At 49.1% G+C, this 144179-nt stretch overlaps 1 protein-coding gene across 1 annotated transcript; it reads right to left on the minus strand.

The window, feature by feature from the left end:
- Positions 1 to 45179: 45179 nt before the first annotated feature.
- Positions 45180 to 86027, minus strand: EFCAB14 (EF-hand calcium binding domain 14). Its single transcript, XM_073644065.1, has 10 exons — positions 85700 to 86027; positions 76081 to 76229; positions 75771 to 75916; positions 75257 to 75355; positions 75013 to 75123; positions 74880 to 74924; positions 74638 to 74793; positions 74514 to 74564; positions 69191 to 69284; positions 45180 to 45690 (listed from the first exon to the last, which is right to left on the minus strand). Exons 1-10 carry the CDS (start codon positions 85936 to 85938, stop codon positions 45566 to 45568), a joined length of 1215 nt encoding a protein of 404 aa, XP_073500166.1. The 5' UTR covers positions 85939 to 86027; the 3' UTR covers positions 45180 to 45565.
- Positions 86028 to 144179: the final 58152 nt, after the last annotated feature.

Raw genomic sequence — 144179 nt, forward strand, 5'->3', positions numbered from 1 at the left:
CAAGAGTCTTTTTCAACAATTTAACTTTGGAATTTAATCTGAAGCACGGCCAGTGCAATTCAGAGATATTACAGCAACAATCTTCATACATCCCACCAAGGACAACATCTGCAAGGAATTTGTATGTTCTCCCCTTGTTTGCATGTTCTCCCCTTGTTTGCGTGGGTTTCCTCCCACACTCCAAAGACATACTGATAGGGAATCTAGATTGTGAGCCCCAATGGGGACAGCGATGATAATGTATGTAAAGCGCTGCGGAATATGTTAGCGCTATATAAAAATAAAGATTATTATTATTATTACAGTACAGTCTGAGTTTCTTGAGTAACCGGATCCAGTAACTCTACAGTAGTTTCTTCACAAGCCACAGCATTACAATCTCTTCAGTACCAAATTCAGCATAGATTAGATCTCTTAGCAGCACACTTCTATGCATACACAACCACAGGCTTTTCCTTCACAAGGATTCAATAGTACACCGCATTCTTTATCCTGCATGGAGATGGAGGGGGGGGAGGGTTTGATGAGGGAGAAGATCCCTATGACACAATTCCTTCCAGTCCTTATCTTTCTGCCCGATAATACTCTGCACTGTTAGTTCAGGGAGTTTATTTGACCTGTGTTTAGTTTCCCTCCTCATCTGAATCCTGTTCAGATGCCTTCTGTCAGATACAGATAACACACTACCTGTCTCTTTGGCTTCAGCTAGACTACAATAACAAGTTCCCCACAATCCTCCTGGGGCTCTGCTAAAACACTCCCTGTCTCCTGTGACTTTCTTAACCTCTCTAGTTGCTGGATGCTTCTAGAGCACAACACTTCCTGTCTCCTGTGGTTGTGTTACTTCTAATAGTTGCTAGATGCTTTTAAAGCAACAGCACTACTTCTGCATGTCACACTCATCCACACTAAAAAACTACTTTCTTCTGTTACTAACGTCATACACTAGGGGACATCTTAGGGTGCCAAGGGAGGGTGGTTCACTGCAATCGAGGGGGGTTAGCGATACCAGAAAAACTGTTAGTGAAGGTGCAAGAAGCGAGGAACAAATGGAAGAGGACGAGGTGATTGGTGAACAACAGTCAGAACATGAAGAGGATAATCATTCCCTCTCTGTTCATGTTTGGCGGGTGGGGACGGAGGAAACAAGCATCAGAATTACCCAACCACCAACACAGCATGAGCTTGAACCTCAGGAAAGAGGCCGATATATGAGTGCGTTCTTGCTGCACTATCTGCAATATGATCCCCGTATAGTTATGATTCGAAAGAATGCTGACTACTAGGTTGCCACTCTGTTAGATCCACATTACGAGAGTAAATTTTGAAAGATGTTTCCAGCCCTGGAAAGGGACCCACGAATGCTGGAGTATTGAAACACGCTTTTACACACAATCTTAACATAGGTTTTCCCCAAGCCAGCAGCGAACACACAGAATGCATCGCAGTTCTACACTTCCAACCTCCGGCACATTAATTCGTTAATGCCAAAATATTAGCAGCAGCAGTAGTGTAAGTGGCAGAAGGAATTTTTGTGAGTCCTTTCACACGTTGTTTTGCAGGTGTACGAGCTGGTCTAAAAAGAGTACAAGTCTTACACATGGTGAACGACTGGAGAGGATGGTGCACTCCTGATTGAGTCTCCATTTGCTGAGTTGGCTGCAGTGGAAGAGGTTTTGGTTCCTAATTCTACAATTTCTACTGTTGTGAAATTGATGCCACTTTGATGGTGTCTGCCACTAATTTTTGTAAATGTGGAGAATCCTGATTGGGTCTCCATCTATTGTGTTGGCTCTAATGGAAGAGATTTCTGCCTCCATGAAACTACTTCTACTCTGGTGAAATTGATGCCACTTTGGTGGTGTTTGCCACTAATTTTTGGAAATGTGGAGAATCCTGATTGGGTCTCCATCTATTGGGTTTGGCTGTAGTGGAAGAAGTTTCTGTCTCCATTAAACTACTTCTACTCTGGTGAAATTGATGCCACTTTGCTGGTGTTTGCCACTAATTTTTAGAAATGTGGGGAATCCAGATTGGGTCTCCATCTACTGTGTTGGCTGTAGTGGAAGAGGTTTTGGTTTCCATCAAATACTTCTACTCTAGTGAAATTGATGACACTTTGTTGGTGTTAGGCCCTAATTTAGGAAAGTGTGAACACTCCTGGTTAGGTCTCCATCTCCTGGGTTGGCTGTAGTGGAAGAGGTTTTGGTCTCCATCCATTAGTATAGTTATACTATAGTGAAATTAATTATTTGGTGCAGACATTGTTCTCCACAAAGGGGTACACAAACATGATAAACTCAAAATTGGTTTTCTATAAACCACCATCAGCCGCCCCATCAAACGCATCTGCTGCTTCTTCCTCCTCCTCTATTACCATGCCAAGTATTGTCATGCAGGTCTCCGACCGCAGAACCTACGGTTGTATACTCGCTGCAGTGAGGCTGAGTGAGAGCCCGTCAGCTGTAACAGAAGCGGACATGCCTGCTGTGTTTGTTCACCGAGCACACCACATGTTTCTCAATCCACCGTAACATCTCTGTCTGCATCTCACTCACGGTCTAGCAGTTTGTCCGTTTCACTGTACTCCGCCTTTTCTCAGCACTGCAGCCAGCCCTCGGTCCCGCAGTTGTGGTCACGTAAAAGATTGTTTACTCCTACACATGACAAAGCTAAGAGGTTGAACTCCACCATCTCCAATCTGTAGGCCATGGAAATGGTGGTCTTTAGGCCTAATTTTTTAAATTGTGAACAGTTCTGATTGTTTTTTCATCTGCTGGGTTCACTGTAGTGGAAGCGGTGTCGGTCCCCATTATACTACTTAAACTCTAGTGAAATTGATGCCACTTTGTTGGTTTTAGGCCCTAATTTATTAAAATGTGAACACTCCTGATTGGGCCTCCATCTATTGGGTTGGCTGTAGTGGAAGAGATGTCGTTCCTAATTCTACAACTTCTACTGTAGTGAAATTGATGCCACTTTGCTGGTATCTGCCACTAATTTTTGGAAATGTGAGGAATCCTGATTGGGTCTACATGTGCTGAGTTGGCTGTAATGGAAGAGGTTTTAGTCTCCTTTACAATAATTATACTCTAGTGAAATTAATTTTTTTGGTGCAGATATTCTTCTCCACACATGGGTACACAGACCTGATAAACTCAAAATGGGTATATATATACAGTTAGGTCCATATATATTTGGACAGAGACAACATTTTTCGAATTTTGGTGCTAGATATTACCACAATGAATTTTAAGCAAAACAATTCAGATGCAGTTGAAGTTCAGACTTTCAGCTTTCATTTGAGGGTATCCACATTAAAATTGGATGAAGGGTTTAGGAGTTTCAGCTCCTTGACATGTGCTTGTGATAGCACCGGAGAATTCTCACTGTGCAGTATGAGGACTCACAGGTCTGCAGTCACATAGAGTGACTGCAAACTTGTAGGTTAAAAGTTAACAACTCTTCTAAAAGCGTTTCGAGCCACAATGAATACCGAGGAGCTTAGAGAATCAAAGTTGGTTCAGGACCTTATGTTTGGGAGTCTGGACCTCAGAAAGAAGCACTCATTCTTCAGCAATAAGAATATGTCCACCCTAAATAAAAGTGAATGGAAGAAACCTTACAAAAAATGTGAATTAGGTCTACCAATAATCCAGTTTCCAGGAAGTCCCTCAGGACCTCACACCAGGAGGTCATCATCTTTGACCTTTGCAGGGACACGATCACAATGAGGTTTAAAGGCTCCTCACATCAGCACCTTCCAGGGTCTTTCAAATTATACAGTAGGATGGAAGCATTGTGTTTATACAAACAATAACTCATACAACATGTTCACTTTGAGCTGTCCTCCCACCTCTTCTCCAGCTCTCTCTTTGACCGCCTCCAATCTGGCTTCCGACTGCACCATTCTACTAAAACTGCCCTGACTAAAGTCACCAACGACCTACTAACCGCCAAATTCAAGCGACACTACTCTGTCCTCTTCCTTCTAGACCTGTCATTTGCCTTCGACACAGTGGACCATGCCCTCTTACTACAGACTCTCATCTCTCGGCATCACAAACTTGGCCCTATCTTGGACCTCGTCATACTTAACAGACAGTACATTCAGAGTCTCCCACTCACACACCACCTCCTCATCTCGCCCCCTATCTGTCGATGTCAATGTAATGCAGATGCCGGGATGCAACGCACAGTGACACAAGGCAAGGCCAGTCGGAGATGATTATAAACAGTTTATGTATATATACAGTACAGACCAAAAGTTTGGACACACCTTCTCATTTAAAGATTTTTATGTATTTTCATAACTATGAAAATTGTACATTCACACTGAAGGCATCAAAGCTATGAATTAACACATGTGGAATTATATAATTAACAAAAAAGTGTGAAACAACTGAAAATATGTCTTATATTCTAGGTTCTTCAAAGTAGCCACCTTTTGCTTTGATGACTGCTTTGCACACTCTTGGCATTCTCTTGATGAGCTTCAAGAGGTAGTCATCGGAAATGGTCTTCCAACAATCTTGAGGGAGTTCCCAGAGATGCTTAGCACTTGTTGGCCCTTTTGCCTTCACTCTGCGGTCCAGCTCACCCCAAACCATCTCGATTGGGTTCAGGTCTGGTGAATGTGGAGGCCAGGTCATCTGGCGTAACACCCCATCACTCTCCTTCTTGGTCAAATAGCCCTTACACAGCCTGGAGGTGTGTTTGGGGCCATTGTCCTGTTGAAAAATAAATGATGGTCCAACTAAACGCAAACCGGATGGAATAGCATGCCGCTGCAAGATGCTGTGGTAGCCATGCTGGTTCAGTATGCCTTCAATTTTGAATAAATCCCCAACAGTGTCACCAGCAAAGCACCCCCACACCATCACACCTCCTCCTCCATGCTTCACGGTGGGAACCAGGCATGTATAGTCCATCTGTTCACCTTTTCTGCATCGCTCAAAGACATGGTGGTTGGAACCAAAGATCTCAAATTTGGACTCATCAGACCAAAGCACAGATTTCCACTGGTCCAATGTCCATTCCTTGTGTTCTTTAGCCCAAACAAGTCTCTTCTGCTTGTTGCCTGTCCTTAGCAGTGGTTTCCTAGCAGCTATTTTACCACGAAGGCCTGCTGCACAAAGTCTCCTCTTAACAGTTGTTGTAGAGATGTGTCTGCTGCTAGAACTCTGTGTGGCATTGACCTGGTCTCTAATCTGAGCTGCTGTTAACCTGCGATTTCTGAGGCTGGTGACTCAGATAAACTTATCCTCAGAAGCAGAGGTGACTCTTGGTCTTCCTTTCCTGGGGCGGTACTCATGTGAGCCAGTTTATTTGTAGCACTTGATGGTTTTTGCAACTGCACTTGGGGACACTTTCAAAGTTTTCTCAATTTTTCACACTGACTGACCTTCATTTCTTAAAGTAATGATGGCCACTCGTTTTTCTTTACTTAGCTGCTTTTTTCTTGCCATAATACAAATTCTAACAATCTATTCAGTAGGACTATCAGCTGTGTATCCACCAGAATTCTGCACAACACAACTGATGGTCCCAACCCCATTTATAAGGCAAGAAATCCCACTTATTAAACCTGACAGGGCACACCTGTGAAGTGAAAACCTAGAATATAAGACATATTTTCAATTGTTTCACACTTTTTTGTTAAGTATATAATTCCACATGTGTTAATTCATAGTTTTGATGCCTTCAGTGTGAATGTACAATTTTCATAGTCATGAAAATACAGAAAAATCTTTAAATGAGAAGGTGTGTCTAAACTTTTGTTCTGTACTATATATAACAGGTATTCTGAACAAGAGGATAACAACAAGGGTATTGAACGGTAATTTGAAATATTAGCAAAATACGAAGTCTCCCAAAGTAATGTGGTGCACCCAGGCAGGGGAGTCACCACATCAGTTCTTTATCTCTGTATATGGCCCTAGCGGGGGTCACCGGTTATTCCCGCTAGGCCGCAAGTCTTTTCCAGGCAAAATCAATTAGAGCAAGTTTAGCTTTTTCCGCCCCAACTGTTCCCCTCCCAACCTGAGTACCTAAACCCAACTGGCCCCGGTACCGTGAGTGAACAGTAGAAGTGACGGCCCTGTTCACATATGCAGCTCCTCTGCTTTCACTGGTGTGACTTTCCTGGCTCAGCAGTCTCCCAACTCCTCTCTTCTTGGCCATTGGATAGGGGGGTCCAGACCTCGTCTGTCGGCGGGCGATGTCGGGTTCCACGAACTCACTCAGCACCGCAAGCAGGTTCCGACTCTCTTCAGTAGGCACAGCACTCGAGTCACATCTGTGAGGGATCCGGAGCTCATTCACCAGCGCCCGGCTGTGGCACTTCGCAGGCCTCCGGCTTAGACCTGCCACGCGGGGCTTCTCAACACGCAGGGAGCACGTCTGCTCCTCTCTGCTGCTTGGCACCAAAAACCCCTCAGGCTTGGTGCGCTGGCCTCTTGTACCTTGGAACTCCTTCTTGGAAGTCACCTGACTGGGTCCAGCGTCTAAATCTGCTCCCCCTTCAACTTCTCTTGTACATCTTGGTTCCGCATGGCTGTGCCTGACCAGCAGATGGCAATCTCCCTCTATCTTTGAAGCACCCTGTAAGAATCCTCTTAGTGACCCTTTTGTCTCCATTACATTCCTCCCTCCTTTTTGTTCGCCAGTCCACGGGCGAGTGGATTTCTTGCGGAATGGATGCCTCTTTCCAGGCAGTGCAAGATCAGAGAGGAGTTGGGCACACTCCTCTGTTTTCTGTTGGATCTGAGACCAGATGAACTCTTCTTGAGCATACCGGTTAGGAGGAATTCCGGCATTAGCTCGCTCAGTTCTGCGGGGCTCCTCCTGCAGAGGTAAATCCGGGATATCCGATGAATCAACCACTGGGGATTGCAAGTGACTTGTTGATTCATTCTGGGTCCCACTCGGGGTTGACATCGACGGTTCTGAGGGGCCCAACTGCATTGTGGCCCATCCTTCTTCATCCCCCAAGGTTCCGGTAAGTGGCACCTCAGTCAATTCGTTTGAAGGCCCAACTTCGCTACAGGCCTCTGCTTCAGAGGAGCAAGGTCGCAGCATATTGCGGTGCAACACCCTTTGGGCTTGACCTCGTAGACTGGGTTGTCGGGGTGAATCTTCTTCACCACCTGATATGGTATCGCCTCCCAACGATGGTCCAGTTTACTCCCAAATCGTTTGGCCCTTACCAGCACACGGTCTCCTAGATGGAGTGATCCACCTGAGGTCGGGGGCCGATCTACATGCTCTACTTCCTGAAACTTCTGAGCAACCAATCTTCTCACCGTATGAAGCCGGCGCTTTTGCTCTCGAATCCAGGTACTTGGGCTACTGCCCGGGCCGGAGTCTTCTGAGTCTAGCTCTAGTTCAGTAATTTCTCGCCCACTCCTTCCAAACAGCAACATGTAAGAGGTGTAGCCAGTAGTCGCATGAACTCGATTATTATACACCCACACCAACTCGGACACAAGGACACAAATTCGGGTCACTTCATCTTTTTGTCCGCTTTCAGCGTTTGCAACATTTGCAACAGGGTTCGGTTGAAGCGCTCGCATGCTCCGTTCCCTTGAGGGTGGTAAGGCGTTGTTCGGGATAGGTCAATCCCATAGATACGGTATAGTTCATCCATCACTTGTCCTTGGAAGCAGGCCCCTTGGTCAGAATGTATTCACTTCGGGCACCCATAAATCTGGATGAAATCCTGGCAGACGGCCTTAGCTGCAGCTTCCGCTGTCTGGTCTTTGCTAGGCGTCACTACTGCGAACTTGGTGAAGTGATCAGTCATCACCAAACAGTGTCCGTAACCATTGTATGAAGTTCCGATCATCAGATAGTCAATCATCAGGACTTCCAAGGGTGCAGAAGTTCGGATGGTCTGAATGGGAGCTTTTTGTTCCGGGGGCTTGCTCAACTCACATTGGCGTCATGTTCGGCAGACCCCTTCGGCTTCTTGCCGCAGTTGAGGCCAATACACCAGCCGTTGCAACCACCGAAAGGTCTTCTCCACACCAAAGTGAGCACCTCTTTTATGAGCCTCCTGGGCTAGCAGCGTTACCAGCGCCTCTGGAACTACTACCTGCCAGATAACATCAAACTCTCTAGGTAGCTGGATTCTTCGGCATAGCAAGCCATCCTTCAGGTAGAGCCTCTCCCACTGGCCTAGGAATTGTAGGGTAGTTGGAAGGGAAGCGGCCCTGGCTTCCTGGTTGGGTCTTTGACCAAGGGCGACCCATTCTCTCAGCTTTGCCAGCTCTGGGTCAGATTGTTGCAGATGTATCCACTCGTCCCTTGAGAGGCCCAGAATTTGAGTGGGCCTCGGCTCCTCTCCTGGACATCCTTGCGACCCACTGCTGCTCTAACGCGCCCAGCTTGGCGTTCTCCAAGTGGGCCAAAGGGTTGTTATCTGTCCGCACTTGCACTTCTGACCCCGACAAGTACTCAGCAAATATCTCGGTCATGGCCCACACCAGTGCCAGTAGCTCCAGTTTGAACGAACTGTAGTTGTCCGGATTCTTCTCCGTATCGCGGAGCGACCTGCTGGCATATGCAATCACCCGCTTTTTTCCTCCTTGCACTTGAGCCAGCACTGCTCCCAGTCCATGCAAGCTTCCATCAGTGTACAACACGAAAGGCTGCGAAAAGTCAGCGTAGGCCAGAATTGGGGCATCCGTTAGCGCCATTTTCAATGCTGGGAATGCCTCTTCTTGTCATGGGCCCCACTGAATGGGCTGCCGCTTGGCTCCCCCAGCCGTTCCTCTCAGCAATTCATTGAGCGGGATCGCAGTCTTAGCGAAGTCTTTAACCCTTTCGCAACCTTGGGTTTTGTCGTTTTTGCTTTTTCGTTTTTTGCTCCCCTTGTTCCCAGAGCCATAGCGTTTTTATTTTTCTGTCAATATGGCCGTGTGAGGGCTTATTTTTTGCGGGACGAGTTGTACTTTTCAACGCCATTACTAGTTTTACCATATCGTGTACGGTAAAACGGGGAAAAAAATCCAAGTGCGGTAAAATTGCAAAAAAAGTGCAATACAACAGTTGTTTTTTTTTTTTTTTTTTTACCACGTTCACTGAATGCTAAAAATGACCTGCCATTCTTATTCTCCAGGTCATTACGAGTTCGTAGACACCAAACATGTATAGGTTCTTTTATATTTAAGTGGTGAAAAAAATTTCCAAAATTTGGTAAAAAAAAATAGTACCATTTTCCGAGACCTGTAGCGTCTCCATTTTTCGTGATCTGGGGCTGGGTGAGGGCTTATTTTTTGCGTGCCGGGCTGACGTTTTTATTGATAACATTTTGGGGTAGATCCGATGTTTTGATCGCCCATTATTGCATTTTATTGCAATTTTGCGGCGACCAAAAAACGTAATTCTGGCGTTTAGAATTTTTTTCTCGTTACACCGTTTACCGATCAGATTAATTCTTTTTTTATATTGATAGATAGGGCGATTCTGAACGCGGCAATACCAAATATGTCTATGTAGGGTTTTTTTATATATATTTTATTTTGAATGGGGTGAAAGGGGGGTGATTTAAACTTTTATATTTTTTTTATATTTGTAAAAACTTTTTTTTTTTCACTTACTGCATGCTTCAATAGTCTCCGTAGGAGACTAGAAGCAGCAGTTGTCTGATCGTCTCTGCCTACATACAGGGGACGAGCAGATCCCCTGCATGCAGCAGAAATGGTCCTGTGCTATGAGCGCCGACCAGTAGGTGGCGATCATAGCGACCAGATCATGACAACCACAGGCGTCTGCTGCAGACCCTGGGTTGTCATGCCCACCCATCGGTGACCCGCGATCACGTGACGGGGTCGCCGATGGGCGGGGCTTATGACGCGCAACCCGGAAGCGCGCGTTAAATGCCGCTGTCGGAGATTGACAGCGGCATTTAACATGTCAACAGCCGCGGGTGGATCGCGATTCCACCCGCGGCTGTTGCGGGCACATGTCAGCTGTAAGAATCAGCTGACATGTGCTCGGTTCAGTGAGTGCTCAGCGCAGCAGCCCTCACTGAACGGGGGTACGCAAATGTGCGTACTAAGACGTCATGGGTTGGAAAGGGGTTAATGAATCCCTAACCAGGAATGCCCTCAGTTCTCTTAGATTGGCGGGTGTGGGCCATTTCTGCACGGCAGTTACTTTCTCCGCAGTGGGGTGGACTCCCTCACTGGACACAGTGTGCCCCAGATATTCAATTTCTCGTTTGAAGAGACGACACTTACGAGGCTTAATTTTCAGGCCGTGCCTCCGAAGCCGTTCTAACACTTGTTCCAGTCAGCGGAGATGATCTTCAAACGTAGCGGAATAGATAATGATATCGTCCAGATATATTAAAGTGGCTTCAAAGTTGAGGTCCCCCAAGCATCTCACCATCAGTCTTTGGAGGGTTCCCGGTGCATTTGTTAGCCCGAACGGCATCCGATTGAACTTGTAAGAGGGTGACCAGGATCTGGTCATGCACCTTGTCTGTATGTGTACATATAATGTCATGTCCTGTTTGCAATATGAAAAGGTTTTATGATTAATTGCCCTACATGTTAGTAGGGGGTAGTGTAGGAAAGGGTTAAGGAGTTTGGGAGCTGCTGAGTGTGGGAGGAGCAGATTCAGTGGATCAGAGAGCAGTTTCCTGGTTGCAGTCAGTTCCTGGGAGAAAGAGAAAGATGTAAGACAGGTACAGTTGGTGGTCCAGGGGGCACCTTTAGCACAAGTTGTCCAGCAGAGAAGAACCTGTACTCAGATAATCTGAATAGACATTTCCGTACGTTCGGGACCTACGGTCCATAGGATTCACAGTGAGTTGTGTCTACACAAGCCTTCAGAGAAGGGGAAGCCGGACGGGAAACAGTCCGTACAGGGATTCTTACTACTGCAAGGGTCTTATAGACCAGGAGTGTTCACTATGAAAGGGACAACTCGGGACAAATGGACACTGAACATCTCTACGTGCGGTGTGTCGAACGGTGACCCTGGTGGAGTCGGTATGCAATGTAATGTGCTGTATGAAGATATTTACCAATGTTCTAGTAAAGCTCTTTTTTATAAAATGGAACAGAACTCCTTAAATGTGTGTGTAGCCGTTCCTGAGATGAGAAGACTGAAGATGGCAAAGATCTATGATCCAGATGTGAGTGTTCTGCACCACACACACAACATGGGAAAATGTGTACTTTTATCTTTGTCAGGGGACCAGGGTATGGGAACACATCAGTCGTTGGCCACAACTACTACCCTGAGTCCCTTACAAACTCAAACAGGCCCATAGGGAGAACAAAAGCTGTCTTTGGACGATCCTTCTCAGCTACTGGGACCTGCCAATAGCCACTGGCCAAGTCGAGGGAAGAGAAGAACTTGGCGTTTCCTAGCGCAGATAGAGACTCTTCAATTCGGGGGAGTGGATAGGAGTCCCATACTGTACAGGCATTCAGCTTCCGTTAATCTACAAAAAATCTCAGGGTACCATCCTTTTTCCGGACCAGCACGATAGGGGCCGCCCAAGGACTCTGACTTTCGCGGATCACGCCGTTCCGCAACATGTGGGCCAACAGCTCTTTCACCTCCTGGTACATTTGAGGTGGGATCTGCCAATATCTCTCTCAAATGGGAGCAGTATTTCCGGTGGGGATTTCGTGCTGAATGTCCCAAGTGCACCCGAAATCGTCTTCATGTTGTGCAAACACTCCCTAATATCGCTATAGAAGTTGTTCGATCTGTCTTACTTGCCCAGCAGAAAACTCAGTAAGATTAGCCTCCATTTTCTCCAAGAGGTGGCGCCCAACCAACGGTTCTCTTCCATTCTCTTGGCTGTTGAGGGACACCTCCCGGGTCCATGGGTCTCCTTCCACAGGTGCCAGCCCTATAGCGTCAGCTCTGGTAAGAGCCTCTGGCATTATACAAACTCGCGCCACCTCTTGTCGAAGCAACAACTGTAAACTTGTGCCACTTAGATTGATGCAACGCACGGGCACTCGACCCTGCCACAAGGAGGCCAGGGTCTGAGTAACCAGGAGTCCAGAGGGCGCTTCTTCTCCCTCCATTGGTTCAATTTGAATGTCCACGCCCTCTAAGGACACATGTGCCAGCACCGGTAGAGAGAGTACAGTCTGTCCCACTGGCAGTGTCATTGTGGCTTCGGGTGGTATCGATACCTTACCAAGGTACTGAGAGGTAGCGGGCAATTTTTGAATTTGACTGACCCGCATGAGATGCTGGCATACTCTCGTTAGCTGGGTCAGGAGTGGCGCGGGGCCTGTTGTTTTTGTTACAGCCCTCAGCCAGGAACTGTCCGACCTCCTTCAGCACATTCATGCCCATGGTTACAATGGGCCCATCGCCTCCGGGCCCGGTGGTCAGTACTATCCCTTTCCGACCGAGGTCCTTTCCACATGCCCGGACAGATATCCATACTACTCCCGCTACCGAGATAGGTAGTTGATTAGCAGCCACCAGCTTGACAGTGGGTTCCCGCCAGGAACGAGCAACTTCAGGAAAGTGGCTTTGGAAATACACCTCAGGCATAGTGTTCACCTGAGACCCAGTGTCCATTAGGCAGCGGATCCGCTGCCCATTAAATTCAGCCCAGATAATGGGCCTCTCGGAGACCATGTCTTCAGAGCTCCCTCTTCCACCCTCTAAAGCTCGAGACCCCACGGTATGCTCCACAACCGTGGGGCATCTTAGTTTAATGGCTGTCCCCGCCTCCTCTTTTCTCGGTTTGGACAGTCCTTGGAGATATGCCCCCTACCACCGCAGGTCCAATACTCTGGTCCTCGTTCTACCGATAGGTCGGGTACATGACATGTTGGGGCCTGGTAAGAACGTCTTTCTCGCTCTGGTCTTCACCCACGTGAGGCAGTAGGATCCATCGGCAAGGAGGCAGCAGGGGCCTTTCTAATAGTGTTCAGCTCACCCCGAATATCTCGAATTTCCTGACGTATCTCCCATACCCAATCAGGCTCTTTACTGGTGAATCCAGCGGTAATTTCCTCACGACTTCTAACTGTGGCTTTGAGAACAGGAACTTCTTTCTCCAGGACTCTAGCTTCAGCCCCTACCTCCAGGAAGCCCAGATCAGGGCTCAAACGCAGCCGCTCCTTCAAGATCTGCCTCAGGGAGGGGTCTTTCAAGCCAGCAATCAATTGGTCACGCAACACTTCATCCAATGGTCCCAGTCCTCGGTTCCCATCTCGAGCCTTCTTAGTAATATGGGCCGTCACTTCCCGTAATGCATTAACATACTGATTTATGGTCTCATTTTCCCCTTGGACCCGCTGAAACAACCGTAGGCGCAAGTGTCCCAGATCTGTGGTGTCACCGTGCATGTCCTCTAGGATTTTTATCACTTTGTCCACGGTGTCACGGTCCCCAGGTGGGCGGTAGATCACAGTTTGCCGGGCCTCTCCATCAAGGGTTAGGAGGACCAGTTCCGCTTGGGCTGGGGGATCGAGGGGATACATACGTAGCATACTTCTCAGTCTTTCTACCCAGTCCCACAGTGACATGCCATCCCCCGTGAACTTGGGAAGATGATTGAGCATAGCCCCCAGGGGTATATGGTTCCGGCCAGACCCAGCCCCAGACTGATCTGCCATCTCTGCGTCTGAATGTTGCATCCTGCCGACTATGCCAAATGTAATGCAGGTGCCGGGATGCAACGCACAGAGACACAAGGCAAGGCCAGTCGGAGATGATTATAAACAGTTTATGTATATATATATATATATATATATATATATATATATATAACAGGTATTCTGAACAAGGGGATAACAACAAGGGTATTGAAAGGTAATTTGAAATATTAACAAAATACGAAGTCTCTCAAAGTAATGTGGTGCACCTAGGCAGGGGAGTCACCATGTCAGTTCTTTATCTCTGTATATGGCCCTAGCGGGGGGTCACCGGTTATTCCCGCTAGGCTGAAAGTCTTTTCCAGACAAAATCAATTAGAGCAAGTTTAGCTTCTTCCGCCCTAACTGTTCCTCTCCCAACCTGAGTACCTAAACCCCGGTACCGTGAGTGAACAGTAGAAGTGACGACCCTGTTCACGTATGCAGCTCCTCTGCTTTCACTGGCGTGACTTTCCTGGCTCAGCAGTCTCCCAATTCCTCTCTTCTTGGCCGTTGGAGGCAGTCTCTCAAGCCGTGGATAGGGGGGTCCAGACCTCGTCTGTCGGCGGGCGATGTCGGGTTCCGCGAACTCACTCAGCACCGCAAGCAGGTTCCGACTCTCTTCAGTAGGCACAGCACTCGAGTCACATCTGTGAGGGATCCGGAGCTCATTCACCGGCGCCCGGCTGTGGCACCTCGCAGGCCTCCGGGCTTAGACCTGCCACGCGGGGCTTCTCAACACACAGGGAGCACGTCTGCTCCTCTCTGCTGCTTGGTGCCAAAAACCCCTCAGGCTTGGCACGCCGGCCTCTTGTACCTTGGAACTCCTTCTTGGAAGTCACCTGACTGGGTCCAGCGTCTAAATCTGCTCCCCCTTCAACTTCTCTTGTACATCTCGGTTCCGCATGGCTGTGCCTGAGCAGCAGATGGCAATCTCTCTCTATCTTTGAAGCACCCTGTAAGAATCCTCTTAGAGGCCCTTTTGTCTCCATTACATCACCCAAGGTTCAGTCCTAGGACCCCTCCTCTTCTCCATCTACGCCTTTGGCTTGGGACAGCTCATAGAGTCTCACAGCTTTCAGTATCACTTCTATGCTGATGACAAACAGATCTACCTCTCCTGACCCGACATCTCCCTGCTAGCCAAAATCTCACAATGTCTGTCCGCTATTTCATCCTTCTTCTCTGCTAGATTTCTAAAACTTAACAAGAACAAAACAGAATTCATCATCTTTCCACCATCTCATTCATCCCCAGTCCTGCAAGCTCGCTGCCTTGGGGTAAGCCTGGATTCTGATCTCTCCTTCAAACCACATATCCAAGCTCTTTCCACGTCCTGCTGACTTCAACTCAAAAATATCTCCCGCATGCGCACATTCCTCAACCACGAAAAACACTGGTGCACGCCCTCATCATCTCCTGCCTCGACTACTGCAACCTCCTGCTCTGTAGCCTCCCTTCCAACACTCTTGCATCCCTCCAATCTATCCTAAACTCTGCTGCCCAACTAATCCACCTGTCTCCCCGCTATTCTCCAGCCTCTCCTCTCTGTCAATCCCTTCACTGGCTCCCTATTGCCCAGAGACTCCAGTTCAAAACCCTAACCATGGCATACAAAGCCATCCACAACCTGTCTCCTCCATACATCTGTGACCTAGTCTCCCGATACATACCTGCACGCAACCTCCGATCCTCACAAGATCTCCTTCTCTACTCCCCTCTTATCTCTTCTTCCCACAATCGCATACAAGATTTCTCCCGTGCATCCCCCCTACTCTGGAATGCTCTACCCCCAACATATCAGACTCTCACCTACCGTGGAAACCTTCAAAAGGAACCTGAAGACCCACCTCTTCCGTCAAGTGTACAATCTGCAGTAACCCTCGCTCCACCATACCGCGCCACTACCAGCTCTACCCTCATCTACTGTATCCTCACCCATCCCTTGTAGACTGTGAGCCCTCACGGGCAGGGTCCTTGCTCCTCCTGTACCAGTCGGCGTCACGTTTTGTTCAAGATTATTGTAATTGTTCTTGTATGTATACCCCTTTTTCACATCTAAAGCGCTATGGAATAAATGGTGCTATAATAATAAATAATAATATGCAACAATTTCCATAATAAAACAAAGTAGGGGAAATAAAGGTGCTGTCCTAAGAGTGCCTGGAAACCAAATTAGGTTTAATTTCTACTTTCCAGTTCATTCCTTGTGACATCATACAAGGCGCAATACCAAATGAATAATCGGGGAGGGTACAAAATCCTCCAGGACCAAAGTCCCAGGCAGGCACTAGGCTAGATCTAATAACCAGTCTGTAAGATCAGCAGAGCATAGAGATAATAAACTTCATTCTCCAAGCACGGCGTGCTATACTCGGCAGACTTTCAGTTTGTCCTCAACTGATTATGCTGCACTGCTGATGCGATTCACACGGACATGTGCTGTCTCATCACTGGGATCCTATCTTATATCAACACCTAGCTAGTGATGGGCGAGCACTAAAATGCTCGGGTGCTCGATGCTCGGGTCCTCGACCCGAGCAACGAGCCCAATGTAAATCTATGGGAAACTCAAGCATTTTTCCGGCGACTTCCCCCGGCGGTCTGCAGAGGGCCTAAAAATTGCCCAAATCGATGGGAACAGTGCTCAAGTGACATGGGAACAGCATGGGGAAGACCCCTGGAAGCATTTCTGACTCCCAAGTCACTGCTGTCAACAACGTTGTCAGAGTATTACGCCACTTTTACGGACTCACAATAAAACATACAAAAACAAAAACAAAATGGATTTTCCTGGGAAATATGTTAAGAAACATCCTTTCCAGGGTAATGACTTGTATATAAGGTAAAATAAATAACCAAAAACAAAAATGATCCTCCACACCTTGGACTATGTTCACATGTAGCGTTTTTGATGCGTTTTTGCACTTTTTCATTGCTTTCAACCAAGACAGATGCATTCACCGGGAAATGTCATTTTAACATTTTACAACCTTATCTGGCCATGTGGTGTGTGACACATCATCAGACACATCCTGTTTCATTTATGATGGAGGGACTCTGAAAGTCACAGGCGTCCAAGGCGTAGAGAGCCAGTTCATTCCACGTGTCCAGCTTGGATACCCAATAATTATTAGGCACAGAGGAATCACGACGGAAGTTGGTACGGTCGGCAAGGGCCTGTAAGATGGGAGAGTCTGAGAAATCTGTCCCAGAACTTTGACAGTGTTCCACTGTTTTTTTTTAAATAATTCTGCAACAAGGGCCTTCTGGTACTGCCCCATTTTAGTAGACCTGTCCGCCTCGGGAATAAGAGATATAAAGTTCTCCTTGTAGCGTGGGTCTAGAAATGTCACCAACCAGTAATGACTGTCACCCAAAATTTTGAGAATGTGAGGGTCACGGGAAAGGCAGCGTAACATAAACTCAGCCATGCGTGCCAGACTGCTAACAGGCAAGATTACCGTGTCCTCACCAAGAGGACGGCTGACCATGCTCTCCTCCTCCTCCCTGTCCTCAGGCCATCCACGCTGAACAGACGGTATGACAGTTGTGCAGGTAGTACCGTCTATAGCGCAGGAAACCAGCTCCTCCTCCTCATTGTCACCCAATCCACGTTGGGATGAGATGAGGCTGGGCTGTGTGTAATCACCCTGTATGGTTCCTTGCTCCATCTTATCGTTCTCCGCCTGCAATGCATCCTCTTTGATTGTGAGCAGAGCGTTTCAGAAGACAGAGAAGCGGGATGGTGACGCTATTTATGGCGTCATCACTGCTCACCATCTTGGTGGAGTCCTCAAAGTTTTGGAGGATGGTACAGATGTCTGACATCCATGTCCACTCCTGAGGTCTTATGTGTGGAGTCTGAACTGAATACCGATGGCCTTGTTGATGCTGGTAGTCAACAACTGCCCTCTTCTGCTCACAAATCCTTCCCAACATCTGCAGTGTAGAGTTCCAACGCATGGGGACATCACACACCAGTTGGAGAGCCAGAAGTTGCAAACGCGGCTGAAGCACAGCAAGGGCGGCGGAAGCTGTAGCTGACTTTCTAAAATGGGCACACAGGCGGCGTACTTTGACAAGCAGATCCGGCAGCTCCAGGTAGCTTTTGAGAAACCGCTGAACCACGAGGTTAAGCACATGGGCCAGGCATGGTACTTGTGTGAGCTAGCCTCACCTCAGAGCCGCCACAAGGTTCCGGCCATTGTCACACACGACCATGCCTGGCTGTAGGTTCAGAGGTGTCAGCCACAGATCTGCCTGCTTTTTCAGAGCTGTCCACAACTCTTCAGCATTGTGCGGTTTGTCACCTAAGCATATTAGATTCATCACAGCCTGTTGCCGCTTGGCCGATGCAGTGCTGCCAGCTTGTGACTGACATGGTCATTTCGGAGATGGAAGCTGAAGAGGAGGAGGCGGCGGCTGAGGAGGATGAGGTGCAGGAGCTGTAGGCTGTGGGGGCGACCCTGATTGACCTAGGGCCCGCAATCCTCGGCGTCGGGAGGATGTGTTCCGTCCCAAGGTCTGACTGGGTCCCGGCTTCCACTATGTTAACCCAGTGTGCTGTCAGCGAGATGTACCGTCCCTGCCCACAAGCACTTGTCCACGTGTCCGTGGTTAGGTGGACTTTCCCTGTAACTGCATTGTTGAGAGCACGGCTAATGTTGTGGGACACGTGCTTGTGTAATGCTGGGAAGGCACACCAAGAGAAATAGTGACGGCTGGGGACCAAGTACCGAGGGACGGCCGACACCATCAGGTTGTGGAAAGCTTCTGTCTCCACGAGCCTAAAAGGCAACATTTAGCGCGCAAGCAGTCGCGAAATATGGGAATTTAGTAGTGTGGCCTCTGGGGCGTTGGCTGCGTATTTGCGCTTGCGTTCCAAGTACTGGGGTATGGACAACTGAACGCTGCGCTGGGACAAGGACGTGCTTGCTGGTGGTGCTAGTTGAGAGTGTGCAATGACAGGTGCAGGGCAGGAGTCATCTTCGCATGCACTATGGACAGGGGATTGGCTTGCACGCACAACAGCGGAAGAAGCAGTGGTGTCACCCGCAGACACTGTTCCTGGACCCTGGGGTTCAACCCACAAAGTCGGGTGCTTTGCTGCCATGTGCCTGATCATGCTAGTGCTGGTCAGGCTGGTAGTTTTGCTACCCCTGCTGATGCTGGCCTGGCAGGTGGTGCAAATGGCCTTTTTGGGGTTATCGGCAGAGTCTTTAAAAAACAACCAGACTCGGGAAGACCTAACAATTGTACTGGCAACTTCCGTCGTGTTGGTGTTATGGGAAACGGTTGCCTGCCTTCTGTCTGTGGCCACCACGCTGCTTCTTCATGCCTGCTGGGGTGCTCTGCCTCCCTCCCCCTGTGTGCTGTTGTCCTCGCTCTGCATGTCCGCCTGCCAGGTTGGGTCAGTTACTATATCATCCACCACCTCGTCTTCCACTTCCGCACCCTGGTCCTCCTCCTGACTTTCTGGCAATTGTGTCTCATCATCGTCCACCTCTTGTGACACTTTCCCACCGTCACCTTCGTGTGACAGTGGCTGCTCAAATATTTGGGCATTGCTACATGCGATCTCCTCTTGCCCCGCTTCAAGTGGACCTGGAGAAAGGCCCAAATCTATAAATGGAAAAGTGAACAGCTCTTCGGAGTGTCCAAGTGTGGGATCAGTTGTCTCTGGGCACTCGGCATGGTGGGAGGAAGGAGGATCAGGGTGAGGAATATGCAGTCCAGACTCACGGCTACTGAGACTTAACCGTGTGGAAGACAGGGTGGTGGTGGCCAAGTGACTGGAAGCATTATCTGCTATCCAACCAATAACCTCTTCACACTGTTCTGCGGTCCCCTATTAATTGGCACATGAAGGTCGAGCGAGAAGATGTGGGTGTTTGTTGTGGCACAATTTCAGCTTGCCCACAGCCTCGTCCTCTGCATGCACCATCACCATCACGTCCAGTTCCCAGTCCCATGTGCCTTGCCCATTTTAAATGGAGGACATTATCTTCCACGTCCACTACAAATGGCTGAATTTGGAGCGGACTTATATGTGATCCGTGTGACGGACAAACCATAGTTTTAAATAGCTGGCCTGTAGGTAACTATTTTTAACAGCGCCGACCTCGTGTCAATAGCTTCACTGACACACTGCAACAAAATTTAAATGGAGGCCAGAAAAGTCAATATTTTCAGCGCAATTATATATGATCCGTGTGATGGACAAACCACAGTTTTAAATACCTGGCCTGTAGGTAACTATTTTTAACAGCAAACTGGTGTCAATATCTTCACTGGCACACTGCAACAAAATTTCAATGGAGGGCAGAAATGGCAGAATTTTCAGCGCAATTATATGTGATCCGTGTGACGGACAAACCACAGTTATAAATAGCTGGATTTCTAGCGCTGTAATATGGAAAGGACCTGGCTGTATTCTGCAGTGCCAACAAGCAAATGGAGCAGATAAACGGTGTTCTCTGGATTGCTTTTTAAGCAAATAATGAGGATCAAGATAAATATTCCTGTCCCCTGATACCTGGGCCCATTTCTACAAATATCTGTAAAAGCACCAGCAGATAGAACTGGAATGGACCCTCTTGTGCTATATACACTGCAGTCTTCTATATGCACTGCCTGCCTGCCTATATACACTGCCTGCCTGATATCTCTGCAGCTGGATTAGTCCTCAGAAGGACTGTTTCTTGAGATGGATATGTGTCTCTAATATAGTTTGGTATACCTACACTAACTAGAAACAAGCAAATCTCTCCCTAGCTCAGCAGCACCTCTACCTACTCTGTCTGATCCGGAGTGACTGTGACGAGCATGGCGGCGCCAGAACTGATATACACCTGATGACGCTGTGCGGCCAGCCAATCACTGTAATGCCACAACCAACATGGCTACAGCATTACAGTGTGTGGCAGGCAATCCCTGCATGTTCATTGGCTCTGTAAAGAGCGCCAAACATGCAGGGAGGAGACCCGAGCTCCCGCCAAGCAACCCCGGAAATACTCGGCGAGCACCGAGCAGTAGCGAGCATGCTCGCTCATCACTAATTTTAATCTATTCACACTTTTCCTCTCCCTTTCCTATTAGTCCAAACGGTGGGCAGCATGTATCAGCTGTCAGGATCCCTTTAAATGCAATAGCCAATGATAGTGGTCCGTCAGGACAAATCACCGGGCCATTTAGTAACTATGAATAAAATTATCACAATATTGATAGATAAAAAAGGTCTTAAAGATAAAAAGTTTCTATATTACCAAAGGGGCACTAAAATACACATGTAGCCAGCTGTGTGGAGTTGGACTGTAAACTATAATGAGAGCATGGACTATACCTGGAATGCCTATATATTCAATATAAATGCGGTAGATAAATAATGCAGCAGCAATCAGATAGTGTAATGCCCCATTAAAGCAGAGCAAATAGTGAATTCAGTAACTTTATAATGGAATTATACTCAAACACAGCTGTAATAGGACAGACATAGGTATTAAATATGGAGTTGATGAACCCCCACTGAAACTATGGAGGCCTACAATGACGGTCCAGCCCATAACGTCCTCTGGCCTTCGCTTAACTCAGGTTGACCCATCAGACGTCCTGATAGAGGAGCGTAGCTCCTCACTCCCATGGTGCTGGTGTTAATTACAATGGTGGTTTGGACTCTGGTATAATTGTAAAGTGGAGTGAATAAATCCACTTACCATTGGTCGTGCAATATCTTAGGAGGGAAGAAATATCATGAACTGACATTTTATACCGGTGACGTCCTATTACCAGATCACCCTTTTCCATAAAACAGACAGCATAACCTCAGAGCTGGACTATATACTCCTTTCAATGAGATTGGATGAGATACCAGAATTTAAAGTTTAAGAGGAATGTCCTAATACTCTTTCCACACAAAGCATGTACAAAGCTGGCTGAGACCCGCGTTCCAATATAGTAGTGAGAACTGCTGGGCAAATCGGAGTCTAGCTGCATATCAGGCTAAGCCAAGCCCAAAAACATGAGCCACACAAGGCTGGGGCAGATACCAGAGGCTAAGGCCATTCTCAGTGTAATGAGGCACGAGGCCATCGCATCCTCAGCAGCATGAGGCACGAGGCCAGAGCCAAGCTGAGAGGCATGAGGCACGAGGCCATCGCATCCTCAGCAGCATGAGGCACGAGGCCAGAGCCAAGCTGAGAGGCATGAGGCCATCGCCATCCTCAGCAGCATGAGGCACGAGGCCAGAGCCAAGCTGAGAGGCATGAGGCACGAGGCCATCGCCATCCTCAGCAGCATGAGGCACGAGGCCAGAGCCAAGCTGAGAGGCATGAGGCACGAGGCCATCGCCATCCTCAGCAGCATGAGGCACGAGGCCATCGCATCCTCAGCAGCATGAGGCACGAGGCCAGAGCCAAGCTGAGAGGCATGAGGCACGAGGCCATCGCCATCCTCAGCAGCATGAGGCACGAGGCCATCGCCATCCTCAGCAGCTTGAGGCACGAGGCCAGAGCCAAACTGAGAGGCATGAGGTACGAGGCCATCGCCATCCTCAGCAGCATGAGGCACGAGGCCATCGCATCCTCAGCAGCATGAGGCACGAGGCCAGAGCCAAGCTGAGAGGCATGAGGCCATCGCCATCCTCAGCAGCATGAGGCACGAGGCCAGAGCCAAGCTGAGAGGCATGAGGCCATCGCCATCCTCAGCAGCATGAGGCACGAGGCCAGAGCCAAGCTGAGAGGCATGAGGCACGAGGCCATCGCCATCCTCAGCAGGATGAGGCACGAGGCCAGTGCCAAGCTGAGAGGCATGAGGCACGAGGCCATCGCTATCCTCAGCAGCATGAGGCACGAGGCCATCGCATCCTCAGCAGCATGAGGCACGAGGCCAGAGCCAAGTTGAGAGGCATGAGGCACGAGGCCATCGCCATCCTCAGCAGCATGAGGCACGAGGCCAGAGCCAAGCAGAGAGGCATGAGGCCATCGCCATCCTCAGCAGCATGAGGCACGAGGCCAGAGCCAAGCTGAGAGGCATGAGGCACGAGGCCATCGCCATCCTCAGCAGCATGAGGCACGAGGCCAGAGCCAAGCTGAGAGGCATGAGGCACGAGGCCATCGCCATCCTCAGCAGCATGAGGCACGAGGCCAGCGCCAAGCTCAGAGGCATGAGGCACAAGGCCAGAGCCAAGCTGAGAGGCATGAGGCACAAGGCCAGAGCCAAGCTCGGAGGCACGAGGCCAGCGCCAAGCTCAGAGGTAAGAATCAGGCTTACATTTCAGTTTACAACCATGAATATTTATCTGTGACGCTTTCAAGTCAATCGGCTCAGGAGCCTATACTGGCAGCAAGGATTTACCTTTTACGTCACTTGTACAGTCGGCATGAAGATTTATTAAGAGCGTAAATATCATGCAATAGGAGCCTTCTCCTTTAAATATTCCCTTACATGGTACGTCTCAATTGTCCGATTAGCCCCAACTGAAGGAGTCAGTTAATTCATAATGAAATAGTTTCTGTATAATGGGCTGCATTAATATTATATGCCCCACTAGAGTAGGAGTAGGATCAGGGGGGCACTCATTACGGGGGGAAGAAAGACAATTACGGCACCTAAACCCTAGGAAAGGGTTCTTTCCAGTCAAAGCAGTCAGGCTGTAGAATTCCCTACCACAAGAGGTAGTAATGGCAGATACTATAACAGCGTTCAAAAAAGGGCTGGACGAATTCCTCGATACACAACATTGTGGGTTACAGTTAAATTAGACAAAATGTTACACCTATAGTAGTACTTTTGATCCAGGGTTCTTGTACTGATCGCCTTTCTCGGGGTCAAGAAGGAACTTTTCCCCAGTGATGCAAATTGGCTGAATGTGTCCTGGGTTTTTTGCCTTCTTCTGGATCAACAGATTTAGGTATAGGGATTTTAGTAATACAAAAAATAACTAATCAGCAGAGAGGCCCGGGGATGGTACAGAGGCGTGAGGTTTGGATCAGCAGAGAGGCCCTGGGATGGTACAGAGGCGTGAGGTTTGGATCAGCAGAGAGGCCCGGGAATGGTACAGAGGCGTGAGGTTTGGATCAGCAGAGAGGCCCGGGGATGGTACAGAGGCGTGAGGTTTGGATCAGCAGAGAGGCCCGGGGATGGTACAGAGGCGTGAGGTTTGGATCAGCAGAGAGGCCCGGGAATGGTACAGAGGCGTGAGGTTTGGATCAGCAGAGAGGCCCAGGGATGGTACAGAGGCGTGAGGTTTGGATCATCTGAGAGGCCCGGGGATGGTACAGAGGCGTGAGGTTTGGATCAGCAGAGAGGCCCAGGGATGGTACAGAGGCATGAGGTTTGGATCAGCAGAGAGGCCCGTGGATGGTACAGAGGCGTGAGGTTTGGATCAGCAGAGAGGCCCGGGGATGGTACAGAGGCGTGAGGTTTGGATCAGCTGAGAGGCCCGGGGATGGTACAGAGGCGTGAGGTTTGGATCATCTGAGAGGCCCATGGATGGTACAGAGGCGTGAGGTTTGGATCAGCAGAGAGGCCCGGGGATGGTACAGAGGCGTGAGGTTTGGATCAGCAGAGAGGCCCGGGGATGGTACAGAGGCGTGAGGTTTGGATCAGCAGAGAGGCCCGGGGATGGTACAGAGGCGTGAGGTTTGGATCAGCAGAGAGGCCCGGGGATGGTACAGAGGCGTGAGGTTTGGATCAGCAGAGAGGCCCGGGGATGGTACAGAGGCGTGAGGTTTGGATCATCTGAGAGGCCCAGGGATGGTACAGAGGCGTGAGGTTTGGATCAGCAGAGAGGCCCGGGGATGGTACAGAGGCGTGAGGTTTGGATCAGCAGAGAGGCCCGGGGATGGTACAGAGGCAGGAGGTTTGGATCAGCTGAGAGGCCCGGGGATGGTACAGAGGCGTGAGGTTTGGATCAGCAGAGAGGCCCGGGGATGGTACAGAGGCATGAGGTTTGGATCAGCAGAGAGGCCCGGGGATGGTACAGAGGCGTGAGGTTTGGATCAGCAGAGAGGCCCGGGGATGGTACAGAGGCGTGAGGTTTGGATCAGCAGAGAGGCCCGGGGATGGTACAGAGGCGTGAGGTTTGGATCAGCAGAGAGGCCCGGGGATGGTACAGAGGCGTGAGGTTTGGATCAGCTGAGAGGCCCGGGGATGGTACAGAGGCGTGAGGTTTGGATCAGCAGAGAAGCCCGGGGATGGTACAGAGGCGTGAGCTTTGGATCAGCAGAGAGGCCCGGGGATGGTACAGAGGCGTGAGGTTTGGATCAGCAGAGAGGCCCGGGGATGGTACAGAGGCAGGAGGTTTTGATCAGCAGAGAGGCCCGGGGATGGTACAGAGGCAGGAGGTTTGGATCAGCTGAGAGGCCCGGGGATGGTATAGAGGCGTGAGGTTTGGATCAGCAGAGAGGCCCGGGGATGGTACAGAGGCGTGAGGTTTGGATCAGCTGAGAGGCCCGGGGATGGTACAGAGGCGTGAGGTTTGGATCAGCTGAGAGGCCCGGGGATGGTACAGGGGCGTGAGGTTTGGATCAGCTGAGAGGCCCGGGGATGGTACAGAGGCGTGAGGTTTGGATCAGCTGAGAGGCCTAGCACATCTGAGGCAACACTTCTACAGTGCACTTACTGTTAGAACCCTCCTGTTTGTTTTTCTATCTTGTGGTTTGCGGTCATGTGACCATCTGCCTATATATTCCAGCTCCGCCCTTCTGGCTGTGCTGGACTTCAGTGTTTGACTGTTTCTCTAGCCTGGTGCTTCGGTGCCTTTCTCTGTCAAGTTCGCTTGGTCCTCTGGGACCTCTAGTACATTTTGTCAGTTTGTCTTTTTGTGCTCGGCAACAACTTCTGTTTAAGAGGTGTCCCATTTTTGTCCCAGTCCTTAGTTCTTTTAGGGACCCCTCCCTTTATGCTATAGGTCTTCGTTCAGACTAGCTGAGGGCTAAGGCGGGTCTGTTCGCTAGGAACAGGCAGCCAGCTACATCGTAGGGATTCAGCTTAGTCTTACTGTAGGGACAGCTTTCCCCTATCTTTCCTTAGTACATGTTGCAGATCATAACACTTACCTGTGCTGCCCCACAAGATCCTGTAGCTTCACCCCGCTTATTCCACATCATAACTTCTGCCATCGAACACACATCAGAGAAACGGGGAACTGGCAATGCTGAGAGCCTTCCTCAGAGGGAAGCAGCGTAGTAACCAGGAATACTGTATTATCCTGGATAAGATTCTCTGCAGAGGTGTCTGCCCCAACCAGCTGACTGGAGAAAGAGAAGGCCGGGATCCCCGATCCCACCTGCACCCTACACTGAGGTTGTGGAAAGCAGATACATTATCTTCACTCTAGAAGCCCCTCTACAGAGCATCGCCTGTCGGGACAGGAACATTGGAAGGTGCTGGTGTGAGGGGACTTTTTAACCCCTCTGTAATCATTCCTCGCATGCTTTCAGAAGGGACTAAATGGGAAGAGATTTATTGTTAAAAGTGTCCAGCATAAAATCCCTTTGACTGATTCTGCCTGTTGGGACAGAGACTCAAAAATTGAGGTTTGTTTTTCTAAAATTCTAGGATATCCTCCATTCCCTTTGACGACATTAGCTCATTCGGGAATCCTATGGACTGAAAGCCGAAAGCATTTTGAGGAGGGCTTAGGATTCAGGGGCATCAGGATTCAAGCCAGGGCTAGAAAGTAAGTGTATCGCTCGATCGTTAATATTATGGCGCAAACAGTTAAGAGGGAAAGAATCCAGGGACCACATTTTGTCTTCCCTCAGTGATTCAGACAGCTGGTAATATTTATACCTGCGGATTTGCTTCTTTTCAATTAAAGCCAATGGGCGGTGAAACGCTGCGGAAACGCGCTGCGGGTGGTGCTTGAGTTGGCAGAGGAGTACTACTCCCCTCTTCCGACCGCCGCTCCCGCTGATAACAGCGAGTGCGGCGCGGCTAAGGGGAGCAGTAGTCTCCTCAGTCGAGCCAGGAACCACTGGCAGTAAAAAAATAAAATAAAATAAAAAAACGGAATTAGTCTAACCGGTAATGATGTTTCCAGGGGTCCACATGACAGCACCATAGGAGGAGGAGTAATCCTATATCCTGTGTAGGGACAGGAAGCACAAGAGGTTAAAAGCTCTCCCACCCACAACCTCCTCAGTGATTTTCCGAGAACCACATTGGCTGGGTACAACAAAATTTTATTTTTAGACTAGCTTAGACATATGTTAGAATCACATACAGTAGCAATATAGGGAGGGAAATAAGGGTGCTGTCATGTGGACTCCTGGAAACATCATTACCGGTAAGACTAATTCCGGGTTTCCAGTACGTCCCCATGCCAGCACCATAGGAGTATACCCAAGAACTCATAGCTTAGGGTGGGATAACTGCATGAAGTACCTTCCTACCAAACGCAGATCTCTGCTGTGAGAGAACATCTAGCTTGTAGTGTTTGCAGAAGGTAGTATGTCCTGACCATGTGGCTGCGGTACATATCTGTTCAATGGTAGCCCCTGCTCTAGTTGCCCTTGAGGTGGAAATTGCTCTGGTGGAATGGGCTTTGATAATTTCAGGGGGAGGCTGTCCTTCTGAAAGATATGCTAGATTAATCATGGATGTCACCCATCTAGCTAAGGATGATCTTGAAGCCTTCCTGCCTCTATTTTTTCCCCCAAACTGTATAAAAACATTAGAGTCTAATCTCCAGTTACCGAGTGGCTTCCAAATAGGCCAACACTGCTCTGCGGACATCGAGATGGTGGAACTCTTCCTCCCTCTGATTCCTAGGGTTTTCGCAGAATGATGGAAGAACCACTTCTTGGTTTAAGGTCATTGATGACACCACCTTCGGGGAGAAACTTGGATCCAGCTTCAGAATGATGCAATCATCCCGAATCTGTATACAAGGCTCGACAATAGATAGAGCCTGGATTTCACCCAACCGTTTAGCCGTGGTGATTGCCACCAAGAAGACTGTTTTCAGAGTCAAGTTCTTTATTCCCAATTCATTAACTGGGCCGAAGGCAGGTTTACAAAGGACTCTTAGGACAAGATTCAGATCCCACGGAGGGGAAGAAATTCTCTGGGTAGGCCTAAGTCTCTGGATTGCCTTGACAAACCTGATTATCCAGGGATGCGAGGACAATGATGTGCCGAAGAAAGCACCTAGTGCCGCAATCTGCACCTTCAAGGTACTTGGTCTAAGACCTGCGTCAAATCCTGCCTACAAGAAATCAAGGATCGCAGGGATGTCTGGCTGAGAGGTGTCTACCGTCCCATGGAACTGACAAAAGGTCTTCCAGACTTTTTTATATATGGCCTGAGTTACAGGTTTTCTACTAGCCTGCATAGTCAGGATCACTCTGGCGGATAAGCCCTTATTCTTCAGGATCTCCCCTTCAGAAGCCAGGCTGAGAGCTGGAGTTGTTGAAGATTCCGATGCAACAGTGGACATTGCGTCAGAAGATCCTCCTGAAATGGTAAAACGATTGGGTCTTCCAACGCTGGATGACGTAGAAGGGAGAACCAACTCCTCCTTGGCCAGAACGGGACAATTGCTATGACTGTCGCCCGATCTTCCTGAATTTTCCGCAGCATTCTCGGAATTAGAGGAGCAGGTGGGAAGGCATATGTTAGGCCTTCTCCCCAATATTGTGAGAGAGCATCCACTGCCAGAGGATGATCTCCTGGGTCGAGAGAGAAGAAAGATGTTGTCTTTGCATTCGTTCTGGATGCAAAAAGGTCTAGGTGTGGCTGACCCCATCTGCGAGATAGTTGCTGGAACACCTCTTCGTTCAGTTCCCATTCTGAAGCCTTCATCTGACGCCTGCTGAGATAATCTGCCTCCTGATTGTCGGATCCCCAAAGGTGAACTGCTGAAATGGAGCGCACTATTTTCTCTATCCCTAAGAATATCCTTTTGGTCAGGGACTGGAGAAGTGGATGTCTTGGTCCACCCTGATGTCTGATGAAGGAGACTGCCGTGATGTTGTCCGACAGGATTTTTACATGTCTGTCTCTTAAGACCGCCCAGCTTCTCTGTAGGGCTTCCCAGATCGCCTGTAGTTCCCAAAAATTTGATGATCGGGTCTGAGTCTCTGTGGACCATGTTCCTTGAAGATAAGAATCTCCCACTCGAGCTCCCCATCCTGAGAGACTTGCGTCCGTGGTCACTAAAAGACAAGGTTCCAGAATCCACTGCACTCCCGTCTGTAGATTCTTCTGGTCGAGCCACCAGTGTAGAGAGTCCTGGGCGTCTCTGGACAAAGACATCCTCCTGTCTAGGTAATTCTGATGTCCGTCTGTCACTTCCAGGATGCATTTCTGTAGAGGCCTGGAATGGAACTGGCTCCATCTGACGCAGGTGATACATGACGTCATAATTCCCAAAATACTCAATGCCTTTCGGATTGAAGGTTTCTTCTCTCTTGAAAAAGAACGAATCCTATGTGGAATTGAGAGCATTTGGTCTTCCGGGAGATAAGACATTCGCCTTCGGGAGTCGAGCTGGACTCCCAGGAAGATGTGTGAAGTACTGGGGATAAGATTGGATTTTTCTTTGTTCACAATCAAACCCAGGTTGGTAAATGTCTGTGGGACAACTTCCAGATGTTGCGTCATACCTAGAGGAGATCCTGCCACCACCAGGAAGTCGTCCAAGTACGGAATGATGGTAATATCCCTGAGTCGGATATAGGCCACCACCTCTGCCGTGATCTTCGTAAAGATTCTGGGAGCAGATGACAGGCCAAAGGGAAGACATCGGAACTGGTAGTGTAGAATCTGACTGCCTGATGGTAGTGCAAATCTCAGATATTGCTGACTTGAGGAATGTATTGGCAAGTGGTAGTATGCATCTCTGAGGTCCAGGGTGCACATTACCGCATCTGCGTCTATTAGAGGAATGGCTGATCTTACTGATTCCATGCAAAATTTTTTGTAACGGACCCATCGGTTTAGGGGTTTCAAGTTGATTATTGTACAGAACTCCCCTGACGGTTTCTTTATTGAAAACAGAGAGGAGTAATGGCCCTGATGTTGTTTGTGTTCCGGAACTGGCACAATAACCCTCTGACGTAGCAGCTTCTCTATGTCTGCCTGTAGACGGGAAAGAGAGGTAGGGGAACCCTTTGTCAGGCGGAATTTTTGAGGGGGATATTGAGAAAATTCTATCCTGTAACCCTGTGCTATTAGTATCCAGGAATTTTGAGTGACCCGATGCCAACTGTTTTTGAAAAACTTTAAATCACCCCCCCCCCCACTCTGACATAGTCATTGTCGTTTTGAACGGGAGCTAGTACTGGGCTGGTATTTCCTATCTTTGTTCCCCTTATTAAAACTCCCCTTTTTTCTGAGTGTTATATTTACGGGAGGAGAAGGGTTTACGAAAGGGCTGCTCCTTCTTTTTCTCTTCAGGGAAGCCCTTCTATCTATCGGGCGCTTTTTCTAGAATGTCATCTAGTACAGGTCCGAATACTCTGAGCCCTGAAAATGGAATAGAGCACAGCTTGTTCTTAGAAGCTGTATCTCCAGACCATGTTTTTAACCAAACAGCTCTATGGTCTGAGTTGGAAAGCACATTATTTCTGGCCGCAAATCTGACCGATTCCGCCGAAGTGTCGGCCAAAGAATTTTTGTTGCCATCTTTAACAGGGGCAATGATTGAAGGAGAGTTTCCCTCAGGGAGCCATCCCGTAGGTGACTCTCTTAACTCTTCTAGCCAGATTCTCATGGATCTGGCAATAGATGTAGCAGCGATATTAGATTTAATGATTGCCACCGAAGATTCCCAGGCTTTTTTCAAAAGTCCGTCTGCCTTCCTATCCATAGGATCTTTAAGTCCTGACGAGTCCTCAAAGGGGATAGAGGTTTTCTTGACCACTTTAGCCACTGGGACGTCAATTTTAGGAACAGTGTCCCACACGTTGGTGTCCTCTGGGTCAAAAGATAGTCGGGCGTGGAAGTCTCGTGGTATAGAGAGTCTCTTCTCCGCATCTTCCCATTCCTCCAGTATCATGTCCTTCACATGAGCATTAACAGGAAAAACCATGGATCTCTGGGTTTTAAGACCACCAAACATCTCATCCTGAATGTTACTGCTCTTCTCCGTTTCCTCTACCTGCATCGTGTTTCGGACTGCTCGTAGAAGAATATCCATACCATCTGAGTGGAACATGTATCTTTTCCGTTCCCCGCCCTGAGGTAGATTAATGGTCTCACTGTCAGAGTCGCCAGATGGGTCGATTTCACCCTCAGAAGATGGTGCTATATCTTCTCTGGGTCTTTTGGGTCCCGGGACATCCTGGACTCCTGAACCTGGGGGCTGTAAAGACATGATAGAAGCCTGAACTTCTTCTTTAATTATACTGTGCATCTCATTTAATAAAGCCCCGTACTCCTCCTTTAGCATGGAGGCTCTACATTCAGCACATAGACGCTTAGCATGAGTCGGGAAGTCTGATGTTACAATCCAGGCACCTCTTGGATTTTACTGTGGCCTTTTTTCCCGTATCCTTCTTTTTTTCAGAAGGAGGTGGTAACTGCCCAGAGACATCCTATACAAAATATGGAGGGCCTGGTAAGCGTAAGCCCCATTAGCCATATAAAAAGGGGTAATGGTACACTTACATGACTCTGGGGCGATCCAGGGTGGGTATCAGGGTGTGACACGTCAGCCATGGTACTGCCAGGGGTGCCAAAGCTGTAAGCCTGCCTATGCTGCTCCCCAGCCCCCTTCTTATACCTTACCTGGTCGTCCTGTCATTTTCTCCTGCTCCCTGGCGTCTGGTCTAACCGTGGTTTGAATTTCCCGTGCAACCGCCACCTCCGGACTTCCGGTTTAGACGCCGGGCGGTCCTGGAGCCGGGAGAAGCTGGACCCGCCCAGAGCAGGACACCAAGAGCCCTGGCGATGGGGAAGCGGCACCCGGAGGCTCCAGCACACTGCAGGGCTGAGGTACTCCCGGCAGGGAGTGTCAGCCCAGAACCCGCTTGACAGCGGGAAGGAGAGAGCGGCGGCCCCCCCGATCTCCCGGGGTCCCTCGAGGTATAAACCTTTTCTTCAGTGCTTCTGCACCAGCGCTCCTCCTGCACTCCCTGTCCTGTGTAGGGACAGGAAAAACACTGAGGAGGTTGGGGGTGGGAGGGCTTTTAACCTCTTGTCCTTCCTGTCCCTACACAGGTTATGGGATTACTCCTCCTCCTATGGTGCTGTCATGGGGACGTACTGGAAAACCTTATTCTCCCCCCGGAGATGTCCCTCGGCGATGTCTTCCTCCCGGTGGCCGGTGGTACACTGAGGGGAGCGCGCTTGCTTCCCACAGTGTACTGTGCTGCCAGGACCTGCCGTTACGTAAGCTCTCAGCTGAAAAATCAGCTGAGAGCTCATGTGACCTCACCGCGGGAACATTCTCAAGAATGTTCCCACTAGTACTGGTGGTGAGCTCACCAGGGTGATCAGCTGATGAACCCCAGTGACCTCCTACAGCAGCAATGTATACTGACAGGAGTGATTTTATACTCCTGTCAGTATACATTGTTGTCTTCTACAGCAGAGACATCAGTGATTGCTGATGTTACTGCTGTAGAAGTGATACGGATCGCCGAGGGACAATCGTGACAGAATCATGGACTACGTCGTGACGGCGGACAGGTGAGGGATATGATTGTTTTTTATTTTACCTTTTTTCAGGAGACGAGGGATTTGGGGACTGAGAGCGCAATAACTATTTTTTTTTAAACCGTGTGCTTTTTATTTCATTAAAATACTTTATTATGGCCGTGTATTTATTGACAAAGCGCGACCACTTTACTACGCGGTTAATAATGGGGGCGTCTTATAGGGTTATGTATGGTTGCCCTGTGGAAGGAGTCGGTGGACTCTAAAATGTGTAGACAATAAACCTACATTTTTATCCATACTAATGGTTTGTCGTGACTCCAGAGAGCGCAGAAACAACTTCCTTTCCCAGCATCTATCTCTCACAGAATTTTAAAACATCGAGACGTGGAAATATGACATTTTTGTGGTAAAAATTAAATTTTTGTATCTACTGCAAACTTGTCACGTACACAAGGGTTAATAGGTGAAACTGAACCCCATAAATTATGGCGCAATTTCTCCCGAACGCGGTGATGCCTAATATATAAGAAATTACTGTTAGGCCACACATCAGGACTGAGAAGGAAGGAGCTACTTGGCTTTCGGAGCACATATTTTGGTAGAAATTTGGTAGTTTGCGGGTGACATTTGCGGAGCCCCTGAGGTGCCAGAGCAGCAGATAAACCCCAAAAGTGACCACATGGTAGAAATTACACCTCTCAATGAATTCACCTACGGCTGCAGTGACTATTATGTAACATCCACACCAGGCTTTATTCTGGAGAATTGCAAATCTTCCAGTTTAGTGTCAATACATTGTTCCCCCATACAGTGTAGAGCCCCCATACATTGTGCCCCCATAAAGTGAAGCGCCCCCATACAATGTACCCAGCTTTTGCTTTTAGAGACTCGCACCCCGCAAACTGTTAAGTGCTCTCTCCCCACTACAATAACACCAAACACGTGGCCACTTACTGCGGTTTAGGTAAAGGTGCGGCTCAGAAGCAGGGGGGGACATTGGGGAGCGCAAAATTCACTGGATTTCATTTGTGGGGCCGGGAGCCATCATTTTTCCAGAGTCTTTGTTCTACCAGTAACGTAGGACCCGTATACACGGTGTTCCAAATTATTATGCAAATAATATTTTCTCAGATTTTCCCAAATTACCTATATGAATTGCAGTCATTGTAATTTTCCAGTCAAATAACTATTCGAGTACAATTGAAAGGTTTTTGTATAAACTGCCTATGATAACAGGATATTTAAAAAAAAATAAAACACTCAAACTGCACTCAAAATGCATGTTCCAAATTATTATGCACAGCAGAGTTTTCAACCTTTTCATTTTAATAATGAACAAAAAAATGGTCATTTTTGAAATTCTAAGCATTAGCAGGTTATTACACACTGAAATCAAACAGTTTTCACCTCAAAGCTTTATTCTAGGTGATGTTACATTTGCACATAGGACCGCTTGTTCGAAAGGAGCTTCTGAACTCTCTCGTCCATTGAATTTGTCAGGTTTTGGATGGTTTCTGCTTCAATTGTTTTGCATGAAGACCGAATACCCTCCCAGAGCTGTTACTTAGATGTGAACTGCCTCCCGCCATCATAGACACTCCTTTTGATGATGCTCCAGAGGTTCTCAATGGGGTTGAGGTCAGGGGAGCATGGGGGTCACACCATAAGTTTGTCCCCTTTTATGCCCATAGCAGCCATAGATGCAGATGTGTTATGTGCAGCATGAGACGGTGCATTATCATGCATGAAAATGATCTTGCTGCGGAATACACGGTTCTTCTTCTTGAACCATGGCAGGAAGTGCTGTTTGAGAAACTCCACATACATTATGGAGTTCATCTTTACCCCTTCAGGGATCCTAAAGGGGCCGACAATCTCTCTCCCCATGATTCCAGCCCAAAACATTACTCCACCTCCTCCTTGTTGGCGCCATAGCCGTGTTTGCATGGGGTGTCCATCAACCAGCCATCCTCCACTCCATCCATCTGGACCATCGAGCGTTGCACGGCACTCATCGGTGAACAAAACAGTTTTGAAGTCAGTCTTCATGTATTGTTAGGCCCACTGGAGCCGTTTCTGCTTGTGTACAGTGGATAGAGGAGGTCGACAGGACGGCTTACGCACAGCTGCAAACCTCTGAAGGACCCTGCATCTTGTTGTTCGGGGGACGTTGGAGGCACCAGCAGCTTCAAAAACTTGTCTGCTGCTATGACAAGGCTTTTTTGCCGCTGCTCTTTTAACCTGACGTAATTGCCTGTAGGAAAGAGTCCTCAATTTTCCCTTATCAGCAAGCACACGTGTGTACTGTGAATCAGCTACATACTTCTTGATTGTGCGATGATCAGGATGAAGTGTCTTGGCAATGTTGATTGGAGTCATGCCTTGACCTAAACACTCCACAATTTGTTGCTTCTCAGCAGCCGACACATCCTTTTTCTTTCCCATTTTGGCAGAAAATGTAGGCTGCTTAATAATGTGGGACAGCCTTCTTAAGTAGTCTTGCCTTTCATTGGACACACCTGCCAAACTAATTAGCACAGGTGTCTGCAATTGCTTACAGTGATATAAAGAGCCCTGACACACATCACCATCAATGAGTTTAACTGACAAACAAATTCTTCCCTTATCACTCCTAAACACTTTTTGCATAATAATTTGGAACACAGTGTAGTTCTAATGACAGGTGACGGACTTGAGTGAGGACTGGTTGTGTGCAGGATAATTTAGGGTTTTTATTGGTAACATTTTGGGGTACATAATATTTTTCAATCGCTTCCAGAATAAGACTGGATCACAATCTTTAGTTCTACGCTGAGCACTTACAGGTGCATCTCACTAAATTAGAATATCATCAAAAAGTTAATTTATTTCAGTTCTTCAATACAAAAAGTGAAGCTCCTATATTATATAGAGTCATTACACACAGAGGGATCTATTATATAGTCATTACACACAGAGGGATCTATTATATAGTCATTACACACAGGGATCTATTATATAGTCATTACACACAGAGGGATCTATTATATAGAGTCATTACACACAGAGGGATCTATTATATAGAGTCATTACACACAGGGATCTATTATATAGAGTCATTACACACAGAGGGATCTATTATATAGTCATTACACACAGAGGGATCTATTATATAGAGTCATTACACACAGAGGGATCTATTTCACGTGGTTATTTCTGTTAATGTTGATGATTATGGCTTACAGCCAATGAGAACACAAAAGTCATTATCTCAGTAAATTAGAATACTTTATAACAGCAGCTTGAAAAATGTTTATAAAATCTGAAAAGTCCTACTGAAATGTCTGTTCAGTAAATGCCTCAATACTTGGTCGGGCTCCTTGTGCATCAATTACTGCATCAATGTGGAAGGAGGGATCAGCCTGTGGCATGGAGGGATCAGGCTGTGGCATGGAGGGATCAGCCTGTGGCACTGCTGAGGTGTTATGGAAGCCCAGGTGGCTTTGATAGCCGCCTTCTGCTCGTCTGCATTGTTGGCTCTGGGGTCTCATCTTCCTCTTGACAATACCAGATAGATTCTCTATAATAGATTCTCTATGGGGTTAAGGTCAGGCGAGTTTGCTGACAACAAAGCACAGTGATACTGTTGTGTGTAAACCAGGTATTGGTACTTTTGGCCGTGTGGACAGGGGCCAAGTCCTGCTGGAGAATGACATTTCCATCTCCATAAAGCTTGTCGGCAGAGGGAAGCATGAAATGCTGTAAAATGTCCTGGTAGACGGCTGCGCTGACTTTGGTCTTGATAAAAAACAGTGGACCTACACCAGTAGATGACATGGCCCCCCAAACCATCACTGATTGTGGAGACTTCACACTAGACCTCCAGCAGCTTGAATTGTGGCCTCTCCACTTCCTCCAGACTCTGGGACCTTGTGGAGTGATGTCAGTGACTGCCTTTTGGACATCTGTCAAGTCAGCAGTCTTCCCCATGATTGTGGAGCCTACTGAAACAGACTAAGGGACCTTTTTAAATGCTTTGCAAGTGTTTTTTGTTAATTATTTTAATTTATTGAGATGACTTTTGTGTTCATTGGCTGTAAGCCATAATCATCAACATTAAGAGAAATACACACTTTAAATTGATCACTCTGTGTGTAATTACTCTATATACAGTCATATGAAAAAGTTTGGGCACCCCTATTAATCTTAAGCTTAATGTTTTATAAAAATTGGTGTTTTTGCAACAGCTATTTCAGTTTGATATATGTAATAACTGTTGGATACAGTAATGTTTCTGCCTTGAAATGAGGTTTATTGTACTAACAGAAAATGTGCAATCTGCATTCAAACAAAATTTGACAGGTGCATAAGTATGGGCACCTCACCAGAAAAGTGACATTAATATTTAGTAGATCCTCCTTTTGCAAAAATAACAGCCTCTAGTCGCTTCCTGTAGCTTTTAATGAGTTCCTGGATCCTGGATGAAGGTATTTTTGACCATTCCTCTTTACAAAACAATTCCAGTTCAGTTAAGTTTGATGGTCGCCGAGCATGGACAGCCTCTTCAAATGATCCCACAGATGTTCAATGATATTCAGGTCTGGGGACTGGGATGGCCATTCCAGAACATTGTAATTGTTCCTCTGCATGAATGCCTGAGTAGATTTGGAGCGGTGTTTTGGATCATTGTCTTGCTGAAAGATCCATCCACTGCGTAACTTCAACTTTATCACTGATTCTTGAACACTATTGCCAAGAATCTGCTGATACTGAGTGGAATCCATGCGTCCCTCAACTTTAACAAGATTCCCAGTGCCGGCATTGACCACACAGCCCCAAAGCATGATGGAACCTCCACCAAATTTTACTGTGGGTAGCAAGTGTTTTTCTTGGAATGCTGTGTTTTTTTGCCACCATGCACAACGCCTTTTTGTATGACCAAACAACTCAATCTTGGTTTCATCAGTCCACAGGACCTTCTTCCAAAAAGAAATAGGCTTCTTCAAATGTGCTTTTGCATACCTCAGCCGACTCTGTTTGTGCGTACTTGCAGAAACGGCTTCTTTCGCATCACTCTCCCATACAGCTTCTCCTTGTGCAAAGTGCGTTGTATAGTTGACCGATGCACAGTGACACCATCTGCAGCAAGTTGATGCTGCAGCTCTCTGGAGGTGGTCTGAGGATTGTCCTTGACTGATCTCACCATTCTTCTTCTCTGCCTTTCTGATGTTTTTCTTGTCCTGACACTTCTGGCCTTAACAAGAACTGTCCCTATGTTCTTCCATTTCCTTACTATGTTCCTCACAGTGGAAACTGACAGGTTAAATCTCTGAGACAGCTTTTTGTATCCTTCCCCTGAACAACTATGTTGAATAATCTTTGTTTTCAGATCATTTGACAGTTGTTTTGAGGAGCCCATGATGCCACTCTTCAGAGGAGATTCAAACAGGAGAACAACTTGCAAGTGGCCAATTTAAGTAGCTTTTCTCATGATTGCATACACCTGGCTATAAAGTTCAAAGCTCAATGAGGTTACAAAACCAAAAAAATTGCTTTAGTAAGTCAGTAAAAAGTAGGCAGGAGTATTTAAAACAAGAAAATGATAAGGGTGCCCATACTTATGCACAGGTCAAATTTTGTTTGAATGCAGATTGCACATTTTCTGTTAGCACAATAAACCTCATTTCAAGGCAGAAACATTACTGTGTCCAACAGTTATTACATATATCAAACTGAAATAGCTGTTGCAAAAACACCAATTTTTATAAAACATTAAGCTTAAGATTAATAGGGGTGCCCAAACTTTTTCATATGACAGTAATATACGAATTTCACTTTTTGTATCGAAGAACTGAAATAAATTAACTTTTTGATGCTATTCTAATTTAGTGAAATGCACCTGTACCTTAGGGTTTCCGTGTAAATCCCACAAAAATAAAATTCAGATGAAACCCCCGAAGGAACCACCCACCATAATGAGGCAGGAGACACTTTGGACTCAGTTTGCCGTCTGTTCCATTGGCGTACACAGATCTGTGGTTGCCCACACTTGTGCGCTAAAAAGACATCTGAAATGATGGGACACCAACGGAGCAGAGACCAGTCCAAAGTGACTCCATCTGCTCATATGCGAGTGGTTCCATCCGGGGTTTTGGCTGAATCGCGGTTTTGGAGAACTTACACGGAAACCCCAACGTAAGCGCTCAGCGGAGAGCACAGGATAAATGTGAGCCGAGCCTTATTCAGATTTTTGGGAGGGATAATGAACATATAAACAGCTGTACAAGAATGGTTCTTATCTTTATTTTTGCGCGGTTCACCGTGCAGTATAAGTGATAAGGTGGATGTATTCTTCGGGTCGGTGCGATTACTGTGATACCAGATTTATATGGGTATTTTTAGGTTTTGCTGCGGTCACAAAGTAAAAATGCTTTTTTACAAAATGGTACTTTTTTCGTCTGAATATTCTGAGAGCTGTAACTTTTATTTTTTGGTGAACAGAGCTGTAAGAGAGCTTATTGTTTGCAGGACGAGTTGCAGATTTTTTTGGTACCATTTTGGGGCACATAGTAATTTTTGATCGCTTTTTATTCAGATTTTGCAGACCGAGAATGAACAAAAAACAGCAATGCAGTCATTGTTTTTTGTGCCGTTCACCGTATGTTAAAAGTGATAAGACAGATTTGTTTGCCGGTCGGTACGATTACAGCGATACTAAATTTATGTACAAATGCAGAAACAGAGAGCATAGGGGCCCAATATTGTAGTATAATAGATCAAAGAAACCTGTTGATTTGTAAAAATATAATCTTTATTTAAAAATGTATAAAAACAGGTTTTAGTAGTATACCATATAATAGAAAACAATTCATAGAACGGACAGATGGGCAACAACACAAAAAATGCAATGGTGTAAGCAACACAACATAGCAATATACCAGATTTCTTTTTTTTTTTTGTATAAACCTTATCCTCTGCTGTTCTCCAAGGCAAATACCTACAAAGCGGGAATGGACAAGGAAAGGAACAAGGTAAGAGGTGCAAAAACAAGAGGGAGTGGGTTTTTTTGCATTTGTCTGCCCCCCAACCTAGAAGCACAGGAACGTCCTCAAATGACACTGATGTACAGTATATTTACATAGTTTATGGTTTCAATTTAGAGTCAGTCCTATGCATGAAGGGTTAAAGTGCTTAGTGCAAGATAGAATGTGTGACACATTGCCCCCCGATGAAGCGCCACGCAAAACGCGCGTCGGGGCAGTGGCGTGTGAACGGCAGCACAGCAATGGGTAAGAGGTTTCAATAGGCTTTAAGTCTAGCGCCTTATTCTATCTTGCACTAAGCACTTTAACCCTCCCCCTTCATGCACAGTACTGACACTAAACTGAAACTGTACACTATGTAAAAATATACTGTACATCAGTGTCATTTGAGGACGTTCCTGTGCATCTAGATTGGGGCGCAGACAAATGCAAAAAACACCTCTCCTTTGTTTTTGCTCTTTCTTTGTCAATCCCCGCTTTGTAGGTATTTGCCTTGGGGAAAAACAGAAGATAAGGTTTATACCAAAAACAAAAGGAATATAGTATATTGCTCTGTTGTGTTCCTTACACCATCAGTTCTTGTGTTGCTGCCCATCAGTCCATTCTATGAATTGTTTTCTATTACATGGTATGTGACAGGGTGTGAGACGGAGCAGGCACAGACAGCAGGCTGATGAACAATCCCACAACCTTTATTGGGACTAGGAGAACATAACACCAATCGTAGCTGTAGTTCCTTAGTCAGTAACACAGAAAGGGACAAATCCGGGGGCGCCACCCAGTAATCCAACGCCGAGTACAATGCAACAACATTCTCAGACCAAGTCCTCAAATCCAGAAGAGTGGCAAGACTTCACAATCCCATGTGGCAACTGATCTCCAATGTCCAATGGATCTCCAATAGTCCATATACAGCTATAGGATCTAGCCTCAGCAATAGATCCTAGCCCTTCACATGGCACAGCATCAACAAAGCACCATGTGGCTTAATGTTCTCCTTCTCTGGGGATCAGACCCCAGGTTGGGCAGAGTACACACACCCCACCCCCTTAAACATGTACTACAGGTAACTGCAAGAATGAAGAATCTTCTAGAACTCCAATCTCCAGCAGGTCTGCAGAGTTATGTATTTAAGGGAAGCCCCCTGCAGAAAGGAACAAAGGCCCCCAGGCCCCCAATAGATGCAGGCAGAAAATGCTAATATAGGCCCCAGTGCAGTATGGTCCATGAGAACAGGCTGAGGAGGGGGAAGGGGCACTCTGTTATATGTTAAAACCTGTTTTTATACATTTTTACAAATAAACAGGTTTCTTTGATACATTATGCTACAATATTGGGCCCCTCTGCTTCTTGTATTTCTGCTGTTGTAGATATTTTTTAGGAGCGCCCTTTTCGGACTATGGTTCTTTTTTCAGTCCATGATGCTGGCTTTGTCTTTTTTTATGCTTTGCTATTTTTAAAGACTAAAATCAATATTGTGAAAAATTAATTTTTGCATTGTTCTATTCTGACTTTTCTGCCAAATGAGCCGGGTTAGGGCTTGATTTTTGTGGGACGGTTTGAGGTTTTCATTTGTCCAATCAGTTTTTACATATGACTTTTTGATCGCTTTTTATTCACTTGTTTGTGAGTATGATGAAAAAGCGTCATTTTTTACGTGCTTTTTATTCTTTTTTTTTAACGGCGTTCGCCATACGGAATAAATAACATGACAGTTGTTTAGAGCGGGTCGTTCCGGATGCGGCGATACCAATTATGTTTACGTTTTTTTTTTGTTTTATTACACACGCTGCGTTTTGTGTAGCGACACAGATTTTAGTAATGTGTGCACTTATTTTGTGGTTTTTTTTAAAAATCTATTTTATTTAATTTTTCATTAAATCCCACTGTGGTACATGTGTAATTTGCACTGCAATCACTGGTCTCATACACTGCACTACTCATGTAATGCAGTGCATGAAATCAGTCACTGACTGTACTTGAGACCCAGCGTATAGCCAGCAATAACGCCAAAATCTCATCATGTATCTCTGTATACAGGGAGCTCCCCCTAGTGGTGGCTGCAGACAGAATCTTATCATGTATCTCTGTATATAGGGAGCTCCCCCTAGTGGTGGCTGCAGACAGGATCTTATCATGTATCTCTGTATACAGGGAGCTCCCCCTAGTGGAGGCTGCAGACAGGATCTTATCATGTATCTCTGTATACAGGGAGTTCCCCATAGTAGTGGCTGCAGACAGAATCTTATCATGTATCTCTGTATACAGGGAGCTCCCCCTAGTGGTGGCTGCAGACAGAATCTTATCATGTATCTCTGTATATAGGGACCTCCCTCTAGTGGAGGCTGCAGACAGGATCTTATCATGTATCTCTGTATACAGGACGCTCCCCCTAGTGGTGGCTGCAGACAGAATCTTATCATGTATCTCTGTATACAGGGAGCTCCCCCTAGTGGTGGCTGCAGACAGGATCTTATCATGTATCTCTGTATACAGGGAGCTGCTCCTAGTGGTGGCTGCAGACAGAATCTTATCATGTATCTCTGTATACAGGGAGCTCCCACTAGTGGTGGCTGCAGACAGGATCTTATCACGTATCTCTGTATACAGGGAGCTCCCCCTAGTGGTGACTGCACACAGAATCTTATGTATCTCTGTGTACAGGGAGCTCCCACTAGTGGTGGCTGCAGACAGGATCTTATCATGTATCTCTGTATACAGGGAGCTCCCCCTAGTGGTGACTGCACACAGAATCTTATCATGTATCTCTGTATACAGGGAGCTCCCCCTAGTGGTGGCTGCAGACAGAATCTTATCATGTATCTCTGTATATAGGGAGCTCCCCCTAGTGGAGGCTGCAGACAGGATCTTATCATGTATCTCTGTATACAGGACGCTCCCCCTAGTGGTGGCTGCAGACAGAATCTTATCATGTATCTCTGTGTACAGGGAGCTCCCACTAGTGGTGGCTGCAGACAGGATCTTATCATGTATCTCTGTATACAGGGAGCTCCCCCTAGTGGTGGCTGCAGACAGAATCTTATCATGTATCTCTGTATACAGGGAGCTCCCCCTAGTGGTGGCTGCAGACAGGATCTTATCATGTATCTCTGTATACAGGGAGCTCCCCCTAGTGGTGGCTGCAGACAGGATATGATCATGCATCTGTATACAGAGAGCTCCCCCTAGTGACTATAAGAGGACAGAATCTTATATGCAGAATGCTACACACGGCTTTAGTCTCACTCTTGCTCTGGCATGTCTTTGTTAATAGAAACAGTTTTATTAGAGAGATGTATAACTTTGGAGTTTATCACATGGTCGGACGGCTTCCATGCTCCTTCCTCCCTGGTTGCAGCTGAGCTGACGTCCAGTAGAGCCCTTAGTATTCATGCTCTGGTTACAGCTTCGTATGGAAGACCTTCCTATCAAAATTCACCATGAAAATTGCACTTATCAGAGGTAAGAATCGCTGCATCGTTTACCAGTAGGAATACTGCTCATCACACGGTTAAGCAGTGGGGCTTTCACATTTTACACCATCTCAGGGCACAAGTGCCACATAAAAGGAAGATTAAACAGAAAATTGCCCACAATTGTGAGAAATCTACATCCCAGGAAATTGGAATCATGTCATGAGCTGCACATTAACCTGGTAATTGCTGCAGGGGTTTTAGAAGCCAGGGACAGTCACAGTATCTGCAGTTCTTCATCCCTAAACTTCGTAGTCAATCCATCACCCACTGATCACAGCCCGAGCTCCCAGCAGACATTGCTTCTCAGCACAGGAGCAGAGTCCTTATCACTATGTGATGTGAGAAGGGTAAAGTGCAAGACACAAGGTTAAGGCAAGTCCTTGTAAACTACAGAACAAGATGAGGTTTTCACACAAATGATAAAGTTTGCCTTCCTATTGCTGGGGAAGATATGACGCCAGGCCTGAGTGCTGCCGGTGAGTGCGGGTGCACAGGCTGCTCCTCCAGCCAAGAGCATATGAAGCCAGGCCCGAGTGCTGCCGGTGAGCGCGGGTGCACAGGCTGCTCCTCCAGCCAAGAGCATATGAAGCCTGGCCTGAGTGCTGCCGGTGAGTGCGGGTGCACAGGCTGCTCCTCCAGCCAAGAGCATATGAAGCCTGGCCTGAGTGCTGCCGGTGAGTGCGGGTGCACAGGCTGCTCCTCCTCCAGCCGGGAAGATATGACGCCAGGCCTGAGTGCTGCCGGTGAGCGCGGGTGCACAGGCTGCTCCTCCAGCCAAGAGCATATGAAGCCAGGCCTGAGTGCTGCCGGTGAGTGCGGGTGCACAGGCTGCTCCTCCTCCAGCCGGGAAGATATGACGCCAGGCCTGAGTGCTGCCGGTGAGTGCGGGTGCACAGGCTGCTCCTCCAGCCGAGAGCATATGACGCCAGGCCTGAGTGCTGCCGGTGAGTGCGGGTGCACAGGCTGCTCCTCCAGCCGAGACCATATGAAGCCAGGCCTGAGTGCTGCCGGTGAGTGCGGGTGCACAGGCTGCTCCTCCAGCCGAGACCATATGAAGCCAGGCCTGAGTGCTGCCGGTGAGCGCGGGTGCACAGGCTACTCCTCCAGCCGAGAGCATATGACGCCAGGCCTGAGTGCTGCCGGTGAGTGCGGGTGCACAGACTGCTCCTCCAGCCGAGACCATATGACGCCAGGCCTGAGTGCTGCCGGTGAGTGCGGGTGCACAGGCTGCTCCTCCAGCCGAGAGCATATGAAGCCAGGCCTGAGTGCTGCCGGTGAGCGCGGGTGCACAGGCTACTCCTCCAGCCGAGAGCATATGAAGCCAGGCCTGAGTGCTGCCGGTGAGTGCGGGTGCACAGGCTGCTCCTCCAGCCGAGAGCATATGAAGCCAGGCCTGAGTGCTGCCGGTGAGTGCTGCTCCTCCAGCAGAGAACATATGAAGCCAGGCCTGAGTGCTGCCGGTGAGAGCGGGTGCACAGGCTACTCCTCCAGCCGAGAGCATATGAAGCCAGGCCTGAGTGCTGCCGGTGAGTGCGGGTGCACAGGCTGCTCCTCCAGCCGAGAGCATATGAAGCCAGGCCTGAGTGCTGCCGGTGAGCGCGGGTGCACAGGCTGCTCCTCCAGCCGGGAAGATATGACGCCAGGCCTGAGTGCTGCCGGTGAGCGCGGGTGCACAGGCTGCTCCTCCAGCCGAGAGCATATGAAGCCAGGCCTGAGTGCTGCCGGTGAGCGCGGGTGCACAGGCTGCTCCTCCAGCCGGGAAGATATGACGCCAGGCCTGAGTGCTGCCGGTGAGCGCGGGTGCACAGGCTACTCCTCCAGCCGAGAGCATATGAAGCCAGGCCTGAGTGCTGCCGGTGAGTGCGGGTGCACAGGCTGCTCCTCCAGCCGGGAAGATATGACGCCAGGCCTGAGTGCTGCCGGTGAGCGCGGGTGCACAGGCTGCTCCTCCAGCCGAGAGCATATGAAGCCAGGCCTGAGTGCTGCCGGTGAGTGCGGGTGCACAGACTGCTCCTCCAGCCGAGAGCATATGAAGCCAGGCCTGAGTGCTGCCGGTGAGCGCGGGTGCACAGGCTACTCCTCCAGCTGAGAGCATATGAAGCCTGGCCTGAGTGCTGCCGGTGAGTGCGGGTGCACAGGCTGCTCCTCCAGCCGAGAGCATATGAAGCCAGGCCTGAGTGCTGCCGGTGAGCGCGGGTGCACAGGCTACTCCTCCAGCCGAGAGCATATGAAGCCAGGCCTGAGTGCTGCCGGTGAGTGCGGGTGCACAGGCTGCTCCTCCAGCCGAGAGCATATGAAGCCAGGCCTGAGTGCTGCCGGTGAGCGCGGGTGCACAGGCTACTCCTCCAGCTGAGAGCATATGAAGCCTGGCCTGAGTGCTGCCCGTGAGTGCGGGTGCACAGGCTGCTCCTCCAGCAGCGAACATATGACGCCAGGCCTGAGTGCTGCCGGTGAGTGCTGCTCCTCCAGCACAGAACATATGAAGCCAGGCCTGAGTGCTGCTCCTCCAGCCATCATCCCACACGCCAGCTTCAAACCAACCAGCGGCTTCAGTTCTGTCAGTGAGAAAAGATTGTCTCCATTGTCATCACACACCTTCAAAAACCGGTAATGGAGCAGACCCCAATCTAATGGAGCAGCAGATTATGGAAGGATAATTTTCATGAAGATGTCCTCAAGATTTGGAGAGCAGAGTGACAGCAGTCATTAGGGTTAACAACTAACCCATTTCACAAGGTGTCCAGGAGAGGGGTGACTGAAGCCGACACTGCTGGCCCCAGGAGGGAACATCTCCCTGGCGGTAGCAATTTCTAGGATTCCGCCTCCAGTCTCAGTGACGAGACAGACCCCCTTTGCCTTGTACTGTAGAAATTCTCCGTAACAATAAGTCACGCCGCTGTCGTCGTCTTGTTCTTGAATTCTTCTTCTCTGGAGGTGGAGACGTCACAGCATCATCTGTAGAAAACAACAAGAAACAGATTCACTTCCCTCCTTGAGATGGATTACAGGCAGTGTCTTCCGCCTACACACCAACTATAGCTCGTAATATTTTGCAACATTTTTTCCACAAATTTTAGCAAAATCTGGTGCACATTGTTGTATTTTTAAAGACACCAAAAATGCTTCAAGCTCCGGTCTAAAATCCATAACATATAGGCAAAAAACGCAACGTGCCATTACACACAAAAACCAGCCCACATGGAGCCTGGAGGAAAATCATAAGCTTAAATCATCCCCATCACAGCGGCTGCACGGCTCCGGCCCGAGGAACAAGCGGGTGCTGCAGGGGGAACGCTCCTGGCCATTTATGTTTCTCATTGGCTCATTAAAGGCAATCTGTCCCCCCTGGGGGATATCTGACCTCTACTATGAGCATACAGGTGATAGAAATGTAACTCTATACCTACCTGTATGGCCCATAGTAGAGGTCTGATGGGAGTCTGTCCCCCCTGGGGGATATCTGACCTCTACTATGGACATACAGGTGATAGAAATGTAACTCTATACCTACCTGTATGGCCCATAGTAGAGGTCTGATGGGAATCTGTCCCCCCTGGGGGATATCTGACCTCTACTATGAGCATACAGGTGATAGAAATGTAACTCTATACCTACCTGTATGGCCCATAGTAGAGGTCTGATGGGAGTCTGCCCCCCCTGGGGGATATCTGACCTCTACTATGGACATTCAGGTGATAGAAATGTAACTCTATACCTACCTGTATGGCCCATAGTAGAGGTCTGATGGGAGTCTGTCCCCCCTGGGGGATATCTGACATCTACTATGGGCATACAGGTGATAGAAATGTAACTCTATACCTACCTGTATGGCCATAGTAGAGGTCTGATGGGAGTCTGTCCCCCCTGGGGGATATCTGACCTCTACTATGGGCATACAGGTGATAGAAATGTAACTCTATACCTACCTGTATGGCCATAGTAGAGGTCTGATGGGAATCTGTCCCCCCTGGGGGATATCTGACCTCTACTATGGGCATACAGGTGATAGAAATGTAACTCTATACCTACCTGTATGGCCATAGTAGAGGTCTGATGGGAGTCTGTCCCTCCTGGGAGATAACCTGACCTCTACTATGGACATACAGGTGATAGAAATGTAACTCTATACCTACCTGTATGGCCATAGTAGAGGTCTGATGGGAGTCTGTCCCCCCTGGGAGATATCTGACCTCTACTATGGACATACAGGTGATAGAAATGTAACTCTATACCTACCTGTATGGCCATAGTAGAGGTCTGATGAGAGTCTGTCCCCCCTGGGGGATATCTGACCTCTACTATGGGCATACAGGTGATAGAAATGTAACTCTATACCTACCTGTATGGCCATAGTAGAGGTCTGATGGGAGTCTGTCCCCCTGGGAGATATCTGACCTCTACTATGGGCATACAGGTGATAGAAATGTAACTCTATACCTACCTGTATGGCCATAGTAGAGGTCTGATGGGAGTCTGTCCCTCCTGGGAGATATCTGACCTCTACTATGGACATACAGGTGATAGAAATGTAACTCTATACCTACCTGTATGGCCATAGTAGAGGTCTGATGGGAGTCTGTCCCCCTGGGAGATATCTGACCTCTACTATGGGCATACAGGTGATAGAAATGTAACTCTATACCTACCTGTATGGCCATAGTAGAGGTCTGATGGGAATCTGTCCCCCCTGGGGGATATCTGACCTCTACTATGGGCATACAGGTGATAGAAATGTAACTCTATACCTACCTGTATGGCCATAGTAGAGGTCAGATATCTCCCAGGAGGGACAGACTCCCATCAGACCTCTACTATGGCCATACAGGTAGGTATAGAGTTACATTTCTATCACCTGTATGTCCATAGTAGAGGTCAGGTATCTCCCAGGGGGGACAGACTCCCATCAGACCTCTACTATGGGCATACAGGTGATAGAAATGTAACTCTATACCTACCTGTATGGCCATAGTAGAGGTCAGATATCTCCCAGGAGGGACAGACTACCATCAGACCTCTACTATGGCCATACAGGTAGGTATAGAGTTACATTTCTATCACCTGTATGTCCATAGTAGAGGTCAGATATCTCCCAGGGGGGACAGACTCCCATCAGACCTCTACTATGGGCATACAGGTGATAGAAATGTAACTCTATACCTACCTGTATGGCCATAGTAGAGGTCTGATGGGAGTCTGTCCCCCCTGGGAGATATCTGACCTCTACTATGGGCATACAGGTGATAGAAATGTAACTCTGTACCTACCTGTATGGCCATAGTAGAGGTCTGATGGGAGTCTGTCCCCCCTGGGAGATATCAGACCTCTACTATGGACATACAGGTGATAGAAATGTAACTCTATACCTACCTGTATGGCCATAGTAGAGGTCTGATGGGAGTCTGTCCCCCTGGGAGATATCTGACCTCTACTATGGCCATACAGGTGATAGAAATGTAACTCTATACCTACCTGTATGGCCATAGTAGAGGTCTGATGGGAGTCTGTCCCCCCTGGGAGATATCTGACTTCTACTATGGACATACAGGTGATAGAAATGTAACTCTGTACCTACTTGTATGGCCATAGTAGAGGTCTGATGGGAGTCTGTCCCCCCTGGGAGATATCAGACCTCTACTATGGACATACAGGTGATAGAAATGTAACTCTATACCTACCTGTATGGCCATAGTAGAGGTCTGATGGGAGTCTGTCCCTCCTGGGAGATATCGGACCTCTACTATGGGCATACAGGTGATAGAAATGTAACTCTATACCTACCTGTATGGCCATAGTAGAGGTCTGATGGGAATCTGTCCCCCCTGGGAGATATCTGACCTCTACTATGGGCATACAGGTGATAGAAATGTAACTCTATACCTACCTGTATGGCCATAGTAGAGGTCTGATGGGAGTCTGTCCCCCCTGGGAGATATCTGACCTCTACTATGGACATACAGGTGATAGAAGAGTAACTATATATATATATATATATATATATATATATATATATATATATATATATATACAGGTGCATCTCACTAAATTAGAATATCATCAAAAACTTAATTTATTTCACTTCTACAATGCAAAAAGTGAAACTCATATAGAGTCATTACAAAGGGATCTATTATACAGAGGGATCTATTATATAGAGTCATTACACACAGAGGGATCTATTATATAGAGTCATTCCAGACAGAGTGATCTATTATATAGAGTCATTACACACAGAGCGATCTATTATATAGAGTCATTACACACAGAGCGATCTATTATATAGAGCCATTACACACAGAGGGATCTATTATATAGAGCCATTACAGACAGAGGGATCTATTATATAGAGTCATTACACGCAGAGGGATCTATTATATAGAGTCATTACACGCAGAGGGATCTATTTATATAGAGTCATTACAGACAGAGGGATCTATTATATAGAGTCATTACAGAGGGATCTATTATATAGAGTCATTACAGACAGAGGGATCTATTATATAGTCATTACAGAGGGATCTATTATATAGAGTCATTACAGACAGAGGGATCTATTATATAGAGTCATTACAGACAGAGGGATCTATTATATAGAGTCATTACAGACAGAGGGATCTATTATATAGAGTCATTACAGACAAAGGGATCTATTATATAGTCATTACACGCAGAGGGATCTATTATATAGTCATTACACGCAGAAGGATCTATTATATAGTCATTACACGCAGAGGGATCTATTATATAGAGTCATTACACGCAGAGGGATCTATTATATAGAGTCATTACACGCAGAGGGATCTATTATATAGAGTCATTACACGCAGAGGGATCTATTATATAGAGTCATTACACGCAGAGGGATCTATTATATAGAGTCATTACACGCAGAGGGATCTATTATATAGTCATTACACGCAGAGGGATCTATTCTATAGTCATTACACGCAGAGGGATCTATTCTATAGTCATTACACGCAGAGGGATCTATTCTATAGTCATTACACGCAGAGGGATCTATTCTATAGTCATTACACGCAGAGGGATCTATTCTATAGAGTCATTACACACAGAGGGATCTATTCTATAGAGTCATTACACACAGAGGGATCTATTCTATAGAGTCATTACACGCAGAGCGATCTATTCTATAGTCATTACACGCAGAGGGATCTATTCTATAGAGTCATTACACGCAGAGGGATCTATTCTATAGAGTCATTACACGCAGAGCGATCTATTCTATAGAGTCATTACACACAGAGGGATCTATTCTATAGAGTCATTACACGCAGAGGGATCTATTATATAGAGTCATTACACGCAGAGGGATCTATTATATAGTCATTACACACAGAGGGATCTATTATATAGAGTCATTACACACAGAGGGATCTATTATATAGAGTCATTACACACAGAGGGATCGATTATATAGTCATTACACACAGAGGGATCTATTATATAGAGTCATTACACACAGAGGGATCTATTATATAGTCATTACACGCAGAGTGATCTATTATATAGAGTCATTACACACAGAGGGATCGATTATATAGTCATTACACACAGAGGGATCTATTATATAGAGTCATTACACACAGAGGGATCTATTATATAGAGTCATTACTGTTAGAACTCTCCTGTTGGTTTTTTTCTAGTTTGCTGGTCACATGACCATTTTTGCCTATTTAATCCGGCTCCGCCCTCCTGGCCTTGCTGGACTTCATTGTAATTACTACTCTTGAGCTAGCTTGGTGCTCTGTTACCTTTCTCTGTTAGTTTTGCTAGGTCTTCTGACCTCTATGTTCTTTGTTGTGTGTTTGTCTTTTACTGCTACAATTTCTGCTAGGAGGTGTCCAACTTTATCCCAGTCCCTAGTTCTTGTAGGGATCCCGCCCTTGCATCTATAGGTCTTCGTACAGACTAGCTGAGGACTTTAGCGGGTCTGATCGCAGGATCAGGTTCCCCGTTACATCGTAGGGATCCAGTTTAGTTCTATTGTTAGTTCTATTGTAGGGACAGATCTCCTGTCTTTCCTTAGTGCTTGTAGCAGATCATAACAGTAAGTCCAGCCCAAAAAAAATTTCTCTAAGGAAAGACCTCCAGTTTCCATCATGGTCTCGGTTCAAGATTTGGCTCAACGCTTGCAGGGACTCTCTCTGGAGGTGGCCGAGCTCCAACAACACGTGAGTAGCTGTTCTGGAGCACATTTTCTGGAGCCAAAGGTACGTCTGCCTGATCTATTTTACTGCTGAACAACAAGATTTTTTTTCTTTTAAAAATGCTTGTTTATTGTATTTTCGTTTAAGACCCAGATCCTCTGGTGATGAATCACAGCGCATAGGGTTCATAATGTCACTTTTGCGCAAAGATCCTCAGGGATGGGCCTTTTCTCTCCAACCTAGTGATCCGTGCTTTAGATCAGTGGATAGTTTTTTTTCTGCTTTGGGTTTGTTGTACGATGATCTTGATCGTGTCTCATCTGCTGAGTCTGAATTGAGACGTCTGAGGCAGGGATCAGGTAATGTGGAAAAATATTGTTCTCACTTCCGTCGGTGGTCTGCCCAGGTGGGGTGGAACGATTCTGCTTTGAAAAGTTTGTTTCTTGCAGGGCTAGGTGAAAGGGTTAAGGATTTGCTGATTGCTTATCCCACACCTGGAAACTTGCAGGAGGCAATGCAATTAGCTATACGGGTGGACAGGAGACTGCGTGCAAGGGTTAATGAGAGTAAATCCTCTGCCATGTCAGCTCCGAGTCTTGAGAGGGTCTGTGCTGACAAAGGAGAGCCGATGGAGATTGGGGCGATGGCACCCCGCTCTCAAGAAAAAGACCGCAGGCTTTCTGGAGGTTTGTGCTTCTATTGTGGAAATTCTGGTCATTTCATTAAGAACTGTGTGCTTCGTATGAACAAAGAAAAAAAAATGGTCAGTCATGCATGTATAGCCTGTTTAAATACTAAGGGAGTATTCCTATCTGCTACTACCGCTGCTCAGGAAGAATTAATTGAATTTCGGGTATTTGTGGATTGTGGTTCTACTCTGAATGTGATTGATGGGGGATTCTTGGAAAAACTTAAATTAAAACCTAAACCTTTGTCATCCCCTATTGCTGTGGTTTCTGTTGATGGCTCTCCCTTGAAGAGTGTTACTCACAAGGTCTGTGAATTTCCCCTCACTATTAATGGTATTCATCAAGAGAATTTGGATTTGGTAGTATTAAATAATTTGCCTTCTCCAGTAATTTTGGGGTTGCCCTGGTTAAAATTGCACAATCCTGTACTGGATTGGTCTACCAATGAAATTAAGTCCTGGAGCCCTAAATGTTATGACAAGTGTTGTAACGGACGTATTGCTGCGGTGGAAAAAGGGGAATTACCTGTACCTATTCAGGATTTTTGGAGAGTTTTTTCTGAGGAGTCACAAATTTTGCCTCCCCATAGAGACTATGATTGTACCATTGAATTTGTCCCTGGAGCGACTCTTCCTAAAAGTCGTTTATTTAATCTTACTATTCCTGAGAGAAAGGCTTTGGAGGAATACATACAGACAAGCTTGGCCGCCGGTCACATTAGGCCTTCCAAGTCTCCTGTGGCTGTTGGATTTTTTTTTGTAAAAAAAAAAGATGGCGGTTTACGTCCTTGTCTGGACTTTCGTGAGATTAATAAAATTACTGTACGCAATCCTTACCCACTGCCATTGATTCCTGATTTGTTTAACCAGTTAGTGGGGGCCAAGTGGTTCTCTAAAATTGATCTCCGGGGGGCATACAATTTGTTGTGCATGAAGGAGGGTGATGAATGGAAGACTGCTTTTAACACTCCTGTGGGTCATTTTGAGAATCTGGTTATGCCTTTTGGTCTTACCAATGCTCCAGCATTTTTTCAGAATCTTATTAATGACATCCTTAGAACTTTGATCGGCAAAAATGTGGTTGTGTATTTGGATGACATTCTGATTTATTCGCCTGATCTGGAGTCTCATTGGCGGAGCGTACGTGAGATTTTACAGTTATTAATTGACAATTCGCTTTTTGCTAAGCTAGAGAAATGGGAGTTCGCTGTACAGAGAATTAGTTTTTTGGTCTACATTATCTCCAGAGAGGGCTTTGAGATGGACCCGGTTAAAGTTCAAGCTGTGCAGGAATGGCCTAGGCCTATTGGTTTGAAATCGATACAGAGGTTTTTGGGTTTCGCCAATTATTACAGAAAATTTTTTCTATTATTGTCAGACCGCTGACCGATCTCACCAGGAAAGGTGCTAATGCGGTTCAGTGGACTTCTGAGGCCATTGAAGCTTTTGTGTTTCTAAAGGAGAGGTTCACCTCTGCTCCCATCCTTATGCAGCTTGATGTGACTAAGCCGTTTTTGGTTGACGTTGATGCTTCTTCTGTGGGGGTCGGTGCGGTGTTGTCTCAGGAAAGCAAGGATGGAGTACATCCCTGTGCCTTTTTTCAAAAATTTTTTCTGAGACTGAACTTAATTACGATATTGGTAATCGGGAATTGCTGGCTATTAACCTCGCATTTGAACACTGAAGTCATCTCTTGGAAGGTGCTGAATTTCCCATTCAGGTTTTCACTGATCATAAAAATCTGATCTATCTTGATGCTGCCAAGCGCCTGAATGCCCGTCAGGCTAGGTGGGCACTTTTTTTCTCGCGGTTTAATTTTTCCGTTACTTACATCCCGGGTACCAAGAATGTTAAAGCGGATGCTTTGTCTCGCAGCTTTTCTCCCATGGTCGGTGCTGAGGAGGAGGAGGAGAGCATTTTACAAGAAGGTCTTGTGATTGCTACTTTGGACTCCGTTTTGGAGGATGAGATTCTTAAAGCTCAGGAGAATGCCCCATCTAACACTCCCCATGGGAGGTTGTTTGTGCCTAGGACCTTTAGGAGAGATTTGTTTGTTGAGTGTCATGAGTCTCGGTTGGCAGGTCATCCAGGAATTTCTGAGACCAAGAGACTTGTGGGTCGCAGTTTTTGGTGGCCTGGATGGCAGAAGGAAGTCATTAAGTGGGTGCGTCAATGTACTGTGTGTGCTAGATCTAAGTCTTCGCATGCTCCTGCTGCGGGGTTGCTTTGCCCTCTGGAGGTTCCTAGTGCACCTTGGACACATCTGGCTATGGAGTTTATTACTGACCTTCCCCCCTCTGAAGGTTTCACGGTCATCTGGGTGGTTGTGGACCGTTTTAGCAAGATGTGTCACTTGGTTCCCTTCATCAAACTGCCTTGCGCTAAGACACTCGCTAAGGCCTTTGTCAAGGAAATTGTCAGACTACATGGCGTTCCTACTGACATTGTTTCTGATAGGGGACCTCAGTTCGTGGCTCGTTTTTGGCGTGCCTTTTGTGACAGGTTGGGAGTTCATTTGTCGTTTTCCTCCGGATATCATCCTGAGTCTAATGGCCAGACAGAAAGAAAGAACCAGGATGTTGAGCAGTTCTTGCGTTGCTTTGTGGCAGACAATCAAGAGGGGTGGTCTGAGTTTCTGCCACTTGCTGAATTTGCTCTTAACAACCATACATCCTCTTCTGCTGGGTGTTCGCCTTTTTTTTGTTGTTCTGGGAGACATCAGTCTTTTGGGTCATTCTCCAAATTGGTATTGGCTGTGCCTGAGGAGGAGAGTTTTTCCGGTGATTTGGAGAGAGTTTGGACGGATGTGCGTGATAATCTTCAGGAGGCTAACAAAAAATCTAAGATGTACTTTGATAGGAAACGGCAAGAGGTTTCGTTTGCTATTGGCGACATGGTTTGGTTGTCCTCTAAGAATCTGCGATTGAGGATTCCTTCTAAAAAATTGGGTCCCAAGTTTGTAGGGCCCTTTAAGGTGCTTCAGATAGTTAACCAATCTGCTGTTAGGTTGGAGGTTCCTACCTCCTGGAAGATTAATCCGGTGTTTCATGTTTCTCTGTTGTAAAGAGCTGATGTGTCTGATGGTGACGCCTCTGCCACTGTTCCTCCGGTGGTGGAGGACGGGGAATATGAAATTTCCCGCATCCTAAATTCTAGACGGTATAGAGGGAGTTTGCAGTATCTCGTCGCTTGGAAGGGTTTCGAACCAGAGGATAACTCATGGGTGAGGGCGGATGATGTTTCTGCTTCCAGACTTGTCAGAGCGTTTCACAGAAGGTTACCTGATAAGCCCGGGCCTAGGGGATCCGGAGGATCCTCTTAGAAGAGGGGGTACCGTTAGAACTTTCCTGTTGGTTTTTTTCTAGTTTGCTGGTCACATGACCTTTTTTGCCTATTTAATCCGGCTCCGCCCTCCTGGCCTTGCTGGACTTCATTGTAATTACTACTCTTGAGCGAGATTGGTGCTCTGTTACCTTTCTCTGTTAGTTTTGCTAGGTCTTCTGACCTCTATTTTCTATGTTGTGTGTTTGTCTTTTACTGCTACAATTTCTGCTAGGAGGTGTCCAACTTTATCCCAGTCCCTAGTTCTTGTAGGGATCCCGCCCTTGCATCTATAGGTCTTCGTACAGACTAGCTGAGGACTTTAGCGGGTCTGATCGCAGGATCAGGTTCCCCGTTACATCGTAGGGATCCAGTTTAGTTCTATTGTAGGGACAGATCTCCTGTCTTTCCTTAGTGCTTGTAGCAGATCATAACAATTACACACAGAGGGATCTATTATATAGAGTCATTACACACAGAGGGATCTATTATACAGTCATTACACACAGAGGGATCTATTATATAGAGTCATTACACGCAGAGGGATCTATTATATAGAGTCATTACGCGCAGAGGGATCTATTATACAGTCATTACACACAGAGGGATCTATTATATAGAGTCATTACACGCAGAGGGATCTATTATATAGAGTCATTACGCGCAGAGGGATCTATTATATAGAGTCATTACACGCAGAGGGATCTATTATATAGAGTCATTACACGCAGAGGGATCTATTATATAGTCATTACACGCAGAGGGGTCTATTATATAGAGTCATTACACGCAGAGGGGTCTATTATATAGAGTCATTACACACAGAGGGGTCTATTATATAGAGTCATTACACACAGAGTGATCTATTATATAGAGTCATTACACACAGAGGGATCTATTATAGAGTCATTACACACCGAGGGATCTATTATATAGAGTCATTACACACCGAGGGATCTATTATATAGAGTCATTACACACCGAGGGATCTATTATATAGAGTCATTACACACCGAGGGATCTATTATATAGAGTCATTACACACAGGGATCTATTATATAGAGTCATTACACGCAGAGCGATCTATTACATAGAGTCATTACACGCAGAGGGATCTATTATATAGAGTCATTACACACAGAGGGGTCTATTATATAGAGTCATTACACACAGGGATCTATTATATAGAGTCATTACACACAGAGCGATCTATTATATAGAGTCATTACACACAGAGCGATCTATTATATAGTCATTACACACAGAGCGATCTATTATATAGAGTCATTACACACCGAGGGATCTATTATACAGAGTCATTATACACAGAGGGATCTATTATATAGAGTCATTACACGCAGAGGGATCTATTATATAGAGTCATTACACGCAGAGGGATCTATTACATAGAGTCATTACACGCAGAGCGATCTATTACATAGAGTCATTACACACAGAGGGATCTATTATATAGTCATTACACACAGAGGGATCTATTATATAGTCATTACACACAGAGGGATCTATTATATAGAGTCATTATACACAGAGGGATCTATTATATAGAGTCATTACACAGAGTGATCTATTATATAGAGTCATTACACACAGAGTGATCTATTATATAGAGTCATTACACACAGAGCGATCTATTATAGTCATTACACACAGAGGGATCTATTATATAGAGTCATTACACACAGAGTGATCTATTATATAGAGTCATTACACACAGAGCGATCTATTATAGTCATTACACACAGAGGGATCTATTATATAGAGTCATTACACACAGAGGGATCTATTATATAGAGTCATTACACACAGAGGGATCTATTATATAGTCATTACACACAGAGGGATCTATTATATAGAGTCATTACACACAGAGGGATCTATTATATAGTCATTACACGCAGAGGGATGTATTATATAGAGTCATTACACGCAGAGGGATCTATTATATAGTCATTACACGCAGAGGGATCTATTATATAGTCATTACACTCAGAGCGATCTATTACATAGAGTCATTACACACAGAGGGATCTATTATATAGAGTCATTACACACAGAGGGATCTATTATATAGAGTCATTACACACAGAGGGATCTATTATATAGAGTCATTACACACAGAGGGATCTATTATATAGAGTCATTACACGCAGAGGGGTCTATCATATAGAGTCATTACACACAGAGCGATCTATTATATAGAGTCATTACACACAGAGCGATCTATTATACAGTCATTACACACAGAGGGATCTATTATATAGAGTCATTACACACCGAGGGATCTATTATATAGAGTCATTACACACAGAGGGATCTATTATATAGAGTCATTATACGCAGAGGGATCTATTATATAGAGTCATTACACACAGAGGGATCTATTATATAGAGTCATTACACGCAGAGGGATCTATTATATAGTCATTACACGCAGAGGGATCTATTATATAGAGTCATTACAAGCAGAGCGATCTATTACATAGAGTCATTACACACAGAGGGATCTATTATATAGAGCCATTACACACAGAGGGATCTATTATATAGAGTCATTACATACAGAGGGATCTATTATATAGTCATTACACACAGAGGGATCTATTATATAGTCATTACACACAGTGATCTATTATATAGTCATTACACACAGAGGGATCTATTATATAGCGTCATTACACACAGAGGGATCTATTATATAGAGTCATTACACACAGAGGGATCTATTATATAGTCATTACACACAGAGCGATTATATAGAGTCATTACACACAGAGCGATCTATTATATAGAGTCATTACACACAGAGGGATCTATTATATAGTCATTACACACAGAGGGATCTATTATATAGAGTCATTACACACAGAGGGATCTATTATATAGAGTCATTACACGCAGAGCGATCTGTTATATAGTCATTACACACAGAGTGATCTATTATATAGAGTCATTACACACAGAGGGATCTATTATATAGAGTCATTAGACACAGAGGGATCTATTATATAGAGTTATTACACAGAGGGATCCGCTAAATACCACCCACCTAACCCAGGAGGAAGGCCTTTCCTGTCCATCGTGCTGGACGGCATAGCAACACCTGTGTTACTGGACACCGGCTCACAGGTAACCATCGTACCTGATGTCCTCTACAAAAGATACTGGTCCATAGATGAACTCCACCCGCCAGCCCTGAACCTCTCTGTGTATGCCTCGAACGGTCTTCCTCTTAACCTAGTAGTATATAGTTTATAGTTTTTTATAGTTCACAAAAGAAAACAATTTATCGGAGGAAATGCAGAGTGATAAAGTAAACCCTCCGCTAAATATCACCCACCTAACCCAGGAGGAAGTTCAGAAACGCCTAAATAATATCAAAATAGACAAGTCACCAGGCCCAGATGGCATACACCCCCAGGTACTAAAAGAATTAAGTAATGTGATAGACAGGCCACTGTATCTTATATTCAAGCACTCTTTATGGACAGGGACTGTCCCACTAGACTGGCGCCAAGCAAATGTGGTACCAATATTCAAAAAGGGGTCTAAAAGTGACCCTGGGAACTATAGAGCAGTCAGCTTAACGTCTGTTGTGGGTAAATTGTTTGAAGGATTTCTTAGAGATGCTATTGTAGAATATCTTAATGATAATAACTGTCTAACTCCATATCAACATGGATTCATGAGGGATCGCTCCTGATGGCCTTCTACGAGGAGGTGAGCTCACAGCTGGACTGGGGAGAGTCAGTGGATGTTGTATATCTTGACTTCTCCAAAGCGTTTGATACCGTGCCACACAAAAGGTTGGTATATAAAATGAGAATGCTTGGTCTGGGGGATAATGTGTGCAAGTGGGTAAATAGCTGGCTGAGTGATAGAAAGCAGAGGGTGGTTATCAATGGAGTAAGCTCAGGGGGTGTCAGGGTTACTAGCGGGGTGCCTCAAGGGTCTGTCTTGGGCCCTATATTATTTAATATATTTATTAATGATCTAGTGGAAGGGTTGCATAGTAAAATAGCAATATTTGCAGATGATACTAAACTTTGTAAAGTAGTTAATACAGATGAGGGTAGGGCACAGCTACAGGAGGATTTAGATAAATTAGGGAGTTGGGCCAAAAAATGGCAAATGGGGTTCAATGCCGATAAATGTAAGGTCATGCACATGGGAAAGAAAAACAGCAGTCACCCATACATATTAAATGGGAAACCGTTGGGGAAATCTGACATGGAGAAGGACCTGGGCGTCTTGGTTAACAGCAAATTAAATTGGAGTGCCCAGTGTCAGGCAGCAGCTGCGAAGGCAAATAGAGTCATGGCATGCATCAGAAGAGGAATAGGGGCATATGATGAGAACATTGTTCTTCCTCTGTATAAAGCGCTGGTAAGGCCGCACTTAGAATATTGTGCACAGTTCTGGGCTCCGGTGCTCAGGAAAGACATATTGGAGCTAGAGAGGGTACAAAGGAGGGCGACTAAGGTAATAAAGGGAATGGAGGGACTAGAATACCCAGAGAGGTTGTCAAAATTAGGCCTATTTACGTTGGAAAAGAGAAGGCTTAGGGGAGACCTCATAAACATGTATAAATACATGAGGGGGCAGTACAGAGATCTCTCCCATGACCTGTTTATACCAAGGATGGTGACAAAGACGAGGGGGCACACTATGCGTCTGGAGGAAAGGAGGTTCCTGCACCAGCATAGAAGGGGATTCTTTACGGTCAGAGCCGTGAGACTCTGGAACTCTCTGGGAGAGGAAGTGGTGATGTCCAACTCACTTAATGAGTTCAAGAGAGGCCTGGACGCCTTTCTTGAGAACAATAAAATTACATCTTATGCTTAGTGATAGTTAATTAATCCAGGGATTTAATCTGAATGCCAGATTGGTGTCGGGAAGTGAATTTTTCCTCAATGATGTAAATTGGCCTATACCACATGGTTTTTTTTTGCCTTCCTCTGGATCAACGCTGCGGAATAGCTGCAGTGCACAAGAAATAGGCTGAACTGGATGGACGCTTGTCTTTTTTCGGCCTTATAAACTATGTAACTATGTAATTTCACGTGTTTATTTCTGTTAATGTCGATGATTATGGATTACAGCCAATGAAAACACAAAAGTCATTATCTCAGTAAATTAGAATACTTTATAACAACTTGAAAAATGTTTATAAAATCTGAAATGTCTGTTCAGTAAATGCTTCAATACTTGGTCGGGCTCCTTGTGCATCAATTACTGCATCAATGTGGCATGGAGGGATCAGCCTGTGGCATGGAGGGATCAGCCTGTGGCACTGCTGAGGTGTTATGGAAGCCCAGGTGGCTTTGATAGCAGCCTTCAGCTCATCTGCATTGTTGGCTCTGCGGTCTCATCTTCCTCTTGACAATACCCCATAGATTCTCTATGGGGTTAAGGTCAGGCGAGTTTGCGGACAATCAAGCACAGTGATACTGTTGTGTGTAAACCAGGTATTGGTACTTTTGGCCGTGTGGACAGGGGCCAAGTGCTGCTGGAGAAGGACATCTCCATAAAGCTTGTCGGCAGAGGGAAGCATGAAGTGCTGTAAAATGTCCTGGTAGACGGCGGTGCTGACTTTGGTCTTCATAAAACACAGTGGACCTACACCAGCAGATGACATGGCCCCCCAAACCATCACTGATTGTGGAGACTTCACACTAGACCTCCAGCAGCTTGAATTGTGGCCTCTCCACTCTTCCTCCAGACTCTGGGACCTTGTGGAGTGTGTCAGTGACTGCCTTCTGGACCTCTGTCAAGTCAGCAGGCTTCCCCATGACTAAGGGACCTTTTTCAATGCTTAGCAAGCCTTTGCAGGTGTTTTTTATTTTAATTTACTGAGATAATGACCTTTGTGTTTTCATTGGCTGTAAGCCATAATCATCAACATTAACAAATAAATCACGTGAAATAGATCCCTCTGCGTGTAACGACTCTATATAATAGATCCCTCTGCGTGTAACGACTATATAATAGATCACTCTGCGTGTAACGACTCTATATAATAGATCCCTCTGCGTGTAACGACTCTATATAATAGATCCCTCTGCGTGTAACGACTCTATATAATAGATCCCTCTGCGTGTAACGACTATATAATAGATCACTCTGCGTGTAACGACTCTATATAATAGATCCCTCTGCGTGTAACGACTATATAATAGATCCCTCTGCGTGTAACGACTCTATAATATAGGAGTTTCACTTTTTGTATCGAAGAACTGAAATAAATTTACTTTTTCATGATATTCTAATTCAGTGAGATGCACCTCTATGGCCCATAGTAGAGGTCTGATTTCAGAGAAATGTGTTGTTATCCACTCTGTTTTCCACAGGCTTGGTGTTCCCTGGACGCCATGAAACCCCCACCTAACTGTTTATTATTCCCCAAAATCCATAATATAGTAAATGAAACTTCTGTGAAATCAAACTGTCCACTTAGGAAGCGACACTGATTGACAATCAATTTCACATGCTGTTGTGCAAATGGAATAGACAATAGATGGAAATTACCGGCAATTATCAAGACACCCTCAATAAAGGAGTGGTTCTGCAGGTGGGGACCACAGACCACATCTCAGTACCAATGCTTTCTGGCTGATGTTTTGGTCACTTTTGAATGTTGGTTGCGCTTTCACACTCGTGGTAGCATGAGACAGACTCTACAACCCACAGAAGTTGCTCAGGTAGTGCAGCTCATCCAGGATGGCACATCAATGCAAGCTGTGGTAAGAAGGTTTGCTGTGTCTGTCAGCGTAGTGTCCAGAGGCTGGAGGCGCTACCAGGAGACAGGCCAGTACACCAGGAGACGTGAAGGGGGCCGTCGGAGGGCAACAATCCAGCAGCAGGACTGCTACCTCCGCCTTTGTGCAAGGAGAAACAGGAGGAGCACTGCCAGAGCCCTGCAAAATGACCTCCAGCAGGCTACAAATGTGCATGTGTCTGCACAAACGGTTAGAAACCGACTCCATGAGGGTGGTATGAGGGCCTGACGTCCACAGATGGGGGTTGTGCTCACAGCCCAACACCGTGCAGGACGCTTGGCATTTGCCACAGAACACCAGGATTGGCAAAGTGGCCACTGGCGCCCTGTGCTCTTCACAGATGAAAGCAGGTTCACACTGAGCACATGTGACAGACGTGACAGAGTCTGGAGACGCCGTGGATAGCGATCTGCTGCCTGGAACATCCTTCAGCATGACCGGTTTGGCAGTGGGTCAGTAATGGTGTGGGGTGGCATTTCTTTGGAGGGCCGCACAGCCCTCCATGTGCTCGCCCGAGGTAGCCTGACTGCCATTAGGTACCGAGATGAGATCCTCAGACCCCTTGTGAGACCATATGCGGGTGCGGTTGACCCTGGGTTCCTTCTAATGCAGGACAATGCCAGACCTCATGTGGCTGGAGTGTGTCAGCAGTTCCTGCAAGATGAAGGCATTGAAGTTATGGACTGGCCCGCCCGTTCCCCAGACCTGAATCCGATTGAGCACATCAGGGACATCATGTCTCGCTCCATCCACCAACGTCACGTTGCACCACAGACTGTCCAGGAGTTGGCGGATGCTTTAGTCCAGGTCTGGGAGGAGAACCCACAGGAGACCATCCGCAACCTCATCAGGAGCATGTCCAGGCGTTGTAGGGAGGTCATACAGGCACATGGAGGCCACACACAATACTCAGCCTCATCAGGAGCATGCCCAGGCGTTGTAGGGAGGTCATACAGGCACGTGGAGGCCACACACAATACTCAGCCTCATCAGGAGCAAGCCCAGGCGTTGTAGGGAGGTCATACAGGCACGTGGAGGCCACACACAATACTCAGCCTCATCAGGAGCATGCCCAGGCGTTGTAGGGAGGTCATACAGGCACATGGAGGCCACACACAATACTCAGCCTCATCAGGAGCATGCCCAGGCGGTGTAGGGAGGTCATACAGACACGTGGAGGCCACACACAATACTCAGCCTCATCAGGAGCATGCCCAGGCATTGTAGGGAGGTCATACAGGCACGTGGAGGCCACACACAATACTCAGCCTCATTGTGACTTGTTTTAAGGACATTACATCACAGTTGGATGAGCCTGTAGTGTGTTTTTCCACTGTAATTTCGGGGGTGACTCCAAATCCAGGCCTCCATTGGGTAATAAATGTGATTTCCATTGATGATTTTTGTGTGATTTTGTTCTCAGCACATTCAGCTTTCTACAGAACAAAGTATTCAATGAGAAGATTTCATTCATTCACATCTAGGAGGGGGGATTTCAGGGGTCCCTTTATTTTTTTGACACACACACACACACTATAGACCAAAAGTTTGGACACACCTTCTCATTTAAAGATTTTTCTGTATTTTCATGACTATGAAAATTGTACATTCACACTGAAGGCATCAAAACTATGAATTACCACATGTGGAATTATATACTTAACAAAAAAGTGTGAAACAACTGAAAATATGTCTTATATTCTAGGTTCTTCAAAGTAGCCACCTTTTGCTTTGATGACTGCTTTGCACACTCTTGGCATTCTCTTGATGAGCTTCAAGAGGTAGTCACCGGAAATGGTCTTCACTTCACAGGTGTGCCCTGTCAGGTTTAATAAGTGGGATTTCTTGCCTTATAAATGGGGTTGGGACCATCAGTTGTGTTGTGCAGAAGTCTGGTGGATACACAGCTGATAGTCCTACTGAATAGACTGTTAGAATTTGTATTATGGCAACAAAAAAGCAGCTAAGTAAAGAAAACGAGTGGCCATCATTACTTTAAGACATGAAGGTCAGTCAGTCTGAAAAATTGGGCAAACTTTGAAAGTATCCCCAAGGGCAGTTGCAAAAACCATCAAGCGTTACAAAGAAACTGGCTCACATGAGGACCGCCCCAGGAAAGGAAGATCAAGCGTCACCTCTGCTTCTGAGGATAAGTTTATCCGAGTCACCAGCCTCAGAAATCGCAGGTTAACAGCAGCTCAGATTAGAGACCAGGTCAATGCCACACAGAGTTCTAGCAGCAGACACATCTCTTCAACAACTGTTAAGAGGAGACTTTGTGCAGCAGGCCTTCATGGTAAAAATGGCTGCTAGGAAACCCCTGCTAAGGACAGGCAACAAGCAGAAGAGACTTGTTTGGGCTAAAGAACACAAGGAATGGACATTAGACCAGTGGAAATCTGTGCTTTACTCTGATGAGTCCAAATTTGAGATCTTTGGTTCCAACCACCGTGTCTTTGTGCGACACAGAAAAGGTGAAAGGATGGACTCTACATGCCTGGTTCCCACCGTGAAGCATGGAGGAGGTGTGATGGTGTGGGGGGGCTTTGCTGGTGACACTGTTGGGGATTTATTCAAAATTGAAGGCATACTGAACCAGCATGGCTACCACAGCATCTTGCAGGGGAATGCTATTCCATCCGGTTTGCGTTTAGTTGGACCATCATTTATTTTTCAACAGGACAATGACCCCAAACACACCTCCAGGCTGTGTAAGGGCTATTTGACCAAGGAGGAGAGTGATGGGGGGCTACGCCAGATGACCTGGCCTCCACAGTCACCAGACCTGAACCCAATCGAGATGGTTTGGGGTGAGCTGGACCGAAGAGTGAAGGCAAAAGGGCCAACAAGTGCTAAGCATCTCTGGGAACTCCTTCAAGATTGTTGGAAGACCATTTCCGGTGACTACCTCTTGAAGCTCATCAAGAGAATGCCAAGAGTGTGCAAAGCAGTCATCAAAGAAAAAGGTGGCTACTTTGAAGACCCTAGAATATAAGACATATTTTCAGTGGTTTCACACTTTTTTGTTAAGTATATAATTCTACATGTGTTAATTCATAGTTTTGATGCCTTCAGTGTGAATGTACAATTTTCATAGTCAAGAAAATACAGAAAAATCTTTAAATGAGAAGGTGTGTCCAAACTTTTTGGTCTGTACTGTATACAGACAGTGTTCCAAATTATTATGCAAATAATATTTTCTCAGATTTTCCCAAATTACCTATATGAATTGCAGTCATTGTAATTTTCCAGTCAAATAACTATTCGAGTACAATTGAAAGGTTTTTGTATAAACTGCCTATGATAACAGGATATTTTTTAAAAAATAAAACACTCAAACTGCACTCAAAATGCATGTTTCAAATTATTATGCACAGCAGAGTTTTCAACCTTTTCATTTTAATAATGAACAAAAAAATGGTCATTTGTGAAATTATAAGCATTAGCAGGTTATTACACACTGAAATCAAACAGTTTTCACCTCAAAACTTTATTCTAGGTGATGTTACATTTGCACATAGGACCCCTTGTTCGAAAGGAGCTTCTGAACTCTCTCGTCCATTGAATTTGTCAGGTTTTGGATGAGGACAGAATACCCTCCCAGAGCTGTTGCTTAGATGTGAACTGCCTCCCGCCATCATAGACACTCCTTTTGATGATGCTCCAGAGGTTCTCAATGGGGTTGAGGTCAGGGGAGCATGGGGGTCACACCATAAGTTTGTCCCCTTTTATGCCCAGAGCAGCCAGAGATGCAGATGTGTTATGTGCAGCATGAGACGGGGCATTATCATGCATGAAAATGATCTTGCTGCGGAATGCACGGTTCTTCTTCTTGAACCATGGCAGGAAGTGCTGTTTGAGAAACTCCACATACATTATGGAGTTCATCTTTACCCCTTCAGGGATCCTAAAGGGGCCGACAATCTCTCTCCCTATGATTCCAGTCCAAAACATTCCTCCACCTCCTCCTTGTTGGCGCCATAGCCGTGTTTGAATGGGGTGTCCATCAACCAGCCATCCTCCACTCCATCCATCTGGACCATCGAGATCATTTCATGCATGATAATGCCCCATCTCATGCTGCACATAACACATCTGCATCTCTGGCTGCTATGGGCATAAAAGGGGACAAACTTATGGTGTGACCCCCATGCTCCCCTGACCTCAACCCCATTGAGAACCTCTGGAGCATCATCAAAAGTAGTGTCTATGATGGCGGGAGGCAGTTCACATCTAAGCAACAGCTCTGGGAGGGTATTCTGTCCTCATGCAAAACAATTGAAGCAGAAACCATCCAAAACCTGACAAATTCAATGGATGAGAGAGTTCAGAAGCTCCTTTAAAACAAGGGGTCCTATGTGCAAATGTAACATCACCTAGAATAAAGTTTTGAGGTGAAAACTGTTTGATTTCAGTGTGTAATAACCGGCTAATGCTTATAATTTCACAAATCACCATTTTTTTGTTCTTTATTAAAATGAAAAGGTTGAAAACTTTGCTGTGCATAGTAATTTGGAACATGCATTTTGAGGGCAGTTTGAGTGTTTTATTTTTTTAAAAATATCCTGTTATCATAGGCAGTTTATACAAAAACCTTTCAATTGTACTCTAATAGTTATTTGACTGGAAAATTACAACGACTGCAATTCATATAGGTAATTTAGGAAAATCTGAGAAAATATTATTTGCATAATAATTTGGAACACAGTGTATGTATATATATATATTTACACACACATATATATATATACATACAGTGGCAAAAAAAGTATTTATTCAGCCCCCAATTGTGTAAGTTCTCCCACTTAAGAAGATGAGGTCGGCCTGTAATTGACATCATAGGTCGACCTCAACTATGAGAGACAAAATGAGAAAACAAATCCTGGAAATCACATTGTCTGATTTGGAAAGAATTTTTTTTCAAATTTTGGTGGAAAATAAGTATTTGGTTAATTACAAAAGTTCATCTCAATACTTTGTTATTTATCCTTTGTTGGCAATGACAGAGATGAAACGTTTTCTGTAAGTCTTCACAAGGTTGGCACACACTGTTGCTGGTATGTTGGCCCATTCCTCCATGCAGATCTCCTCTAGAGCAGTGATGTTTTGGGGCTGTCGCTGGACAACAAGGACTTTCACCTCCCTCCAAAGGTTTTCTATAGGGTTTAGATCTGGAGACTGGCTAGGCCGCTCCAGGACCTTGAAATGCTTCTTAAGAAGACACTCCTTCGTTGCCCTGGCAGTATGCTTGGGATCATTGTCATGCTCAAAGACCCAGCCACTTTTCATCTTCAATGCCCTTGCTGATGGAAGGAGGTTTGCACTCAAAATCTCACTATACATGAAAGAATGAATGGGGCCATGTTCGCGGATCAGTTGTCCTGGTCCCTTGGCAGAGAAACAGTGCCAAAGCATGATGTTGGCACCCCCATGCTTCACTGTAGGTATGGTGTTCTTTGGATGCAACTCAGCATTCTTTCTCCTCCAAACATGACAAGTTGTGTTTCTACCAAACAGTTCTACTTTGGTTTCATCTGACTATATGACATTCTCCCAATACTCTTCTGGATCATCCAAATGCTCTCTAGCAAACTTCTGAAGGGCCCGGACGTGTAATGGCTTAAGCAGGGGAACATGTCTGGCACTGCGGGATCGGAGTCCCTGGTGGCGTAGTGTGTTACTGATGGTAGCCTGTGTAACATTCGTCCCAGCTCTCTACAGGTCATTCACTAGGTCCCCCTGTGTGGTTCTGGGATTTTTGCTCACCGTTCTTGAGATCATGTTGACCCCACAGGGTGAGATCTTGTGTGGAACCCCAGATCGAGGGAGATTATCAGTGGTCTTGTATGTCTTCCATATTCTAATTATTGCTCCCACAGTTGATTTCTTCACACCAAGCAGCTTGCCTATTGCAGATTCAGTCTTCCCAGCCTGGTGCAGGGCTACAATTTTGTTTCTGGTGTCCTTCGACAGCTCTTTGGTCTTCACCATAGTGGAGTTTGGAGTGTGACTGTTTGAGGTTGTGGACAGGTGTCTTTTATACTGATAACAAGTTCAAACAGGTGCCAGTACTACAGGTAATGAGTGGAGGACAGAGGAGCCAGTACTACAGGTAATGAGTGGAGGACAGAGGAGCCTTTTAAAGAAGAAGTTACAGGTCTGAAAGAGCCAGAAATCTTGCTTGTTTGTAATTGACCAAATAATTATTTTCCACCAAAATTTGAAAAAAAAATTCTTTCCAAATCAGACAATGTGATTTTCAGGATTTGTTTTCTCATTTTGTCTCTCATAGTCGAGGTCGACCTATGATGTCAATTACAGGCCGACCTCATCTTTATTAGTGGGAGAACTTGCACAATTGGTGGCAGACTAAAGACTTTTTTTCCCCACTGTACATAAATAATCATATAGGCGAGTAATTCAGAGAATAATAATCAGTTCGGCGGGGATTTCTTGGTGTCCGGGGGACGCCAAGTCTGTGAAAAACAGAGTGGATAAAAACACTTTTCTCTGCAATCAGACCTCTACTATGGGCCATAGAGGTAATTATATATTGACTTTCTACCCTGTATGCCCATAGTAGAGGTCAGATATCTCTAAAGTGGTGACAGATTCCCTTTAAAAGGCATCAATATATTCATGTGTCACCCAACAAGAGGGCAGAGGAAGTGTGAAAATAGATAAGCGTGCAGAGGATATAATGACTAGTGAGAACACCACCACCATGTACAACAGACGGCATGGAGCCGGCATGGCGGATTCTCTAGCACTTTAGTAGAGATGTTGTAACCATGATCCTAGTACAGAAGCACAAGAGCTTCTCCATCCTCAGATGGCAGTCTCACAACATCAGCTGGTGACGGCGCACGGGACCAGACCTCTGCACACATGGAGGGAATGGACACCTCTGCTCCGACCCTGTAACGTCTCTGATGCATCTTGTAAAATAAAGTGGCTGCAATCTCTCGTTTGGTTGTTCCTGTCCGCATGCAGAGTGCATGTTATGGCCCATTGCTTCTAGTGATTTTCATAGCAGCATAAACTGGAAAATCAACGATTTGCTGGCAGGATGGAGAAGTGGCATGGACTGATTATCAGCTGCTGCAAACAAGCCATGAAGTCATGTGTCCAGCACAGGAGCCATTGTGCCTGAGCGCCGGGCGCTGAGGACGAGACACGTGCATGTCGTCAATAATGACAACGGTCACAGCTCTTCTTTATCTTCCTTAACATCACTTTATTTTCAATTAAAAAGCGGCTCTTTAGTGGGTCAAGTGTTTGGGGGCCTGGAGTGGGGACAGCCACTCATTTCTGAATAGTCACGTACCCCGACGATGCCCCGGGAGCGCATACGGGCACGGTGTACCCAGAGTGCTCCACCCCGCAGATGGCTCCACACAGGGAAGCGGCAGCTTTCATTAGTAACTCAGACTAGAAGTCAGGAGCTGAACTTTCTTTTGTGGTTTGTGCTCCATGTCCCTTACCTGCCTTCATCTTGTCACTGTCCGGGGCATTGGTCAGCACATGGATGAGATGCAACTGCTCTTGGATCTCAGAGACATCTTCATGCTTTGGGATCTTAGAAGAGAACAATCAGTAATGCAGATAAGAAATCTCAGCAGAGGACCAGAAAAGATAGTGAAGGGATGGGCAAAGAGGAAAGAAGGCAGCAGCAGCTGGGGGGAGCGGGGAGCAGTGTGAAGGCAGCAGCAGCTGGGGGGAGCGGGGAGGAGTGTGAAGGCAGCAGCACCTGGGGGGAGCGGGGAGGAGTGTGAAGGCAGCAGCACCTGGGGGGAGCGGGGAGGAGTGTGAAGGCAGCAGCACCTGGGGGGAGCGGGGAGGAGTGTGAAGGCAGCAGCACCTGGGGGGAGCGGGGAGCAGTGTGAAGGCAGCAGCACCTGGGGGGAGCGGGGAGCAGTGTGAAGGCAGCAGCACCTGGGGGGAGCGGGGAGCAGTGTGAAGGCAGCAGCACCTGGGGGGAGCGGGGAGCAGTGTGAAGGCAGCAGCAGCTGGGGGGAGCAGGGAGGAGTGTGAAGGCAGCAGCAGCTGGGGGGAGCAGGGAGGAGTGTGAAGGCAGCAGCAGCTGGGGGGAGCAGGGAGGAGTGTGAAGGCAGCAGCAGCTGGGGGGAGCGGGGAGGAGTGTGAAGGCAGCAGCAGCTGGGGGGAGCAGGGAGGAGTGTGAAGGCAGCAGCAGCTGGGGGGAGCGGGGAGGAGTGTGAAGGCAGCAGCAGCTGGGGGGAGCGGGGAGGAGTGTGAAGGCAGCAGCAGCTGGGGGGAGCGGGGAGGAGTGTGAAGGCAGCAGCAGCTGGGGGGAGCGGGGAGGAGTGTGAAGGCAGCAGCAGCTGGGGGGAGCGGGGAGGAGTGTGAAGGCAGCAGCAGCTGGGGGGAGGGGGGAGGAGTGTGAAGGCAGCAGCACCTGGGGGGAGCGGGGAGGAGTGTGAAGGCAGCAGCCCCTGGGGGGAGCGGGGAGGAGTGTGAAGGCAGCAGCCCCTGGGGGGAGCGGGGAGGAGTGTGAAGGCAGCAGCCCCTGGGGGGAGCGGGGAGGAGTGTGAAGGCAGCAGCCCCTGGGGGGAGCGGGGAGGAGTGTGAAGGCAGCAGCCCCTGGGGGGAGCGGGGAGGAGTGTGAAGGCAGCAGCCCCTGGGGGGAGCAGGGAGGAGTGTGAAGGCAGCAGCACCTGGGGGGAGCGGGGAGGAGTGTGAAGGCAGCAGCACCTGGGGGGAGCGGGGAGGAGTGTGAAGGCAGCAGCACCTGGGGGGAGCGGGGAGGAGTGTGAAGGCAGCAGCACCTGGGGGGAGCGGGGAGGAGTGTGAAGGCAGCAGCACCTGGGGGGAGAGGGGAGGAGTGTGAAGGCAGCAGCCCCTGGGGGGAGCGGGGAGGAGTGTGAAGGCAGCAGCACCTGGGGGGAGCGGGGAGGAGTGTGAAGGCAGCAGCACCTGGGGGGAGCGGGGAGGAGTGTGAAGGCAGCAGCACCTGGGGGGAGCGGGGAGGAGTGTGAAGGCAGCAGCAGCTGGGGAGGAAAAGCAGGAGACTGGAGGAAGCATGGAGGAAAACAGTCTGGAGAAATCAAGAGGGGAGGGGAGGGCAGGGAGGAGTGTGAAGGCAGTAGCACCTGGGGGGAGCAGGGAGGAGTGTGAAGGCAGCAGCTGGGGGGAGCAGGGAGGAGTGTGAAGGCAGCAGCACCTGGGGGGAGCAGGGAGGAGTGTGAAGGCAGCAGCACCTGGGGGGAGCAGGGAGGAGTGTGAAGGCAGCAGCACCTGGGGGGAGCAGGGAGGAGTGTGAAGGCAGCAGCACCTGGGGGGAGCAGGGAGGAGTGTGAAGGCAGCAGCACCTGGGGGGAGCAGGGAGGAGTGTGAAGGCAGCAGCACCTGGGGGGAGCAGAGAGGAGTGTGAAGGCAGCAGCACCTGGGGGGAGCAGGGAGGAGTGTGAAGGCAGCAGCACCTGGGGGGAGCTGGGAGGAGTGTGAAGGCAGCAGCACCTGGGGGGAGCAGGGAGGAGTGTGAAGGCAGCAGCACCTGGGGGGAGCAGGGAGGAGTGTGAAGGCAGCAGCACCTGGGGGGAGCAGGGAGGAGTGTGAAGGCAGCAGCACCTGGGGGGAGCAGGGAGGAGTGTGAAGGCAGCAGCACCTGGGGGGAGCAGGGAGGAGTGTGAAGGCAGCAGCACCTGGGGGGAGCAGGGAGGAGTGTGAAGGCAGCAGCACCTGGGGGGAGCAGGTAGGAGTGTGAAGGCAGCAGCACCTGGGGGGAGCAGGGAGGAGTGTGAAGGCAGCAGCACCTGGGGGGAGCTGGGAGGAGTGTGAAGGCAGCAGCACCTGGGGGGAGCTGGGAGGAGTGTGAAGGCAGCAGCACCTGGGGGGAGCAGGGAGGAGTGTGAAGGCAGCAGCACCTGGGGGGAGCAGGGAGGAGTGTGAAGGCAGCAGCACCTGGGGGGAGCGGGGAGGAGTGTGAAGGCAGCAGCACCTGGGGGGAGCGGGGAGGAGTGTGAAGGCAGCAGCACCTGGGGGGAGCGGGGAGGAGTGTGAAGGCAGCAGCACCTGGGGGGAGCGGGGAGGAGTGTGAAGGCAGCAGCAGCTGGGGAGGAAAAGCAGGAGACTGGAGGAAGCATGGAGGAAAACAGTCTGGAGAAATCAAGAGGGGAGGGGAGGGCAGGGAGGAGTGTGAAGGCAGTAGCACCTGGGGGGAGCAGGGAGGAGTGTGAAGGCAGCAGCTGGGGGGAGCAGGGAGGAGTGTGAAGGCAGCAGCACCTGGGGGGAGCAGGGAGGAGTGTGAAGGCAGCAGCACCTGGGGGGAGCAGGGAGGAGTGTGAAGGCAGCAGCACCTGGGGGGAGCAGGGAGGAGTGTGAAGGCAGCAGCACCTGGGGGGAGCAGAGAGGAGTGTGAAGGCAGCAGCACCTGGGGGGAGCAGAGAGGAGTGTGAAGGCAGCAGCACCTGGGGGGAGCAGAGAGGAGTGTGAAGGCAGCAGCACCTGGGGGGAGCTGGGAGGAGTGTGAAGGCAGCAGCACCTGGGGGGAGCAGGGAGGAGTGTGAAGGCAGCAGCACCTGGGGGGAGCAGGGAGGAGTGTGAAGGCAGCAGCACCTGGGGGGAGCAGGGAGGAGTGTGAAGGCAGCAGCACCTGGGGGGAGCAGGGAGGAGTGTGAAGGCAGCAGCACCTGGGGGGAGCAGGGAGGAGTGTGAAGGCAGCAGCACCTGGGGGGAGCAGGGAGGAGTGTGAAGGCAGCAGCACCTGGGGGGAGCAGGGAGGAGTGTGAAGGCAGCAGCACCTGGGGGGAGCAGGGAGGAGTGTGAAGGCAGCAGCACCTGGGGGGAGCAGGGAGGAGTGTGAAGGCAGCAGCACCTGGGGGGAGCTGGGAGGAGTGTGAAGGCAGCAGCACCTGGGGGGAGCAGGGAGGAGTGTGAAGGCAGCAGCACCTGGGGGGAGCAGGGAGGAGTGTGAAGGCAGCAGCACCTGGGGGGAGCGGGGAGGAGTGTGAAGGCAGCAGCACCTGGGGGGAGCGGGGAGGAGTGTGAAGGCAGCAGCACCTGGGGGGAGCAGGGAGGAGTGTGAAGGCAGCAGCACCTGGGGGGAGCAGGGAGGAGTGTGAAGGCAGCAGCACCTGGGGGGAGCTGGGAGGAGTGTGAAGGCAGCAGCACCTGGGGGGAGCAGGGAGGAGTGTGAAGGCAGCAGCACCTGGGGGGAGCAGGGAGGAGTGTGAAGGCAGCAGCACCTGGGGGGAGCGGGGAGGAGTGTGAAGGCAGCATCTGGGGGGGAGCAGGGAGGAGTGTGAAGGCAGCATCGGGGGGGGGGAGCAGAGGAGTGTGTAGGCAGCATCTGGGGGGGAGCAGAGAGGAGTGTGAAGGCAGCATTTGGGGGGGGGGGGGAGCAGAGAGGAGTGTGTAGGCAGCATCTGGAACGCAATTGAGGGTGCGCGCATGCGCAGAAGGATGCCCGATGTCCCTATCTGAGGGACATGATGTTATGTTTGGGGAGGAACTCTAAGGGTGAGCAGGCAGTAAACTGTGAGGCACTTATGTCATATCCACGTAGTATCAGGCCTCCAGCAGGGGCAAAACGCGTTGAGGCATTAAGGGCATATCTGTGGCTGGTGGCGTAACGTCTCTGGATGAGTATATCCCCTATTACTAATTTTGGAATAAGATTGTTTACTGGGTTAATCTATAATAATTGACTGGTATTAGAAATGGTGTTTACTATACTGTGTTATTCATTTGAATATATATATATCATGTATGGTATTGGTGCACTTGATGGCAAAAGTTTGAAGTCCAGGCATATGTGCAAATATAACATACCAAAAACGACATTATAAGAGGCCCTTTTGCACTTTATTAGCACCTTATTTCTATTATGCATTAGGTATTGGGAGTGTTCGGTCTGATCCAGAGGTGCAACCTCCTATATCATTGTATGGCCACAGTGTTTATCAATTTTTAATCATTATGGCATCTTTCTGATTGCTGCAAAACCTACACTCTTCCTTTAGTGTTGAGGTATATCTCTATGGAAATAGGGTCTTCCTTTATAGATTCCACTTTATGACAGGGATAATTAAGGGACCCTAGGGTAAGCCATCGGGGAGCGGGGGCGCCACAACGTTCCCCCCTAGGGTGCCAACCTCCGCTGGTAGGAAGGGTGAGTCTAGGGACAGTCTAGATTTACACATGTACAGCAACCAGAAATGTTTCTATGATATTTTTCTGTGTTTTTTTTCTTCTTTTTTCGGATATTGTTTGCTTTGCATTTTGTGGGTCAAGTTCTTCTTTTTGACCTATTAGGCAATTATCAATAAACGTTAGTTTCTAAGTTTTTAAGGTCTTGTATGATGAAAATATTGGATGTGACCTTTTGAAACACAATCTTAAAAATTCCTGGGTGCAGAAAAAGCTGAAAGAGTGCCCAACCATCAGGAGGCTACATTTTCTCCAACCACCACCTACAAAGCTGTAGTACGAGAGCCTAGAAATCCACGGTCTGGCAACCAAGCACCCAGGGTCACATATAGCAGCAGTATGTAGCTACCACAAAGGGGATTTTGTTTTTGACAGCGAGCCAGCCAATGAAAGAGGTGCATGCTGGTTGCAAACCCCAAAGAGATTGTGTACTATTAAGAATGAGGATCACAACTGTCCAGGTGTGTGGCAATTCAGCCCTATTCACGTCTGCTCACCATAACCTCCACGCAAGGGGGTGAGCGGGGGTGGGGGTCACAGGAAGATCAGGAAACCCTGTCATTGTAATCCTGTTGCAGCCCTTTAATTCAAAACATGATTGTGAGTCATTCCAACAGTAGGCGTGCACTTGGCTCTTACCTCGGAGGAATCCACTCGGCTTTCATTACTTGAGTATGTTACATTTTCCACCTAGAAACAAGGAGAATTTGCTGAGCCTGCAGCCACTGACCCCGAGACATTGGCCACTGGATCAGACACTCACCGTGCCGCCCTCCTTATAAAGCAGACGACTGTTCTCTAGAGCAGCCACTCTCTGGCTTAGGTTAGCCATGGTGAAGTCCATGTGGAGGAGCCGCTGGTCATTCTGCTTCACAAACATCAGCAAAGTGCTGTTCAAATCCTCCAAGGAGTCCTGCAACTGCAGCACAGAAAAGGAAGCAATCATAATACCACCACAGACTGCATACCACCCAGGACAGAGAAGGTGAGTGATAGGAACCCTACCTGAAGAGCACTACTTATGGCTGTAGCTGAAGGCTCAGATGTGACCTGCAAAAGATGAACATGAAGGTGAACGAGCATTTCTCCCCGAAGGCATGGTGCCGTGAAGAGAAGCGACCTGCAGGTGGCCACTCACCACGTCACTCTGAAGAGCCTCTACTTTCTTCTTTTGTTCCTCCGCTGATAACTGTAATGTCTCCACATCATGATGGACACTGGTCAACGTACTGCCCAAAGTAGCCACACTCTGAAGTAGAAGAAATACAGACATTACATAGGCTGTGTATGCAACCAACAGGTGGGAGACCAACACAACACAAGATGGAGACCAATGTGTAGCTGGGGAGAAGTATGAGTATGGGGTCTGGGCCGCCTCATACCTTCTGGAGCTCCTCCATTGTTTTAGGTAGGTTGATCATATCGGACGCAGACTTGAGACTGATTTTCAGCTGAGTGACAGCAGTGGTCAGAAGTGCAATCTGCAATAAAGTAACAATAGAAAAACATAAATTAGTTAGAGCATACAAAGAACAGTATAGGGGACAGTACTTGATGGAACGACATCAGCCGAGTGGTGTAGAGCAGGGTTCCCCACCTCCAGTCCTCAAGGCCCTCCAACAGGTCATATTTTCAGGATTTCCTTAGTATTGTACAGGTGATAATTACATCACCTGCTCAGGCAATAATTCCATCACCTGTGCAATACTAAGGAAATCCTGAAAATATGACCTGTTGGAGGGCCTTGAGTTGGGTAACCCTGGTGTAGAGGACAATGTGGAGCACTGTGCAAAAGGGCCGTCAGATCTCCTTTCCTCCATCCTCCCTAGTTCTCAGCAGTAGGGACATCAGATCTATTGTAATGGGGGTGGTCTTGTGCCCATGATCACCACTCACCTGCTTATTCACCTCAGTTATGTTTGACCACAGTATATTTAACCCCTTGTCTCCGCTCTCTATTTCCTCGAGGCGCCTCTGTTTCACCAGTAAGTCTTCATTGATCTTTGGGATATCTTGGCCTGAGCTTCGCTGAGTTGATTCCACTGTGAAAAGAAGGTCATAATCATAGGGTCCTCACCTCACACACAGCTCAATTTTCGTTTATTTTAACCCTTCCACTGCCAGGGATCTAATAGTTGCCATCTGGATGTGAAAGGGTTAAGTTCCTGCTCCTGATGGGGAACATGCCAGGCTGACACTTTCTTACTTGCTTTGAACTTTTCTTTAAGGGCATCTATGTTCTCCTTCAGGGCGACTTGCATCCAGACGAGGCCAACACATGTCACCACACATGCTGCCAGCACGATGAAGCCGCACAGAGGGTAGAACAGCCGGCAGCACCGGAGAATGCTCCACCTGCGAGAATAGGAAAGATAGAAAGCTCCATTAAAGACTGAGCTGGGAGATGCAGTCCTGACCCGCAGGGCTGTGGTGTCAGTAACCCAAACCTCCAACTCCTCAATTTCCCTGACTGCGACTCCGTCATACATGGCTCATGTTTAAGGGATACATTAACTGTAATAAACTGGTAACATCAGGCTTTTCTTCACCATTATGACACAATAAGCCATTTCCCGTTCACTCTAGCAGTTCTGAGATGAGTGCAGGCATTCCTTCCCAATGCCTTTTCCCCCTGATCTGTAGAGGAGGAACTTCACTACTGAGCATGTACATAAAGGGCAGCACAGATGGATACCAGTGGATGGCCATGGAACAAGGAGGTGGAACACTATTCTACAGGTGAACAACTGGCTACGTCGATAGTGCGGTCAGCAAGGATTTGGATTTCTGGATCACGGAGAGAATTACCTATACGATGGACTACTTGCTAGGCATGGGCTGCACCTTACCAAGATTGTAAAAACACATTGTAGAAAGGCAACTTCCATATCTCATGAGGAGAGCTTTAAACTAGAACATTGTGGGAAGGGAAGCAAAAGGCCAGGGAAAGCCGTACAGCGAACAAATACTATTGAGAGCTATTAGAAGTGGAAAGGAAGAACACAGACAAAGAAAATCAGAATAAAAATATTGGAAAAAGATAAACCGATCAAACTAAGGTGTTTCTATACAAATGCACAAGTCATGGGCAACACACAAGGAGAATTGGAGCTACTAATGCAGGAAAATAAATATGATGTTGTGAAGACACGGGGTCTTCCGTGGGCGTAATACTACTCAGAACACAGGGTGAGGGTAAAACAGTGTGGCAATACTTTATTGAACCAAACAGACAGACAATAACATATAAAACAGTCCCAGCAAGTACCCAAGATGGTACATTACATAGTCTCACCCTTCCGCTGACCCGCATGGGATAGAACAGCGGCAACTTTGGAGACTTCCAGGACCGACTACCTCAACCAGTGGTCCCCCTCTGGCACGCCCCCACAGAGAGAAGGTAGCGGCAAGCTTACAAAGCTAGCAGTCCATCGAGGTACAGGGCCAGGAGACCCGAGGGTCCCAACCCTGGCCTCTCCGAGTTTCCATGGGTTCCAGGAGACTGGAGGGTCGCACCTGGCAACCCCAAACAACATATCAATGGGGCAGGTGACTTCATCGTCCCAACCTGGTCTCCCTAAATGTATCCATGGGCTCTCTGATGGTCAGTGGAGTAGATAAGTATCTTTCCAGTCAGGGCCATATACCCTTAGGCCGCAATCATGTAGAATCCAAATCTGTGTCTCTTTGGTTAAAGCCATGCTTCCAAGCTGTTGGTCTCAGTCTCTGATCTTTGATTCTCCTTGTAAAGTCTCTTTCCAATCTGTGTTTCAAGACTGATTGCTACAGAAGAATATCTCCTTTTTAAGTACACATCCACAGGTCAAGGGTTAGGGATGATATCATTCCACAGGGCTCAGGTCTCCTTGTTTCTGCATTTAATCAATTTACATAGTTGGTATAGGAGAGGGCTCTTTAAATCAACATCTAACTGGCTTTTCATATATCAGAATATTAACAAACATCATTGTTTCCAAACGAAGAGAAGTCAACATGCAGTTTTCTACAAATAGGATGTCCTTCTTGACCAGCCACAGAAACACACATTTACAAGTCAACACAAAGATAATAGTGTATTTCTCTTGGATTAACAAATCTAAACGTCTGGCTGATTAAGATTATAAACTGTATCGTCACAGATGTCATTGGCACCACTGAAACTTGGGAGGATACACATGATTGGAATACAAGGCTAGAAGGATACAACTTATTTGCAAGAAACAGACTTAATAAACGGTGAAGACGTGTCAAATTGTATGTTAGAAAAGCGTATATCTCCAGAGATTGAAGCTTCAGAGACTGGGGAGTTCTGTGGAAACTGTTTGCGTAAGAATACAAGGAGAGAACAACGTAAAGGACACCATTGTAGGCGTTTACTATAGGCCACCTGGGAAAACTGAAGATATGGATGAACTCTTTAAGCAGCAAATGGCCAAGTTGTCAAAAAAGTCTCAAGTTACTTACAAGGAAACAGGATTTTTCGGAGACCATGACAGCACGAGAAAGGGGAATCGGCCGGAAACCTACAGGCTTAAAAGGGGTGGCACCTCTCTCCCACCTCAGTTCGGATTACAGAGCATTGAGAGGACCGCCAGGTTAATAAACACAAAAAACCCCCCCACAAAATTACCAAACCACATGACACCTATCAAGTGTGAGATTATAAATAAAAAGGGAGTGCTCCCACAAATATGAAGGGAGGGAATATAAGGGTGCTGTCATGGTCTCTGAAAAATCCCGTTACTGATGAGTAACTTAAGACTTTATCGGTCGACCATGACAGCACCACGAGAGAATTACAGAGATGAAGTAATCTAAGGAGGGACCACAGCCTGGAGCACTCTTCTCCCAAAGGTGAGGTCAGCCGAAACACCCATATCTAACCTATAGTGTCTATAGAAAGTAGAGGGAGAGGATCAGGTAGCAGCCTTACATATGTCTTCTATCGAGACACCTGTCATCCTTTCAAATTCCATGCTGTCAAGTGGAGGCTAGTTGCTTGAGGATGGAATATCGGACCCTGGAACAGGAGATCAGGAATCTCGGGTAGGACCCAAGGATTGGAGATGGACATGCTCTTCAGGCATGAGAACCAGGGTCTCCTGGGCCAGAAGGGCGCGATCAGCAGAACCCTCGCCTTGTCTTCCCTGATCTTCCTTATGACCATGGGAAGTAGTGCCAATGGGGATGGGGGCGGGGGGAGGCATACGTCAGGCTGAAATCCCAGGGTATCAGGAGAGTGTCCTCAGCTAGGGGATTTTCTCTGGGATCTAGGGAAAAGAAAAACCTTGTCTTCCGATTTAGTTTCGTGGCAAAACAGGTCTACCACCGGAGAGCCCCATCTTCGGACTGTTTGGGTAAAAACTCCTTGATTTAGTTCCCACTCCCCTTGTATCAGAGGATAACGGCTTAGGTAATCTGTTCTGGAGTTTTTTTTCCCCTTATATGGAGGGCCGTCAAGGAAAGGAGATGACTTTCCGTAACCTGGAAGAGATGATCTGTCACTCATCAGCGATCTTGACCGTGTACCCCCCTGGTGGTTGACATAGGCTACCGCAACTCTATTATTTTAGAGGATCTTTACATTCTGGCCCTAAGGAAAATGAAGAAATTATTCACCACCTTTTCTACTGCCAGCAGTTTTTTTGCATTGGAGGAGAGACCCTTTTCACTATCTGACCAGGTCCCCTGAGCTACCATATCCCCCAAATTGGCTCCCCACCCTCTCTGGGACTCACGTCTGTGGTAGCTGCTCTAGTGACCCTAATTACCCATGGAACCCCCACCCCTCCCCGAGATAGGTTTCTCTCATCCTGCCACCAGTGTAAAGATTGCACTGACCGGAGTGAGAAGAACATCTTCCCTTCGAAGAGGCTTCATTATGTAACATCCCACTGTAGAACCCTGGAGTGGTATTGTGCCTACAGAACCCTTGGAAAACACGATGTCAGGGTACCCAGAGACATTGCCCCTCTAGGGGATCTGCTGTGGCATCCTTCACCTGGCTCCTAATCTTTTGTATTTTCAGTTTCCGGGAGGTAACATTCTTGAGTTTCCGAATCAAGCATAATCCCCAAAAACTGCTGAACTTTCAAGGGGACTAATCTGGATTTTTCTAAAGTCAGTACCCAACCCAGATTTTTTTTTAGGATGGTCATTACTTCTTTTAGGTGCATACCACATTGGTAGGTAGAATTCCCTACCACTAAGAAATCGTCCAGATAAGGGATAATTAAAATATCACGTTCCCAGATATGAGCCATGATCTCCACCATAACTTTAGTAAACACCTGAGGGGCTATGGCTAAATTAAACGTCAAGGTCCTGAACTGGAAATGTTTAATCTTCCCATGCAAGACTATGGCCACCCTCAGGTATTTCTGATATTCGTTATATATAGGCAAATGATAATAAGAGTCTTTCAAATCCAATACTACCATGCAACAGCCAGTAATTTTATTGCTAAACTGATAGGTTTTTGATTATTCCCACCTTTAAAATGGAATCTATTAAGAGCTGTAAGGTTAATTATTAGTGTTGAGCGAGTATGCTCTGTTAACCCTTTCGGTGAGTATGCTCGGGCCGAGCTCCAAGTAGTTACAGCTGCTCAGTGATGAGGTTAAATCGCTCCCGTGTGCATGATTTGCAACTGTTTGACAGCTTTATTACATGGGAGGAATGTCTAACAGTCGCAAATCATGCACACAGGAGCGATTCAACCATATCACCGAGCAGCTGTAACTACTCAGAGCTCGGCCCGAGCATACTCTGCAAAAGGGTTAATAGAACATACTCGCTCAACACTATTAATTATACATCTGAAGGAGCAGTCAGGCTTAGAAACCAGGAAGAGGAGAGAGTAGAACCCCAACCTCCTTTCAAACGTTGGGACCTCCACCAGAACAGCCTTCTGGACTAAACTTAGCACCTCCTTTTGTAGGGCCAGTTGCTCTGTCTCGGAGGTACGGACCAGGGTCACAATGAATCTGTCATGAAGGATCGCCTGGAACTCGGACATCAGACCCAGGATCCAGTTACTGGCTGAAATAGCTGTCCAGGCAGGTAAGAAGCCTAACAGGCTCCCCCCTTAACTGGGCTACGAGTCATTGACTCAACTCCAGGGGCCCCTAAGAACCGAACAGAAGCCCTCTACCTTTCGGCCTGTGATCCTCCAACTTATCCTGCTCTCTGTGGTCTTTTATGTACAAATCTTCTTTTGCAGAATGAACAAGTAAGCAGGCATGGATAGGTTAGAAAATCCTTTTTTCATATCGCTCGCCTTGTCCAAGATCTCACCCAGAGCCAGACCAAAGAGGTGATCCCCCTCACACGGGATAGAGCACAGCCTTGTTCTGGCCTGGATATCTCTAACCCTAACCCGAGGTACTACTGACTGCATTGGACATGGCGGCCAACTTTGCCGCCAACTTAACAGAATTCGCAGAGGCATCCACTAGGAAAGGTGCAGACCCCAGCATGAGCGGGATGTTGGAAAAGATCTTTCTGGATGTATTATCCTTCTGATGGGACTCAAGCTGTTCCAGCCATATCATCAAGGATCTGGCCGAACAAGTTTCTGCAACCGCCGGCTTTAAGGCTTCAGCTGCTGTTTCCCAGGTCCCTTTTTAGAAAGGTATCCACTTTTCCGTCCAAAAGGTCCTTAAGAGCTCCCATATCATCAAAAGGAAGAGATGATTTTCTAGATGCCTTCGTTATGGCTACATCTAATCTCGGGGCTTTCTCCCAAGAGGATGAAGCTGAAACCTCAAAGGGGTATTTCCTCTTAAAGGAAGGGGGAAAGAGTCCTTTCTCTCCGGTCTTTCCCACTCCTTATTATTAGTCCCTGGAGTCTATCATTAACCGCAAAACATCTTCTCTTCCTTTGACCCAAGCCCTGAACATAACATCTTGGACCGATTTCTCTGGTCTGGTGTCCACAATATTCACAGTTGAACGGACCACTTTAATCAGACCATCAATTTAATTTAGTGGAAAACAATGTTGTCCTGCACCATTATTTGAGGATGAGGATGAAGAAGAAGTGGAGCCATCCGAGTCCTCCTCATAGTTCAATGGGAGGGAGACATCAGAGGCTGGGGAGACCTCATAATCCGTATACACCTTTCTCTTCACTTTTTTAGAGAGGGCCTTGCTGATCTGACTTGACCAATGTTTTTAACCCTGAAGCGAAACTAGGGGTCTCATCTGCCAAAGTTTGATTGATACAGGACTGGCACAGTCTTTTTGGGTATGAGTCCACTAATAGGGCCTTACACAACGCACATTCCTTGTGCTTAGATTTGGTGATGCACGTCTTCCCCCTGGAGGCTGCAGAGTTGTCCTTCCTAGAGGAGCTACGATGACTGGACCTGCTCGCAGATCCTCGCCTTCAGTGACCCGAAGGCATCGCTGAGGTGGCGATGGCAGGTGCAGCTGTCATTGCTGTTCACTTTGACTCCATTTTACAATAGGGGCAGAAGATGCTGGGAAGCTTAGACCCATGAAGCATGATTGCTTTTATACCTGCGCCCGTCACAGGTTCTCCCCCTCAAGGACAGGAAACCAAAGTGAGGCGGGAGAGAGGTGCTGCCCTTTTAAGCCTGTATGTTTCCTGTCCTCGGTGGGTGGATCCCCTCTCTCGTGCTGTCATGGTCAACCGATAAAATATGATGTAGTGATCATGGGAGATTTCAACTATGCAAACATTTGTTGGGAATTTCTCTCAGGCAAAAATAACAAGTCCAGCAAATTCTTATCCTCTCTTGCTGACAACTTTATCTTCCAAAAGGTAGAAGAGAGAACAAGGAGGATCTGCTACCTTGGATCTAATCTTCTTAAACTGGGAGATGATGGTTGAGGAGGTAAGGGGGCTGGGACCCTAGGAGGAACCGATCATGCGGTCATAGAATTCTGGATAACTAGAGGAAGAAGACATGTGAAGAGTCAGACTTCAAGGTTAGATTTCAGAAAGGCAAAACGGACTCAAAGAGAATAGGAGGGATCCAATGGCTGGATGTCCTTAAGGACAGAAATGTCCCGGAAGGATAGGAAAGTTTGAAAAATTCGATTCTCAAAGCGCAATCGTTAATCCTCGAGAAGAGGGAAAAATGGGAAGCATTTAAGGAAACCAGGATGGATGAACATAGAACTTTAAACACATGCGGAAATTTCCGCAGCATGTGCACAGCACATGCGGATTATCATTGGGGAACATGGCAGACCTACTATCAAGCGTTTTTTAAGCATTTCTGCAGCGGAATTGCTGCTGCGGAAACGCTTAAAAAACGCATCGTGGGCACACAGCCTAAGGCTATGTGCCCACGATGCAGAAATGAAGCAGAAAATTTCTGCATTTCTGCATCTCCCTGGCAGAAAAAAACGCATGCAGATTGTGCATGCGTTTTTCCTGCAGAATACATGCGGATCCACATGCGGGTTCACATGCGTTTCCGCATGCAGATTGACAAGCACTTTCCAGGCGATAGCATCACTTGGAAAGTGCTTGACAACTAGGTCACACTGTATAAATCCATGCAAACAGCAACCGGCATGGATTTATACAGTGTGAACCATAAAAATTAAAACAAATAAAGCTATACTCACCCCCGATGCCCAGCGTGTGCTGCAGCGCTGCTCCCTGGCTGGTTCCCGGCTGCCGGCATATCGCGAGACAGAGCGGTGAAGGGCCTGCGGTCACATGACTGTGACGTCACCGAAGGTCCTTCAGCGCTGCTGGCATTCAGAGAGAAGACGCCGGACAGGTGAGTATAAACTTTATTTGTTATTTTATACTTTTTTTTACAGGTACAATGGTACCCAGGTCTGGATGAGAGTCTCCTCTCCTCCAGAACTGGGTACCATCCGCACATAGAGACGCATAGAAGCCGCTTGTAAAAATGTACAGTCGCGGTTTCTGTGCGTCTCAATGCAAGTCAATGGCGGGAGTTCCGCTGCACTTCCGCAAAATTAAATGACATGCTGCGGATTTTTGTACGTAGCATAAACGCTGCGGAAAAATCCGCAGCATGTGCATAGAACATGCGGAATCCCCTTGGGGACCATGGGGTGCGGATTACCTAGCGTTTCACAAGCGTTTCCGCTGCGGAAATTCCGCAGCATAAACGCTTGAAAAACGCTACGTGGGCACACAGCCTAAGAGAAACAGAGTCTAGATCACGTGAAGTCATTATCCCCCTCTACTCCTCTTTGGTCAGACCTCATCTGGATACTGTGTACAGTTTTGGGCGCCACATTTTAGACATGAAGAAACTGGAGCAAGTTTAGAGAAGAGCGACCAGAATGGTGACCGGTCTGCAAACCATGTCCTATGAGGAACGGTTGCAGGATTTGGGAATGTTTAGCTTGCAAAAAAGAAGACTGAGAGGAGACTTAATAGCTGTCTACAAATATCTCAAGGGCTGTCACATTGTAGAAGGATCATCTTTATTCTCATTTGCACAAGGAAAGACTAGAAGCAATGGGATGAAACTGAATGGGATGAGACACATTAGATATTAGAAGACACTTTTTGACAGTGAGGTGATCAATGAGTGGAACAGGCGGCCACGAGAGGTGGTGAGTTCGCCTACAATGGAAGTCTTCAGGAGGCTGGACAGATATCTGTCACGGATGATTTAGTGACTCCTGCATTGAGTCGGGCGATGGACACGAGGACCCTGGAGGACCCTGGAGGACCCCTCCAACTCTAACAGTCTAAGATTCCATTAGACTCAGCTCAACTAAAAGCCAAAATCCTTAGGCTAGGAAAAGAACAGACTCCACCAAAATGTACTCCAACTCCACGGCCCTCCCATCCGGTTGAGGTCACGTCGCACCGGGGACGCGGGCGGCCCTCCCGTCCGGTTGAGGTCACGTCGCACCGGGGACGCGGGCGGCCCTCCCGTCCGGTTGAGGTCACGTCGCACCGGGGACGCGGGCGGCCCTCCCGTCCGGTTGAGGTCACGTCGCACCGGGGACGCGGGCGGCCCTCCCGTCCGGTTGAGGTCACGTCGCACCGGGGACGCGGGGGGTGGCCCTCCCGTCCGGTTGAGGTCACGTCGCACCGGGGACGCGGGGGGTGGCCCTCCCGTCCGGTTGAGGTCACATCGCTCCGGGGACGCGGGGGGCAGCCCTCCCGTCCGGTTGAGGTCACATTGCACCGGGGATGCGGGGGGCGGCCCTCCCGTTCGGTTGAAGGTCACGTCGCACCGGGGACGCGGGCGGCCTTCCTGTCCGGTTGAGGTCACATCGCACCGGGCACGCGGGCGGCCTTCCTGTCCGGTTGAGGTCACATTGCACCGGGGATGCGGGCGGCCTTCCTGTCCGGTTGAGGTCACATCGCACTGGGGATGCGGGGGGCGGCCTTCCTGTCCGGTTGAGGTCACATCGCACTGGGGATGCGGGGGGCGGCCTTCCTGTCCGGTTGAGGTCACATCGCACTGGGGATGCGGGGGGCGGCCTTCCTGTCCGGTTGAGGTCACATCGCACCGGGGACGCGGGCGGCCTTCCTGTCCGGTTGAGGTCACATCGCACCGGGGACGCGGGGGGTGGCCCTCCCGTCCGGTTGAGGTCACGTCGCACCGGGGACGCGGGGGGCGGCCTTCCTGTCCGGTTGAGGTCACATCGCACTGGGGATGCGGGGGGCGGCCTTCCTGTCCGGTTGAGGTCACATCGCACTGGGGACGCGGGCGGCCTAGTGGACGGGCAGGTAGCAGCAGCCCCTTAGCTGACGACCTCTCGCAGGCGCCACCCCCAGCAGATTCCAGTGTGGGGGGCAATCCCGCCCGCCAGTCACTCACACGACCCTACGGTCGGGCTTCACTGACCTCCCGCAGCGGATGCGGCTCTCCCCCGGGGCAGAGTACTCGTCCTCCTCCGTGTAGGTATCGGAGTCTGAAGCAGGCGGCTCGGTGCGCAGCAGGCGATGGCCGGAGCCTTTCTTGGCCTTCTTCCTCCCGCCGTCTCCGGCCAGGCCGATCAAGGCGTTCAGCTCCTTGCGTTTCTTCATCTTCTTCTGCGCTGTAGAGGCGGCCGGAATCCCGGCGGACAGAGCGCCGGAACCCATGTACCAGGCCGAGCCCTCACTGCACTATGCCCTCCTCACATCCGGGGACTACAGCGCCACGTCACATCGGGGGCGGGGCCTTCACTTTACAGCATCCCTGAGGCGGGCAATAAAGCTTTGCGTCACACCGGGGGCGGGGCCTTCACATGTACAGCATTTCCTGAGGCGGGGAATAAAGCTTTGCGTCACACTGGGGGGGGTCTTCACCTGTACAGCATCGGTGAGGCGGGGAATAAAGCTTTGCGTCACACCGGAGGCGGGGTCTTCACCTGTACAGCCTTCCTGAGGCGGGGAATAAAGCTTTACCTCACACCGGGGGCGGGGTCTTCACCTGTACAGCATCCCTGAGGCGGGGAATAAAGCTTTGCGTCACACCGGGGGCGGGGTCTTCACCTGTACAGCATCCCTGAGGCGGGGAATAAAGCTTTGCGTTACACCGGGGGCGGGGCCTTCCCCTGTACAGCATCCCTGAGGTGGGGAATAAAGCTTTGCGTTACACCGGGGGCGGGGCCTTCACCTGTACAGCATCCCTGAGGCGGGGAATAAAGCTTTACCTCACACCGGGGGCGGGGTCTTCACCTGTACAGCATCCCTGAGGTGGGGAATAAAGCTTTGCGTCACACCGGGGGCGGGGTCTTCACCGGTACAGCATCCCTGAGGCGGGGAATAAAGCTTTGCGTCACACCGGGGGCGGGGTCTTCACCTGTACAGCATCCCTGAGGCGGGGAATAAAGCTTTACGTCACACAGGGGCGGGGCCTTCACCTTTAGATCATTGCTGAGGCGAGGAATAAAGATTTTCGTCACACCAGGGGAGGGGCCTTCACCTGTACAGCATCCCTGAGGCGGGGAATAAAGCTTTGCGTCACACCGGGGGCGGGGTCTTCACCTTTACAGCAGTCCTGGGGCAGGGAATAAAGCTTTGCGTCACACCGGGGGCGGGGTCTTCACCTGTACAGCCTTCCTGAGGCGGGGAATAAAGCTTTACCTCACACCGGGGGGGGGGCTTCACATGTACAGCATCCCTGAGGCGGGAAAAAAAGGTTTACATCACACTGGGGGCGGGGCCTTCACCTGTACAGCATCCCTGAGGCGGGGAATAAAGCTTTGCGTCACACCGGGGGCGGGGCCTTCACCTGTACAGCATCCCTGAGGCGGGGAATAAAGCTTTGCGTCACACCGGGGGCGGGGCCTTCACCTGTACAGCATCCCTGAGGCGGGGAATAAAGCTTTGCGTCACACCGGGGGCGGGGCCTTCCCCTGTACAGCATCCCTGAGGTGGGGAATAAAGCTTTGCGTTACACCGGGGGCGGGGCCTTCACCTGTACAGCATCCCTGAGGCGGGGAATAAAGCTTTACCTCACACCGGGGGCGGGGTCTTCACCTGTACAGCATCCCTGAGGTGGGGAATAAAGCTTTGCGTCACACCGGGGGCGGGGTCTTCACCGATACAGCATCCCTGAGGCGGGGAATAAAGCTTTACCTCACACCGGGGGCGGGGTCTTCACCTGTACAGCATCCCTGAGGCGGGGAATAAAGCTTTACGTCACACAGGGGCGGGGCCTTCACCTTTAGATCATTGCTGAGGCGAGGAATAAAGATTTGCGTCACACCAGGGGAGGGGCCTTCACCTGTACAGCATCCCTGAGGCGGGGAATAAAGCTTTGCGTCACACCGGGGCGGGACCTTCACCTTTACAGCATCCCTGAGGCGGGGAATAAAGCTTTGCGTCACACCGGGGGCGGGGTCTTCATCTGTACAGCATCCCTGAGGCGGGGAATAAAGCTTTGCGTCACACTGGGGGCGGGGTCTTCACCTGTACAGCATCCCTGAGGCGGGGAATAAAGCTTTGCGTCACACCGGGGGCGGGGCCTTCACCTTTACAGCATCCCTGAGGCGGGGAATAAAGCTTTGCGTCACACCGGGGGCGGGGCCTTCACCTTTACAGCATCTCTGAGGCGGGGAATAAAGCTTTGCGTCACACCGGGGGCGGGGTCTTCACCTGTACAGCATCCCTGAGGCAGGGAATAAAGCTTTGCGTCACACCGGGGGCGGGGTCTTCACCTGTACAGCATCCCTGAGGCGGGGAATAAAGCTTTGCGTCACACCGGGGGCGGGGCCTTCACCTGTACAGCATCCCTGAGGCGGGGAATAAAGCTTTGCGTCACACCGGGGGCGGGGCCTTCACCTGTACAGCATTCCTGAGGCGGGGAATAAAGCTTTGCGTCACACCGGGGGCGGGGTCTTCACCTGTACAGCATCCCTGAGGCGGGGAATAAAGCTTTGCGTCACACCGGGGGCGGGGTCTTCACCTGTACAGCATCCCTGAGGCGGGAAATAAAGCTTTGCGTCACACCGGGGGCGGGGTCTTCACCTGTACAGCATCCCTGAGGTGGGGAATAAAGCTTTGCGTCACACCGGGGGCGGGGCCTTCACCTGTACAGCCTTCCTGAGGCGGGGAATAAAGCTTTGCGTCACACCAGGGGCGGGGTCTTCACCTGTACAACATCCCTGAGGCAGGGAATAAAGCTTTGCGTCACACCGGGGGCGGGGTCTTCACCTGTACAGCATCCCTGAGGCGGGGAATAAAGCTTTGCGTCACACCGGGGGCGGGGCATTCACCTGTACAGCATTCCTGAGGCGGGGAATAAAGCTTTGCGTCACACCGGGGGCGGGGTCTTCACCTGTACAGCATCCCTGAGGCCTGGAATAAAGCTTTGCGTCACACCGGGGGCGGGGTCTTCACCTGTACAGCATCCCTGAGGCGGGGAATAAAGCTTTGCTTCACACAGGGGCGGGGCTTTCACCTTTACAGCATCCCTGAGGCGGGGAATAAAGCTTTGCGTCACACCGGGGGCGGGGTCTTTGTAGCGCCCCGAGGGTTCGGCCGCTACAGGGGTATTGCACCTCAAACCAGAGGTGTGATATCCCACTCCCGGGTAAGGATAGAGTGTGGACCAGGGCTCGGTAGCTGCATGCATCACACACACCCAATTTCCGAGGGACAGTTCAACGGTGCTCCCATTAGACAGAAGTGCAGGCACGACAGAATCTGTCCCTGGCTGGAGTGGGGAGGGGGGAGGAAAACCCAGTGATGTAGGAGCAGATAGGGGTTGGGTCTCTGGGCATAGGTAGGAGCACATTGGTTGCAAGTCACCTGGGCTCATACACAGAGAGGGAGGTATATAAGGTGGGCACCATCTTAGATCAGTAGTCAGTTCAGTCTGAGAGAGGAAGTGACAGAGCAGGGCCTCTGTGGAGCTCTGCTCCGGAGGCGGGCCTAGCCTATGAGGCCAGAACCAGCAGAGAGGACAGAAACTGAAAGGAACAGAAAGGAAAGGAAGAAAGGAACAGAACACCAAGAGAGGCCCGGAGACACGAAGGCAGAAGGAACCCCAAAGGCCCAGGAGATTGCGGGTGACGGGTTGGCAGAACAGGGTACCGGATCCCAAGTTGGTGGAGGCGACTAATCCTCAGCCAAGGACCGGCGGTCGTGATCATATCTTGGTGCGACCCCTCACTACACCTACTAGAAAGGCACACCACATAGGGTCAGGGAGGTGAGCATGAAGCCCTCCCAAGAGAAGGCCCGCAGGAGCTGGACAGACGTAGTGTCACTGGTGGGGCACGGCCAGAGAAAGGAGTAGAAGGGAGTCCTGTGACACACTCTGGAATTGCCTGGGGGTTGACCGAGCCCCCTGCCTGGTGGACGCAGCACGGCTCGGGCAGTCATTGCCCGCGGAATGACTTGGTGTTAGAACTCTCCTATTGTTTTTTTTCTAGTTTGCTGGTCACATGACCTTTTTTGCCTATTTTATCCGGCTCTGCCCTCCTGGCCTTGCTGGACTTCATTGTAATTACTACTCTTGAGCTAGCTTGGTGCTCTGTTACCTTTCTCTGTTGGTTTTGCTAGGTCTTCTGACCTCTATGTTCTATGTTGTGTGTTTGTCTTTTACTGCTACAATTTCTGCTAGGAGGTGTCCAACTGGTGTCCCAGTCCCTAGTTCTTGTAGGGATCCCTTCCTTGCATCTATAGGTCTTCGTACAGACTAGCTGAGGACTTTAGCGGGTCTGATCGCAGGATCAGGTTCCCCGTTACATCGTAGGGATCCAGTTTAGTTCTATTGTTAGTTCTATTGTAGGGACAGATCTCCTGTCTTTCCTTAGTGCTTGTAGCAGATCATAACAGTAAGTCCAGCCCAAAAAAAAAAAATTTCTCTAAGGAAATACCTCCAGTTTCCATCATGGTCTCGGTTCAAGATTTGGCTCAACGCTTGCCTCTGGAGGTGGCCGAGCTCCAACAACACGTGAGTAGCTGTTCTGGAGCACATTTTGTGGAGCCAAAGGTACATCTGCCTGATCTATTTTTTGGTGAAGAACAAGATTTTTTTTCTTTTAAAAATGCTTGTTTATTGTATTTTCGTTTAAGACCCAGATCCTCTGGTGATGAATCACAGCGCATAGGGTTCATAATGTCACTTTTGCGCAAAGATCCTCAGGGATGGGCCTTTTCTCTCCAACCTAGTGATCCGTGCTTTAGATCAGTGGATAGTTTTTTTTCTGCTTTGGGTTTGTTGTACGATGATCCTGATCGTGTCTCATCTGCTTGTAATGCACACGCCCGGGCTGAGCGGCGTGTGCGTGTGATTCCACTGGACCGTGCCGGAGAGTGAATGCCTGGAGGGGCGTAACTAGGTATTCACCCGATCCGACCAGGGTCGCACGACGGCATACGATGTCAGTGCACCAAGGAGGAATCGAGCAGAGGGACCAGGTGCTACTCCAGGACAGACCCCGGACACGGCTGTTGACCCACACAGAGGAATACAGGAACAGACTGGTTAGGCTGGCACACAGACTGGTGGGAATAGGCAGGCACGACTGGTATGCAGGCAGGCGGGTATGCAGGCAGGGGGGTACAGGCAAGCACGGCTAGAGTGCAGACAGGAAGGCGCTAGCAGGTAGGAACACAGGCGGGATAGGACCCAGTACACACTGGGACTCTGGAACAGAACCACAGATGTGGCGGACAAACACAGCAGAGTGAGGCCGCCCAGAGAGGTGAGCGAGAGCAGGGCAGGACGAGACCGCCCGGAGCGGTGAGCAAGAGCAGGGCAGGACGAGACCGCCCGGAGCGGTGAGCAAGAGCAGGGCAGGACGAGACCGCCTGGAGCGGTGAGCAAGAGCAGGGCAGGACGAGACCGCCTGGAGCGGTGAGCAAGAGCAGGGCAGGACGAGACCGCCTGGAGCGGTGAGCAAGAGCAGGGCAGGACGAGACCGCCTGGAGCGGTGAGCGAGACTGCCTGGAGCGGTGAGCAAGAGCAGAGCAGGACGAGACCGCCTGGAGCGGTGAGCAATAGCAGAGCAGGACGAGACCGCCTGGAGCGGTGAGCAAGAGCAGAGCAGGACGAGACCGCCTGAAGCGGTGAGCAAGAGCAGAGCAGGATGAGACCGCCTGGAGCGGTGAGCAAGAGCAGAGCAGGACGAGACCGCCTGGAGCGGTGAGCAAGAGCAGAGCAGGACGAGACCGCCTGGAGCGGTGAGCAAGAGCAGAGCAGGACGAGACCGCCTGGAGCGGTGAGCAAAGGGTCAGAGCTGAGCGAGACTGCCGGAGCAGTGAGCAAGGAGTCAGAGCAGGACGAGGCCGCCTGGAGCAGTGAGCAAGGAGTCAGAGCAAGACTGCCGGAGCATTGAGCAAAAGGGTAAGAGCGGAGCGAGACTGCCGGAGCAGTGAGCAAAAGGGTCAGAGCGGAGCAAGGCTGCCGGAGCAGTGAGCAAAAGGGTCAGAGCGGAGCAAGGCTGCCGGAGCAGTGAGCAAAAGGGTCAGAGCGGAGCAAGGCTGCCAGAGCAGTGAGCAAGGAGTCAGAGCAGGACGGACAAGGCTCTGTTCACACGGAACAGACAGGAAGGGAAAGGCAGAGCCAGACACCCACAGGGCACCCGCAGTGAAGCAGCGAGTGGACCACAAACTCACAAACGGGAGTACAGAGACAACAAGCAGGAGTTAGGTACGAGTTCAGACTCTGCAGAAAAAGGAAAGGAACGGACATAGAGGCAAAACAGGTAAAGGATAGGAGAGAGTTCAGACTGGAACTGAGTGTACGGAAGAGACCGACACTGCAGCGGGATAAAGGAGCGGGTCTGGGAATACGGCCCCCAGAGAGGCGGGACGAACAGGCAAGGAGCGTGTTCAGACAGGACAGACAAGATACAGGATCGGGTCTAGGTAATCGGCCCCTAGAAGGCGGGAGGAACAGGCTAGGAGCGTGTTCAGACAGGACAGACAAGATACAGGAGCGGGTCTAGGTAATCGGCCCCTAGAAGGCGGGGGGAACAGGCTAGGAGCGTGTTCAGACAGGACAGACAAGATACAGGAGCGGGTCTAGGTAATCGGCCCCTAGAAGGCAGGAGGAACAGGCTAGGAGCGTGTTCAGACAGGACAGACAAGATACAGGAGCGGGTCTAGGTAATCGGCCCCTAGAAGGCGGGAGGAACAGGCTAGGAGCGTGTTCAGACAGGCCTGGAAATACAGCCTCCAGGACAGGCAGACAAGAGAAACACAGAACGGGACCTGGCACCTTCAGAGTGCAAGCACACACTGAATGAAGCACAATGCTCAGGCAGGGATTGATTGGAGCAGCTGGGTTATATACCAGGTGACAGACAGCAATAGGCTGAGGACGCACAAGGGGTGTGACCCACAGCAGGTACAAAAAGCAGGAAGTGATCGGGCGCTGCCCTTAAGCAGCAGAAACAGACACAAACAGACAGCATGGAGGGAAGCCAGAGAGACATTCTGGACTGGAGATCAAGTGCGCGCTCTTGCACAGTGGGAGATGGACCACCATGCAAGGGCGCCGGCAGGTATGTTACACTGCTGAGTCTGAATTGAGACATCTGAGGCAGGGATCAGGTAATGTGGAAAAATATTGTTCTCACTTCCGTCGGTGGTCTGCCCAGTTGGGGTGGAACGATTCAGCTTTGAAAAGTTTGTTTCTTGCAGGGCTAGGTGAAAGGGTTAAGGATTTGCTGATTGCTTATCCCACACCTGGAAACTTGCAGGAGGCAATGCAATTAGCTATACGGGTGGACAGGAGACTGCGTGCAAGGGTTAATGAGAGTAAATCCTCTGCCATGTCAGCTCCGAGTTTTGAGAGGGTCTGTGCTGACAAAGGAGAGCCGATGGAGATTGGGGCGATGGCACCCCGCTCTCAGGAAAAAGACCGCAGGCTTTCTGGAGGTTTGTGCTTTTATTGCGGAAATTCTGGTCATTTTATTAAGAACTGTGTGCTTCGTATGAACAAAGAAAAAAAAATGGTCAGTCATGCACGTATAGCCTGTTTAAATACTAAGGGAGTATTCCTATCTGCTACTACCGCTGCTGAGGAAGAATTAATTGAATTTCGGGTATTTGTGGATTGTGGTTCTACTCTGAATGTGATTGATGGGGGATTCTTGGAAAAACTTAAATTAAAACCTAAACCTTTGTCATCCTCTTTTTCTGTGGTTTCTGTTGATGGCTCTCCCTTGAAGAGTGTTACTCACAAGGTCTGTGAATTTCCCCTCACTATTAATGGTATTCATCAAGAGAATTTGGATTTGGTAGTATTAAATAATTTGCCTTCTCCAGTAATTTTGGGGTTGCCCTGGTTAAAATTGCACAATCCTGTACTGGATTGGTCTACCAATGAAATTAAGTCCTGGAGCCCTAAATGTTATGACAAGTGTTGTAACGGGCGCAAGGGGAATTACCTGTACCTATTCAGGATTTTTGGATAGTTTTTTCTGAGGAGGAGTCACAAATTTTGCCTCCCCATAGAGACTATGATTGTACCATTGAATTTGTCCCTGGAGCGACTCTTCCTAAAAGTCGTTTATTTAATCTTACTATTCCTGAGAGAAAGGCTTTGGAGGAATACATACAGACAAGCTTGGCCGCCGGTCACATTAGGCCTTCCAAGTCTCCTGTGGCTGTTGGATTTTTTTTTGTAAAAAAAAAAAAGATGGCGGTTTACGTCCTTGTCTGGACTTTCGTGAGATTAATAAAATTACTGTACGCAATCCTTACCCACTGCCATTGATTCCTGATTTGTTTAACCAGTTAGTGGGGGCCAAGTGGTTCTCTAAAATTGATCTCCGGGGGGCATACAATTTGTTGCGCATGAAGGAGGGTGATGAATGGAAGACTGCTTTTAACACTCCTGTGGGTCATTTTGAGAATCTGGTTATGCCTTTTGGTCTTACCAATGCTCCAGCATTTTTTCAGAATCTTATTAATGACATCCTTAGACCTTTGATCGGCAAAAATGTGGTTGTGTATTTGGATGACATTCTGATTTATTCGCCTGATCTGGAGTCTCATTGGCGGAGCGTGCGTGAGGTATTACAGTTATTAATTGACAATTCGCTTTTTGCTAAGCTGGAGAAATGTGAGTTTGCTGTACAGAGAATTAGTTTTTTGGGCTACATTATCTCCAGTGAAGGTTTTGAGATGGACCCGGTTAAAGTTCAAGCTGTGCAGGAATGGCCTAGGCCTATTGGTTTGAAATCGATACAGAGGTTTTTGGGTTTCGCCAATTATTACAGAAAATTCATAAAAAATGTTTCTATTATTGTCAAACCGCTGACCGATCTCACCAGGAAAGGTGCTAATGCGGTTCAGTGGACTACTGAGGCCATTGAAGCTTTTGTGTTTCTAAAGGAGAGGTTCACCTCTGCTCCCATCCTTATGCAGCCTGATGTGACTAAGCCGTTTTTGGTAGAGGTTGATGCTTCTTCTGTGGGGGTCGGTGCGGTGTTGTCTTAGGAAAGCAAGGATGGAGTACATCTGACTCGCCACCTGGGCCGTGGGGCACTCGGATCCGGGCAATATGGAACGATGGGAGTAGTAGTGGCAACCCGGTTCCGTGGCTCCGGGTGGTCAGGCCAGTGGTAGTCCGTTATACTGATTATGTCCGACTACGACACCCGTGGATTGCGGTTATTAGGAACCGCCGCTGCATGCAGACCGCTGGGGCTGATGAGGTGTGCAGCTATGGTAGTGTGACTCCCCACGGGAAGAGTGCGGCCCCAGGGCAGTATAGTGGATGGTGGGAGTGATGGTAGTGCTGGAGGAGCAAGGAGCACACAGACAACAGGTTGCAGTCCAGGGTCTTTACTAAACAGGTAAACTGACCCACAAACAGTCCCAGCTAGGAGGGGACCTGGATGTCTGAGAGCAACGGGGAAATTGGCCCTGGTCAGGGTGAGGGTGTAGGCCTACCGTGCTTTCTGCGCTCCTTCTGACTATCTCCTCCTGATAGGATAACAGCCCACGTTTCCGAGCTTTCCGTGCTTTCTCGCCTGTATGGCCTGTGACGTGGGTTCCTTTCTGCTCCCAGCCTTGTACGGCTTTACTGGTCCCTTCGGTTGTGGCAGGGCCTCCAGGCTTCTTAGGCCAAGGAATGTACAGTCCCTTGCGGGCTGGTTCTCTGCTGGGGGATGTGGAATCCTTCCAGCCTCAGACACCAAAGTCTGGTAAAGTTAAGTCTTTTCTCTGCCAAGACAGGCTCTCTTCGCCTCTTGTCTCTGGCTTGTGGCTCTCCTACTGCCACACTTCCTCTTAGGTGCAATCAACTTTCTGTCCCTGCTCCACTCTGGGACACGTCTCAAAGCTGAGACAGGCAATCCAGTTCTCTCTAACCCTGCCCTCAGTACCAGCTTTTATAGGGGCAGCCTGCTCCCCCTACTGGCCTGAGACAGGAGGCATTGCATGCTAATGTTCCCCTGACCAGAGAACCTCCCCCTTGCTCTCAGACACAGCTTTATTTACACTTGTGGCATCCAGATAGGGTGACACACATCCCTGTGCCTTTTTTTCAAAAAAATTTTCTGAGACTGAACTTAATTACGATATTGGTAATCGGGAATTGCTGGCTATTAACCTCGCATTTGAACACTGGCGTCATCTCTTGGAAGGTGCTGAATTTCCCATTCAGGTTTTCACTGGTCATAAAAATCTGATCTATCTTGATGCTGCCAAGCGCTTGAATGCCCGTCAGGCTAGGTGGGCACTTTTTTTCTCGCGGTTTAATTTTTCCGTTACTTACATCCCGGGTACCAAGAATGTTAAAGCGGATGCTTTGTCTCGCAGCTTTTCTCCCATGGTCAGTGCTGAGGAGGAGGAGGAGAGCATTTTACAAGAAGGTGTTGTGATTGCTGCTTTGGACTCCGTTTTGTAGGATGAGATTCTTAAAGCTCAGGAGAATGCCCCATCTAACACTCCCCATGGGAGGTTGTTTGTGCCTAGGACCTTTAGGAGAGATTTGTTTGTTGAGTGTCATGAGTCTCGGTTGGCAGGTCATCCAGGAATTTCTGAGACCAAGAGACTTGTGGGTCGCAGTTTTTGGTGGCCTGGATGGCAGAAGGAAGTCATTAAGTGGGTGCGTCAATGTACTGTGTGTGCTAGATCTAAGTCTTCGCATGCTCCTGCTGCGGGGTTGCTTTGCCCTCTGGAGGTTCCTAGTGCACCTTGGACACATCTGGCTATGGACTTTATTACTGACCTTCCCCCCTCTGAAGGTTTCACGGTCATCTGGGTGGTCGTGGACCGTTTTAGCAAGATGTGTCACTTGGTTCCCTTCATCAAACTGCCTTGCGCTAAGACACTCGCTAAGGCCTTTGTCAAGGAAATTGTCAGACTACATGGCGTTCCTACTGACATTGTTTCTGATAGGGGACCTCAGTTCGTGGCTCATTTTTGGCGTGCCTTTTGTGACAGGTTGGGAGTTCATTTGTCGTTTTCATCCGGATATCATCCTGAGTCTAATGGCCAGACAGAAAGAAAGAACCAGGATGTTGAGCAGTTCTTGCGTTGCTTTGTGGCAGACAATCAAGAGGGGTGGTCTGAGTTTCTGCCACTTGCTGAATTTGCTCTTAACAACCATACATCCTCTTCTGCTGGGTGTTCGCCTTTTTTTTGTTGTTCTGGGAGACATCCGTCTTTTGGGTCATTCTCCAAATTGGTATCGGCTGTGCCTGAGGAGGAGAGTTTTTCCGGTGATTTGGAGAGAGTTTGGACGGATGTGCGTGATAATCTTCAGGAGGCTAACAAAAAATCTAAGATGTACTTTGATAGGAAACGGCAAGAGGTTTTGTTTGCTATTGGTAACATGGTTTGGTTGTCCTCTAAGAATCTGCGATTGAGGATTCCTTCTAAAAAATTGGGTCCCAAGTTTGTAGGGCCCTTTAAGGTGCTTCAGATAGTTAACCAATCTGCTGTTAGGTTCCTACCTCCTGGAAGATTAATCCGGTGTTTCATGTTTCTCTGTTGAAAAGAGCTGATGTGTCGGTTGGTGACGCCACTGCCACTGTTCCTCCGGTGGTGGAGGACGGGGAATACGAAATTTCCCGCATCCTAAATTCTAGACGGTATAGAGGGAGTTTGCAGTATCTCGTCGCTTGGAAGGGTTTCGGACCCGAGGATAACTCATGAGTGAGGGCTGATGATGTTTCTGCTTCCAGACTTGTCAGAGCGTTTCACAGGAGTTTTCCTGATAAGCCCGGGCCTAGGGGATCCGGAGGATCCTCTTAGAAGAGGGGGTACTGTTAGAACTCTCCTGTCGTTTTTTTTCTAGTTTGCTGGTCACATGACCTTTTTTGCCTATTTAATCCGGCTCCGCCCTCCTGGCCTTGCTGGACTTCATTGTAATTACTACTCTTGAGCTAGCTTGGTGCTCTGTTACCTTTCTCTGTTGGTTTTGCTAGGTCTTCTGACCTCTATGTTCTATGTTGTGTGTTTGTCTTTTACTGCTACAATTTCTGCTAGGAGGTGTCCAACTTTATCCCAGTCCCTAGTTCTTGTAGGGATCCCTTCCTTGCATCTATAGGTCTTCGTACAGACTAGCTGAGGACTTTAGCGGGTCTGATCGCAGGATCAGGTTCCCCGTTACATCGTAGGGATCCAGTTTAGTTCTATTGTAGGGACAGATCTCCTGTCTTTCCTTAGTGCTTGTAGCAGATCATAACACTTGGGACATAAAGAACTGTGAGTAAAGAACTTTGACTGCAACCCCACGTCTCTGTGCTTCATCGCCGCACCAGCACTATTAGTGCTGGGACGCCCGCGCACCATCACTCCCATCATCCACATTCTCTACCCTGGGGCTGCACTCTTCCCGAGGGGAGTCACACTACCTCAGCTGCATACACCATCAGCCCCAGCGGTCTGCCTTGCAGCGGCGGTCCGCACTGACCGCAATCCACGGGTGGCGTAGTCGGACAATTAACCTAAAATCCCCCACAAAATACCGCCATTGGCCTGACCACCCTGAGCCACGGCACCGGGTCACCGCCACGGATTCTACAACCCCCAGAGACCCGGCTCTGGGTATCCCACACACGTCCACACTAGGCCCAGGGGGCGAGTCATCTTCACCTGTACAGCATCCCTGAGGCGGGGAATAAAGCTTTGCGTCAAACCGGGGGCGGGGCCTTCACTTTACAGCATCCCTGAGGCGGGGAATAAAGCTTTGCGTCACACAGGGGCGGGGTCTTCACCTGTACAGCCTTCCTGAGGCGGGGAATAAAGCTTTGCGTCACACAGGGGCGGGGCCTTCACCTTTACAGCAGTGCTGAGGCGGAGAATAAAGCTTTGCGTCACACTGGGGGCGGGGCCTTCACCTTTACAGCATCCCTGAGGCGGGGAATAAAGCTTTGCGTCACACCGGGGGCGGAGCCTTCACTTTACAGCATCCCTGAGGCGGGGAATAAAGCTTTGCATCACATCGGGGGCGGGGTCTTCACCTTTACATCATTCCTGAGGCGGGGAATAAAGCTTTGCGTTACACTGGAGTCGGGGCCGTCACCTTTACAGCAGTCCTGAGGCGGGGAATAAAGCTTTGCGTCACACCGGGGACGGGGCCTTCACCTGTACAGCATCCCTGAGGCCGGGAATAAAGCTTTGCGTCACACCGGGGGTGGGGTCTTCACCTGTACAGCATCCCTGAGGCGGGGAATAAAGCTTTGTGTCACACCGGGTTCGGGGCCTTCACCTTTACAGCATCCCTGAGGCGGGGAATAAAGCTTTGCGTCACACCGGGGACGGGGCCTTCACCTGTACAGCATCCCTGAGGCGGGGAATAAAGCTTTGCGTCACACCGGGGACGGGGCCTTCACCTGTACAGCATCCCTGAGGCGGGAAATAAAGCTCTGCGTCACACCGGGGGCTGGGCCTTCACCTTTACAGCATCCCTGAGGCGGGGAATAAAGCTTTGCGTCACACCGGGGGCGGGGTCTTCACCTGTACAGCATCCCTGAGGCGGGGAATAAAGCTTTGCGTCACACCGGGGGCGGGGCCTTCACCTTTACAGCATCCCTGAGGCGGGGAAAAAAGCTTTGCGTCACACAGGGGCGGGGCCTTCACCTTTACAGCATCCCTGAGGCAGGGAATAAAGCTTTACGTCACACCGGGGGCGGGGGCCTTCACCTGTACCGCATCCCTGAGGCGGGGAATAAAGCTTTGCGTCACACCGGGGGTGAGGCCTTCACCTGTACAGCATCCTGAGGCGGGGAATAAAGCTTTACCTCACACCGAGGGCGGGGCCTTCACCTGTACAGCATCCCTGAGGCGGGGAATAAAGCTTTGCGTCACACCGGGGGCGGGGCCTTCACCTGTACAGCATCCCTGAGGCGGGGAATAAAGCTTTGCGTCACAGCGGGGGCGGGGCCTTCAACTGTACAGCATCCCTGAGGCAGGGAATAAAGCTTTGCGTCACACACGGGGCGGGGTCTTCACCTGTACAGCCTTTCTGAGGCAGGGAATAAAGCTTTGCGTCACACGGGGGGCGGGTCTTCACCTGTACAGCATCCCTGAGGCAGGGAATAAAGCTTTACATCACACTGGGGGCGGGGCCTTCACCTGTACAGCATCCCTGAGGCGGGGAATAAAGCTTTGCATCACACCGGGGGCGGGGCCTCCACCTGTACAGCATCCCTGAGGCAGGGAATAAAGCTTTGCGTCACACCGGGGCGGGGCCTTCACTTGTACAGCATCCCTGAGGCGGGGAATAAAGCTTTGCGTCACACTGGGGGCGGGGCCTTCACCTGTACAGCATCCCTGAGGCGGGAAATAAAGCTTTGCGTCACACCGGGGGAGGGGCCTTCAGCTGTACAGCATCCATGAGGCGGGGAATAAAGCTTTGCGTCACACCGGGGGCGGGGCCTTCACCTGTACAGCCTTCCTGAGGCGGGGAATAAAGCTTTATGTCACATCGGGGGCGGGGCCTTCACCTTTACAGCATCCCTGAGGCGGGGAATAAAGCTTTGGGTCACACCGGTGCGGGGCCTTCACCTGTACAGCATCCCTGAGGCGGGGAATAACGCTTTGCGTCACACCGGGGGCGGGGTCTTCACCTGTACAGCCTTCCTGAGGCGGGGAATAAAGCTTTGCGTCACACCGGGGGCGGGGCCTTCACCTGTACAGCATCCCTGAGGCGGGGAATAAAGCTTTGCGTCACACTGGGGGCAGGGTCTTCACCTGTACAGCATCCCTGAGGCAGGGAATAAAGCTTTGCTTAACACCGGGGGCGGGGCCTTCACCTTTACAGTATCCCTGAAGCGGGGAATAAAGCTTTGCGTCACACCGGGGGCGGGGTCTTCACCTTCACAGCATCCCTGAGGCGGGGAATAAAGCTTTGCGTCACACCGGGGGCGGGGCCTTCACTTGTACAGCATCCCTGAGGCGAGGAATAAAGCTTTGCGTCACACCGGGGGCGGGGCCTTCACCTGTACAACATCCCTGAGGCGGGGAATAAAGCTTTGCGTCACACTGGGGGCGGGGTCTTCACCTGTACAGCATCCCTTAGGCAGGGAATAAAGCTTTGCGTCACACCGGGGGAGGGGGCCTTCACCTTTACAGCATCCCTGAAGCGGGGAATAAAGCTTTGCGTCACACCGGGGGCGGGGTCTTCACCTTCACAGCATCCCTGAGGCGGGGAATAAAGCTTTGCGCCACACCGGGGGCGGGGCCTTCACCTGTACAGCATCCCTGAGGCGGGGAATAAAGCTTTGCGTCACACCGGGGGCGGGGCCTTCACCTGTACAGCATCCCTGAGGCGGGGAATAAAGCTTTGCGTCACACAGGGGGCGGGGTCTTCACCTGTACAGCCTTCCTGAGGCAGGGAATAAAGCTTTGCGTCACACCGGGGGCGGGGCCTTCACCTGCACAGCATCCCTGAGGCGAGGAATAAAGATTTACGTCACCACGGGGGCGGCCCCTTCACCTGTACAGCATCCCTGAGGCGGGGAATAAAGCTTTACGTCACACCGGGGGCGGGGCCCTCACCTGTACAGCATCCCTGAGGCAGGGAATAAAGCTTTGCGTCACACCAGGGGCGGGGTCTTCACCTTCACAGCATCCCTGAGGCGGGGAATAAAGCTTTACGTCACACCGGGGGCGGGGCCTTCACCTGTACAGCATCCCTGAGGCGGGGAATAAAGCTTTGCGTCACACAGGGGCGGGGCCTTCACCTTTACAGTATTCCTGAGGCGGGGAATAAAGCTTTGCGTCACACCGGGGGCAGGGCCTTCACCTGTACAGCATCCCTGAGGCGGGGAATAAAGCTTTGCTTCACACAGGGGCGGGGCCTTCACCTTTACAGCATCCCTGAGGCGGGGAATAAAGCTTTGCGTCACACCGGGGGCGGGGTCTTTGTAGCGCCCCGAGGGTTTGGCCGCTACAGGGGTATTGCACCTCAAACCAGAGGTGTCATATCCTACTCCCGGGTAAGGATAGAGTGTGGACCAGGGCTCGGTAGCTGCATGCATCATACACACCCAATTTCCGAGGGACAGTTCAACGGTGCTCCCATTAGACAGAAGTGCAGGCACGACAGAATCTGTCCCTGGCTGGAGTGGGGAGGGGGGAGGAAAACCCAGTGATGTAGGAGCAGATAGGGGTTGGGTCTCTGGGCATAGGTAGGAGCCCATTGGTTGCATGTCACCTGGGCTCATACACAGAGAGGGAGGTATATAAGGTGGGCACCATCTTAGATCAGTAGTCAGTTCAGTCTGAGAGAGGAAGTAGCAGAGCAGGGCCTCTGTGGAGCTCTGCTCCGGAGGCGGGCCTAGCCTGTGAGGCCAGAGCCAGCAGAGAGGACAGAAACTGAAAGGAACAGAAAGGAAAGGAAGAAAGGAACAGAACACCAAGAGAGGCCCGGAGACATGAAGGCTGAAGGAACCCCAAAGGCCCAGGAGATTGCGGGTGACGGGTTGGCAGAACAGGGTACCGGATCCCAAGTTGGTGGAGGCGACTAATCCTCAGCCAAGGACCGGCGGTCGTGATCATATCTTGGTGCGACCCCTCACTACACCTACTAGAAAGGCATACCACATAGGGTCAGGGAGGTGAGCATGTAGCCCTCCCAAGAGAAGGCCCGCAGGAGCTGGACAGACGTAGTGTCACTGGTGGGGCACGGCCAGAGAAAGGAGTAGAAGGGAGTCCTGTGACACACTCTGGAATTGCCTGGGGGTTGACCGAGCCCCCTGCCTGGTGGACGCAGCACGGCTCGGGCAGTCATTGCCCGCGGAATGACTTGGTGTTAGAACTCTCCTATTGGTTTTTTTCTAGTTTGCTGGTCACATGACCTTTTTTGCCTATTTTATCCGGCTCTGCCCTCCTGGCCTTGCTGGACTTCATTGTAATTACTACTCTTGAGCTAGCTTGGTGCTCTGTTACCTTTCTCTGTTGGTTTTGCTAGGTCTTCTGACCTCTATGTTCTATGTTGTGTGTTTGTCTTTTACTGCTACAATTTCTGCTAGGAGGTATCCAACTTTATCCCAGTCCCTAGTCCCTTTAAGGTGCTTCAGATAGTTAACCAATCTGCTGTTAGGTTGGAGGTTCCTACCTCCTGGAAGATTAATCTGGTGTTTCATGTTTCTCTGTTGAAAAGAGCTGATGTGTCGGTTGGTGACGCCACTGCCACTGTTCCTCCGGTGGTGGAGGACGGGGAATACGAAATTTGGAAGGGTTTCGGACCCGAGGATAACTCATGGGTGAGGGCGGATGATGTTTCTGCTTCCAGACTTGTCAGAGCGTTTCACAGGAGGTTTCCTGATAAGCCCGGGCCTAGGGGATCCGGAGGATCCTCTTAGAAGAGGAGGTACTGTTAGAACTTTCCTGTTGTTTTTTTTCTAGTTTGCAGGTCACATGACCTTTTTTGCCTATTTAATCCGGCTCCGCCCTCCTGGCCTTGCTGGACTTCATTGTAATTACTACTCTTGAGCTAGCTTGGTGCTCTGTTACCTTTCTCTGTTGGTTTTGCTAGGTCTTCTGACCTCTATGTTCTATGTTGTGTGTTTGTCTTTTACTGCTACAATTTCTGCTAGGAGGTGTCCAACTTTATCCCAATCCCTAGTTCTTGTAGGGATCCCTTCCTTGCATCTATAGGTCTTCGTACAGACTAGCTGAGGACTTTAGCGGGTCTGATCGCAGGATCAGGTTCCCCGTTACATCGTAGGGATCCAGTTTAGTTCTATTGCAGGGACAGATCTCCTGTCTTTCCTTAGTGCTTGTAGCAGATCATAACAGTAAGTCCAGCCCAAAAAAAAAAAAAAATTCTTTAAGGAAATACCTCCAGTTTCCATCATGGACTCAGTTCAAGATTTGGCTCAACGCTTGCCTCTGGAGGTGGCCGAGCTCCAACAACACGTGAGTAGCTGTTCTGGAGCACATTTTGTGGAGCCAAAGGTACATCTGCCTGATCTATTTTTTGATGAACAACAAGATTTGTTTTCTTTTAAAAATGCTTGCTTATTGTATTTTCGCTTAAGACCCAGATCCTCTGGTGATGAATCACAGCGCATAGGGTTCATAATGTCACTTTTGCGCAAAGATCCTCAGGGATGGGCCTTTTCTCTCCAACCTAGTGATCCGTGCTTTAGATCAGTGGATAGTTTTTTTTCTGCTTTGGGTTTGTTGTACGATGATCCTGATCGTGTCTCATCTGCTGAGTCTGAATTGAGACGTCTGAGGCAGGGATCAGGTAATGTGGAAAAATATTGTTCTCACTTCCGTCGGTGGTCTGCCCAGTTGGGGTGGAACGATTCAGCTTTGAAAAGTTTGTTTCTTGCAGGGCTAGGTGAAAGGGTTAAGGATTTGCTGATTGCTTATCCCACACCTGGAAACTTGCAGGAGGCAATGCAATTAGCTATACGGGTGGACAGGAGACTGCGTGCAAGGGTTAATGAGAGTAAATCCTCTGCCATGTCAGCTCCGAGTTTTGAGAGGGTCTGTGCTGACAAAGGAGAGCCGATGGAGATTGGGGCGATGGCACCCCGCTCTCAGGAAAAAGACCGCAGGCTTTCTGGAGGTTTGTGCTTTTATTGCGGAAATTCTGGTCATTTTATTAAGAACTGTGTACTTCGCATGAACAAAGAAAAAAAAATGGTCAGTCATGCACGTATAGCCTGTTTAAATACTAAGGGAGTATTCCTATCTGCTACTACCGCTGCTCAGGAAGAATTAATTGAATTTCGGGTATTTGTGGATTGTGGTTCTACTCTGAATGTGATTGATGGGGGATTCTTGGAAAAACTTAAATTAAAACCTAAACCTTTGTCATCCCCTATTGCTGTGGTTTCTGTTGATGGCTCTCCCTTGAAGAGTGTTACTCACAAGGTCTGTGAATTTCCCCTCACTATTAATGGTATTCATCAAGAGAGTTTGGATTTGGTAGTATTAAATAATTTGCCTTCTCCAGTAATTTTGGGGTTGCCCTGGTTAAAATTGCACAATCCTGTACTGGATTGGTCTACCAATGAAATTAAGTCCTGGAGCCCTAAATGTTATGACAAGTGTTGTAACGGGCGCATTGCTGCGGTGGAAAAAGGGGAATTACCTGTACCTATTCAGGATTTTTGGAGAGTTTTTCCTGAGGAGGAGTCACAAATTTTGCCTCCCCATAGAGACTATGATTGTACCATTGAATTTGTCCCTGGAGCGACTCTTCCTAAAAGTCGTTTATTTAATCTTACTATTCCTGAGAGAAAGGCTTTGGAGGAATACATACAGACAAGCTTGGCCGCCGGTCACATTAGGCCTTCCAAGTCTCCTGTGGCTGTTGGATTTTTTTTTGTAAAAAAAAAAAAGATGGCGGTTTACGTCCTTGTCTGGACTTTCATGAGATTAATAAAATTACTGTACGCAATCCTTACCCACTGCCATTGATTCTTGATTTGTTTAACCAGTTAGTGGGGCCAAGTGGTTCTCTAAAATTGATCTCCGGGGAGCATACAATTTGTTGCGCATGAAGGAGGGTGATGAATGGAAGACTGCTTTTAACACTCCTGTGGGTCATTTTGAGAATCTGGTTATGCCTTTTGGTCTTACCAATGCTCCAGCATTTTTTCAGAATCTTATTAATGACATCCTTAGACCTTTGATCGGCAAAAATGTGGTTGTGTATTTGGATGACATTCTGATTTATTCGCCTGATCTGGAGTCTCATTGGCGGAGCGTACGTGAGATATTACAGTTATTAATTGACAATTCGCTTTTTTCTAAGCTGGAGAAATGTGAGTTTGCTGTACAAAGAATTAGTTTTTTGGGCTACATTATCTCCAGTGAAGGTTTTGAGATGGACCCGGTTAAAGTTCAAGCTGTGCAGGAATGGCCTAGGCCTATTGATTTGAAATCGATACAGAGGTTTTTGGGTTTCGCCAATTATTACAGAAAATTCATAAAAAATTTTTCTATTATTGTCAAACCGCTGACCGATCTCACCAGGAAAGGTGCCAATGCGGTTCAGTGGACTTCTGAGGCCATTGAAGCTTTTGTGTTTCTAAAGGAGAGGTTCACCTCTGCTCCCATCCTTATGCAGCCTGATGTGACTAAGCCGTTTTTGGTTGAGGTTGATGCTTCTTCTGTGGGGGTCGGTGCGGTGTTGTCTCAGGAAAGCAAGGATGGAGTACATCCCTGTGCCTTTTTTTCAAAAAAATTTTCTGAGACTGAACTTAATTACGATATTGGTAATCGGGAATTGCTGGCTATTAACCTCGCATTTGAACACTGGCGTCATTTCTTGGAAGGTGCTGAATTTCCCATTCAGGTTTTCACTGATCATAAAAATCTGATCTATCTTGATGCTGCCAAGCGCTTGAATGCCCATCAGGCTAGGTAGGCACTTTTTTTCTCGCGGTTTAATTTTTCCGTTACTTACATCCCGGGTACCAAGAATGTTAAAGCGGATGCTTTGTCTCGCAGCTTTTCTCCCATGGTCAGTGCTGAGGAGGAGGAGGAGAGCATTTTACAAGAAGGTGTTGTGATTGCTGCTTTGGACTCCGTTTTGGAGGATGAGATTCTTAAAGCTCAGGAGAATGCCCCATCTAACACTCCCCACGGGAGGTTGTTTGTGCCTAGGACCTTTAGGAGAGATTTGTTTGTTGAGTGTCATGAGTCTCGGTTGGCAGGTCATCCAGGAATTTCTGAGACCAAGAGACTTGTGGGTCGCAGTTTTTGGTGGCCTGGATGGCAGAAGGAAGTCATTAAGTGGGTGCGTCAATGTACTGTGTGTGCTAGATCTAAGTCTTCGCATGCTCCTGTTGCGGGGTTGCTTTGCCCTCTGGAGGTTCCTAGTGCACCTTGGACACATCTGGCTATGGACTTTATTATTGACTTTCCCCCCTCTGAAGGTTTCACGGTCATCTGGGTGGTCGTGGACCGTTTTAGCAAGATGTGTCACTTGGTTCCCTTCATCAAACTGCCTTGCGCTAAGACACTCGCTAAGGCCTTTGTCAAGGAAATTGTCAGACTACATGGCGTTCCTACTGACATTGTTTCTGATAGGGGACCTCAGTTCGTGGCTCGGTTTTGGCGTGCCTTTTGTGACAGGTTGGGAGTTCATTTGTCGTTTTCATCCGGATATCATCCTGAGTCTAATGGCCAGACAGAAAGAAAGAACCAGGATGTTGAGCAGTTCTTGCGTTGCTTTGTGGCAGACAATCAAGAGGGGTGGTCTGAGTTTCTGCCACTTGCTGAATTTGCTCTTAACAACCATACATCCTCTTCTGCTGGGTGTTCGCCTTTTTTTTGTTGTTCTGGGAGACACCCGTCTTTTGGGTCATTCTCCAAATTGGTATCGGCTGTGCCTGAGGAGGAGAGTTTTTCCGGTGATTTGGAGAGAGTTTGGACGGATGTGCGTGATAATCTTCAGGAGGCTAACAAAAAATCTAAGATGTACTTTGATAGGAAACGGCAAGAGGTTTTGTTTGCTATTGGTGACATGGTTTGGTTGTCCTCTAAGAATCTGCGATTGAGGATTCCTTCTAAAAAATTGGGTCCCAAGTTTGTAGGGCCCTTTAAGGTGCTTCAGATAGTTAACCAATCTGCTGTTAGGTTGGAGGTTCCTACCTCCTGGAAGATTAATCTGGTGTTTCATGTTTCTCTGTTGAAAAGAGCTGATGTGTCGGTTGGTGACGCCACTGCCACTGTTCCTCCGGTGGTGGAGGACGGGGAATACGAAATTTGGAAGGGTTTCGGACGCGAGGATAACTCATGGGTGAGGGCGGATGATGTTTCTGCTTCCAGACTTGTCAGAGCGTTTCACAGGAGGTTTCCTGATAAGCCCGGGCCTAGGGGATCCGGAGGATCCTCTTAGAAGAGGGGGTACTGTTAGAACTTTCCTGTTGTTTTTTTTCTAGTTTGCAGGTCACATGACCTTTTTTGCCTATTTAATCCGGCTCCGCCCTCCTGGCCTTGCTGGACTTCATTGTAATTACTACTCTTGAGCTAGCTTGGTGCTCTGTTACCTTTCTCTGTTGGTTTTGCTAGGTCTTCTGACCTCTATGTTCTATGTTGTGTGTTTGTCTTTTACTGCTACAATTTCTGCTAGGAGGTGTCCAACTTTATCCCAGTCCCTAGTTCTTGTAGGGATCCCTTCCTTGCATCTATAGGTCTTCGTACAGACTAGCTGAGGACTTTAGCGGGTCTGATCGCAGGATCAGGTTCCCCGTTACATCGTAGGGATCCAGTTTAGTTCTATTGTAGGGACAGATCTCCTGTCTTTCCTTAGTGCTTGTAGCAGATCATAACACTTGGGACATAAAGAACTGTGAGTAAAGAACTTGAACTGCAACCCCACGTCTCTGTGCTTCATCGCCGCACCAGCATTATTAGTGCTGGGACGCCCGCGCACCATCACTCCCATCATCCACATTCTCTGCCCTGGGGCTGCATTCTTCCCGTGGGGAGTCACACTACCTCAGCTGCATACACCATTAGCCCCAGCGGTCTGCCTTGCAGCGGCGGTCCGCACTGACCGCAATCCACGGGTGGCGTAGTCGGACAATTAACCTAAAATCCCCCACAAAATACCGCCATTGGCCTGACCACCCTGAGCCACGGGACCGGGTCACCGCCACGGATTCTACAACCCCCAGAGACCCGGCTCTGGGTATCCCACACACGTCCACACTAGGCCCAGGGGGCGAGTCAGCTTTGGCGTAGTCGGCAGGATCGTTACCAGCCCACCACTAACGGGTGTTGCGTGCCTGAAGGAGACTTTGCACTTACCTGAGAGAAGTTTCCCGCCATCCGGAGTCGTCTCCCTCTATCTTCAGTAGTCTCCCGCCATCTTCAGCTGTTTTCCCGCCATTGGACGCCATCTTCAGTCGATTCCCGCCATCTTCAGTCGTTTTCCCGCCATCTTCGGCCGTTTTCCCGCCATCGGACGCCATCTTCAGGGCGCCGCGCGGGAAGAAGAGGGGCGTGGACGTCCAGGGCGCGTGAGACTTGAAGCCCCGCCTTACGCACCGACGCTGCGCAAGGTCCTGGAAGGGAGAGAGAGCGACGCTGACGTCAGCAGAGCGCGACGGCAGGTCCTCAACGCAGACCATCGCGAGCGGAGCCGCGGCCTACAGAGGAGGATCGCCGGAAGGTAGGCCACGGTTAACCGGGGGGGAAGAAGACATCAGGAACGGAGGGCAAGATGGCGGACCGGCAGCAGACTAAGCTGCCCAGCATCGGCAGTGCCCCAGCCGTTGCGGGTGCCGACCAGCGCCAGGAGAAGGCGCGTGATGCAGGAGCGGTCGCGGGAGCAGGTAAGAGGAGTCTCCCTGTACCGAACGCTGCCAGCGTCAGCCTGCTCCCGGGCCCCCTGGTGGAGCCGCCGATCCTGGGCGCTGCAGACACCGACCTGCTCCAGACCCCGCAATAAGCCCTGCAGCCTAGCCCTCCAGCCCTGGGCACTGCCTCCACCAGCCCGCGCCCAGGCCCAAAGTCGCACCCTCTGACCCCGGGCGTCATCAACAGCGGCCTTCTGCAGACCCCGCCGCAAGGCCAACTGCACCGCAGCGCAAGGGGCGGGTACGCCCTCCACGTCCATAGAGTGGTAGGAGAGGAGGAGCAGTACCACTCAGACCCCGAATACCAAGAGGACCCGGACGGGTCTGTAGACTACCGCCAGGAGGAGCAAGGAGCATCAGGAGGACACCGTTACCAGTGAACGGTAAAGTGTAACTGTACATAGTTACCCGTCAGAGTATGAGAACTGTTAAAGGGACTGTTTCCAGAGAAAGTGTGGTCCCCGTTGGGACTGATATAGAACTGTGTAGAAGTTACCCCCTATATCCCTTATCTGGCTGGGGACTGAGAACAGCCATCCCTTTTCCCTAATCTGGCTGGGGACTGAGAGCAGCCATTCCCCTAAGAAGAAAGAACACCTGGTCGCAGGGTTGCACCGCGGCCATTACCCAAGAATATGTTTACTTAAAGATGTTTTATAATGAAAAGTTTTATATGCTGCTAAAGTAATAATGCAAATGTTTGGTAAGGTGTTTTTGCAGCGGCGGTCCGCACTGACCGCAATCCACGGGTGGCGTAGTCGGACAATTAACCTAAAATCCCCCACAAAATACCGCCATTGGCCTGACCACCCTGAGCCACGGGACCGGGTCACCGCCACGGATTCTACAACCCCCAGAGACCCGGCTCTGGGTATCCCACACACGTCCACACTAGGCCCAGGGGGCGAGTCACCTTCACCTGTACAGAATCCCTGAGGCGGGGAATAAAGCTTTGCGTCACACCGGGGGCGGGGCCTTCACTTTACAGCATCCCTGAGGCGGGGAATAAAGCTTTGCGTCACACAGGGGCGGGGTCTTCACCTGTACAGCCTTCCTGAGGCGGGGAATAAAGCTTTGCGTCACACCGGGGGCGGGGCCTTCACCTGTACAGCATCCCTGAGGCGGGGAATAAAGCTTTGCGTCACACCGGGGGCGGGGCCTTTACCTCTACAGCATCCCTGAGGCGGGGAATAAAGCTTTGCGTCACACCGGGGGCGGGGCCTTCATTTTACAGCATTCCTGAGGCGGGGAATAAAGCTTTGCGTCACACAGGGGGCGGGGCCTTCACCTTTACAGCAGTCCTGAGGCAGGGGATAAAGCTTTGCGTCTCACCGGGGGCGGGGCCTTCACCTTTAGATCATTCCTGAGGCGGGGAATAAAGCTTTGCGTCACACCGGGGGCGATGCCTTCTCCTTTACAGCATCCCTGAGGCGGGGAATAAAGCTTTGCGTCACACCGGGGGCGGGGCCTTCACCTGTACAGCATTCCTTAGGCGGGGAATAAAGCTTTGAGTCACACCGGGGGCGGGGCCTTTACCTTTACAGCATCCCTGAGGCGGGGAATAAAGCTTTGCGTCACACCGGGGCCGGGGCCTTTACCTTTACATCATCCCTGAGGCAGGGAATAAAGCTTTGCGTCACACCGGGGGCGAGGCCTTCACCTTTACAGCATCCCTGAGGTGGGGAATAAAGCTTTGCGTCAAACCGGGGGCGGGGTCTTCACCTGTACAGCATCCCTGAGGCGGGGAATAAAGATTTGCGTCACACCGGGGGCGGGGCCTTCACTTTGCAGAATTCCTGAGGCGGAGAATAAAGCTTTGCGTCACACAGGGGGCGGGGTCTTCACCTGTACAGCATCCCTGAGGCGGGGAATAAAGCTTTGCGTCACACCGGGGGCGGGGCCTTCACCTGTACAGCATCCCTGAGGCGGGGGATAAAGCTTTGCGTCACACAGGGGGCGGGGCCTTCACCTGTACAGCATCCCTGAGGCGGGGAATAAAGCTTTGCGTCACACCGGGGGCGGGGCCTTCACCTTTACAGCAGTCTTGAGGCGGGGAATAAAGCTTTGCGTCACACCAGCGGCGGGGCCTTCACCTTTACAGCCTTCCTGAGGCGAGGAATAAAGCTTTGCGTCACACCGGGGGCGGGGCCTTCACCTTTACAGCAGTCTTGAGGCGGGGAATAAAGCTTTGTGTCACACCGGGGGTGGGGCCTTCACCTTTACAGCAGTCTTGAGGCGGGGAATAAAGCTTTGCGTCACACCGGGGGCGGGCCCTTCACCTTTACAGCCTTCCTGAGGCGAGGAATAAAGCTTTGCGTCACACCGGGGGCGGGGGCTTCACCTTTACAGCATTCCTGAGGCAGGGAATAAAGCTTTACGTCACACTGGGGGTGGGGCCTTCACCTGTACAGCATCCCTGAGGCGGGGAATAAAGCTTTGCGTCACACCTGGGGCGGGGTCTTCACCTGTACAGCATCCCTGAGGCGGGGAATAAAGATTTGCGTCACACCGGGGGCGGGGCCTTCACTTTACAGCATCCCTGAGGCGGGGAATAAAGCTTTGCGTCACACAGGGGGCGGGGTCTTCACCTGTACAGCATCCCTGAGGCGGGGAATAAAGCTTTGCGTCACACAGGGGGCGGGGCCTTCACCTGTACAGCATCCCTGAGGCGGGGAATAAAGCTTTGCGTCACACCAGGGGCGGGGCCTTCACCTTTACAGCAGTCCTGGGGCGGGAAATAAAGCTTTGCGTCACACTGGGGGCGGGGCCTTCACCTGTACAGCATCCCTGAGGCGGGGAATAAAGCTTTGCGTCACACCAGGGGCGGGGCCTTCACCTTTACAGCAGTCCTGGGGCGGGGAATAAAGCTTTGCGTCACACCGGGGGCGGGGCCTTCACCTGTACAGCATCCCTGAGGCGGGGAATAAAGCTTTGCGTCACACCAGGGGCGGGGCCTTCACCTTTACAGCATCCCTGAGGTGGGGAATAAAGCTTTACATCACACAGGGGCGGAGATTACGTTCACGTCATTCCCTATACAAACATCCGTCATGAGCCAGATCCGCTGTTAGGCTATGTGCCCACGATGCAGAAATGCTGCATATTTTTTCCGCTTCTCCCTGGCAGGAAAAACGCATGCGGACTGTACGTGCGGATTCTACATGCGGATTCTACATGCGGATTGTACATGGGGATTGTACGTGAAGATTGTACGTACGGATTGTACGTGCGGATTGTACGTGCGAATTGTCCGTGCGGATCGTCCATGCGGATCGTCCATGCGGATTGTCCATAGTGATTGTACATGGGGATCGTACATGGGGATTGTGCGTGCGGATCGTGCGTGCGGATGGTACGTGCGGATTGTACGTGCTGATTGTACGTGCGGATTGTACGTGCAGATTGTACGTGCGGATTCTACATGCGGATTGTACATGCGGGTTGTCCATGCGGATTGTACATGGGGATTGTACATGGGGACTGTACGTGCGGATTGTACGTGCGGATTGTACATGCGGATTGTAAGTGCGGATGGTCCGTGCGGATTGTACGTGCGGATTGTCCGTGCGGATTGTCCATGCGGATTGTCCATAGGGATTGTACCTGCGGATTGTACGTGCGGATTGTGCGTGCGGATTGTACGTGTGGAGTGTACGTCCGGATTGTGCGTGCGGATTGTGCGTGCGGATTGTGCGTGCGGATTGTACGTGCGGATTGTACGTGGGGATTGTACATGCGGATTGTGCATGCGGATTGTACGTGGGGATTGTGCGTGCGGATTGTACGTACGGATTGTACATGCGGATTGTCCATGGGGATTGTACATGCGGATTGTACATGGGGATTGTACATGGAGATTGTCATAGGGATTGTACGTGCGGATTGTACATGGGGATTGTGCATGCGGATTGTACATGCGGATTGTGCGTGCGGATTGTGCGTGCGGATTGTGCGTGCGGATTGTACGTGCGGATTGTACGTGTGGATTGTACGTGTGGATTGTACGTGCGGATTGTACATGGTGATTGTACATGGGAATTGGACATGCGGATTGTACATGCGGATTGGACATGCGGATTGTACATGGGGATTGTACATGGGGATTGTACATAGGGATTGTACGTGTGGATTGTACGTGCGGATTGTACATGGGGATTGTGCATGCGGATTGTACATGTGGATTGTGCGTGCGGATTATACATGCGGATTGTACATGGGGATTGTGCATTTGGATTGTACAGGTGGATTGTCCGTGCGGATTGTACATGGGGCTTGTGCATGAGGATTGTGCATGCGGATTGTACGTGCGGATTGTACATGCGGATTGTACATGTGGATTGTGCGTGCGGATTGTACATGCGGATTGTACATGGTGATTGTGCATGCGGATTGTACAGGTGGATTGTGCGTGCGGATTGTACATGGGGATTGTGCATGAGGATTGTACATGCGGATTGTACGTGCGGATTGTACGTGCGGATTGTGCGTGCGGATTGTACGTGTGGATTGTGCGTGCGGATTGTACATGCGGATTGTACATGGGGATTGTGCATGCGGATTGTACAGGTGGATTGTCCGTGCGGATTGTACATGGGGCTTGTGCATGAGGATTGTGCATGCGGATTGTACGTGCGGATTGTACATGGGGATTGTGCATGCGGATTGTACATGTGGATTGTGCGTGCGGATTGTACATGCGGATTGTACATGCGGATTGTACATGGGGATTGTGCATGCGGATTGTACATGTGGATTGTGCGTGCGGATTGTACATGCGGATTGTACATGCGGATTGTGCATGAGGATTGTGCATGCGGATTGTACGTGCGGATTGTACATGGGGATTGTGCATGCGGATTGTACATGTGGATTGTGCGTGCGGATTGTACATGCGGATTGTACGTGCGGATTGTACATGGGGATTGTGCATGCGGATTGTACATGTGGATTGTACATGTGGATTGTGCGTGCGGATTGTACATGCGGATTGTACATGGGGATTGTGCATTTGGATTGTACAGGTGGATTGTCCGTGCGGATTGTACATGGGGCTTGTGCATGAGGATTGTGCATGCGGATTGTACGTGCGGATTGTACATGCAGATTGTACATGTGGATTGTGCGTGCGGATTGTACATGCGGATTGTACATGGTGATTGTGCATGCGGATTGTACAGGTGGATTGTGCGTGCGGATTGTACATGGGGATTGTGCATGAGGATTGTACATGCGGATTGTACGTGCGGATTGTACGTGCGGATTGTGCGTGCGGATTGTACGTGTGGATTGTGCGTGCGGATTGTACATGCGGATTGTACATGGGGATTGTGCATGCGGATTGTACAGGTGGATTGTCCGTGCGGATTGTACATGCGGATTGTACGTGCGGATTCTACGTGCGGATTGTACATGCGGATTGTGCGTGCGGATTGTGCGTGCGGATTGTGCATGCGGATTGTACATGCGGATTGTACCTCCGGATTGTACATGCGGATTGTACATGGGGATTGTGCATGCGGATTGTACAGGTGGATTGTGCGTGCGGATTGTACATGGGGATTGTACATGCGGATTGTACATGTGGATTGTGCATGCGGATTGTACATGGGGATTGTATATGCGGATTGTACATGGGGATTGTACAAGCGGATTGTACAAGCGGATTGTGCATGCGGATTGTTCATGAGGATTGTACATGGGGATTGTACATGGGGATTGTATATGCGGATTGTACATGGGGATTGTACATGCGGATTGTACAAGCGGATTGTGCATGCGGATTGTTCATGAGGATTGTACATGGGGATTGTACATGCGGATTGTACATGGGGATTGTACATGGGGATTGTACATGCGGATTTACGTGCGGATTGTACATGAGGATTGTACATGGGGATCTTACATGGGGATTGTACATGGGGATTGTACATGGGGATTGTGCGTGCGGATTGTACATGCGGATTGTACATGCGGATTGTACATGGGGATTGTACATGCGGATTGTACGTGCGGATTGTACATGGGAATTGTGCGTGCGGATTGTACATGCGGATTGTACGTGCGGAATTGTACGTGCGGATTGTACATGGGGATTGTACATTCGGATTGTACATGGGGATTGTACATGCGGATTGTACATGCGGATTGTACATGCGGATTGTACATGTGGATTGTGCGTGCGGATCGTACATGCGGATTGTACATGGGGATTGTACATGGGGATTGTCAGGAATATTTTAAAATATTAATGTCAGGGAGAGATTAACAGAATATTAGCCCTTCTCCCATGCCCTCTGCTGTAGTGTTTGTCAAAGAGATGACAATCATACAGTGTCTAATGCAAATTATCACCACTTGTCAGCAGCGAGCTGTCCCATTTTTCTCAGCACAAAAGCCCCAATTAGTCCACGCCTGGTAAATAGTTTATGCAAATACGACCAGCCAAGGAGTGTTATAACTTCATTAGGAAGTAAGGATCTCGTCCCTGAAAGACGCAGGAGGTAATTAGAACGCAGGTTTGCACTAATTTGCGTGTAACTGTTGAAGTGGGTTCCCGAGCTTCAAAGGGGAATTTGCAGACATGATGACTCCGATATGAATTATGAGATATTATGAGTTCCATACGTCCGGCAATAACGAGACCCAAATGGGTAGTGACTTAATCAGCCCAGGAATGTATAGGTAGTTTTTCAGGGCTGTAACCAAAATCAGGGAGCTGCAGCGCAAAAACACCAGAATGGCAGACTGCAGTTATGCGAAGTGTGATATCAAAATAAAGATAAAATCATAAGGGAAAAAATGGCGTAGTCTGCAAGCTTCTGCGAACAACGGGCGATGAGTTATCGCAGAAGTTAGCATTTCTAATAAAAATGTACAGGCTGGAGACCGGCCCACATGATGTCACCACAAGGGGCGTGTGGTCAGATCTCCCTTAGGTTTAAAATAATCTATGGAGAAGACAGGAGCACTCATTGCCAGGGAGGAATAAGAATTATAAGCAACGGGTCCTGTTCAATAACAGCATATTCCAACCGGAGCGCCCCTCCTCCACCTATATTGGGTCGTCGCAGCGAACTTTATAGTTTAAGTTTCACTTTTTTACCCTGTTTATTATATGTAACTGCGTATGTATTTTAATGTCCCCTTTGTAACATCCTTGTATATATTTTTCCTAAACACTGCCTCCCTTTTGGATTAAATATAAAATTTAATAGTTCTGTTTCTTTTGTTCTGTAATCGTTCCCTCCCCCAAAGCCATATACGCTACCAAAACGCAGGCGTCCGGCCAGGATTGTATTATATTTCAAACTCGGCCGGTGGTGGCAGAGAGTATTAATAATTGGGCTATCGTGAAGCTGACAGTGACCGTACGAAAGGCGTTAAACACGGATTCCAAGCTGTGGAACCCAGGGTGTTGAGCCATACGAAATACGGACAGCGTGACGGCATGGTGAGATATTGTGTGATCTCCCCAGTGTCGTCCTGACTGTGTGTGGGTGGAATCCCTGACATTCATCTTCTCACAGAGACCATTAGTTTGTGGGTGGTACGGTTAGTTCTTATCTTCTTACACCCGTATAGATGGCAGAACTCCTTGAACAACTCAGCCTCAAAGGCCGGGCCCTGGTTCGTCAGTACTTGCTCAGGGTACCCATGGGGTCTGCAGAAACACGCCTGGAACGTTTTTTCTGCTGTCTCTGCCGTCAAGTCTTTGACAGGGGCGACCACCAGGAACCTAGAGTAGTGATCCACCATGGTCAGGGCATAGGAGCACCCTGACCTGCTGGGTGACAGCTTGACATGGTCCAGGGCCACGATCTCCAGGGGTCGAGTCGTCTTGATGGGTTGCAGGGGTGCCTTCTGGCTGCTGTAGTCTTTTCTTCTGAGACTACAGGGTTCACAGTTTCGGCACCACCGCTCAATGGAGCTGCGCATTCCTACCCAGTAGAATCGACATTTCAGCAGGGTCTCTAGCTTCTTCCAGTCAAAGTGCCCTGCCTGATCGTGGTAGGTCTCCAACACCATTTGGATGTCTGTCTTGGGGACCACTATCTGCCATACCATTTCATGGGTTTTTGGATTGACGTACCGCCGGCACAGCTTCTCACGGTAGATAAACAGCCGGCTTCTCTCGTTCCACAGCTGCTTTGCTTGGAGAGACGCTTCCTTTTCCAGGGAGGAACCTTCCTGGGTTATCAGCTCCTTTATACGGCTGACAACCGGGTCGCTGTCCTGGGTCTCTTTCCAGCTATGGTGAGGCAGAGGGTTTCACGTCTTCCCAAGCTGCTTCCTGGAGGCTCGTTGCTCGTGGATCATCCCATTCCCGTGAAAGGCAGGTAACTCAATCTCCTCCAAGTCATCCACTTCTTCTTCTGTGTCTGACTGGTGAGGCATCCTGGACAGGGCATCGGCGTTGGCGTTCTTGCGGCCCGCCCGGTATTTAATTGTGAATTGATAAATTGACAGCCGAGCCATCCATCGCTGCTCCAGGGCTCCCAACTTGGCTGTCTCAAGATGGGTCAAGGGGTTGTTATCAGTGAAGGCAGTGAACTTGCTGGAGGCTAGGTAGTGTTTGAACCTTTCAGTGATGGCCAAGACCAAGGCCAGGAACTCTAACTTGAAGATGCTATAGTTCTCTGGATTCCTCTCGGTCGGGCGGAGCTTCCTGCTTGCGTATGCGATCACTTTCTCTTGGCCATTCTGCTTCTGACTTAGGACAGCGCCCAGTCCTTCGTTGCTGGCATCAGTATACAGCAGGAACGGTTGGCTATAGTCAGGGTAGGCTAGGATCTCATCACCTGTCAGGATCTCCTTCATCTCCTGAAATGACTCGGCTTGCTCCTTACCCCAGTGGAACGGGGGGTTTCTGTCTTTGGGGGACTGTCCTACCAGGAGGTCTTGCAGAGGGGCTGCTTTCTTAGTATAGTCTTTTACAAACCTCCGGTAGTATCCTACTAGTCCCAGGAACTGACACACCTCCTTGAGGTTTTTTGGCTCCGGCCATTTCTGGATGGCAGTTATATTCTCTGGATCTGGTGCTACTCCCTCTGGACTGACAATATGCCTCAGGTACTGTGCCTTTCTCTTGAGCAGGTGGCACTTTGAGGGCTTCAGCTTCATCCCGTACCGGGACAGTGACTCAAATACCTCTGCCAGGTGCTTCAAGTGGTCCTCATATGTTCTGGAGTACACTATCACATCGTCCAGGTAAAGTAACACAGTCTCGAAGTTGCGGTGTCCCAGGCAGCACTCCATCAATCTCTGGAACGTTCCGGGGGCATTGCAGAGTCCAAACGGCATACTATTGAACTCGCAGAGTCCCATCGGGGTGGTGAAGGCCGTCCTCCTCAGCCACAGCTACTTGCCAGTACCCACTAGTGAGGTCAAGGGTGGAAAAGTAATTTGCAGACTTTAAGGCAGCCAGGGACTCCTCTACGCGTGGTAAGGGGTATGCATCTTTATGTGTAATGCGATTCACTTGTCTGTAATCCACACACATTCTCATGCTCCCGTCCTTCTTCCTGACTAACACTAGGGGAGCTGCCCAGGGACCACAACTATCCCTTACTACCCCTGCTTTCTTCATGTCGTGCAACATCTCCTTTGCCTTCTGGTAGTGAGCTGGTGGAATAGGCCTGTAACGTTCTTTGATTGGGGGATGGTCACCTGTGGGGATATGATGTTGAACCCCCTTAATCCTCCCAAAGTCAAGTGGGTGCTTACTGAACACCTGCGCGTACTCCTGAACCACCCGGTGTACACCCTGTTTCTGATGTGCAGGAGTGGTGTCTGTCCCAACATGGAGCTGTTGACAACAATCCTCCACCTGGGTTGCAGGGTCGTTATCCGCCACTTCGTCTGGTGAGGTTAGGGACTCCACCGTGTAAATGGAGTTGTTATTTACAGCATGTAACTTAGCATCAGTGGCATAGCGTGGTAATCTGACCTCATCGTCCCCATAGTTGAGAAGTCGGACGGGCACTCTCCTATTGCGTACATCCACTACCCCTCTGGCAGTTAAGAGTGTAGGTCTGTGCTCTGAGCTAAGGGGTTCTACTACCGCCTGGTAGCTCTGTCCTTTAAGACCTATTGCTGCTCTACACAAGATAAGCATTTCACTCATTGGGGGAATCACAATGGGTATGGGGTCTGTTACCAGCACATTACCAATCTCACCACCGGATAGCTTTACTTGCTGCTGGTACATCAGGGCTCGGATCTCCTTCTGAAGCGCCCTCCTCTGCCCTGGTCTGGTGGTGTCAGCTATCTGTTGGAGCAAGAACACAATTTCTCGCAAACAGTTACCAACAATGTTAGTGCCAAGTACCATATACAAATTGGTATCATCAGGATTAGTCTCTACTACAATTAGTTCCTCGTCCTTCAGCTCCACTCTCCCCACCTTTACTGTCACATTCTTAACCCCGATTAGGTTAAGCGGGAGTCCGTTTGAGGCATAAACGGAAAGATTTGGAGCTGGCGGGCTTAAATCGTCCATGGACCAGAACCTCCTGTAGAGGACGTCAGGCATGATGGTTACCTGAGATCCTGTGTCCAGCAGGGCATGCGTCGGGATGCTGTCCAGCACAATGGACAGGAAAGGTCTTCCTCCCACGAACCTGCTGTACCAGTCTGAGGGGCCTGGGGAACTTACTCCTGGGTGTCGGCCCTCGGCCCCAGGGTTTTCTCGTTTAAAGGACAGCTCTGGACGATGTGACTGGATTTGTGGCAGCGGTGGCAGACAGGGTTCCTCGGTGGACGGCGTTGATCGCTGATCCTCGCAGAGGGTGGTGTTGGCCTCCTCCTCCTTCTCATCCAGGGGACATCCTCAGGTCTATTGGCTAGCAGGATCCTTCCCTCTTCCTCGGGCTCCGTCCGCAGCTGCAGGGAACTCAGTACAGTGGTCAGGGTTTTGCTCAACTGACGCACTTCAGAGCGCAGGCTGTCCAGCTCACTAGGGGACATTGCTTGCACCTTGGCTTCAGCAGCCACTGGGGAAAGGGTGGACGCTGCAGGCACTGGGGTAGCCCCACCTTGGTAACATTGGATGGAATTTGTTTCCAGGGGCTGCAGTCCTTTTATAGCCATGTCCTTAAGATTGTCAAAGGTGGCATGATCCAGGGACCACCAACGCACAGTCCTGCTCTCCTCTGGAGACCTCAGCCCCCGGACAAACTGTTCCTTCGGCATTTTGTTTTCATTGTCGATGCTGGTTGGGCTAACCTGTTTCAGAGCCTGCAGGGCCCCCTGTAGACGCCAGGCATAGTCCCGAACATTGTCCTCCGGCTGCTGAGAACAGTTGTAGAACCTCATCCGGAGGTCCGTCTCAGTATGATCCTCAAAGACAGTCTGTAACTTTTTCAAGATTGCGGACACTGACTCCTGGTCTGCGGCCGACCAAGTTTCTACTTTCCGCTCCGCAGCACCAGTCAATTGTCCTAATACAACAGCGGCTCCCTATTTGCCTGTCATAGAGTACATGTCCAGAATACCGCAGATCTTCCGTTTAAATCCAGACAGGGTATCTGGTTTGTCGCTGTACTGGGGGAGCCACTTCACTCCAGGGATGTACGGTAGGGCCATGGGTACGACAGGGGTTACAGGCGCTGGTGGGCTAGTGGTGGAGCGGCTGCTCCGGACTGCTCAGCGTCGGGCGTGGGTTGTACATCAGGGCCATCCACCGGTGCTCCGACGTTTTGCTGTACCTCGGACATTCTGGCGACCCCCTTGCGAGCCGTGGCCTACCTTCATTTCTTTTCTTCCGGTAGGCCGCAGCTCCGCAGGTGACGGTGGTCTTCAGGACCTTGCGTCGCTTGCGTCCTATGTCAGAGCGCTCTTTGGCGCTCCTTCCAGGACCTGGCGCTTCCTGCTTTGACGTCGAGGCGTGGGGCGTGTCGGGGCTTCGCGCGCTTTTGCAGGTACGCCCCTCAGTTTCCCGTGGTTATGCCCTTCTTCTCGCTTGGCGGCCCAACAATGGCGGTGTCACGAAAACAACACCCACTCTTGGGTCAGACCTTGCAGCTCTCTGGCGCCCCCTTATCCTGCTGGTCAAACACGGTATTGACAGAGGATAAGCACGGGTGCAGCTGCTCTAATTTATGTCGACTATTGCGGCACGTGATGTGACAGGACGTATATATACCACCAGTTCCTTCCAGGAACGTATATATACCTCCGACCAGCCACCCTCAAACCACAATATCACATAAATACTGGTATACTGCCACCACCGATCGCTTAACAGGTGGATCGGGTACCTGGTAGGTAACGTGAATTAGCGGGTGAGGAACGTGTTTGCTCGACATAGGACAAGAAGAACAAAACTGGTAAATAATTAATGATTTACTCCCAAAAGGGGGGCAGTGTTTACAAAATATATACAAGATATTATAAAGGAGACAATTTACATGTATGCATAAACAGTTATTAAAATAAAAGGGATAAGTAATAGCAAAACCTGCTTCACAAGGTGATGGTCTCAGATTCTGTGGGGGGGATGGCTCCCCAGAAATTAGACTTGATTCCTTCACGCAGCGTGTAGTGCATGCGTCGGCGTCCCTGGTTGGAATGGCTTGAAAAATGGCCGATCTGGTTTTTAGCAAGCAGCCAAAACTCTGGGGAACACCCCTTATTTACCTTACAAGGGGGCTCGGCTTTGCGAGCCCACCCAGCTGCAGAAGACCTAAAAAATCCTTCAGATTCCATATCTTGGTGTGGGGGGGTCCCACATCCAAGAGGGAGACATCATCTTGACCGTCACCAATATTCATGAAGATAGATATTAAATATGAAACCTCTATGACGCTCAGAATCTCAGAATCCATTATCTCAGTTCCCGGTCATTCCTCAGTTATGCAAGTTATACTATTGTAATGGGAAAAAGGTGAGCATTCAAAAAACATGGTTCCGATGTTTCTGTCAGACCTGTGCGTGATTAAAATTGGCATAAAACGTTTGTACAATTAAACAATGGGATTTTTTGGAGGGATTTTCCGGTTTGTACCAGCGCTTGCCCTGGACTGAGGTTTTATGGCGGGTCATAAAAATTCCTGGTTTGGGGAAAAGCAAAAGTGAATTCTATGTCTTCACTTACAAACAGATAGGGGGTGGGTTTTTTTTTTCCTTTTTTAAAACATCTCTCATTTTTAAAAACTCGGGCAAAAATACCTTTTGCCTGACACCTCCCCCTTTTTGACTGCGCTATGGAGGTAGGACCTTCTGGTACTCCTCCAAGCGTATGTCTGGAGGCTCCCCTCGCCGGGACAACCCATCGGCATTGCCATGCTCGCTGCCCTTGCGGTGTTGAACGGTAAAGTCGTACTGCTGGAGGGTGAGGCTCCAGCGTAACAACCTTCCGTTGGCACCTGACATGGTGTGCAGCCAACTCAGGGGTTGTGGTCAGTCACGACAGTGAAGGGGCGCCCGTACAAGTAAGGCTGTAAGCGGTTGAGGGCCCATACAATGGCCAGGCACTCCTTCTCTATGGTGGAATAGGCCACTTCCCTCGGCAGCAGTTTCCGGCTTAGGTACAACACGGGGTGTTCTTGGTTCCCCGAGTCGACCTGGCTGAGTACAGCACCGAGGCCAAATTCACTGGCGTCGGTCTGTACTAAGAGTGGCCGTGTGCCGTCGACCGCCTTTAGTACAGGAGAGCTGCTCAGGGCAGTCTTCAAAGCCCTAAAGGCCACCTCGCATTCATCCGTCCATTTGACGGAATGGGGTAGGCTCTTCCTGGTGAGGTCTGTCAAGGGCTTCGCAAGGCTACTATAGTCCTGCACAAAGCGTCTATAGTACCCTGCGGTGCCCAAGAAGGACTGCACCTGCTTCTTGGTCCTGGGGGTGGGCCAGGACACGATAGCGTCCACCTTCCCAGGCTCTGGCTTCAGAGTACCCCCACCTACCCGGTGCCCCAGGTAGTGGACCTCGTTCATGCCCATCTGGCACTTTCCCGGCTTGATGGTCAAGCCCGCCTGATGAATGCGCCCGAGCACCTGCTGCAGATGCTCGAGGTGATCCTCCCAGGTGGGACTGAAGATGGCAATGTCATCCAGGTACGCTACTGCGTACCTCTCCAGTCCCTGGAGCAGGTGGTTGACCATTCGCTGGAACGTGGCAGGGGCATTTTTCATGCCGAAGGGCATGACCGTGGATTCATACAATCCGAAGGGGGTGATAAAGGCGGACTTCTCCTGGGCCCCGGGGCTCAAGGGAATCTGCCAATATCCCCGACTCAAATCCATAATGGAGAGATAGCTCGCGCTGGCTAACCGCTCCAGCAGCTCCTCAATGCGTGGCATTGGTTGTGCGTCAGAGGCGGTGATAGCGTTGAGCCCCCTGTAGTCCACACAGAACCGGGTGGTCCGGTCCTTCTTAGGCACCAGGACTACAGGTGAGGCCCACGCGCTCTTGGACCGCTTAATCACCCCCAACTGCAGCATCTCCTCGACCTCCTGGCGCATGACATGCTGCACCTCGTCGGAGATTCGATAGGCTGTCCGCCGGAGTGGGGCATGATTCCCGGTGTCCACTTCATGGACCGCCACTTCAGTCCTGCCAGGCAGGTTGGTGAACACTGCTTGGAAGGGTTTCAGCACTGCTTGCATCTGAGACCTCTGGTCTGCGGATAGCAAGTCGCTTAGCTCTACATCCTCTAGGGACCCGCTGGCCTTCGCTTGGGCGAGCATGTCCAAGAGGGGGTCATCCTCCCCATCCTGCAGGTTGCAGACCGGTAGGACGCAGGTTCCACGTTCTTGATGAGCCTTCATCATATTAACGTGAAACGCCTTCCGCCTACCCCGCTCGTGGTCAAGTGTGATCACGTAGGTGACCGGGTTGAGCTGTTGGTGAATGACGTACGGGCCTTCCCAGGCCGCCTGAAGCTTGTCCTTTGGTACGGGGACCAGCACCCACACCTTCTGACCCACCTGGTAGGTCCGTTCTCGGGCGTTCTGGTCGTACCAATGCTTCTGGTCAGCCTGGGCTTGCGCCATGTTGTCATGCACCAACTGCGTCAAGGTCTGCATCTTGTCACGGAAGCGCATGACATACTCCACGATGGACACTCCTGGGGAGCTTGGCTCTTCTTCCCAGAATTCCCTTATCAACCCAAGGGGTCCTCGGACACGCCTGCCATACAGGAGCTCAAAGGGGGAGAACCCCGTCGAGGCCTGTGGAACCTCTCTGTAAGCAAATAGCAGGTGTGGGAGGTAACGCTCCCAGTCGCGACCCTGGGTCTCAACCAGCATTTTTAACATCTGTTTGAGGGTACCGTTGAATCGCTCACACAAACCATTGGTCTGTGGGTGATACGCACTCGATACCAGATGCTGCACCTGCATTTTCTTACATAGGGCCTCCATTAAGCGTGACATGAACTGAGTCCCCTGGTCGGTAAGCATCTCCCTGGGAAATCCTACTCGCGAAAAGATGGCCAAGAGGGCGTCCGCCACCTTATCCGCCCTAATTGAGGACAGGGCTACTGCCTCCGGATACCGGGTAGCATAGTCTACCACGGTAAGGATGAAACGTTTTCCAGAGCTGCTGGGTGTGGCCAGTGGTCCCACAATGTCCACAGCAATCCTCTGGAAAGGCTCCTCTATCACTGGCAAAGAGATCAGGGGGGCTTTGGGGGCCGACCCTGACTTTCCCACTCTTTGACACGTGGTACAGGAGCGACAGTAGTTCACCACATCTGTCCTCATTTTGGGCCAATAAAAGTGATGAGACAGCCGGGCCTTGGTTTTGCTAACCCCCAAGTGTCCAGCGAGTGGAATTTCATGGGCGATCCGCAACAACTCGTCCCTGAATTGGTAGGGGACGACCAGCTGTCTTTCCCTCAGCCACTCCTGTTGGGGTGTACAGGGAACTGTCTCCCGGTACAACCTCCCTTGGTCCCAGAATACTCTCTCCTTATCAGACTCGGAGGTGGGCTTCTCAGCGAGGCTCCTTAACGTCTCCAGGCTAGCATCTGAGTGCAGAGCTGCCTGAAACTCCTGGCTGGAGGAAGCCAGAAGTGAGGTTAAGGCCACGTCCTCACTAGGACCCTCTGGGACCGGCTCTGGGTCCATACCTGATCCTGTTATTCCTCTGTCCGAGGAGGGTCCAGAAGGCAGGGCGTTACTTGCATTCTGGGCACTCTGACTGCGGGTAACAGCGGCTATATAGGCCGTCTCCCCGGGGAATAACACCGTCTCATTAGCCTGAGAGGCCATGAGAACTACTTCTCCATCATCCTCCATTACCTCAGGCACAGTGCTACGTATGCGGCAGCTACCATCAGCCAGGTCACCTTCTGTTGTGACACTGGTCACTGGCACAGCACCACATGCTTCATGGTCCTCGTGCCTCTCCCCATTACCCTTGGCACTGACATTTGCTCCTGCTAGGGGATCCTCAGCAACATCACCCCACAGAGTGACATGGCTGAGTTCTCCTGCACCTTCCAATACAACATCATCATCATCATCATCATCATCATCATCATCATCATCATCATCATGTAAAGCATTGACATTCACATTATTACCAACCGTATCAGATCGGGGAGGGGTGTCAGGGACATAATAAGCAAACATCCTCCCCAAATCAGTTCCCAACAAAACATTTGCAGGTAGGTTTTTGGATACTCCCACTTCCTTCACCCCACTCCCCGCACCCCAATCAATAAAAACCCGGGCCATGGGCAAGGGGCATCGGACGCCCCCAATCCCAGTGACAGTCAGGGTCTTTCCTGGAATAAGCGCTTCAGGGGACACCAGTTCGGGTCGGATGAGGGTTCGTTCGGCCCCAGTGTCCTTGAGGCCTACAGTGAGAGTGTTCCCCACCCTGACAGACTGAAAGTTTTCACAGGCCCTTCCAACCGGCCCACCCACCAAAAGAACTGAGGCATTAGGCCCTGGGGCCTTGGATGGGGGGTTCTTCCTCTGCTTCTCTGGGCAAGTGGCGCTGAGATGACCAGTCTGGTTGCAGGAATAACACCTGCGGGCATCGGATGCAGGCAGGGCCTTGGCAACGGGAAAAAGGCCTCCGGAAGGTCGGCTGGCAGGGGCAGGGATGGTGGTTGATGGCTTACCCCCTTTCCAGCTGGCGACGACCGGCTTCCGCACCTCTGGTCTCCGGTTGGCCTCGTAGGTGTCTGCGATCTGCGCTGCTTTATTGGCATCAGGTGGCTCCCGATCCATCACAAACTGCCGTACCTCAGTCGGACACAGATGCAGGAACTGGTCTTTCACCATCAGGTCCTTTAGCTGCTCAAAGGTGGTCGCTGACAGTCCTTGGATCCACTGCTCAAAGTTGATTCTGAGCCCGTCTACCACATCACGGTAGGTGTCCTGTGGTCCACGTTGGAGGGTTCTGAATTTTTTCCGGTAAACCTCCGGAGTCAGCTGGTACTTTTTTATCAGGGCCTGCTTGACGGCCTCATAGTCTCCATCCTGCTCTCGAGGGAGGGAAGCAAACACCTCCAAAGCTTTTCCTCGGAGCCCTGGAGTCAAATATCTTGCCCATTGGTCCATGGGCAGCTGATACTGCCTGCAGGCCTTTTCAAAGCCTCGCAGAAATGTGTCCAAGTCCCCATCCTTTTCCATCACAGGGAAGTGCTCAGGACGAGGTTTAAAGCAGCTGGCACTGTTGGACTCACGGGTCTGCGTAGAGGGCGACTCCTTCTGAATCCGGGCTAGCTCCAGCTGGTGTTGTCGGTCAGCTTGTCGCTCAGCAGCCTCTCGGTCAGCTTGGGCCTGTCGCTCAGCAGCCTCTCGGTCAGCTTGTCGCTCAGCAGCCTCTCGGTCAGCTTGTCGCTCAGCCCGCTCCTGGAATTTCAGGATCAGCTCCAGTCGTCCATCATGATTGTCTGTGGCGAGCTCCTCCAAGGCCATCTGCGGGTGGGGGTCCACACTACCCTGGTTGCGGGTATGGCTGGCAATCACCGGTTGGACCCCGGCAGCAACACCATCCGGGCCCTGGCTGGCCGCCCCCTCATCAGGGCTCTGCTGTCGGACGGGCTCTGCAGCATCTTGTAACAGTTCAGAAATCATTTGTTCTTTGCTTTTGCCGTGGGGGTCAATGCCTTTGGTTATACATATTCCAGTAAGAGTGTCCTTTTTCTGCTGGTGATACCAGGACTCCCCAACTACGACCATGATCACCAAAATAAAAATAGAAAAGAAAAAGCGAAGAAGGGTAGGGGTAACTGCTACACATACAGTATTGTCTCAGATCTAATAAACACTGAGTTCGATCTTCAAAACTTTTGTGCAAGTTTTTAGTGAGAGGAATGATTGCTCAAACCAGATCACTAATGTCCTATGATCCCACCGCTTGCCACCAATTTGTCACGAAAACAACACCCACTCTTGGGTCAGACCTTGCAGCTCTCTGGCACCCCCTTATCCTGCTGGTCAAACACGGTATTGACAGAGGATAAGCACGGGTGCAGCTGCTCTAATTTATGTCGACTATTGCGGCACGTGATGTGACAGGACGTATATATACCACCAGTTCCTTCCAGGAACGTATATATACCTCCGACCAGCCACCCTCAAACCACAATATCACATAAATACTGGTATACTGCCACCACCGATCGCTTAACAGGTGGATCGGGTACCTGGTAGGTAACGTGAATTAGCGGGTGAGGAACGTGTTTGCTCGACATAGGACAAGAAGAACAAAACTGGTAAATAATTAATGATTTACTCCCAAAAGGGGGGCAGTGTTTACAAAATATATACAAGATATTATAAAGGAGACAATTTTCATGTATGCATAAACAGTTATTAAAATAAAAGGGATAAGTAATAGCAAAACCTGCTTCACAAGGTGATGGTCTCAGATTCTGTGGGGGGGACGGCTCCCCAGAAATTAGACTTGATTCCTTCACGCAGCGTGTAGTGCATGCGTCGGCGTCCCTGGTTGGAATGGCTTGAAAAATGGCCGATCTGGTTTTTAGCAAGCAGCCAAAACTCTGGGGAACACCCCTTATTTACCTTACAAGGGGGCTCGGCTTTGCGAGCCCACCCAGCTGCAGAAGACCTAAAAAATCCTTCAGATTCCATATCTTGGTGTGGGGGGGTCCCACATCCAAGAGGGAGACATCATCTTGACCGTCACCAATATTCATGAAGATAGATATTAAATATGAAACCTCTATGACGCTCAGAATCTCAGAATCCATTATCTCAGTTCCCAGTCATTCCTCAGTTATGCAAGTTATACTATTGTAATGGGAAAAAGGTGAGCATTCAAAAAACGTGGTTCCGATGATTCTGTCAGACCTGTGCGTGATTAAAATTGGCATAAAACGTTTGTACAATTAAACAATGGGATTTTTTGGAGGGATTTTCCGGTTTGTACCAGCGCTTGCCCTGGACTGAGGTTTTATGGCGGGTCATAAAAATTCCTGGTTTGGGGAAAAGCAAAAGTGAATTCTATGTCTTCACTTACAAACAGATAGGGGGTGGGTTTTTTTTTTCCTTTTTTAAAACATCTCTCATTTTTAAAAACTCGGGCAAAAATACCTTTTGCCTGACAGGCGGCAATCTTCACCACAGTTTAATACACAGTTTTTGATTAAAGGCACACAGTACTCGGTGGCAAAGGGCACAACACTCCGTCGTTGCAGCGGGCACGGGATCCTGTTCTTGACGCCAGGGAAGAGAATGTGTAGCTCAGGGGATGGGGATGACTCGGCGCCCGGGCCTTGTTGTTAGTTTGGGGGATGTCGCGGTGGTCGGTTCCCGGCCCGTACCCTGGGCCTCTCTTTTAAAAGGGTGGATAATTAAATAAAAGTTTGTGACGCCACTTGTGGTGTCTGGTGAGGATCACCAGCGCTGTGGCAGCCCACGGAGGCCGGTGATAAGGCAGCTTGATGGTACAGCTCCCCACAGGTGGAGCAAGGCCTCAGGGCAGCGGGGGAAGAATGGATGCAGGGACAGACGGAACCCAGCCGGGTGAGAGCAAGAACAGGGACAGACACGATAGTCACTTCAGTACCTTTTACTGATGGAAATTCAGGCACGTCCCGGAGCACTGTAGGGTGAAGGGTGCATATCAGGATCCTCCCCAGTGAGCGGGTGTACGGCCTACTGTCTCTTGCCTTTGTGTGGTAAGTTTCTGACCTGCCTGGAGCTAGGCCTAACTTTGTTTCTGTCCTGCACCGACTGACCTTGTGGTAGGGCCTTCTCTTGGAGTATGCGCTCCCAGCTTGCGGGGCCTCTGCGACTCCTGGCTCTGTTACGTATCAGCTCCTTGGTGATCCTGGGACCTGAAGTCTTCCAGGGGTCTCCGGTTGTCTCTACAGGGGGATATATGGCCATGTAGACGCGGACCCGGTGTCCAGTATATGTTTCTGGGGTGAGCTGGTAAAGCTCCTCTGCCCCCAATGCTACTCACTCCTCTAGCCTTTGGCCTACTCGGAGCCCTCACTAGGCTATACACACTAGGGGCAGCTTGCCGCGCTTCACCGATCTTTTGGCGTCGGCACTCCTTAGGCCCACTATTCTGAGCTCTTTGAGTCTGGATTGAGCTCAACTGCAGGCTAACCACTGCAGGAGCTGGAACTGGCTCTGTCCACTGAGGTAACTGTCCTCTAGACTGCACTTCTCACAGACTGGACTTCAGACTCCCAGTCTCCAGACTCCACTGCCTAGCTCCACCTTCTCTATCTATATCCCTAACGGGCTCCCTCTGGCGGTCTGAGGTGGAAGGTGGAGGTGTGTGTATGCTGTGAGCGGCCTCTTGTGGAGAAATCCTTTAATGCACCCTTCTAGGATCTGTGGTACCAAGCGCAGCTGAGCGCCACATATGCAGTGGATCCAACAGCTGCCAAAATATAAGAAAAAAACCCACTAGCAATTTAAAATAGTTAAAGTTAATGAGATAAAATAGTTAAAGTTGGAACACCCACTTACGAAGTCTATGAATAACTGGAAAGAGTAGAAGTCATATTTTACGAGACTTCAGTGTGAAACATCTATCAATGGACATCCTGAGCACAAAGTGGAGAAGTACTGGGACTGTTAGCAGGATGGAGAAAACTTGATAGTCCCCAAATGTATATTTTTTTAAATAAATATTATAAAAAATACTCTTTGTTTGTTTTATTGCTGATAGTAACTAACTATGTCTTCTACATTTCAAAACTGTACCTATATCCTAGAGATGAGCGAATAAATTTGAGAGGAATTCTACTCACCAAAATGCGGATTGCTTGTAATTTGCTTCCATGCGGATTCAGCAAAAATTTTTTTGCAGAAACACAAAAGGCCATCAAAATGGCTCCTCCGCTCCTCGTCGTAACCTGTCCAGTCACCTTCAGATCACCGATGCTCTTCGCAGCGTGCACGCAAAAGTCATGACCTCGTGACACTTGGCACAAGCTTGCACATAACCTTCCCGGGGCTCATCAGACCAGGAAGTCCGGGCCCAACATTTTACAGCCTTACTATTCTTAAAGGGCCAGCAGTCGGCTATGCTTTGTTGTTCCCATTATTAAAACCCCTTTCCGACGTGGTCAGTAACAGTACGCACCACGTCAGAAAGGCGGGTTCAGCGGGGGCTCCGGCGATGAACCGGACACACTCCGGCGGTGAACCGCACTGAACCGGACACATGTCAGCTGATTCTTACAGCTGACATGTGCCTGCAACAGCCGCGGGTGGAATCGCGATCCACTCGCTGCTGTTAGCCAGCTAAATGCCGCTGTCAATCTCAGACAGTGGCAATTAACAGCGCCACGCCGGAAGAGCGGCCTTAGCCCCGCCCATCAGTGACCCCCATTCGCCGGTCACTGATGAGTGTGTATGGCAACTCTGAGTCTGCAGCAGACCCCTGTGGTTGTCATGAAAAGATTGCTATGAACGCCACCTAGTGGTTGGCGCTCATAGCACAGGAGCATTTCTCTTGCATACAGGCGATCTGCTATCGCCTGTATGCAGTAGAAGCAATCAGAAAACTGCAGCTTCTAGTCTCCTATGGAACTATTGAAGCATGCAGAAAGTGTAAAAAAAAGTTTTAAAAAATCTAAAAAAAATATAAAACTTTAAATCACCCCCCTTTTGCCCCATTCAAAATAAAATAATAATAATAAAAAACAACATACACATATTTGGTATCTCCGCATTCTGAATCGCCCGGTCTATCAATATAAAAAAAGAATTAATCCGATCGGTAAACAGCGTAGCGATAAAAAAATTCCAAACGCCAGAATTAAGTTTTTTTGGTTGCCGCAAAATTGCAGTAAAATGCAATTAAGGGCGATCAAGACATCTGATTTATCACAAAATGGTATCAATAAAAATAACCCGGTGCACAAAAAATAAGCGCTCACCCGGCCCCAGATCAGAAAACGCTACGGGTCTCGGAAAATGCCGCCATTTTTTAATATTTTTATTAAGCAAACTTTGGAATTTTTTTTCACCACTTAGCTAAAAAATGGCCTATACATGTTTGGTGTCTACGAACTCGTAATGTCCTGGAGAATAATAATGGCTGGTCAGTTTTAGCATTCAGTGAACGTGGTAAAAAAAACAACTAAAAACAACTGTGGAATTGCATTTTTTTGCAATTTCACCACACTTGGAATTTTTTTCCCGTTTTCCAGTACATGATATGGTAAAACCTGTGATGACGTTTAAAACAACAACTCGTCCCGCAAAAAATAAGCCCTCACCGGCCATATTGAATGAAAAATAAAAAAGTTCTGGCTCTGGGAAGAAGGGAAGCAAAAAACTAAAATTGCTCCGGTCATGATGGGGTTAAAGAGTGGGTCTCCTGTACTGTTATTGCGTATGCAGTGACTGCAAGGCTGCCAACAATTTCTAAGCAGGCCAATACCCCTTTGAAGAGACATAGAGGAGGGTTTCAGTAAAAAAAATTTCCCATTATAAAGGAGCGGGTCTCCTATAGTGGTAATGCCCATGCAGTGAGTCCAAGGTCTGGCAAAATTTAAGAAAAAGCCCACTAACAATTTAAAGACACATTCAGCTGGGCCACAGTAATGAGTACAACATCTTCCCATTAGACAGGAGAGGGTCTGCTATCCAGTTATAGGGTATGCAGTGAGTCCAACGGCTGCCAAAATTAAGGAAAAACCCTACTAACAAGTTAAAGACACATAGAGCTGGGCCACAGTAGCGACATGTTCCCATTAGAAAGGAGCGGGTCTGCTATCCAGTTATAGGGTATGCAGTGAGTCCAACGACTGTCAAACTTTAGGAAAAACTCCACTAACAATTTAAAGACATAAAGAGCTAGGCCACAGTAACTTTTACGCTGTGCTGGTTGCATAGGAGAATAGAGACTGTTCTGCATCTCTTAAAGGGCAAGTGGCCCCAATGGCACCAAGTTGGATTGGTGCTGGCCAGTCTGGCCACAACTGTCCTTGTGTTTTCCTTACTGCAAAAATGGGTAGCACACTTACTTAAAGGGACAGTTCCAGCAAAAGAGAGGGAGGGGGAAAACTCTCAGGATGAGCCATGGATCGTGCCGGGTCTCTGCTCCAGGACTGTCGGAGCAGGATTTGTTGGCCAGCGGGCCTGTGATGGATATTTGTTTCTGTCAGCCCCAGGAGCAAGGGAACCAGGGTCAGACAGACCCATGTTCAAAGGAACTTGAACACTTGTACTGAGTCCATTCCAGCGGGGGGTGGGGGGTGGGGGACTATGGGCAGTCGGACCCATTTGGTTCTTCGGATGACCTCATGTGCATGCCGGGTCGAAGGACTTTGCCCCTGTGCATATGGGCAATTACTGAAGTGGGTCAAAATGGCCAGTCTTAAGAAAAAGACTTGAACTCTGTGTTCCAGGGTCCCAACCGAATGGGAACGAGGTCAAGGTTGACCAACCAGAGACAATGGACGAAGAGTGTATTAACCTGTTGTGCATTTTATATAAACATGTGTGTTAAGTGATTTGAAACGTGCATTGGTGTTTTACAGGTGTCGTTATGGTCGGGACGACCATATTTTAGGAGGGAGGAATGTAAGAGGGTGACTGCGATGGTTATGCACCTCTTCCCTCTTTGTACACATGATGTCTTACTTTATGTTTATATATGAGCATATATAAGACCTTACATCTGATGGGTTAAGAGACAGCTAGAGGTTAGGTATGAGAGTACAGATGTGGGCACTATAGTAGTTGAAACAGTTAATAGTCTTGTGAGCTGCTCCATTGTGGAAGGGGCAGTTGTAGCAAAGAACAGATAGACTTCCTGGTGGCAGGCAGTTCTAGTTGAGTGAGGGACAGTGATTAGTAAGGACCTGTCAGGAGGACACAGGAGAAAGTACAGGAGAAGGGTGTGTGTGTGTCACATTCTGGGAGTTTTTGGACAACCTTATTTGGAAGGTGAATTTGAGCAGGCTAAACAGCGGGGACAACAAGAACAGATGTTCATGGAGGGGTCAACTTGGGAACTTCACCTTCCGTGCCGAGACAGGACAACCACATCAGGAAGGTGGATCCAAGCAGGTCAGGCAGTGGGACAGAGAATCAAGTTACCCATAGGGATGGCGCATTCGGTTTTAATCTTCATATCCAAATCTGTGTCTGTGTCTTTCATCACTGGTAAAGTGCCGCTGTATGTGAAGAGATTACAAAAAGACTGTATCACTTGTTACTTCCTGTATGTGACTGTTGCTGCAAGCAAAGAAGTTTTTACGTTTTTAAGATGGTCTAGTTTTCTCCTTCTGAAGGCTAAAAGAGTCAACACCCGGGATGGTGGTCAGAAGTGAGTATGGAGATCTTCTCTACAGAAGCACCAGAGCACACACACACCCAGGGATTCTCAGAGTCCCCATTGTCTGTAGAGGGCCAGGGTGAAGATCTAAACACTGAAACTGACATGCCAGTCGCCACCAACTACCACCCTTCCCGTTACATAGCCGTGGTGTACTTTAAAATGTCTTGGTGTTGATTTCAATTGTGTGAGGTCATCTATTTCAAGAGCGTTTTTTATGTCTCTCACATGTTTTCTTATCCAAGTTTTTAATTGTCTGGAGGTCAGACCAGCATACATGAGTTGACAAGGGCAGATTATGCAGTAGACCACACCCACAGTGTTGCAAGTAATATTTTGGGTAATTTTGAAAACAGTACCCCCATCATTGGACTTAAAATCAAAAGTCCTAAGCATGTTGGGGCATGAAATACAGTCCATGCAGGGAAAAAACCCCACTGGGGTCCTTTTGATCCAAATGCCTTATCTAGCTTGAAGCCTTCGTAGTAGCTGTGCACCAGGATGTCCTTCAGATTTTTTGCTCTTTTATATATCAAAGAGGGGTCTAGACTGATACATTTAGACAAGTCCTGATCTGTCTTCAAAATAGGCCAATACTTGTTCAAGGCCTTTTTCCTGCTGAAACTTTTGTCACTAAAGATAGTAATAAATCTTACCTCTGTTGTTGCAGCGCGTTTTGGTCTGTTAGGACGTAGTAGATCATTTTTTGTGGAATGAAGCGCTCTCTGAAATCCATTCTTGATATTGCTCCTTGAATAGCTCCTGCTTTCAAATCTCTGCAATAATTCATTTGCCTGTTTAACGAAAGACTGATCAGAAGAACATCCTCCGAGTCCGTAGAAATTGGCCTGTTGGCATTCCCCAAATCAAGTGAGGTGGCTGCGATGATGATGCATGCAAAAGTACATTAACCACCGTATCCTATCTATAGATTTCAGTGCAGAGAAATCCATCCACCCCCTTGGAAATCCTTATGTCCAGGAAGTCAATGGTGGTCTGACTGTATGAGGAGGTAAAAAGAAAACCAATACAGCTAAACGGAGGTTTTTTTTTTAAATTTAACAACTCTTTATTTCATACATAATTAAAAACAGCAACAATAAAAAGGCATGAAATATTGCAGTAATTGGCATCAAGTGGTGTGACCAATAAACACTACGTCTTTACTTACACACAGGACACATAACATATATATCTAAAGAGCATAGTGCTGGGAAAATACTAAAATTTCGCCACCTAGTGGTGATAGTTATACACAACAGACAACCAAAGTTTATTTAAATAAATCACACAGGAATCAATGTGTGATTTATTTATCAACTGTGTATCAACTGTCATACTGATGGTGTAACATGGGCATTGGGAAAATACAAAATCTAGAAGAATAACAGTAATATAGTAAATCTACGCCCAGGGAGCACCATCAGAAAGCACAGATCCTCATGCATAATCTATAACATAATTAACCAAGTAAGGGAGAAATTGTCAGCCACACAGAAATGTCCCCCTTAACGTGCGTTTCGCACGAGCTTCTTCAAAAAGGGAAGTGAAGAGGGAAAGGAAGCCCAGACTCTAGGGAAAGGGGGAAGTGGAGACCTCCTAGCTGATAGAATATCACCCTGTCTCCCCTAACATTCCTATATTGGCTCTTCACCAATCGCCGCACGTGTTCCTCGCCCTGTCTTTTCCTGGCATTTGCCTAAGGCTAGAGAAGGGAGGAGATGAGCACTAGTCGATCCCCCTGAATACTAAAGACAACAAGGGAGGACAAACAAGGGGAAATTGCTTAGCTTTAGATGACTCTAGACAAATGCGCACACGTCCTCAGCACCAGAGAGGAAGAAGTACTGCTCTTGCTAAAGCCTTCACAAGGGGTAATGAATATCGCCAGCATCTCCCTCTGGAACACAGCAGGTATTTATACACCCAGGCCAGGGTGCTAATTAGTCAGAGGAAGGTAACCGCTGGGTCCTAGACATAGCCTCTAAGAAGGTGTCTGCAATGCCAAACGTAGAGATCTCCTGCAACCCTCTGCAGGGTGACTGTCGGTCACTTCTGACACACCCCTGACAGTAGCCCCTCCTCTACGACTGGCCTTCGACACTCAGGACCGGGTTTCTCAGGATAAGAGGTGTGGAATGAACAAACCAACCTGGGAGCGTTCACCTCTGATGCTGAAACATACATCCTCTCCTCTGGACCATAGCCTTTCCAGTGCACCAAGTATTGTAGAGAACGATGCTGGAGACGAGAATCTACAATCCTCAAAATCTGGAACTCCAGATTACCATCAAACAGTACTGGGGGCGGTGGTAGAGGTGAGGACTCAAGAGGTTCCACATACTTCTTGAGTAAGGACCTGTGGAACACGTTGTGGACCTTAAGGGCCTGAGAGAGTTCAAGACGAAATGCTGCAGGGTTAATGACGGTGGTTATTTTATAGGGACCAATAAACCTAGGTCCAAGCTTCCAAGAAGGAACTTTCAATCTTATATTCCTGGTAGACAACTACACAAAGTCATTCACATTCAGATTCGGACCTGGCAAGTGTTTTCTGTCAGCCATAAGTTTATACCTGTCTCCCATGATCTTTAAATTACTCAGAACACCCTGCCATACAGAGGAGAGCGACAAAGCAAACCGTTCCTCCTCAGGAACTCCTGAAGCTTCTCCCCCACTAAAAGTACCAAACTGTGGGTGATAACCGTATGCACCGAAGAACGGTGACCTGCCAGTGGATTCTTGACAATGATTATTAATGGCAAATTCTGCCAGCGGTAAGTAGGATGCCCAATCCTCCTGATTTTCGGAGACGAAACACCTGAGGTAGGTCTCCAAATTCTGATTGACACGCTCAGTTTGTCCATTAGGCTGCACCCTCAGTCGAGAACAGAATGCCTTCCAGAACTTGGAAACAATCTGGGTCTCCCGATCTGACACCACATCGGAGGGAACCCCATGAAGCTTCACGATCTCATTTACAAACACCTGAGCAAGTGTCTTTGCATTTGGAAGTGCAGGCAATGCGACGAAGTGAACCACTGAACCTATCTACTACCACCAAAACCACCGTTTTGCCTGCACAAACCGGTAGGTCAGTAATAAAATCCATGGACAACTGTCTCCATGGCCTACTAGGGATAGGTAGCAGAAGAAGAGTACCAGACAGACGGTTATGCAAAACCTTAGAAAGTGTGCAAATACTACAAGCAGCTCCGTGTTCAATCACATCCCCATGCAACCCCGGCCACCGAAAACGTCCGCGGTTGCCTTACCACCTGGATGCCCAACAAGCACAGAGTTATGAAGTTCCTTAATTACTTTGTGTCACAGATCACATGGTACATATAAATTCCTGAAGGGCAGGAGGTAGGGGCGTCCCCCTGAGCCTCCAACACCTCACCCTCCAGTTCAGGATACAATGCTGAAATGACTTCCCCCTTCTGTAATATCGGGGCAGGGTTCTCATGCTTACCACCTCCAGGGAAGCTCGGAGACAAAGCATCAGCCTTGACATTTTTGACCCCTGGATAGAAATGACAACAAAATTGAACCTAAAAAAGCAGGAACCATCTGGTTGCCTAGGGTTAATATGTTTAGCTGACTGGAGGTATGACAGGTTCTTATGGTCCGTAATAACAGTAATAAGATGGACAGCCCCCTAAAACCAATGTTGCCATTCTTCGAATGCCAGATTGATCGCCAAAAGTTCCCTATTACCCACGTCATAATTTCTCTCAGCCGAAGACAATTTTTTAGAAAAGAAAAGCATGGACGCCGTTTACAAGGGGACGAACCATGAGACAACACAGCCCCAACCTCGACATCCGACGCATCAACCTCCACAATAAAGGGCTGGGAAACATCAGGTTGACTGGGTATAGGTGCAGTGGCAAAATGATTCTTTTAGGAAGAAAAAGCCTGGAGGGAAGCCTCCGACCATTTGGAAAAATCAGACCCCTTCTTAGTCATGTCAGCAAGGGGTTTCACAATAACAGAGTAATTTTGGATGAATTTCCAGTAAAAGTTAGTAAAGCCCAAAAAGTGTTGTAGAGCCTTCAGGTTCTCAGGACAGTCCCAATCAAGGACTGCACGGATCTTCTACGGATCCATCCGAAAGCCTGAAGATGACAACAAGTACCAACATGGCTGTGGCATTACAGTGAATGGCAGTCAATCCCCACATGTTTATTCATTGTTTAAACAACATCAAACATGCGGGGCAGGGACTCGATCTCCTGTACGAGCATCCCGGAAGTACTCGCTGAGCATCTTGAGCAGTGAGATGCTCGGGCAAGTACAAAGCAGGAGCGAGCACACTCCCTCAGCACTACTGCTCACCTCTCATCTACTGAAGAGTTTCAGTTATAAATCACCAGCCCACACAGCAGATCGCCTAATCTCGCTTCTCACTGTCTGGACCTGTGACCTTGTTCAAATGCCCTGTTATCACTGTGTAAAAATAGTGCAAACAGTGTACACTCAGAAACCACTTATAGTTGAATATGTTACAGGAGAACTTTTACTAGGCTTTATAATTCTACTAATACTACAGCTGAATAACTGCAATAAATTAGGAAGTAAGGAAACTGAGGAGCTTGCTCTGACTTGCTCAAGAGACAACTTGAGAATATCCTATAACTTTGCAGTTCTCGGAAGCTGAGATCACAATCTGTGCATGTGCCGTCACCGGCGGATTTTACCAAAGTACACCGCAGTAAAAATTATGGGAAGTGCGGGGACTCCCAGCATTTTCTGAAAGCCCAGAGCCTGCAGCAGCCTTGTACCACCAAACACCCCCTCCTTCTAGCCTGGGGCCCACAGCATCGCTCCACTCCTACCACCGCCGCCAGCTTCCTACAGCAGCGACCCTGGTTCATGGGACCCCGCTGCATCACAGCCAGCTCCCACCCCCGGTAAGCTACATTCAGATTATAAGAAACACCCCAATTTTTACCCCCAAATTTAGAGGGAAAAAGTGCTTCTTATAATCCAAAAATATGGTACACAGTCTCCTCTTATTATGTATATTACTGTCCCCTATTACGCAGTGCCTGCCCTTGTTATGTACAGCACCGTTCACTGCACATCAGATTCTCTCGTTATTTTTGTAATATTATAACACCGGGTTCTTTATTATATACTGTCCTCTCTTGTTAGATATAAACTGAGATTACTCCTGATGGAGCATGGTAAAGCTTCTTTTCTGATGGAGGAGCTGATGGACTTGTATTCTGGTCACCAGGCTGCTCCATCAACAGTCATTTTATATCTAGCAAGAGAGAACTATGTGCTAAAGAGAGGGCGCTATGAATAACAAAAATACATTATGTAAGGGATGGTGGTGCACATAGCAAATGTAAGAATATAGCCTAAGGAAGGTTGTTTGACAAACAACAGAATTACTCCAAGTCATACAGTACAGATACAGAACAATATTTACATCTAGTAACCGCTGACGTCTCTTCTGATTAGAGACGTTTTCTGCTGTTTCTTCTCCATCTGGTCAGACCTTCATGTTGACATCTCCCACCCTCAAATTGTCTTGTCACACTGATCACCGCAGCCCTAAAAATAACAAGGTCACATATATTGTGCACATACATTTGTCTCCTGAATAAAAACTCCCCTGCACTTCGCCCCTGAATACAAATATGGACTCCACTGTTAATATACTATTAGCCATTCACCATTAAAATATAAATTGATAGACCAGCGCTGTGCACCCATTAACTATAAGTTCTGCATCCAATAAATATAAATGAATCAGTCTCCGTGACTCTGCCCCAATTCACTTGAAGGCTAGGTGCACCCCGCCCCCCCGCACAGATTTGTTGTGGAAAATATGTCACATATTACAGTACAAGCAGAGTGAAGAGATCTCTGAAATCTCTGTGTAAAAATAGGGAAATCTTATGCACACGCTGCTTATTTTTTCCTTCCAGATTTGCAGCAGATTAAACTCTGCTGCCTGTCAATTCTTGCAGCGTATTTCCCCCATACTAATGAGTGGGCAAAAATATGCAACAAAATGCCTGTTAAAAAAAGAGGAAAAACATGTATTTTACGCAGTATTTTTCCTGCCAACACATCAGGATTTGCAGCTAAATTTTCTGCTGCAATCCTGAACATGTGCACATAGTCTTAGTCCCTGTACTGTGCTCCCTCAACACACATTCATTATAAGTCCCTGATAGCATCATAATGAATTGGGGGGTGGGAGAAGACATTATCAGGGTCTTACAATGAAAAGGCGGTGGGGGAGAGAGTGCAATCAGGTACTTAGCTAAATTTAGATCTGGGCCTCCATCTGTATGTTGGTCAGATGTATGGGCCCTTGTAGCATCCCCTAAAGACTGATGAGTTCACCACCCATATGATGATGTCCCTCATCCTGGCCCCTTCCTCGTATAATGTTCCTAATCGTGGGCCCTATCCAGTATTAATATCCCTCATATTGGACCCCTTCCAGGGATAATGTCTGCCAAGTTGGCCTCGTTCTTGGTATAATTCTTGGTATAATATGCCCCACCTTGGTCCCCTTCCTGGAATAATGTGCCCCATCCTGGTTGGCTTGCTGGGGTAATGTCTTCCATCCTTGTATAGTGTGCCCCATCTTGTCATTCTATCTGGGGTAGTGTGCTCCATCTTGGCCCCTTGTTGGGGTAATGTTCTCCGTCTTGGCCCCTTGTTGGGGTAATATGGCCCATGGTGCATGATGACACTGCCACGCTCCCCCAGTCACAGGCGCCAATGTCAGCTGCTGGCCTGAATGGCCCGTGCCATGTATAGTCGCAGGTTTCGGCGGGCCCCCTTCCATCTCTGAGCCCTGATGCAGCTTCAGCGGTGATATGTTCGCCCCTGCATTACAGAATCCATATAACTCTAGCCGTTATCCGGGCTGCAATTTCTGATGCATCACCTCTTTTAATCTGTGGATAGCTTGCGCCAATTTCAAATCAATCACTATATCTTTTGCAATACTTCTAATGTGATTTACTGCTACATGTGATTGTTCAAATATATGGGCCTGACAGCGAAAAGTCCTCACACGGAAACATGTAGGAGATATTATAGCAGCTAAGACCAAAAGACATTTCACAACTAAAGACAATCCCATTACATTTTAGGATGCACCATGGGGGTAAATCCCAAATCCTTCATGGTTACATAAATTGATAAAATTTACTGAGGTATCAGAGGGGTCGATATAAAGCAGCATGAGTGTAGATGGAGACTGACTCTGGACACATTAGCTCCCCATGGTCTTAGTGAAGCAATTACAGTTAAAGGCCAATGGCGGCAGACCACGCGACTGCTATGGGGCCCGTGAGCCGGGGGGGCCCCATAGCAGTCCAGGTGCAGGCATACCGCTGCTGGTGCAGCTGCGTCGGGGGACCCGCCGGTGCAGCTTCTCCCTGCTCGCGGCGGGCAGCGAGCAATCCCTGCAGCTCTGCTGCTGACAGGAGAGAATGGCAGCGGAGCTGCAGAGATCTGTCCTCTGCTTCCTGCCCGCTGCTTCCTCCCTCACACAGGCAGGCGCTGCTTGATGACGTCATCATGCAGCGCGGGCCTGTCTGAGGGAGGAAGTTGCACACATCAAGGATGCTGCAGCCTTCGGGGGAACGGACAGAGAGGTAAGTGTTGTTTTTTTTTTACTGAAACGCTGGGGAGGGGAGCTGGGTGAGAGCCATAATGGGGATGGTGGGGCTGGGGAAAGCAATGGTGGGGATAATGGAGCTGAGAAGAGCAATAATGGGGATGATGGGGCTGGTAAGAGCAATGATGGGGCTGATGGGGCTGGGGAGAGCAATAATGGGACTGATGTGGCTGGGGAGAGCAATGGTGGGGCTGATGGGGCTGCAGAGACCAATGCTGGGGATAATGGGGCTGGGGAGAGCAATAATGGGGCTGGGGAGAGCAATAATGGGGATGATTGGGCTGGTAAGAGCAATGATGGGGCTGGGGAGAGCAATAATGGGACTGATGTGGCTGGGGAGAGCAATGTTGGGGCTGGGGAGAGCAATGATGCGGCTGGGGAGAGCAATAATGGGGATGATGGGGCTGGTAAGACCAATGATGGGGCTGATGGGGCTGGGGAGAGCAATAATGGGGCTGATGTGGCTGGGGAGAGCAATGCTGGAGCTCGGGAGAGCAATAATGGGGCTGGGGAGAGCAATGATGGGGCTGGTGAGAGCAATGATGTTGATGGGGCGGCTGGGGAGAGTAATGGGGATGGTGGGGCTGGGGAGAGCAATGATGGGGCTGATGGAGCTCGGGAGAGCAATGATGGGGATGGTGGGAATGGGGAGAGCAATGATGGGGCTGGACAGAGCAATGTTGGGGCTGATGGGGCAGGGGAAAGCAATGATGGGGCTGATGGGGTTGGGGAGAGCAATTATGGGGATGATGGGACTGGGGAGAGCAGTGATGGGGCTGGAGAGAGCAATGTTGAGGCTGATTGGAGCTGGGGAGAGCAATGATGGGGTTGATGGTGCTGGGGAGAGCAATGATGGGGATGTGGTTGGGCTGGGGAGAGCAGTGATGGGGCTGGGGAGAGCAATGGTGGGGCTGGAGAGCAATGATGGGGATGATGGGGCTGGGGAGAGTAATGGTGGGGATGGGGAGAACAATGATGGGTTGCTGGGAGAGAGCAATGATGGGGATGGGGAGAACAATGATGGGTTGCTGGGAGAGAGCAATGATGGGGTGCTGGGAGAGAGCAATGTTGGGGGTGTTGAGAGAGAGCAATGATCGGGGTGTGGGGAGAGCAATGACTGGGAGGTGCTGGGACAGAGCAATGACGGGGGTGCTGGGAGAGAGCAATGATGGGGGTGCTGGGAGAGAGCAATGACGGGGTGCTGGGAGAGAGCAATGACGGGGGTGCTGGGAGAGAGCAATGATGGGGGTTGCTGGGACAGTGCAATGACGGGGGTTGCTGGGAGAGAGCAATGATGGGGGTGCTGGGAGAGAGCAATGATGGGCGTGCTGGGAGAGCAATGATGGGAGTTCTGGGAGAGAGCAATGATGGGAGGTGCTGGGACAGAGCAATGATGGGGGTGCTGGGAGAGAGCAATGATGGGGGTGCTGGGAGAGCAATGATGGGAGTTCTGGGAGAGAGCAATGACGGGAGGTGCTGGGAGAGAGCAATGATGGGGGTGCTGGGAGAGAGCAATGATAGGGGTGCTGGGAGAGCAATGATGTGAGTTTTGGGAGAGAGCAATGATGGGAGGTGCTGGGACAGAGCAATGATGGGGGTGCTGGGAGAGAGCAATGATGGGGGTGCTGGGAGAGCAATGATGGGAGTTCTGGGAGAGAGCAATGACGGGAGGTGCTGGGAGAGAGCAATGATGGGGGTGCTGGGAGAGAGCAATGATGGGGGTGCTGGGAGAGCAATGATGGGAGTTCTGGGAGAGAGCAATGACGGGAGGTGCTGGGAGAGAGCAATGATGGGGGTGCTGGGAGAGAGCAATGATGGGGGTGCTGGGAGGGCAATGATGGGAGTTCTGGGAGAGAGCAATGATGGGAGGTGCTGGGAGAGAGCAATGATGGGGGTGCTGGGAGAGAGCAATGATGGGGGTGCTGGGAGAGCAATGATGGGAGTTCTGGGAGAGAGCAATGATGGGAGGTGCTGTGACAGAGCAATGATGGGGGTGCTGGGAGAGAGCAATGATGAGGGTGCTGGAAGAGCAATGATGGGAGGTGCTGGGACAGAGCAATGATGGGGGAGCTGGGAGAGCAATGATGGGAGTTCTGGGAGAGAGCAATGACGGGAGGTGCTGGGACAGAGCAATGATGGGGGTGCTGGGAGAGAGCAATGATGGGGGTGCTGGGACAGATCAATGATGGGGGTGCTGGGAGAGAGCAATGATGGGGGTGCTGGGAGAGCAATGATGGGAGTTCTGGGAGAGAGCAATGATGGAGATGCTGGGATAGAGCAATGATGGGGGTGCTGGGAGAGAGCAATGATGGGGGTGCTGGGAGAGCAATGATAGAAGTTCTGGGAGAGAGCAATGACGGGAGGTGCTGGGACAGAGCAATGATGGGGGTGCTGGGAGAGAGCAATGATGGGGGTGCTGGGACAGAGCAATGATGGGGGTGCTGGGAGAGAGCAATGATGGGGGTGCTGGGAGAGCAATGATAGAAGTTCTGGGAGAGAGCAATGATGGGAGGTGCTGGGACAGAGCAATGATGGGGGTGCTGGGAGAGAGCAATGATGGGGGTGCTGGGACAGAGCAATGATGGGGGTGCTGGGAGAGCCATGATGGGGGTGCTGGGAGAGCAATGATGGGAGTTCTGGGAGAGAGCCATGATGGAGGTGCTGGGACAGAGCAATGATGGGGGTGCTGGGAGAGAGCAATGATGGGGGTGCTGGGAGAGCAATGATAGGAGTTCTGGGAGAGAGCAATGACG

The sequence above is a fragment of the Phyllobates terribilis genome, unplaced genomic scaffold (genome assembly GCF_046119375.1).
Source record: "Phyllobates terribilis strain yellow unplaced genomic scaffold, ASM4611937v1 Scaffold_8__6_contigs__length_399053987, whole genome shotgun sequence".
Classification (NCBI taxonomy): domain Eukaryota; kingdom Metazoa; phylum Chordata; class Amphibia; order Anura; family Dendrobatidae; genus Phyllobates; species Phyllobates terribilis.

Excerpts from the sequence above, each read along its gene's own strand:
- EFCAB14 (XM_073644065.1), bottom strand. The coding sequence starts at position 85,938 with ATGGGTTCCGGCGCTCTGTCCGCCGGGATTCCGGCCGCCTCTACAGCG. Across the intron at positions 74,565-74,637 it reads TTTATAAGGAGGGCGGCACG|GTGGAAAATGTAACATACTC; the intron begins GTGAGTGTCTGA and ends CCTTGTTTCTAG. Across the intron at positions 69,285-74,513 it reads GCCGAGTGGATTCCTCCGAG|ATCCCAAAGCATGAAGATGT; the intron begins GTAAGAGCCAAG and ends TTCTCTTCTAAG.